This window comes from Notamacropus eugenii, chromosome 2 (genome assembly GCF_028372415.1).
Source record: "Notamacropus eugenii isolate mMacEug1 chromosome 2, mMacEug1.pri_v2, whole genome shotgun sequence".
NCBI classification, from domain to species: Eukaryota; Metazoa; Chordata; class Mammalia; order Diprotodontia; family Macropodidae; genus Notamacropus; species Notamacropus eugenii.
In genome coordinates this window covers 241,747,585-241,869,480 of record NC_092873.1, presented here as the reverse complement: position 1 = coordinate 241,869,480, position 121,896 = coordinate 241,747,585, and the positions used below count along the sequence as shown (strand labels likewise).

The window sequence follows — 121,896 nt, the reverse complement described above, 5'->3', positions numbered from 1 at the left end:
AAGTATAGCCCTCTGCTGGGTTCTGAAACTCAGTACTTTTCTAGCTTTCATAGCTGCACTTCTCTCTATCCCAAAGCTGCTGTTGTCCTAGAATAATTGTCTGTTGGCATCCTTTGAAGGTGTTCTCTTTGCCACTGGCCACTGCCACACTGATGGGCACTGAAGCTTCTATCACCAGTGCAACCTCTGATGGGATCCTGTGGATCTTCTGAACTCACAAAATTTCTGCCTGGGCATATCTACCTACAGGCTGGTGCTCAGTCACCTACTCAGGGAAGCAAATATCAAAGGGCTTGGGATGACCATGTAATGACTGGTACTGGCCATTTTGAGAGACAGGGAAGTTGCCATTACCCCCACCCAACTCAGAGGGGGTAGCTTCTTTAAGGCCAGCTTAAAGTAATCCTACTTCTTACCCAACCACAAAGGAAAGAAAGAACATAGGACAAAGGAAAACATAAGAACAAAGGAACATACTAACCCTTTTTGTATAATCACTCAGTGCCAACTTAGCAACCTTCTTCCTCATCTCACATAGTGTAGCCCCTCCGTCATGCATGGCTGGAAACATGCTTTCCCAAAGCTTCCACATTGTCATCCTCCTCATCCTCTCCAGTGAGCCAGTCCCTCCATGCAACCTGTTAAAAAGTAAGGGCTAACAAATGGATAAACTGTTTGCTGCAAGAGACTTAGAAGGTGTGTTGGGTGGACCACTTTTGTGGAAGGACATAGACAAGCTTTAACCAGGATGAGAAGGCATGGATAATTTGAGATCTGTACAACTGGAAGGAATACTCACAACAAGGAGATCACAGTTCCACTGAAATATTTGCTAAGAACAGTGGTCGAATATTCAGTGACATGTTTCAACTCGCAAGCCCTACATCTATTTTTTTTCTCCTTGTGTGTATTGTCAATCAATCAACAAACAAGTTTTAAGCACCTACGTGTTCTAGGCACTGGGCCAAGAACTGAGAATGAAAAGACAAGACTTATAAAGCAACTCCTGCCCTCAAGAAACTTAAATAGAGGCGATAGTATGGAAATACATGCATATGCACACTAAAGATACCTGTTGATGTGTACATGTGTATTACATACCTATATGTATATATGTGCATATGTGTACATACATACACATATATCACTTTGGAAAATAGGAAAGAAACTAAAAGGAAAATGCATCTCATCTAAAACTGTCTTACTCTATGCCTCAAAACTGAGAAGCTAATGAGGGGCTGTTCTAGGTAGCACAGTGGTTAAGAATTAAGGTCAGGAAGACCTAAGTTCAAATCCTGCCCCAGATGTTCACCAACCGTGCGACTCTGGGTAAATCACTTAACCTCTCTCAGTCTCAATTTTCTCAGCTAAAAAATGGAAATAATAATGCCACCTACCTCACAAGGTTGTTGTAAGTATAAAATGAGATATCATCTGAAAAGCATTTTGCAAACTTTGCAGCAGTTTATAAATGCTGCCTTCTCACAATATAGCGTTAGGTTGACTTTTTTTAAAAAATATAACAACAGGTTTTAGTTTTGTTAAATTGCATAGGCCAGTTAAGATCAATGCGATAACCAACCATGATTCCAGGGGACCAAAGATGATTCAGGATACCCCTGACAGGAAGGCAATGGACTCAAGATGTGGAATTAAACATACATTTTCAGGCATCGCCAATGTAGAAACTTGTTTTGCTTAACTATGAATATTTGTTACATGAATTTTGGTGGAGTTTTTGTTGGGTTTTTTTTTTTCAGTTGGGGAAGGAGAAAGAGGAGAAAAAAATTACTGCTTGTTAATTTTTTAAATTAAATATAAAAAATGCTAAGGCCTAAATTTTGAGCAGAAGTATAAGGACTCTTAAAAGCAACATTGTTTTCTGTCATTTCAATGAAGTTAAAATTAAAAATAGGCCCTTCTCCATCTAAATAACTATTATTGAACAAATTAAACACCTTCTTGAGTAAACAGTTTATAATGGGTTAAATGGGATAACCTCAGCAGTAGTCTCCAAATTTTATCTTGCACTCCTTATTGGTTAAAAAAAAAAAAGCTTTGAGCATGTATCCCCAATATGTGAATATTCGCTTATTCATAAAAATAGAAAATCTCAAAGGATAAGATGAAGATGAAATAATATTTGATAAAGATGATCCTAGAATCAATAAAGAACCAGTGAAGTTTTTCAGTGGAGGACTGACATGGTCAGACCTTTGATTTAGGACAAGTTTGGGGAACTTGCTTTAGGATATTCCTTCTCGTTCTATACCTTAGGAAAATTACTTTGGGAGATGTATGGAGAGAAGACTGGAGAAGGTAAGAGATCTGAAGATAAAAGATTAATTAGGAAGCTGTTGCAGTCATCCAGGTAAAAGATAATGAAAGCTTGAATTTGGGCACCAACTTTTTGAGTACAGAGAAGGAAACAGATATGAGTGATGTGAAAGTAAAATCAAGAAAGGGAAGGTAAGGAGTCAAAATTACCCCTAAATAGTGTCTAGAAGTGGTACACTCATCTGTCACAGGAAAGTTCAAAAGAGGGGTGGGTTTGGGGAGAAAGATAGTATAATTAAGCCTGTAGTCCATTATACAGAATATCCATGAGCCTTTGTTCATCACTTCATCTGACTAACTCTGTTCCACTCAAAATGAAAAGAGGCCAGTTAGGACTCTTGCCCACTGATCATCACCCCAATATTGTAGCTATGAGGTGATCTGTGAGGTCGCATGTGGGAGCATAATTTTCCCAATAGCACTTGAGCACCTGCTTCTTGTAGGTATCTGGGAGCCCTTAGAAGCTTAGAAACCAGTACTTGGGAGTTTACCCAGCAGGAGGACAGGGAAGAGGAAGAGAGTGTTGCAGGATAAGAGTAGGTAGAGTTATGTTGGAGACAGGTCCCATGATTGGCCAACAGAGAGGGTGGAATGCCACCCATCTTTCCACCTTCTGAGTGGATGCTCACATCCTCTTGAGGTCCATTCACAACTCCCATGGAGTAATGAATGCCTCCCAGTCCCCACTTTGGAGCCCTCTGAAGTAAAAAACTGTATGTCGTGGACAGAAATTTAGATTAAATAAAAATAATTTAGTCAATTTAATTTAACTATTTGCTGTTAGGACTACTGGAGACTAAAGAACTTGGCCTTCCCCAAAGAATTGTTCAGACATAACCATATGTTGACCAAAGATGCTACCAGAAATAAACTATCATCTCAGTTTGGAAACTGCCTAATAGTTTGGCTTCAGAAGCACTTGAGAAGTGGCCAGGCTGGCTTTGTGTAGGCAGCCTAATCTTGTGAACTATTTCCTGATTCTAAAAGGTAGCCAAGATCCCGGGGAGGAGGGAAATATCAATCTTTAATAGCACCAAAAGGGGCAATTCCTTTTACCTACTCAAAGTACACATTTCCTTCTGAATACGCCCGTTACATACTTTGAAGCAAAAAGAAAATGTCATCTTTCTGAAAGAACTAGTAAGTTATCACTGAGAAAACATTAGGAGAAATCAATTGAGGTGTAGTTCCTCAATAGCAACCCAGGATCCAATTGAGAATCAGTCATCAAGTTTTTTTGTTCACTAGGTCCATCCAAGGACACTTGAAAATTTGTGCAAAATGTGTTCATTTACAATTGGCTTTTATTTTTAAAACACCAAAAATTAATGGGTTTTTTTTTAATTCAGTTCAATCTGGACCAAGTTTCTGTTGATTTCATTTACAATTCTAATAGCTGTTCAACATGCCATCATTATAAAACATACCATTCAGTCTGAAGAATTTTCCATTTTTTGCTAAAATAAATCTGAAATAGGCATACTATTGCTACAACAAAATTCCTGTGTTTTTTCTATTTCTTTTTTCTCAATAGCAGACCCAGAAGTTTATTATTTCACTGCTATCATTCCTACTCTTAAATGGCTTACTGTTTTTTAGAATTTATTAAAGAATTATCCAAAGATTGGTCATGAGGTAATGAAGATGCATAAAATTCTTAGATTTTAGTAATCTTTGTCTTTTTCATTTTCTATTTCCAGACATGGCTGCTTTTGCCAATAACAATGGTAATTTTTTTATATGTCTAGGTGATAAGTCTTCATTTCACCTTGCATAGGACTAGACCTGTGATTTCGTCTTGTAGGGAACTTTGAAACAATTCTCTCCAGGACTGTGGACCGGTGTGTTCTTGGAAGTTTGCCTAGGGGCTCTTAAGCAGTTAAATGACACATAGCTAACAACTTGAGGTAATAACTTAATAACTAGCAGAACTTAAATATAGGTCTTTCCAATTCTAAGGCTAACCTTCTAGCCACAAAATTGGATGCTTCTTCAGCATTAGTAATGAGTCGTTTTTTTTCAAGTATGTCATCCCAGAATTATACACCAGAAACATTTTAGAACCCACCTTAAATAGCTACCTTATACTTTAATTACCTATATGGGCAAATAATTGAGAATTCAAAGAGTATTATGGTCATGTAGGAGTCATTAGCAACAAAAACCCCCAAATGGCCATGAATTTCAAGCATAAAAAACAGGACTACACATGGAGCATTCTATTTAGCTGGAAAACATGCCAAGGATGGCAACCAGGATGTTGATACTATTGGAAAATGAGCTTCATCACCTTAGCTCTGTCTCACCCAAAATGAAAAGGAGAGTTAAGGATCTTATCCACTGGTTAACACCCCAACAGCAACCATAAGGTGATCAACACATCAAGATTCAGCTGAAGACCATAAGGAACCTTAATCTGGAGAAAAGAAGACTTAAAGAGACATGGATAGCTGTGTTGGAGTACAGTTTTGTCAATTGAAAGAGAATTTGATTTATCATCTTCAGAGGCCATAGGAGTAATAGATGGATTTTGGAGGTGTGTATTTAAACAATGACAGGGGGAAAACGATGAGTTATGCCCAAAAGGAATGGACTACATTAGAAATAGTGTAGTGGTTTTAAAGCAAAGCCTGAACCACCAGTGTTGATGGTGTTGGTAGAAGGTTCCTTGATCAGTTTCAAATTCAACTCAACAAGCATTTATTTAAATGATAGATTCAGAGCTAGAAGTAACAGTGACAGAACAGATCACAGATGCTGTGATTCTAAATGCAGTGTTTTTTCTTCTATGCTACCTTGCCCAGATGGCTTCTGAGATATCTTGAGCTATCAGATTCTGTGATTCTGGTCTCAAATCAGAATTTTATTCTGTATAATCAGTCAGTCAATAAGCATTTGCTAAGTCCTTACTTAAGTGAGATGCACAAATTTAGAGAAAATTTCATTCCAAATGTTCGTACGGACTATTTGTGCCTGGCCTGTGACAGAGCCTTCTGAACTCATATTGGTCAGATCAGCCACCACTGGACACATTGTACCTTGCCCCCAATATGACTATGTCATTTGGGTCCTCTTTGACAATGAAGGTCAATAACCAACCACATGCTAGACTCTATACTAAGTGCTGGGTATGCAAAGATAAGCAAACATCCTATGCCCTCAGAGAGTTCAAAAATCTAATATATGACATTAAAAAAAAATAAAAAAATTAATAAAAAAAAAATCTAATATATGCCATAACATATAAGTTACATTTTGTGGCAAATTCTTACAGTCTCCTAAAATCCACATTACCTAGATTCAGAATCAGGATACATTTGATGTGTTTTTATTGTTGATCTTTATGCCCTATAGGACATCTGAGAACAAGCTATTAACAGGGAAGAAATTGTTTTGAGTCAAATTTGTACAGGCCTTTTATCTTTCATTCCACCATACGTACAATGTACAAAAACAACCTTCCACAAAACAATCTTCAAACATAGTTGGTATTCAATAAGTGATTTGGATAAAGGAACACAGGTGGGAAGACAATTTTCTTCTGTCCAGCGGCTTTCTTCATTTTCAGCTAAAGTCCCACCCTCTACCAAAAGCTTTCCCAATCATCCTTAATCTTAGTGCCTTCCATCTGAGATATTATCCAATTACCCTGGATAGATATTGTTTATACATAGCTGTTTACATGTTGTCTCCCCCATTAGACTGAGAGTTCCTTGATCAAGGTCTGGTTTTTGCCTTTCTTTGTATTTTGCCTTTCTTTTGTATTTCCAGAACTAAGCATAGTGCCTGGTGGGGAGTATGTGCTAAATAAATGTTTGTTCACATAACTTGTGTTCCTCTAAAATTTGTTTCTGTGAAGTTATTCAAAACATCCAACCTAAGAGCCTTTTTCAAAATTTAGCTCACAAAAGAAAATCTCAATGCTTTAAGAATGTTTCACATATAAAGAGAATATCTCATTACTCATTTGGCAGTTGGCATAAACCTTTTTGTTATTTTTAACTTATGGAATAAAACAAGCATTTCTATAAGAGTATAATTTTTTAAAAGATGCTTGCACATGAAACTGCAAATCTAGTATGCATAACTTGCTATTCACGTCATATATGTTAGTTATTATGTATTTTTTTCTTCCCTCCCCCACTCCATCCTAGAGATGGCGGCTACCATTAGGCACAAATATGTATATAAAAATATATGCAAATATCTTCCTTCATTGTTCTTTTTTGGTTGAGTATTTGTAATAGTCAAAATAATTTTAATCTCTAAAATGTGCCATTTTCCCACATAGACTACAAGTCTCTTGGGTTCAAGGACTATGTCTCATACCTTTTTGTATTCATAATGCAGCACCTTTGCATGTAAGATGTACTCGATAGAAGTCTTATCAAAGTTGATGGGTAATTAAAGTTGGATCTGTATGACTTGGTCAGCTTGTGCATTTGCTTTTGACATTTGCTATCTCAAAGGACCTGAGACTTGGGTTAAGAAGCAACAAGCAAGGGGAAAGTGGAGGGTCAGGAGGAGAAGGAAAGGAAGCAAGAATTGAATTGAGGTTAGGAATTCCTGGATTCTAGGTGAGAAGATACCCATGTAGTTCTAGTAGAGGACACTAAAGAATCAAAAAATGTAATGTGATCTTAGAGTAGGGATTCTTAACCTGTGGTCTGTGATTTGGCTTTTTAATATTTCAATATAATTGCTTTTCTTTATGATTCTATGTATTTTATGCATTTAAAAATATTATTGAGCAGGGGTCTGTAACATAAAAAAGGTTAAGAACAAATAGACTACAGAAAGCTGGAAAATAATGGGCCTTGAGAAACCCCATATCTGTCCAGAGTTCCACATTGCTGACCCCTATGGCATAAGGTAGATATTGGGTTGTTTCTGCAACTCAGATTTTTTGAAGACCCCTACTCTGTGTAAAACTAGGGCATTTAAATAAAATGGTAAAGTCTTACCCCTTCCTGGAAATCTGCTTTTAAAATTAACATATTGATAAACTTATTCCCAGTGGAGGTATAAATCTGTTACAAATGAAATTCTTTCCTAAACCACAGATATTCTCCAGTAGGACAATATTCTCATAAGAGATTGATAAAGAAAATATGATACCTAATGTTAGCAACCTAGTATAGCAGAAATAATATGGGGTTTGGAGACAGAGCACCTGAGTTCCAAACCAGCCTCTGAGACTTATCTACATGACCAACATGGTTAACTCATAACCTCTCTAAATTTTTTTTCCTTAGCTGTAAAATAGGGTTTGGAGTAGACGGTCTCAAAGATCACTTCCAGATCTAGCTGTACGATGTTATTAGCTTTTTCCTTTTTTTTTTTAGAATTTTACAAGCACTCCTATTTATAAACTTTTAATGCCCGTCAGGAGGTAGCAATATTTTTTCCAAGTTATTCTAATCAGCCTTTCTGATATGTATACTCTTCATCCTTTCATTTGAAAACACCACATCAAGGAAGAGAACTACACAAAGTGTGTGGATTCCTATTAATTGGGGAAAGGCTGAACAAGTATATGAAAGTAATGCAACACTATTGTGCTAAGAAGCGAGGAATGGAATGGTTTCAGAAAAAGACCAGAATGGGAAGACTAGAATGAAATGATACAAAGTGGAGTGGGCAAAATCAGGACAATTTAGATAGCAACAGCAATATCATAATCAACTTTAACTGCTCCATTCATCAACCAAGCACAATTCCTAAGGACTCAAGATGAAACACGTTAGCACTTCCAGATAAAGAGCTGATGGACTGAGTACAGACTGAAGCATATTCTCTCGTGGGGTGAGGGGAAGGAAAGGACATGGCAAATCTGACAATCTGTTTTACATAACTAGACATATTTATGATGGGTTTTGTTTTTCTTGTCTTCTCGAGGAGGGGTAGGGAGAGAGGGAAAGAATTCAGAACTGAAAATAAATCCAAAAATACTCCATCACCATTGTGTTTTTGCTTTTAACTTTATTTGGCAAAGCAGCACTGCATAAACTGTTCAGTAACTAGGACACAGCTTACACAGCATGTTAAATTCATATACATTATCAGCAGTGAATTACAAACAGGAAAAACAATACTGAGCTACAAGTCTCCGGTCATTTCCAAACAGGATCAAGGGGGAACTATGTACGTTATGTCCAATCTGAACAGCCAAGTGTATAAGAGATATCACCTCTGATCTCTTCAAGTTTCGTATGTACAAATGACTGGTTTTCAAGGTAACAAAGCAGCTGATTGATTGTATCTACTACATGCTATTCTATGACACCACGTCAAAAGCTTTAAAAAGGAAGCTCATCTCTATTTTCTTAATAGCATCTAACAGACATCTGAATACAGAAAACCTGATGTTGTAAATAGTGTCATTAGATGCACAGAAGCAACCTGATCAATGAATACACTGGAGCTAAATTAAGGACCCAAGAAGAGAGAAAAAAGAGTCCAAATCCCGCCCCCCCCCCCCCCCCGCCGCCAAAGTCAGTATCAGAATTCACAAGCTATGTTTTTTTCAGATTTGCAGAAATCCCCTTCTTTAAATAGATGAACATAAAATGCAGGCATGTTAAAAGAAACAATGCACAAATGTGTACTCTGACTCCTCTACCAGATTGACTGTGCTTCTTTAAAAGAACTGGAAACCCCACAAAACCACGCATTTTCATGCTGATTATAACAGTGTGACAAAGTCTGAAACAAGTTGTGATGCTGTTGGTTTTCAAAAAGCTCTTAGAACTGGAGATGAGCGATCCACTGTAATATTATATTCGGGTCAAATTGATGTAGCTTTTACAATTCATCCCTGCAGAGAAAAAAACACAGTTACTAATCCCAAAGTGTATGGCCTTCTCATATTTTAGGTGTAGTTATTAATAGATATGTACCAGTCCCCAACTATATCAAAATGGTTTTAAAAAAAAAGATAAGGAAGGCCACATGCCTTAACTTCAAGCCAAAGCAAAATGAATGTCAGTGATCTCAAACATCTTTCATGCTACTCCACAGTGAAATGTGAACTCAAGTGCCCTTAGTTAGTCCTTTGACTTATATTATAAATACGGTAACTTTATTCCATCAAGACCATGAACTGAGAGACAATGTGACTATTTGCCATAGACTATAATCTTGCCAATGACTTTTACTCTCAAGGTGGTAACTTGTATAACTAGAATTCAATTAGTCTATAAAATACGACCTCTTTAATTCAGTTTTAGTTTATAGGGTCCTGTGACCAACGGTAAATGGGTCTTCTAAACCCAAACTGTTTTGGAGAAAATGAATCATCTGTACATATAATATACCTGTCAGCTGATTTCATAAAGTTGCTCTATCAGCTCCAAAAAAAACCCCATTCATTCAGCCTGGTACAGCCCTGTGCCTCCAACACTGTCAGTGAGAGTAAGGAAGGAATAAAAAATGGAACCTAAAATGGAACCATCAGAAAAGCCTCTCTCTAAGGGCCTTATATTTGACAGAGAGCCAAGTGACCAGAATACGAAGGTTATTACTATTTTTAAAGTTTAAATAGATAATATTTTTATTCAGGGAGGTTTATTCTATATGATGACTGTGAAATAATCCCTGGCTCAATTTTTTTTAATTTCTTAAATAATGACTGAAAATATTTAAATGGAAAAAATGCTTTCTTTTATACCATAATTTTATTTTGTCTTGGGGTGCTAATTATCTGCTCCCTAACAAAATATCAGCTCCAATTTCCATTATTTCTATGGTTAACAATATTCCATTTTTTAATGCCAGAAGCACGAGATATTTTAATTAAAAGAACTGATTATCATGATAGCTCATTAAGCTTATATATCACACAAACATATGCATGCATGTAAACATGAAAGAATACTTAAACTTCAAAGAATGTATTTGCAAAGGTAAGGAGACATCTTCATAACATGCAAAAGACAAATCTGAAAATATTCACATTAAGCTACAAATGTTAATTTTTAGAATAACATGCACCAATATTTAAGCAAATTATACAGCTAAAATGCTTGTCTATTAAAATAAAAAATGAAAATTTCATCCCAACAGTTGCTTTGAAAAATTTAAGCAAATTCTAAGTAGATATTAAAGAGCATTCATAACCACTGAAAGTTTCAACACCTACAAAGCAAACTTGGTAAAGTAAAAATAACCTCTGTTTTAAAAATAAATTTATATAAACTCTCATTCTAAAACATCTCAATATAAAATAAAGATTTCTATGGAGCTAGGTAGCAAGGTTTTATGATGCTATTTGCCACTGCTTTATATGGCTATTATATAAACCCCTTGAAGTGATTTTGGGGCAAATTTCTTAATATATTGTCAGATGTGCTTATATGTATAATTTTTTATTTCTTCATTGATAGTTTAAAATATCTTCTAAAATTTTAAAGGTTTTAAAAAATAGTCACAAATGTAAAATATTATCAGGTTAATTAATTATACTTTGCATCTTTATGGGGCCCTTAAAAGTCAAAAAAATTTTATCATTCAGCATTAAATAGTGTTTATCAAGGGAAAAAATGTAAAAGCCCCTTAACCAGAAAGTCATGGTAAAATTAATGCATATATTGTCTGGAATTCAGTTAATTCTTCCAGTTGGAACCATATTTACTCAGGATTCATTCTTTGCAAAATACTGAATGATGCATTATGAGGAAATCCAAAAGAAGCAGAAGGCATTCCTAAACTGAGAATAATAAATGAAAAAACTGTTCTCCAGTTGGTCAATAACTTTTGTTTAACTGTAGTAGGAAGAGAGCAGAGGTATAGAAGAAACACTGTCTGCACTCTACGAATCTCTAATTCAGAGGCCAGATCATAATGACGTACCCCTTAATTTTTCAACCCAGGCATAGGTCTATATAATTAACAAAACATCAATTTCTGCTTAGCGTGGCATTTTATTTTACATTTTAGTTTGAGAAAAATGTTAGTAAGGCTGAATGTGCTGAATCACAACTAGAAAGCCTCCTAATTTGGCATTCCTTTCCTCTAAAAATGAACCAGAAACCCAGGGGGCATCTTTCAACATACAGAGCTTGAATCCACGTACTTTTTTACCTTCTGTTTTTTCTCTCTAACGGTACTTCCCAGTTAGGCATGAGAATTCCCTTGATTTTGGCCTCCCGGTAAAGTTACTAAAAGGTAAGCTACTCTAGATGATCAAGAATAACGATAACTTACATTTACACAGCACTTTATAACTAAAGTCCTTGACATACACTCTCATTTAATACAAACAATCCAGTGAAGTTGATAGGGGGAAAGGGTAATAGGCATTCCCTGAATGGTAGCTGCAATTTACAGGTGAAGAACATGAGGCAAACAGAGGTTAAGTGACTTGCCCCAGGGTCCCACAACTAATAAGTGTCTGAAGTTGAATTAGAATTCAAGTTTTCCTGATTCCCGACCCAGAACTCTATCCACTAAGCCACCAGCTGCCTCTACGGTTAGAGAAGGGGAGAGATGTGAATAAGTATTTATTAAGCACCTACTATGTACAAGCACTGTACTAAGTACTACACATATATCTTGCTATTATATATTACAGCTGCTGGGAAACAGGTTTACAGAGAAGGGAAACTTAAGGTTATCACACCGCATTGGTGGTGGCCCAGGACTCAAATTTAAGCATGTAACAACACAGTTCTTTTAGTTCTCTACTTCTTATATGTAGAAAATTTTAAAAAAGGTTCCCAAAAGGAATAAAAATGACTACAGCACTAAGCCTGAGGAAGATTTTAAAAGGTAGATTAGATAACCTGGGGAAGACATTTCTAAAGGACTAAAGGAATCATATGCAGGAATCCAAAGGGCACTAAAGCAACCAAAGGACAATGATTAACTCTTTCAATCTCCATGAAGAAAATATAAGAGTTTCATCAAAACCAGAGCAGAAGCAGGCAAATGTTATGTAATTATATAATAACCAATCTTGGTTTCATGGAAAAGGATAAGCACCTCTCCCTCCCTTTGTTGGAGGGTGGGGGGACCATGGGTGCAGAGTGGTGTGTACATGTGTTGTCAGACACTGTCCTTGTATTGGTGCTGCTTAACTGATTTTCTTGATTATAAACAGGGAATTCACTAGGTTAGTGGGGAGAGAGAGAATACAAATATAGAGAAATGGTTGTGATGTTTAAAAAAAAGGAGCACTTCTTTTTAAAGCCATGAACTTTAAACCAGATAAAAACTTTAAAAAAGTGTCAGTGAAGGCTGCTAAACACTGAAGTCCAAAAGAGGGTTAACAAGCACTGTTTCTTCACAATATCTTTTTAAAACAGAGTAAAATCCTTATCTGACAAGGATGGCTCAAATGTGGCTCTGCCTGAAGAGATACAGGAGGGGGAAAAAACCAACTGGATGACCTATCTAGGTTTGTTCCAGACCTAGATTTTAAAAGGAAGCGTGGACTTTCGGATACAAATATAGACAACAAATTCACTGTTCTCAGTACTTCTGAAGTATTTTATTTTGTAATAATACTCCCTCAAAAATACAAACTAAAACAGTAAACATTTTTGTTTGTGCTTAACCCACAGGATATGATCTGTAGGTTTAATTATTTATTATATTATCTTTGTAATATACTCTAAATTTCAAATTTACATTTAAACTATATTGTATCTTGATCTATAGCTTTGGTTTCAAGAAAGTGCACTTACAATGAACTATAACTCTTTAAAAATCATTCCCCCAAATATGTTTAACATTATTGTACATGTATAACCTATATTGTATTGCTTGTTGTCTTGAAGAGGGGAGAAAAATTTAGAAGTCAAAATCTTATAAAAATGAATGTTGAAAACTGTCTTTACACATCATTGGAAAAATTAAATTCTATTAAATGAAAATAAAACATATAGGGAACTGAAAAGTTAAAAAAAATTATTCCCAAGAGACACAGAAAAGTTTCTGTAGTAAGCAAATACAGTCTTAACTCCTGAAGTTTGGGATTTTTTCAAAATAGTAAAAACAAAGAAAAGATACTAAGAAATATACATAAAATACTTAGCAATTACTATGACATCCTATAATTTTGTTATAATCCAGTAACTTCCTTTTACTTAAGTCCTTTAAAATTGGTTTAGTTTGAAGGTCTTTAAAATTATACTCTCTCTAAAAAATTGTGGTGTCTTTTTAAAATTCTAGGCAGCAAAGTATTAATTGTGAGAGTTTCCCCAAGAGAAAAAACTGAAAACTGTTTTCATGACTAACGAATGCCAAAATTCTACTCATTATCAGGTTTCAGTGATTTGATGAGGGCAATATTGGCATATTTTAGTTCTTACTGAATTCTATAGCTCCATTATACACCAGGACCAAAGTGGAACTGCTGAGAGGTTCATTCCTATAGCTATATGAACCATCACTCTTACTACAACTGTCAACAGCAGCAGGGCACTGTGAAAGTGTTATTCTTTTCAGGCCTGGCATTAGTTTGGGTTGTAGTTCAAGGCAAGGTTATTCTAACCACACCCAGGTGAGGAAACCAAAGCAGTTCATGGTGAACTATACCAGAACTACAAACCCTGAACACAGGGAGGGATGAACTGAGCTTTGGCTCATTTCTAAGTACTTGACTCTTTCGCAGGTTTTTGTAATTGGGAGATTCAGCACTGACTCAAACCAAACTGAAGGCTTGCTCCGTGTAAGTCAGGGGCCATGGGCAGCAGGACTTAGGGGACAGAGGGCTGGACAAGAATCAAGCAGCTTACACTCTGATCCTAATTCTGAGCCTGGGATCACGGACAAGTCATTTCACCTTTCAGAATCCCCATTCTTTATCTGTAAAGTAGGGGAAGTCAAATTTATATGACCTACATGTCAGGGTTGTTGTGAAGAATGTACTATGCAAATCCTAAAACACTATATAAATGAATAGTTATTAAAATGACAATCATTTTATTTACTGATTTTTAAAACTTAGCTTACTATCAAAAACCAAAATAACCTCGACACAAACTTGATAAAGACTACGATATTTGATATCAAAGCTCAACCATCCTTGTGCTTGACTCCACTATGGCATTTAAGTGAACTCCAAGGAAATACAGTCCCTAAAAGACAACTGCAGAAATCCCACTATGCCATGACATGCCTTCCCAACTTGCCAAAATTATGAGGCAAACAAAAGAAGTGCAGACCATGCAATGATTTTTCTCCATTTTTAATGTAACAAATTCATGATGTCATAATGAAGAGGACCACTTTTCAAAGCATGGAGTAGCAGAAAGGTGACCAGAGTAGCCCTTGTAGTCTTACTGCTTAAAATCCACACCCTTTCACCTTGTACGTGTGGAAGAAGAAAGAGTGGAATTGATAATCACTTCCACCTGGACCACTGCTTCTCTTTATCTGTTAAAGGCACGTATATCACCCCCATCAGAGGTTTCATCTTGACGCTGCCATCTTGTAGTTTGTCATACTGTTCCAGCATCTGGTTTCCACCTGCAGGACCAACTGGTAAAATCAATCTTCCACCAGGCTTCAACTGATCTATTAGCTAAAATAAAGCAAAAATAAAAACATGAGTTATCTATTTGATATCAACAATCACCTTTTTAAAACTCCATTTACTATGCCTGTAAGCACATTATACAAACCATATACAGAGGTCTGGGGTTTCTTTTTTAACTACTCTTTTTTTATATATCAGGAATTTAAGATAATGGTTGTCAAGTATACCAACTGATACCCGTTAGGGAAAAGCTAAATATCCTGGCATAAACTACAAAACTATATGTTTATGAATCTCTGGGCAATGTAAGCACTGGTCAGCTCATTTGAAGTACTTTGAGACTTTAAGTATCTGAAGCTGAAAGATAGTTCTGGGGCCCCAAGATATATGGATATGGATATAAAAGGCTGTTTAAATATAAAACTAAAGCTGCCACAGAAATTCTAGTCCCCAAACTAGAAAACTAAGCACCCAACAGAGTCTGATCAGATCAGAAAGGGGGAAGACAGAGAAACTATGAGACTCTATCTAAATTCTGCCCTTCCTCCAATCTTTAATGAAGGAAAACTTCTGAAAAGACTAGGAAAATTTGGCAAAAAGTAAATTCAGAAGAGGAGTTCTTAAGGTTTTTATGTCATGGATACCTTTGGCAGTTAGGTAAAGACTACAAACCCCCTTTCTCATAATACTGTTTTTAAATGTATAAAACATAATACATAGGATTACAGGTGATAATTACATAGAGATGCAGTTGTCAAGATATTAAAACAAATCTCAAGTTCAGCACACCTGTTTTATACTAATGTCTTATACAATGTACCTCAAATTCCAAAGGGATAAACTATCTAAATATAAAACATCATATTAAAAATAAGATAGAAGATCATATATTTCACATATAAGATCACAAGAAAAATGAAAACCCAGACAAAGGAATAATGGATATCCTAAAAGACAGAACAAAATTTTAATGTTGATCACATCAAATGAGAAGAGGCAGCCTGGCCTAACAGACAGAGGCCTGGCCTTAGGGTCAACAAAGAGCTGGATAGCAGTGCAACCAGAGGCAATTTACATAAATTTCCCATGCTCCAGGTCACTAATATAGGACCAGTTGCAAACAAGTTGCAATTTGTACCAATGGATGGAGTTTCTTCACTGGGAGTTCCCTACCTGGATTAAATCAAATTCTGGCAGTCACACCCTCCCACAAAAAACTTTTTGTTTGTGTGTTTACACACACAAAATCTATGCCACTAGAAGAAAAAAGTTATGGATTAAGGGGAAAAAATTGCATTAAACATCCAGTTTAATGCAGCCTGACATCTAAGTTTTACAGAAAATGAACACATGCATGACTAAGTCATTCTCCAGTAGCAGAGTCATCAAAGGATGTGGACAGTTTTCAAAACAAATGTGTCAACCACCATATGTAAAAAAAAACCAAATTTAAAAATCTTTAGTCACAAGAGAAATATAACTTAAAACAATACTGGATGTACTGCCTTACATTTAAAAGTGGAAGTATTCGATGCTGGCGCCATGGGAAGATAAAAACACACTAATAAACTGCTGGCAGACTATTCAATTAGTGAAACTGTTCAGGAAAGAGTTTGGAGGTATGGAAGAAAAAAGTTCCTTAAATTGTTCATGCCCTCTGATCCACAGACACTCTACCCTTGTCACAGGAAGCGAGTGACTAAAAGATTCCAAATATAACAAAATATTCATAGCAATACAATACTATGCAATAGCAAAAAGAAACAAATCACATTATGTACCCATTTGGGTGGAAAGGTTGAACAAAGTGAAATAGTTACATAATGGAATTATTACTGTACTATAAGGAACCATGACTATGAAAATGTCAAGAAAAATATGAGACTTGCATGAATCAACAATACAGGGTAGAGGTAGCAGAACAAAAAGAACAATACATACAATGACTGCACATACTTTTGAGTGAAGTCAACAATACAAGGCAGCACAAATTTGCATCAAAAAGAATGGCAAATTCTGGTTCCATTCCTTCACTCACACAGCCACCATTTCTAGTTTAAACCTTCATCACCTCTCACCAGGGTGACTCAAACAGCCTCTTCTTTGTATATATGCTTCCAGGCTTTCCTCTTGTCAAATCATTAATATTCCCAAGACACGAATCTGACCATGACTCCAGAGCTTCATCACAATGTTTCAAATTTATTTCCCATAATCCTCCCTCACACACTATGTTCTAGCCAAACAGGTGTATATGTATATATGCCGCTCCCTGAATTCAGTACCACATTTCCTATTGCTCAGGCTGTCTCCTGCATTTCTGGAATCATTTCCCTCCTCAATTCCACTGCTTGGAATTTCCAATTCTATTCAAGGTTCAGTTCAAGTGCCACCTCCTAATTCAGGTACTTTCCTAGTCGCCAGTTATCTTTTCCCTCCCAGAGGCTCCCCAATTACTTGGTATATATTTTGTTTTAATGTATGTGCAAGCCCACGTTGTTTCCCCCAAGCAGAATATAAGCTCCTTGAAGACACAGAATATTTTTACTTTACCTGTGGGTCCTCCCAGCAACTAGCACAGGGCTTTGCACACAGTAGATACTTAATGTTGAGTTGAAAAATGAAGAGCAATCATCACCCCTTAGTACAGGGACTGCACATAAAAATATGATCTCTCTACATAGCGCTTTCCCTCTGTTAATTATCTCCCATTCATACTGTGTATTTATACTGTATTTAGCTTACTTGGCATACACTTGTCTGCATGGCATTTCCTCCATTAGAAGGCAGGAACTGCCTTTTGCCTCTTTGTGTATCCCTAGCTGGGAATGTTTATTGATTGATTCAATCATAGATGTGAATGAACAATATAAACCAAATGGAAGAACTCTTCTTATACAACCAGACAATTTTTATCACTTCAACATAGTACATTATGATTCATTTATCAAATATAGTATTTAGTGAGTGTATTTACAATGAGGCAAGTCACTCTGAGTAATACATATGAGTAAAACATAGCCCCTTTCCTCAGGGAGCTCCACATACATGCAGATAGCCTCCCACAAACTCCAAATGTTCTATAATTATACCACTGACTCGTAATTTCTAAAATCCTCACGTCAAGTGGGTTTTTATCACTTTTTTCTTTATCAAACTGTTTATTTAGAGACAGCTGGTGGCACAATGAACCTCTCTGTTCATTAATTCATTAGGCCTGAAGTCAAAATGACCTGAGTTCAAATTTGGCCTCTCTGTGACTGGTAAGTCATTTAACCTCTGCTTGCCTCAGTTTCTTCAACTATAAAATGGGGATAATAATAGCACCTAACTCCAAGGGTTGCTGTGAAGACTAAATAAGATAACATTTGTAAAAAACAGTATATACCTGGTGCCTGGCACAGAGTACATACTATATAAATGGGTATTTCCCTTCCTCTAACTGCAATTATTATTAAGGGACACTGTGAATAGAAAAAAGGCAAAAGACAACAGTCCCAGCCCTCAAGGAGTTTGTAATTTCTTGAGGGAGGGGAATAACTAACATGAACACAGAAATCTAAATACAAAATATTTACAAAGTAATTTCTGGAGGTTGTTGTTCAGTGGATAGAGTGCCAAGCCTGGAGTGAGGAAACCTCATCCTCCTGAGTTCAAATCTGACCTCAGACAGGTACTGGCTGTGACACCCTGGGCAAGTCACTTAACCCTGTTTGCCTTAGTCTCCGCATTTGTAAAATGAGCTGGAGAAGGAAATGGCAAACTACTCCAGAATCTTTGCAAAGAAAATCTCAAATGGGGTGATGAAGAGTAGGACATGACTTAAATAACTGAACAGTAATCAGAGCCAAGAGAGGGGACTGCCCCAGCACCCTGAGGAGGTTGGTCTAAGAGTACTCACTGGTTTCCCCCCGCAAAAAAAGCAATTGAGAACTATATATCCAAATTTTCTCCTGGTTGAAAGAGTCCCATGAAAAACCACTGAAGATATCTCAAGGCCTGTACCACTCAATTTTTAACAAAACTAAATTTAAAAATAATTAGACTAAATAAAGCCTCAATTGTAAAGGTGGATAATTTGTGTCGATGCCTCAAAAGAGGAAAAACCCAGGATGTTTTTGGTACTTCTCTAAAAAATCTAATCAGCTGCTCTTGGAATTCTAAAGTGTTGTTACATCCTTAAAATTCACAGACTCATAATGTTAGAACTGGAATTACACATCTAATTCAACCCTTTTTGTTTCAGATAAAACAAACTGAGATGCAAAGAGAAATGACTTGTCCAAGATTACTTAGTAGCCAAGGTCACATTCAAATATAGGTCTTTTGATTCTCAAACTAATGATCTTTCCATTATACCACACTTAAGTACTAAGAACAAATCAACTGCACACAAAGGAATGAATCATATTACAAAGAAAAAACTTTTTCAGTCTTCAAATAACCTTTGTTGGGCACCATTCATCAAGGACTACTGCAAATCATATGAAACTCAAACCTTAGCTACCAGGGTAAAAAGTACAGTAGAGAACTATGACTGAGTATTATCAATATTTCTTTGATGTGATTAAATTAAACAGTAGCATTTAAACCCCATTAGAATAAATATTTCCCTCAAACATGTCTTACATACACTCACATCTCTATGCCTTTTTGTTGATGGATGCCTACAATACTTCTCCCCCTCTCCTCTCTGCCTGTCCACCCATCAAGGTACAATTCACGTTCCACCTCCTCCTCCCTCCATCAGGTCTCTTGGAATCAGCCCAGAGGAATCTTTTTCCTCTGACTGCCTATAGAACTTACTATCTATGGACCTTAGGTGACTCACATTCACCACATGAAGAGTTAGCCTGGTATTGCGGACAGAGTTGGCCTCAAAGTCGGAACCCACCTGGGGTCAAGTTCTACTTCTAAAACATCATAGCTGTGTGATCCTTACAGAGTCACTCAACTTCTCAGTGTCCTAGGGCAACTCTCTAAGACTTTAGGTTACAGAATTGCTGACAACAGTCTCCTCACAGGGGAAGCTCCCTTAACAGGTCTGAACAAAAAAGAATTTCACAGCACTGTTTCAGGGGCTGGGAACACAAAGCCAAAGACAAAACCACAACAGTCTCTGTCCACACACACTTTCCATTATCCAGGGATAAAGCAACATGTATAATATAAGTAAATAAAGCACAAAGAAATGTAAAAAAGGGAGAAAAGCATAAAGAACTAGGGACAAAGGAGACTGAGGAGTTGAGTCGTAAAGAGGAGATTTCTAAAAGGCAGAGATGTGAGACAAATACTACTACAGGCATGAGGTGTGGTTTTTGTAAAAGGAGGGTTGCAACTGCAGAGAAAGCATAGTATCTGGAGAATGACTCATCATTCAATTTAGTTGGAATGTAGAATTTGTCAAAGGGGATAGTATGAAAAAAGGCTGGAAAAATGGGTGGCTACTAGACTGTGGAGGGCCTGAAATGGGAAGGACATGGTCAGGCCTATCTATCAATGTCTTGTCTTCCAACTAAACTGTAAATTTCTGAAGGGTAAGAGCCACATACTTTTATCAGCACTGAGTCTGGTAATGTGCCTGGCAGATACTGAGATGCAGGATGACACAGCAGAAGAAAACTGAGACCTTAAGGCAGAAACCGTGGATTCAAATTCCTGTTTCTGCCAGTCTCTCAACCTCAGTCTCAAGTAATAATATGGAAAGTGTTTTGTAAATTATCAAATAATGATAATGGCATAATGAGAAGTACACATAGTACCTTAAAATTTACCAGGTCTCCTTTACAATGAACACTAAAGGGACTGTCCCAATTCCTGGGCTATGTTAAGATTTTATCAAATATTACTTGAAATAAAATGTGCCATGAGAAGATTGTTAAAATAAAGAGTCTATTTGTAATATTATTATTTCAATAAAAAGTTATGTGAAACAAATAATTAAATGTTAAATTAATCTATATTTTAAATACTAAGAGCCACCTTTATATAAATCTACTAGCAGGGTACAGCCTTCCGGGACCTGTGATCTTATCAATGTGGATATTCCCTCCAGACTCAGATCACAACCTCTCTACAATCGAAAAGATTGTCTTCAAGAGCTCTTACGGAACAAAAATTCATCCTCTACAGCAAACCTAAGTGATAAGCCTCTTTAAGCTCAGTTAGCTTGGTCTTCAGATGATAAACAGGACAATAATCTAATTACTGAAAATTATTGAAAAAAAGACAAAAACAAAAGGCTTACTGCTTGGGGCACAACGGGAGCTGCAGCTCCTACATGAATAGCATCATAGGGAGCTTCTTCTGAGTATCCCAATCTTCCATCACCCACTGGAAGAAAGAACAGTTTCATTTAAAAATGTATACAAATAAAATAAACTATAATAATAAGCTACATATTTAGTATACATGGTATGATTTTTACATGGATCAAAACTGGGAAGGACTCCTCTCCTTACCACAAAGTGTCTCCTATATTAAAACCAAATCTATCAGAAGGAATTTTTGAGTTTCTGTTCAGTATCCATCACCAAACCTTTCTTTTTTATCAAAAATGTTAACAGGAGTTAGCATGTGTTGAAAACTAGTTGATCTTAAATTTACTTTAAAAATGTATGTTTTATGGACAAAATAGTTACTCAACTCTCCTATAACTAACAAATACATATCTATTTTCATCCTCTGCTTTCTCTGAGTAATTTAGAATGCCTTTCAATTTGCTTTATCACTGTCTCCAATCTTTTATGCTTCCCAGTCCCTCCCCCTCTCCGATAAAACCAAATGTAACAACTACTATCTCTAAAATGAATACCTATCAATTGAGGCCACAAGTTCCTATCTTTCAATACACACACACACACACACACACACACACACACACACACACACGGTGAAGCATATTGTTAAATATACTGAAGGACATATTTTCCTTCTTCATTCTGAAAACCAGGATCTGTCCATCACAGGATATAGTTTAAGATCTTTTCCTGAAAAATATGTAATAGTGACTAACAAATGTTTGATAATGACTTGCTATCCTTTTGGTTCAGCCTGACATCCTATGCTATCCTTCCTCCCACAGTAAGTCAAATAATCATTAAACAACTTCTAAAATTCTAACTCTTCCCAAATAGGTCAGAGAAAAATTACTTCCCTTTACCTCATCACATCTCAAGAGGTAATACCCATGATAAAAGTTTCCAGTTTCTAACCCACTGCTTTACCTTCTCATTCCCAAATTCGGTTGCTCTTTCTATATTTTGATAACTACACCTTAGATTCAGGTTTACGTTTGATGTTTTTATTTTACTTGCTTTTTGCTCTGTACATGTGTATTTTCTTTCTTAGATTACAAGTCTCTAGTGTGAAGGGATCAGTTGTTCTTGTATGGTACTACTATAATGCATGAAGAATTAGGAGTTGAGTAAATATTTCTGATGACGAATTTGGTATATACATCTAAAGTTTTGAGTCCATATTACTGCATAAATCTAACTATTAAAAATCTCAAAGAATTACAGTCTTGTACTTCTCTTTATAACAATATTTTTCAATAAAAGTAATTTTTTCTAATGATAAGCCATTTGTTTAGAATAATGAAATTAAAGACACCGAACTTTCTAAACATGTGGTTTCCAATGGTATATTTGTATTCATTCAATAAGAAACATTAAGAATATTTCAATTACCAAACAGTACCAGACATGCGCCAACTAATGCCATTAACTGACTCCAAGAAAATTTTAGACACAACATCACAGGAGTCAACTCATAGAAACAAAACTAAGTGGATAGGGTCAGAACCACTCTAACAAAGAAGACAAAGCAGGAGCCACAGCCATCCAGGGAAAGAGGCCTAACAATGTACCATCATAAGATAATAGGATTTAGAGATGAAAGGGACTGAGACAATTGGAATTTAGGATAATGGGTGAAGTTATGTGTTAATGATGCTACTGCATAACAGTGCTCAGTATTATTCAGGGTATAGTGGCAATTGTGTTTCTTCTTCAAACAAAGATAAAAGCCGTACAACCACAGAATCACTGATTTAGAGTTCAAAGAGCCCATAGAGATCACTGAATCTAACTCCTTCAATTTACAGACTAAAAAATTGAGGTCCAAAGGAATTAAGTGACTTGCCCAGGGTCACACAGCTAGTGTCTGAGGCAAGACTCAAACCCAGGTCATCTTCCTGACTTGAGTGAAGCACTATATCTACTACACCAAAGTGCCTCTCAAGAGTACAGAGTTAAATCTTCAGGATGGACACAATCAAGAGAAGCAGGGACATATTATTTTCTAAATAACAGAATCCGAGCTGACTAAAACCTAGTGCTTATTCTGTCCTTAGTCTCCATTGCCCATTGGCAAAATGGTGGAAATTTCTAATATTTTTATTCTAGGAAAACATAACCAAAACTAGACTGAAAAGACAACTAACGGGTAGACATTATATAACCTGCCATTAAAACTAAACTGAATGCTTTTAAAGAAAGGTAAGTAAAATTTTTCCTCTCTCTAAATTTATTTACATAAACTTTCCAATGCCAAAGTAAATTTTATCTTAAAAATTCTATTTGCCTTAAATGTTAATAAATTTGAAGTAATTGGAAAAATATTTATTAAAGTTTCACTTATACTCACCAACCAGTTTGACTCGTCCTGAAGACAAAAATGTTGGATCATCCTTTTTGACGTTACTTATTGAGTCATCTACTAACTCCTTGATATGATCAATTCCTATGACTTTTCCAGTAGCACCAACCTGAAAAAAAGTAATTTGGTAGCTTATTGTATTTTTTGTTTCCCTTGAAATGTCAGTAATGTATTTCCTCATTTAAAATTTTTTACTGTTATGAGAAAAATCAGTTATAGTTTTTGTACAACAAAGAAAAATTTCACAGCATTTTTGTGCATATACTTTGTCAACCATCTGACTCAGTCTTTCTTATGGTCAGCTTCTCTAAGCAATGATACTTTATTTAAAAAAAAAAAACAGCAGTGAAATAGCTTTGGTTAAATCAAAACTTTCAAACATACAAAGTTGTTTTCCTCTATTTTGAGTATGACTACAGTGATACTCAAAAAAATTGTACTGTCCAGCATTAAAGGGGCAAATGATTATTTACTTCAATTACTGCACCCTGCTTCTTTTAAGAACTGAATTTAAATGTGATAATAGCATAGAAATAAATTTCAACTGCTGAAAGAACAACCCATACAGACTCCAAAGGGCCCAGTAAAGCAAGTAATATTGAGCCCTTATTCTCCAGTTTTCCTGCCTATATTCTCCCTTTTTCTTGCCTTCTCTTACTAGCTACCCCATACTCACACTCCCCCCTCTCACAGGAGAGAATCTGGACTCCCCATTCTTACTAGACCCTCATGCTTACACCCCTCTTCCCAGTCTAACTGAACCAAAATCCTCAGAGTGAACATTATTGTAAGAATAGAATAATAGGACTTGTACTCCATAAATGCTCCACAACAGAGACTTCCAGTCCAAACTCCACAGGTGAGTGAGAGAAAGAACAGCCATCTGGATATAAAAGGTAAAGCAAAATCTGTCAAGGTATTTTTCTCCTGTTATTTGGTTACTATCAGCTAGACTTTGCCCTTACTCCTATTACATCTACTGTTAGGCAAATTTTCAAGAAAATCAATAGGACAAAATATTCTAAAAGTTCCAGTTCGGAAAAGTTTAAGAATATGCTATTATTAGCAAGTCAAAAAAGTAATAAACCTACTGGTCACCACACATTTGATTAAGGATGTAGTGACAATTAAGACTAGAGCCAAGAAGATCCCACCAAAGAGGCTTCCTCTTTATAATGCTGCCTACACTCAGATTTTGCTTTTTTGATGGCAGCTAGAGTTGAAAGAACCAAAGAAAAATATCTGTGTGTAGGTTACCCACATGGCCATGAGGATTCCAGTCACCCAGAAAACCTTCTAACAGTTTTCTACACGTATAAAGCAGCATTGTAGAGTGAATAGAGACCACAAAGACTTGAGTTCAAATTCTGCCTGTGATGCACACTGGCTGTGCGACCCAGGGACAAGTCACTTTACCTCTCAAGTCTCTCTGTAATTCTCTGAGGCCATGGTGGCAGAGAAGGTGTTGACCTACACTGGCAGAGAAGTTCCCTGACAAGAGCTAACATAAAACCAAAATTAAGTTAAGCTCCAAGGTCTAGGAAATGAAAGTCAGAAAGACTGAAGTTAAACACGTATTACAAAAACAAATTAAGGAGTTTCACATTAGATGTCAGTCAATACAATGCAAATTTACCTCTAAGCTGTTGCCCATGATGGAATGTTGTGCATAAACAAAATATTGGTGCCCACCCCTCCAAGATGTATAGAAAAAAGAAAAGGAAAGTAAGGCTATTATCAGTATTTTCCTGTATTATCAGAAAAGGGGGTGTTCCGAATGGCCAAGAAGTATTCTATTCTGTTTGGCAAGTATATGGTTATGTATGACTAGAGGAAAGAAAGAGAATTCACAAAAGCATAAGAACTTGATAATAATATTCCTTAAAAACCATCCAACCCTTAATTCTATATTCATCAAGTAATATTCTGATTAAAATCTGGATTTCAATGTCAAGTTCTCTACTGAGGGACAGAATGTGTGTTTGGTTGCATACAGTCTTTCTGGCAGTTATTCCAGTGCTTACAAATCAATTGGCATTTTGATTTGTAAACGTTTTGTAACGTTGGTTAGTGTATATCCACTGACCTCTAGAATAACAAGGAAAAGATTTTGGACCAACAAGGCTAAAAGGCCAAACCCTCACACCATCAATATACAGTATTTCCAGTAGGCACTGATGTCAAAGAGATGACAGCTACCTTCATCCATCACCATTATATTTCTTTAAAAATTTAAGAATATTTTCATGAATTTTTGTACTACTACAAAAGATCTTTAAGAATAAGATTTAAGATCTTTGAGGATAAAGCTTCCCCATATACTTTGTACATGGTAAAAAACTTTCACATATATTAAGCACATTAAAGCTCATATAAGCACTTTTATATTAAGCACATATAAGCACATAACTTTACAAATGCTTATCTTAAATTCAGTTCGAATACAAATCATATATGGAAAACTGTTAACCCATAAATACACTGTTGTGGTTCCAGACTTTCATTAGATTCTTATCTGAATGCCAACTCAGAATACGGGATTGACTGAATTATCAAAGACTATGCCAACAACGCACAAAATCCAGAAAAACAGAACCAAGTTGAAAAGGCAAGCTGCCATCCAAGGGGCAGCCAAAGCTCAGAGTGGATTATCAACAGAAGGTTAACCAATGGGCAATGAATATTTTTGGCCATAAAAACTTAGGAAACAGTTTCCTATAGCATTTAGGGACTGTGCTGTGCACACTGAGGAGTACCAAAATGAAATCACGCAAGTATCTTTGTTATTAAAAGTCCAGGGTCAGAACAAAAACAAATTTCTTACCATACGGGCAAAGCATGCAGTAAGGATTCCACTTCCAGAACCAACATCAAGAGCTTTGGCTCCTTCATGCAATTGATCAAACAGAAGTTCTAGAGCGTATGCATGCTAACAAAGAAAATGGAGAAAATGCTGTAATTACAATTCATTTTATTTTTTTCCTCACAGTTCTAAATATATCCTTCAAATAGGCTTCAAATAAAATTGGCCTATTTTCTTATTAAGGTAGTAACAACCGAATGTATTTTTCTCTTTTTTTAAACACATTTTCAGTTTTATTGATGTGTTTTCTTTTTACATTACAAAACATCCTGAGATTACTCCCATTTTGTGGGAGGTCTCTCATAACAAGTAAAAGAGTTAAGTAAAACTAATAACATAGTGACCACATCTGAAAGTTCAGGCAACATTTCACTTCTGTAACATATTCCCCTCTCAGCTGAGTACAGCCCTGCCGCGGCCGCGGCACCGAGAGGAGAAGATCCGAGCGGGCTTCAGAGACGGGATCTCCAGTGGCCACGCGGGTCCCTCCACCCAGAGGTGACAGGGGTCGGTGAGAGTCTCTTTGGCGGGTAGAGAGGGGAGTGGGGTGCCCCCATAACTCAGGCCCCCTCGGGAGGCAACAGTGGAGACGGGAGCAGACCAGGGCTCCCCAAGCAGGCAGGAGCCCGGTTCCATTGTTGAAGGTCTCCGCATAAACCCCCTGAAGGAACTGAGCCTGTGAGGTGGCCCTGCCCCGACCTGAGCACCTGAACTTAATCTCACACTGAATAGCAGCCCTGCCCCCGCCAAAAGCCCTGAGGCTGGCAAGCAGCATTTGAATCTCAAACCCCAAGCGCTGGCTGGGAGGATCCGGAGGCGAAGTGGGTGTGAAGAGAATATTCAGAAGTCAAATCACTGGCTGGGAAAATGCCCAGAAAAGGGAAAAGAAATAAGACTATAGAAGGTTACTTTCTTGGGGAACAGGCATTTCCTCCCTTCCTTTCTGATGAGGAAGAACAATGCTTACCATCAGGCAAAGACACAGAAGTCAAGGCTTCTATATCCCAGCCCACTCAATGGGCTCAGGCCATAGAAGAGCTCATAGAAAATCAAGTTAGAGAGGTGGAAGAAAAGCTGGGAAGAGAAATAAGAGACATGCAGTCAAAGCATGAACAGCAGATCAGCTTCCTGCTAAAGGAGACCCAAAAAAATGCTGAAGAAAATAACACCCTGAAAAATAGGCTAACTCAATTGGCAAAGGAGGTTCAAGAAGCCAATGAGGAGAAGAATGCTTTCAAAAGCAGAATTAGCCAAATGGAAAAGGAGATTCAAAAGCTCACTGAAGAAAATAGTTCTTTCAAAATGAGAATGGAACAGATGGAGGCTAATGACTTTATGAGAAACCAAGAAATCACAAAACAAAACCAAAAGAATGAAAAAATGGAAGATAATGTGAAATATCTCATTGGAAAAACAACTGACCTGGAGAATAGATCCAGGAGAGACAATTTAAAAATTATGGGCCTACCTGAAAGCCAGGATCAAAAAAAGAGCCTAGACATCATCTTTCATGAAATTATCAAGGAAAACTGCCCTGAGATTCTAGAACCAGAGAGCAAAATAAGCATTCAAGGAATCCACAGATCACCGCCTGAAAGAGATCCAAAAAGACAAACTCCTAGGAACATTGTGGCCAAATTCCAGAGTTCCCAGGTCAAGGAGAAAATATGGCAAGCAGCTAGAAAGAAACAATTCAAGTATTGTGGAAATACAATCAGGATAACACAAGATCTAGCAGCTTCCACATTAAGGGATCGAAGGGCATGGAATAGGATATTCCAGAAGTCAAAGGAACTAGGACTAAAACCAAGAATCACCTACCCAGCAAAACTGAGTATAATACTTCAGGGGAAAAATTGGTCTTTCAATGAAACAGAGGACTTTCAAGCATTCTTGATGAAAAGACCAGAGCTGAAAAGAAAATTTGACTTTCAAACACAAGAATGAAGAGAAGCATGAAAAAGTAAATAGCAAAGAGAAGTCATAAGGGACTTTACAAAAGTTGAACTGTTTACATTCCTACATGGAAAGACAATATTTGTAACTCTTGAAACTATTCAGCATCTGGGTACAGGGTGGGATAACACACACACACACATGCACACGCACACACACATACAGACAGAGTGCACAGAGTGAACTGAAGAGGAAGGGATCACATCTTAAAAAAAAAAATGAAATTCAGCAGTGAGAGAGAAATATATTGGGAGGAGAAAGGGAGAAATGAAATGGGGCAAATTATCTCTCATAAAAGAGGCAAGCAAAAGACTTTTTAGTGAAGGGAAAAAGAGGGGAGGTGAGAGAAAAACATGAAGTTTACTCTCATCACATTCCACTAAAGGAAGGAATAAAATGCACACTCATTTTGGTATGAAAACCTATCTTACAATACAGGAAAGTGGGGGATAAGGGGATAAGCAGGGTGGGGGGGATGATGGAAGGGAGGGCACGGGGAGGAGGGAGCAATTTGAGGTCAACACTCATGGGGAGGGTCAGGATCAAAAGAGAGAATAGAAGTAATGGGGGACAGGATAGGATGGAGGGAAATATAAATAGTTCTTACACAACACTACTATTATGGAAGTCATTTGCAAAACTACACAGATCTGGCCTATATTGAATTGCTTGCCTTCCAAAGGGAAGGGGTGGGGAGGGAGGAGGGAGGAGGGAGGGCAGATTGGCAGACAGGGGCAATTAGAACATTCGGTGTTTTGGGGTGGGGGAGGGGACAAAACGGGAGAAAATGTGGAACCCAAAATTTTGTGAAAATGAATGTTAAAAGTTAAATAAATTAATAAAAAAATGCACATATTCCCCTCTCTATTTTTTTAAAATTAATTTAGTTAATTTTATTAATTAATAGAAGTCTATTTTCTTCTTGCCCTTACATCCCCCAACCCCATTGAAAAGAAAGAAAACAAGCAAATTTCTTATAGTAAAATGTAGTTATGCAAAGCAAATTCCACCAACAGCTGTTTCATCCCAAATCCACTACTTCTCTGTAACAGATAGCTTATTTCATAGGCAATACTTTAGAATTATGAATGGTCACTATTACACTGATCACAATTTTTATAGCTTTCAAAGTTATTTGTCTTCACAATGGTGTTGTTGTTATAGAAATTATTCTTCTGGTTCTGCTCATTTCATGATTTATAAAAGTGCTCAAAATTGTTTTATCTGTATAATATTGATGTTATTTTTCTCATCTTTGTACTAACTACATAATCCTCATTCAATTATTTTGATTCCTCCATTAAAACAAAGGGATTGGATCATTTCAGTTCTGTGGTTTGTATACTACTTCTAAAATACGTGCATGAAGTAAATATGTATACATAATACATATAAATGTATATGGAGAAAATGCAATTATTGTATTGTTATACATTGTTCTTAATTTTTTCCTCTTGTAAGAGTCACATTAAAAGCACTTTCTTCATGTGAAAATCTGTGACTGGAAACATCTTTTAAACATCAATAAACTAGCAAACATTTGTTATTTAAGGGAAAAAGGGAGTCAAGTCAACAAAGATTTATTATAAGTGCTTATTATCATGTGCCAGGCACAATGCTAAGCAATGAATTTAAAAGACAAAAGCATGATCCTACCCCTGAAGAGCACATATTCTAATGGGGAAAACAATATGTAAACAACTAAGTACATACAAAAGATACAGAGTAAAAGGAAGGCAGTCTGAAAAGGCATTAGCATCTAGAAAGTACCAGATAAGCATCCTAGAACAGATGGGGTTTTTATTGAAGTCAGAAAAACTAAGAGGCAGAGGTGAGGGGACAGAGCATTCCAAGAATGGGGGTCAGCTACTAAAAAAATCAAGGAAATGGGAGATGGATTCTTATATCCAGAGTTGCAAGTAGACTAGTTGTCACAGGATTACAGAGTATGTGGAGAGTAAAATATAAAAAGCCTGGAAACATAGGAAGGGGTCAGGTTACAAAGGTCTCTGAATAACAAAGGAATTTCTATTTGCTCTTGGAGTATAGTAAGAAGTTACTGAAACTCCATAAGCAGGGAAATAACATGATCAGACCTACATCTTAGAAAAAATTTACACTGATGGTCAAGTACAGAAAATGGACTAGAGAAAGAAGAGATACACGGCAAAGAAAGCAGTTAGAAGGCTACTGCAACAGTTCTGATAAGAAGCCTCAACCAGGGTTGTGGTTCTGTGACTGGAGAGGAGAGCGAGATGATAGATTAATGACTGGACATGTGGGGTGAGAGTGAGGAGTTGAGGATACAGAGAGTAAGCCTAGGTGAGTAGGAAGATAGTAGGTTTTTTTTTTACAGTAATAGCAAAGTTCAGAAGAGGAAAGGCTTTAGGGGAAAGGATAGTGAGTTCTGTTTTGGAAATGGTGAGTTTGGGACATCCAAATTTGAAATGTCCAGAACAGTCACTGATGACATGGGACCAGAACTTAGGAGGAGGATGAAGTTTAGATATAGAGATCAGGATTTATCTGTGGAGAGAATAAATTAACCTAAACAGAGCCACAATCAGCAGATGTGACATGGATGAACAGGCAGAAAAAAGAAAAAAGTCTACGAAGGCATAGTGAGACAAATAAGAAGAAAACCAGAAGGAAAGAGGACCCAAGAAGAGGTGGTGATCCACAGTGCCAAAGGCTGAAGAGAGGTCAAGGATGAGAACTGAGAAAAAATCATTAAATTTGTCATTAAGAGACCAGCAGTAACTCTGGAGAGGGCTATTGTAGTTGAATGATGGAGTCAGAAGCCAGAATGCTGAGGGTCTAGAAGTGAAAAGAAAGGAACTGGAGGCACCACTTGTGGACTCAACAATGAAAAAGAGGAAAGATACAGGATTATAGACAATGAGAATGACAGCATCAAAGGAGGATGTTTAAGGATGGGGGAGAGCTATTCAGGAGTACTGCATCCTAACCTCCCCTATTTCCTCAAAAGTATTTACTCATGGATATTTCTGTAAGACTAGTGTGTATTTAACAAACAAAAATCTAATATACTTAAGCTGAAGCCAAAACAGCTATGAACAAAAACCTGTAGACACCATTCTTCTTAGAACTTTAGAGATATTAATGTTGGCCCATGTCCATAATTTTATTTTTTGTTTTGTTTTTCATAATTTTCAGTTAAGTATAAAAGAATGTGTGGGGACATGCCTAAAATGATAAGAGTTCTAGTCTCAAAGTCAGGAAGGCCTGGGTCACAAATGAGACTTTCAACTTTGGGCACAGCAAGTCATTAAGTTGCAAAGAAGGTGCTGATCTGTATTGAAGGGGGGAGTTTTCCTTACCCAGGAGTTTCCTCTAATAACAAAATCACAGGTCCAGCACCCTACCCCATGTCTATAAAAGAGTATAAAATAATTTCAATTTCAATTAAATCTTAGATTTATCATCTTCAATATATCTGTTTGATAAAACTAGAATTTTGTGTTCATGATAGGTGTTCAATAAATATCTGTTTGCTGATTATGCCACTACTGGATGAAATGACACATCCTAACTAATCACATATTTTGGTTCATTGTCTCTGTATTTTGAAATGACATTTAGCATACTGCCTCAGTCATATAATAAGAAAATCAATGAAATTCAAGTGATAAAATGCAAGGAAAAAAATGTAGGCTTTACAAATAAGGACACTTTATTAGTTGCATCTTGCTTTACTGAGACCTCAAAATCACAGGGCTATATTTAAGATTATGATATGAAACAGGATTACCCCAAAATCTTTCCTAAGAAACCCTAAAAATTTCTCTCTTTTAATGAGAATACATATGCCAAAATTTTAAATTTAATTTTAAAACAATTCAGAGCAAAATAATAGTGCTATCAGGCAATTAATATTTTTTCCATTAACAGATCACCCATTTAACACAAACAATTAAAAAAAGATCATAGGCCCCTATACAAGTACCCAGAAGGGAGGCTGAGTCCAAGAGCTGGAAGCTAAGCCTTTCCGTAAGGAAATATTACGACTCTCCCACGCTGAAAAGCAGGCATGTCTCAGCATTTACTTTTTTATATGCTTGCTTGAGTTCCTTATGTCTTTAACATAAGTGATGAGGATCTTTAAATTGAGGTAGTATTCCAACCTAAAATGTTGACTAGGGATCATGGGAGCTCTTGTTCTAAAATGCTTAAAACACACACACACACTTAAAAAGCAAAGGACACTATCCAAAACAAATTATAAGTACTGAACCACTTGACACAGGTCCTCTTTGAAACTGCATTCTCTAGGCAAAGAATTAGGAGACGAGGGAATGTCCATCAACTGGGGAATGGCTAAACAAGTTGTTATGTGATTATGATGGATGCTCTCAAAAAAAATCTGGAAAGACTTGCATGGGCTGAAGCAAAGTGAAATGTACTGTGCACAAAGTAACAGCAATATTGTAAGATGATCAGCTGTGAATGACTTAGCTATTCTCGCAATACAATGATCCAACACAGCTCTGAAGGACTTATGTTGAAAAATGCTATCCATTCCCAGAGAAATAAATTATGGGTGTCTGAATACAGATTGAAGCATTAAAAAAAAAAACTGCATTCCCTAGAACAAGGCCCATTTTAGAAGTGAACCTAATTCGAAGAATTGTCTATATACTTAAACATATATATCATATACATAAACAAGTATAACACAGAAAATTGTTTTCAATTTTTTTCAAATTGTCTAATAATTACCACACCCTTTCCTCCAAATCACTTCTTATCAACCAACAAATATTTATTAAGTGCCTAACTATGTGCCAGGCCTGTACTAAGTGATGGGGATAGAAGTACAAAGAATGAAACAGTCTCTAGTCACGAAGAGCTTACATTCTAATGAAGGAGACAGTAAGTAACATATAAATACAGGATAGCACCAGAAATCTTAGTTCAGCTTTAAGCTAGTATAACAGAAAAATATAAAGGGAATAAATAAATAAATAAATACACATGTATGCATATATATGTAATACACACACACACACACACACACACACACACACAAATACCTACACACATAAAATGACTATCTCTGAACAATAAATTATATAAGTTTTTGCATGACAGCTAAAGCCAAAAGTCTGAATAACTATAATTTTTTAACATAATAAGAAGTAAGTATAATTCTGAAGTAACCAAATGACAAAACAAAAATTTTAAAAGCTATTCTCAAATCATTTTTAGCAAAAACACTAAAAACAGTAAAATTTAAGCTGGCTCATTTACAAAGATGATCAAATTTAAACTTACCATGTGTGGAGCACTGATTGTTGCTTGGAAACCTGTAAAACAAGGTGAAAACTAGTATTTTAGGTTTAATTACAAAAAAATACAGCTTAAGGCAAGAATTTGTTTTGCTTGACTATCCATTTTTGTTACACGGGTTTTGGATTTTTTCTTTTCAATGAGAGAGGTGGAAGGAAGAGAAAACAAATTTTTGTTAATAGAAAAAAAATTAGTTTTAAAAAATGAAGACAATGGCTTGCCCATAGAGTTCTTTTAGTTTTTGCAAATCACCACTTTAATTTTGTATTTCTGTCCTTGAGAAACAAATTTTTAACAACTTACTTTTTACTGTCCAAAGTATAACTTTGCTGAAATTAACATCAGACAATATACATACATTAGTTCCCATACCATTTCTGAGACAAATGAAAACAATTCAATATTCTAAAAACTTGTATCAGTTTTGGCAAAGCAAAAAGAGATTTGTTATCTTTTGAGCTTACCCTCCTCTCAAAGTTATAAATACTGATGTAAACGACCTCAAATCACTGACAAACTTTTCCAAAAATCATTACTTCATATTACATTTTTACGGCTAAGTACACCTACAGAAGAAAAAGTAACTAGAGAGAAAGAAATCTAGGCAACTTAAGTTACATTACCTAAAAATGTAACAGTACTATCTTTAATCTGCCAAAGCATACCATGTCTAATTCTCTCTTATTGACTTACACAGTCCTGTCCTCAGCATGACTGAATTCTGTCACAGTTGCTTCCTCCACCACTTATTTACCTGCTTCCTCCTCTGAAGCAGTTTTCACTGAGCTGTGGTAGCAGGTGCCTTCGGGGTTCAGAAGCTCCCCAGAATCTTCTCTGCTGGGTGTTACAGTGCTTCATAAGGAGAAAGCATGGCAGTTGGTGGACAGAATCCTGAGGCACTTCTAAGCCTCAAAGGCGCCCACTGCCAAGGCTCAGCAGTTCAGCAAAAACCTGCTTCAGAGAAGGAGTAGGTAAGGAATTTTCTAAAAACAAACACAAGCAAAAAAACTCAGAGTAAGTGAAGCAGAGAAGAGGACAAGAACTCTTGTTATTCTTAGGTCTTCTAAATATCTGCTATAAAAAAATTAAACAGTAGCATGTAAAGGAAGAACTTTAAGTGATGATTAATGACCCTACATTAGTAAATAGTTAATGAAAAGTACAAAAGTTTTCACATACAAAATTCCAATATTTTCAGGTGTCTAAAAATAAGATTTTTTTCAAAATGTTAGACTATGAGCAAAGAAAAATTTCAAATAGTTTGGCTAATGGAACCTGATTAGGAACAAAATTCAAACTACAAAGGTTAACACTGGGATGAGTCAGAGTCCTTAAAGAATCTTTTCACCAGGAAAAACTATCACAATAAGAATAAATGACTGAAGAACAAAATTTTCTGATAGTCCAAAGCTTACCTATTGATTGTGGAGAATCCATGTAGGGATTACATTTTGCATAGTGAGCACGGTCTGTGGCCAGCATTACTTCAAAAACTTTCTCTGACTTGATTATTCCATTTTCTGAAATAATATTTTACAATGAAATATGAAAATTTTATGTATATAAAATTCCTTTCACTCAGTTTTAAAGCAAAAATAGATGTCACCAGCATTATGGGGAAGAAAACCATAGGTTACCTATCTAAATTATAGAATGCTTATTGTTATCTATATTTAACTTTAAAAATTCAAAATTTAACTAAGTTGACTTCTTTTAAAATGTGTAAGACATAAATCTCATGTAACCAGAGTGGTGGGTGAAACCATGATGGATCTGGAGTCAAAATAAATGGGTTCAAATTTTGGTTACCTCAATTTCTTTATATAAAAAGAGGGGTTTAGACTAAATAGTCTCTAAGTCCTTTCTCTAAATCCTGTTCCCCATACTTAAATAAGCAATTACTTCTCATTGCTATATTTATTACATAATGAGTTTTATGATGACACAGAAGTTTAATTTTTATATTGGGGATAGAAAGAGAATTAAGAGGGAAAGACCACAAATAAATAGACATTTGTTCTCGAATTCAAGCAGAAAAGCAACCTAATCAACAGAAAATTCTGTCTGGGGGGGAAGTGACATCTGAGCATAGTCTCAAAGAATAACAGGGATTTGAAGAGGCAGAGGTAGAGGCCCTATGGGCAAAGAGCAGGTGTGAACACATGACACCAATCAATCCTGCCCAAGCACTGTGCTGGGGAAGTAAAGTCTCCTTGGCAATCGGATCATCGGGGCTGGGAGGTGAGGAAGAGAGATGAGTCAAGTCAATCTGAGGTTGCAAACCTAGGGAGGTAATTGATCAGATAGTGGTGCTCTCAACAGCAATAGGGAATGTTTGGAGTAAGGTGCGTTTAGAAAGGAGAGCTCCTTTGAACATGTTTCATTTGAGGTGCCTATGAGATACCTAGCAGGAGACATCCAAAAAGCAGTTCACAGCATGGGGTTAGAGTTCAGGACAACCTAGATCTGAGAAACATCTGCAGAGAGATAACAACTGAACCTACGGGCACTGATGATAATACTAATGCAAGATGGTCTAGAGAAAAAAAGAGAAGGACTACATGAATACCTAAAAAAAAAAAAAATGAAGCAAGACAGAATAAAAGTTCTGGCATGTGGAACTGAAATCAGAAAAAGTAGTGTAAAATAGAAAATATTATACTTTGCCCAAAAAAAGGATTTCCTAAAAATTAGAATAGCCCAAAAAGAAAGTGATGACTCCCTAAGAAAAAAAATATTAAAATAAAATCACAAAATTGAAAAAAATGGAGCAAATATAAGGTTATCTACTAAAAATAAATGACTTGAGGAAATAGGTCAAAATTTAATATTCATTGTATTCCCTGAAAGGTATAATCACCAAAAGGGTCTAGACACTATGTTTCAAGAAATCATCAATGAAAACGCTCCAGATTTATTAAAACCAGAGGGCAAAGTGAAATCAGAAAGAAGTCAATGATCATTTACTGAAAGAAACCCCTAAAGCAAAAGTTCTAGAATAGCCAGAAACCAGAAATTCTAGGTCAAAGAAAAATACTGTAAGCAATTAACTCAATAAACATTTATTAAGCATCTACTACGTGACAGGTACTGCTGCCAAGCTCTGGGGATTCAAAAAGAGGCAAAAAAGTCCCTTCCCTCAAATAGCTTAAGATCAGTCAGAAAGAGTCCCAAGTCCAAAGAACCACAGTCAAGAACTAAATTGAGTATAATTAGAAAAGGAAAAAAAAAATTGTTCTTTAATGGAATAGAGGATTTTCAAAAATTCCCCAATAAAAAGACCATCTCCCAACTCTAGGTATTTTTCACTGTTTATCTCCCTTGCCTGGAACACCCTCCCTCCTCATCTCTGTCTCCTGGCTCTTAGCTTTCTTCAAGTTCTTGCTACAATTTCACCTTCCACAGGAAGCCTTTCCCTATTCCTCTTCATTCCAGTGCTCTGTTGACTGCTTCCAATTTATCCTGTTTGTATTCTTCTCCCTCATTAGACTGAGCTCCTTTTGTGCTATCTTCTTAGCTTAACATAGTATCTGGAAATAGAAGGTTCTTAATAGATATTTATTGACCAGCTGATAGGGCTGAGTAAAAAATCTGAAATTCAAACACAAAAGTCAAGACAAAGCTACAAAAAAATAATGTAAATGAGCAAATAGAAGGGAATATACAACATGAAATGCTAACATTCCAAACGGACCTTTAATAGGAAAGATAACTTGACTAAATTCCTATAAAAATTCCAGAGTAGAAATCTAGAAAGGAAAATTTATGAGTAATTGGGTCTATATAACCATGACATTCTAAATGAGAGAGGAAGAAACAAGTGTCTTTTCACAAATAATGTCTTCAAAAGATACTGCAGTAGCTGAATAAGAAAAAGGGGTCCTGGTAGTGGAATGGTTCTGTTCTGAGGGTTTTAAGAGGACAAAAAAGAAGAAAGGTAAAATGAATCCACTAGTGTAGAAATAAGAATGAAAGGAAATGAACTTGCTATCTTGCATACTGGAGATTCATGAGAAGAATATTAAAGTATCAGATGAACTTTACTCTTAGCTGAGCAAGATGAAGGTGTCAGAAACTTGCAGAACATTCGTGTGTGTGTACGTACATGTGTACACAAGTATCTTGTGCACATACAATTTGGTGTAGAAAAATACTCAACAGTATGCAAAAATAATGAACACTATCATGCCATTAGAAATGATGAAACGGAGAAACCTGGGAAGATTTAAATGAACTAATAGAGAGTAAAAAGAGCAAAATCAGAAGAACAATATAGAAACAAACAACAGTGAAAGAGTTAAGAATTCTGATGAACACAATGACCAACCATGAGTCCCAAAAGCCAATAAAGACACATGCTACCACCCTTCCAACAGTATAGCAGACAGAGTAAGATATACATTATTGGACATGGTCAATGCAGGATTTTTCTTAACTATGAATAATTTGTGCAAGGACTTTGTTTTTCTTTCTTTTTTTGAGGTGGGAGAGGTGAGGAAAGAAAACAAATTTCTGTTAATTAGAGAAATTGTTTCTTAAACTCTACAGGAAAATAGGTAACTAGAGAACTAGAGAGGGAAGGGTAGTGTGGGAGAAAAGAGTAACAATGAAAACAAACTTCAACTTCTGAAGAATTGATCAAAAGGAAAAGAAAAGTTAAGAATCTTTGATGGGGTAAGAGAAGGAGTTGATGGTGATGCTCGGACAGTAAATTGCAGAAAAAGCATTTGGCCGCAAGGCTTTTCCAAACAAGACATACAGGAAACAGATTTAAATATACAAAAACAAGAATCATAACAAAGAATTCAAGAGATGAACAGGCAAGTTTTCAAATGGATGAAAAGAAGGCAATGAACAACCAAAAGAAAAAAAGTCCCAAATCACAAGAAGAAACCTAAATTAAAATGAGTCTGAGCTTCCACTTCACACCTATTAGATTGACAAAGATGAGGAGAAAATAACAAAAACTGGAGGAAGTCTGGGGGAAACTGGTACAACAATGCACTGCTAATGGAACTGTGAAGTTATACAGCCATTCTGCAGAGCAATTTGCAACTGTATCTTTTGACTCGATAACCATTACTAGGCTTATACATCTCCCCTCCTCAAAAAGATCATGGGGAAAGGATACATCGATTAAAACACACACACACAACCAATTTGCATTATAGGAAAAACCTACGGAAAGTTTTGTCTCATATGCTTAAGCATTTAAATTTAATTTTTAAAAAATTAAAACCTAGATTTCATTGAGGCAAGGAATTCCCAATTTTCTTTCTATCAATGCAAACAGGGTAACTATCTAAAAGAGTCTTAAAGAGTTCTCTGAGTTGAGTAATTTGCCCATGGGGTCACAAAGCTAGTGTGTCAGGTTAAGTCCAGACCTGTGATTTCTTTGTTGTTGGGAACCTTTCTCCCAAACCCTCAAGGAAACTCCTATCTGATAATGCCCATTAACAACTGCTGTGTAATTTTTATACTGTCTGGAACACTGAGACTTGATCATAACTTTAAAAGTTTTCTTGCTCTATTATATAACATAGAGTAGAAGCTGTGAAAGAATAATGGGGAAATAGGTTAGGGAGAAAAGGGTCAAATAGAGCTGAAAGGTTGTGAGGATAGGTCAGCTAAACAGTCTGAAAACTGGTAGTAAAGAGGAAGTTGGGAAGATTTTAAAAGGAGGAAAATAATTAGCTTGAGTTTTAGAACATTAAGTTTTCTGTACTGGTGAGATAAAAGAACAGAAAAAGTATTTTCTCTACCTGAAGAAAATTAAGACATCCAGTGAATACAGATTTTAGGCATACAAATTTAAAAAATTAGAAAATAGTTAAGTGAACACACTACTCACATCCCCAATAGCCTTTTGAACCATTCCTTTTACTTCTTTCCCACTTGTTACAATATAAAAAAGAACCAGTTGGTGTGGTGGCACAGTAAGTAGCAATTCTTTAAGGCTGGTAGAGCAAATGAGCTCAGGAGTTCTGAGTGGCAGTGTGCTAAAGCTAGTCAGGCATTAGAAGTGTGTCCCAAACCAACAGGTTGCCTAACAACAGGAAAAATCATCCCACGTAGCCTCAAAAGTAAAATAAAATAAGGATCAATTAGTTTGATTAGACACCAGTTACACATCTGCCTTCAATAACAAATAAACCACATATGTAAAGTGCTTTGTAAATTTTAAGAAATTATTTTAAATGTAATTATTATTACTACACCAAAGTTTAGATATCTGTATTAAACTGTAATAATTCCATATATACACCGAAGCCTGCATTTAACTGCCTCTCTGCAACTTCAACACAATTAAGTCCTAGTAGTCTCCTCTAGGGAAGGAATTCCCAACCTAGAGTACATATAACACAACAGGGTACAAGAAGCTTGTCAAGAAGAGTATGGGAAATATTTCATAAACTATATTAGCCTATCAAAACAGTCCAAAAGTAGTAGTTAGTGGAAGAAAAATTGTATATACTAAAAAAAAATTAATCTATTTTATATGTAGACGAATGGTAAACTTTAAATTTTATTTCCTTTCATACAGCACAGGAGGTATAGAAAGGTTTATTCAAAGCCAATAGATAAAAAGAATGACAAAGGTTAGGAAACTCTGTTGTAAGGCAAAGAAGAACAAATCAAATCCCTCTTCCACGTTAACTATTTTCAATGATCTGAAATGTAGATTTACATGCTGTATACCAAGTCTCCTCTTCTCCAAGTTCAATATATCCAGCTCCTTCCATGGATCTTCATATGGCGTTATCTCAAGCCTCTTCACCACTCTCATGACTCTCACTTCCTACCATCAACGTCCCTCTCAAAAATATGGTGCCTAGAACTGAACACAAAATTTCCCATACTCTCTCCACAAGTTTCTTGTTGTCTGTTGTGGTATATGTACATTACAGATACTAAACTGAATAGCTGAAGTCATCCTTAATGGTCCTGCCTCATTAGATTTGCTCCACCATTCTGCACTGTTATAGTATACTTGGATACTTACTCTGTCATCTAACATATTAGATACCATTCCCAACTTTGCACTGTGCCAATTTGACAAATTGTCATTACCCATTCAACAAAATACGTTGAAGAGCACAGGACCAAGGAGGGCCCCCAAAGGCACTCTAAGAGACCTTTCCAAGCTGACATGGAACCATTGATATCTGTTACTCCAGTCATTCAAATCAATGTTGAATCATCTACCTATTATATCTGGCCTATTTCTCTTTATTTTGTACACAAAAATAATACAACAAATTTCATCAAATACTTTGCTAAAAACCAGCTAAACTACCAAAGCACTCTTCTTTAGTCATTCTATAAATTAATCAGTTTAAAAAAAAAGTTATGAGAGGGTGATACTAAGTTACTTGACCCTGTCATGTAAGTCCAAGAAAGTAATCTTTTTTCCATGTCCACATAAATGTAGGCATTTTATTTTACATCATACCTTATTTTGTTATTTAAATGTTCTATGGCTTAAGTGCAAAAAATTTTCAAGTAAAGTATTTTTGTGTTTTAAGAGAATTAACTGAAAAAACTCAAATGAGCACCATTAAAAGTATGATAGGTACACACTACGTGCTAGCCTCATGAAAGTCATTAAACCTTTGGGCCTCAATTTCCTCATCTACAAAATAAATATCATCTCATAGGTTGCTGTAAGGATCAAGTAAGTATATATACAAATAAGGCACTTTACTAACATTAAAATATCATACAAATATAAGCTTATTATGATGCTGCCAGACACTTGGCAGCTAGGTGGCACAGCAAATAAGAGTGCTAGGCCTTGAGTCAAACAGACCACCAGCCTCAGTCACTTACTAGACACAGGACCTTGGGCAAGTCACTTTAACAGCAACTACCTCTCAGGATTATTGTATAGATCCACTGAGATAATATTTATAAAGTGATCAAGGACAGTGCCTAGCACACAGTAGGCACCAATAAATGCTGTCTATTACTATTTATCATTAAAGGTAAGGGAGCAAATTTCTGGCTACTTCTTGGGACTCCAGAATAAAATTCCAATCTCATATAGTGTGAAAAAAATAAATTCAGCTTCTTCCTGAGAGATTAACTTACTACTAGGAAGCATAAAATAGGAAGGAGGGAGAACAAACTCCATGAGTTACTCAAGTACAATAAAATCAAGGCTATTTGGACAGTTAAATAGGTTCTTATGTACCAAAACCTTTTAAGTTTAGCCATTTTGGCCAAAAACCTTTCAAAATGGCATTAGGAAGTCAGGAATATATAAAACAAGCTTAAAAACAAGTTTTTTAAAAACAATAATCTACTCTTACTACATACAATTCAATGAGCATTTATTAAATATCTATCTACAAAGCATTGTGCTAGGGACACACGCTAAAAAAAAACAGTCACCCTCAAGTACCATGTGAGCTGAGCTTTGAAAGAAGAAAAAGCATCTAGAAAGTAAAGATGAGGAATTTATTCCAGGTCATAGACGGTTGGGGGAAAAGCAATGAGAGATACACATGAAAGGCATGGAGATAAATAAGTAGATGGAATGTTACATGGGAAGGGGAGATACAGAGTTAGCAAGGCAACAGGCAAGATGGCTAGGGTGAATGGTAAGCCCAGACTTCCTAATGAGCTAGAACTTAGATTGAGCTTCTTGGTGATGAATGTTCTCCTCTAAGAAGCTCTCCTTCCTCTGACTGACTGATACTCAACTCTTGAACTCAAGAACAAGATCCTAAAGTATCTGCCAGGCTTGGAAATGTCTGTTTCTCAGGACTGCTGGTCTCTGGTTGGTGCCTAGCACATAGGAGATGCATAAATGCTTGATGACTGACTGGTCAGCTTCATGAGCAGGGGGTTCCTTGATCCACAGAAGTCCAGTTAGCACCATTCCTGCCTGGAGACTAAGAATATCACCTGGCTCCTAGTCTTAGGCAGCCAAGCAGAAGTTTTCTGGCCTCTCTGGGCCCTTGTAATGCCTCTTCTTGTCATTCAACAAAATTATTATGGGTATTCTACTGCCAGACACTAGAGAAAACAAATACAAAAATGAAACAAAGACTGCCCTCAGAGCCTACATTCTATGAGGGTGATGGGAGCAAGACAAAGAAAAATACAACACAAATTAGCTTCTGGGAGGGTAGAAGGTCTTAGGGTCTGGTGAAGTGGGAGGAAGAATTAGGGTAGGCTTTCTGAAGGAGATGTCACATGCTGGACTTTTAAGAAAGTTAATTACTCTATAAGGTAGCCAAGAGAAGGAAATACATTCTAGAAATGGAGCAAATTAAGGGGAGATGAAATGCTGTATACAAGAAACAGCAAGTACATACTCTGTTCTGCACAGACAGGCTAACTTTTACATGGTCTGAATTAAGCAAGTTCAAATTGTTTGAAATTAATGCTTGGTGAGCAAGTTATCTAAGTAAACTATTTTCTAATTGTTGTGGTTCTATATCTCTATGTAGATTTTCCCCAAAATTTTTATTTTAAAACATATCAAGTTAGTGTAACTGAGTGTGTGAAAGAGAATAATTTGAAACAAACTTGGAAAGGTAGACTGGGACCAGATTGTGAAAAAAAAGTAAAAGCCAAATACAGGAAGTATATTTTATTTCTAAGCGGAGGTTTTTTGCATCATGAACTCTTTTCCTCTGGCAATCTGGTGAAGTCCATGGACCTCTTCTCAGAATAATGTATTTAAATAACTGAAGGAAAGCTAAATTTCAATTAGAGATTTGTGAAACTAATGATGTAATTTTTTTCCTATCCAACTTCACAGCCCCCTGAAAGCTCTCCATGGACTCCAGATTAAAGACTCCTGTCCTGGGATCAAGAGGAAGCCCATGGAGCAGCCTGAGCAGAAGCATGACATGGTCAGATATGTAGTTTATGAATATCAATTTGGCAGCATCATAGAGAGGACAGGCTGAAGAAGAGACTAGACCAATTACTACAATGGTTCAGATAAGTTAATAAGGGCTGAAGTAAGGGGATGAAGTATGAGTGAAATACAGTGAAGGTAAAATCAACAAAACTAGACAATTCATTTAATATGAGGGTGACTGAATTAAAAGATGGCTCCAAAGGTTGTTAACTTGGATTACAAAAAGGATGATAGTGCCCTCAACAGAAACAAGTCTATTAAGATTTGGAGGGGAAAAATAAATAGTTTTGGATATGTTGAGTTTGAAATACCTAAGGGACATGTAGTTGGAGAGTCCCATAGCAAAGTGATACAGGGCTGGATTTCAGGGAAAAAACTGAGCCTGGATATAGAGGGAGTCATCTGCATAAGGGTGATAGTTGAATTCATGGGAGTTGATATGGTAGAAATCACCTGAAAGGGTAGAAGGAAAAAAAGTAAAGGGGGAGGGGGAAGCAGGTTGAGACTAGGATGATGATTCAGCAAAAGAGGCTCTGGGCCAGTAGGATAAATGTGTTACACCTAGGACAACAGTTATATTACTTTAAAGATTGCAAAAGATTTTTACATACAATATCTTGAGCTTCATAATACCTGTGAAATTAAATTCTATAGATACTATCCTCATTTTAACAGATGAGCAAACAGAGAGGTTAAATGATTTGTCCACTGTCACCCAACTACAGGTATACAAGTTAAATCCAGGTTTTTAACTCCAATTTTAGCACTCTTATTCACTAAGCCATACTGCCTCAAATAAATCTAGAACTCTAAATACAGTATAACTAAGGCATAGGACAGCAGAGAAAGTAGATCATATCAATTAAAGCAGCCAAAAAAAAAAAAAAACTAAGCACAATTTGGCAACTAGAAATTAATATTAAATTGCCAAAATTTTATCTAAATTAAATATTAAAGCACTATAAAGTCAGATTTACAGGTGAATGCCCATAAAGTTTCACTAGAAATTAAATAAAAAGGAAAATGGAAGTGATTGTAGAACACTGAAAACAAATTTAAAAAGATAACCAAATAAAATGGGAAGGCATTTTTCTAAATACTAATAAGATTACATTAGATATGTATATATAAAATGCTACATATTATAAGATATTAAATAAGACCTCAACTTACGAAATAAGCTAAGTATCTCACTAGCTATGTGGCACCTGAGCACATAAAAGTAATGGATACCACTTTCCATTGGCTCACAACATAGGTATCATCCTCAACTCCTCACTAACTCTCACCACCAGCTCCATCCAATCTTTTGCCAAAGCCTGTTGTTTTCCTTTTTTCAACATCTCTCAAAAAAATCCCCCTTTTCTCCTCTGACACCACCTTGGAACCAGCCCTCATCATCTCACACTTGAACTACTGAAATAGCCTAGTGGTGGGTTTGCTGCCTCAAGTCTCTCCCCATTGCAATCTAGCCACCACTTAACCACCAAAACACTTTTCCTAAAGCATAGGTCCAACCATGTTACCCTCCTACTCAACAAACTCCAGTGGTTTCCCATTACCTCCAGGATCAAATACAAAAATTCTGTTTGACCTTCAAAGCCCTTCATAGCCTAGCCCTTGCCAGTCTTCATCCATCTTCCCCACCATATACTCTTTTGATTTGGTGACACTGGCTTCCTTGCTGGTTCCATTATCAAGATATACTTCATCTCTAGGATCTAGGTATTTCCTTTTGCTGTCCCTTCATTCTTGAAATGCCCTTCCTCTCCATCTCTGCCTGCTGGCTTCCTTTCACCTTTTGCCTCTTTTTTTGTAACCCCAGAGCTTAGCAGAGTATCCAGCACGTAGTGGGCATTTAAAAAGATGTTCAGTGACTGACTGGTCTAGCAGCTAAAAAACCAGTGCCATCAATTGCTATCTAGTCAAAGTAATAGTAATTTGGACATTTTTCTTTTAAATATTAGCATTTATTCTAATTTAATATTTCAATAGTTAGCAATCATTTTTTTCTTTAAATCCCTTGCTTTGTAAGGCAATGCTTTAAGAAGCTGCATTATTAAAGAATCCCAGGCTTTTCAGAACTGGGAAAAAAAAAAAACTTAGATATCCTCTGGTTTAAATCTCTCTCATTTTATAGATAAGAAAACTGAAGCCTAAGAACTTCAATGATACCTAGCTAAATGGAAGAGTCAGTGCTAGCAATTAAAGTTTTCTGGTTCCTTGTCCACTGTTTATTCCATCACATCTAATAGCTTAAATTACTAAAAACTATATATTTATCTTTCCCCTTTATTTATACAAGCTTCTTCCATAACCAAATTTACCATTAAAATATAAGGGCATAAGATTAACATCCATATGCTTATCTGCTTTAATTTATATGTGGTCTGATTTAAGTTCCAACTGTTTGAAATTAAACATGCTCCATAAGGACACTGTCTACATATATTACATATGTATATGGGTATTTGTGGTCCCAATTTTAAAACATGTGAAGTTGGCTGAACAGTCACTGGCATGATCACCTAATAACTAAAGCTGGAATATTCAGACAAGCACAATTCCTTGCACGTAGTTGATGTTTAATAAATGCTTGTTGACTTTAAACTGACTTACTGCATAATGTAGTTACGCAAAAAGTTGCTAACTTAACTACTATCCTACTTACAGTGTTTTCCAACTTTCTAGACTCCCATCAATCTGGTCATATATATGCCCAAATACTAAAATGAACCAAAAATATATGGCTATGCCAATTACGCAAACACAAATGATGTTTCATGTTTATATTGCAAGGCAAAATAACAACATTTAAAAGAAGATATTTTTCAACACAAGTTTATAATAGAATTCACAACAAAATCTAATTTTTTAAAAAATCATTAAAAGTTCTCATTTCATTTTTTTCTAACTTGCAGGTCTTTTTTCATCCTCAAATCTGTATGATCCCATTACCAACCTCTCAAAAATAGCATCTTAGGAGTTAAAATATTACATCAGTAAGAGGTTGAAACTTAAAGTTGCACAAGTGTTACAAAAGATAAAGCAACTTATCTACTCTAATTTCCTCCTAAAGAAATATATCACTTATTTAAAAACAAAGAATAATGCACATTGGGCCAACATTCTCTCTGTTAAATATCACCTAGCCACTAGATAGAAAAGCATCTTTAAAATTTTCAGCTAAGTACTTGAAATAGGATATACATGGAGGTAGTAGATCTAGTCTTGGCTAACCCTGAATTTGACCTAAAAGAAGAGACTGAAGAGTCTGATTGATTACAAATTTCTGCCACAGCCAAGTCTCTAACCGGATAACCTACCAGCAGAACACTATTACCTAATTACAATTCTTTTATAGCACTTAAAAAATACATGCTCTTTCATGAGCAAACATTTAGATTATTCTCAGTAAATATCAGAAATGGCGAGAAACGCTAGAAATCTGAGCACCTGTACAATCCACCTAATGAAAAAACGCAGCAAAGTAGCTATTAAACCTCGCACATTTTCAAATGAAATATTTTGTGAGAATTTTTAAAATATCTATTTGCATTAATTTCTACTACTATTAATAGCTTACCTTGACAGAGAACTTCACTCTTGCAAATTACTTGCACATATTTTAAACACATTTGATATTACCTATCTCACAAGATTATTTTAATAGTTTACAAATCAAAAGTGCTGTCCATTTTGCAACGTAAATTCCTCAAAACGACTTGGTGATTTGGGTAGCAAAATTATTATTAGTCCCATTATCTTCATTTACAAATAAAGAAACTGAGTCTAAGATTAACGAGAATAAGTGACTTGCACCTAGGTCACATTGGCAACTAAGCAGTGAAATTCGAACTTCAACACGGGTCTTCTGACTGGTCCAGAGCTTTCTGTTTCTAGTGGGCCAAATGCCAGACTCTAAGAGCTGTGAAAAAGTGTTCTTGATATTTCAATCAGCGAACTTTTATTGAGCATCCTCACAGGTGTTCAAAGTGCTTTGAGGCAATGTGGAAAGAGAGGAAAGAGTATGAAAACCACCCCCTTTCCCCCAAGGAGTTCACAGTCAAATTACAGAGCCAAAGGAAAAACAGGAAGAAAGCTCAAAGACTCTCTATGAGGCTGAAGGTGATTAACTGCCAAATGGATGCTGAGTTCCGACAGACAAGTAAGTGGGGTCAGATCCCTGTGAACTGACCTGGGTTACGGAAACAGTCCTTTTGGCCTTCAAGAGGGATTGTACGGGCTTTGTTTAAGGAACCACCAATCTCCATAGAAAATTTGCTCTTAAGGAGGGGAAAGAAAACAGCGGAGTCCAGACTGTGGCACGAGAATGCACCACCCAGGTGGGCTGGAACTGTCTCAGGATCCTTCGCAAGCTTTTCATCTCGGGGCCTTTCATTACCAAGCTCCAGGATGGAACGCCGCTGGCAAGACTCCCCGCGGCGGGGCTGGGGAAGCATTTGCCCAAACCGAACCTTCTCCCCCATCCCCTCCCGGGAGCTCTCGGGTTGGGGCAGGAGCCCGAGCATCTCCTCCCCTCCCCCCAATCTGGCTGAGGCTCATCAGGCAGAAGCATCTCCCAGCGGCCGGGGGAGGTCCAAGACGAGGTGAGGCGGGGGTGGGTAACGACTCGGGGAAAACTGCACCGCCCAGGAGGTCCGAGGAGGGCTCGGTCGCAAGCCGCCCCAGCACTCCCACCTCGACTCCTCTCTCCGGACTCCGCGCGGCCCCGCACCCAGGCACGCCCCTCTGCAGCCGGAGCCGAGGAGAACGCCGAACACCGGCGCTGAGTGACAGCCCCGCCGCCTGGGCTCGCCTCTCCGGGTCCCCTCTCGGGCCGAGGCGCAGAGGGTCCCACCCACGCTGCGCCGGCCGCCCCCGATCCCCGGCTCGCCGCGAGCTGGTCCCGGTCGCCAGCCGATCGCCCCCAGGTGACAGGTCCCCGGGGAGGGAATTACAAGTGCGTGTGGCCCGGCTCGGAGGGCGCCACCAACTGTCCTACCCGCCGCCGCAGCCGCCTTCCCCAACCACGCCGCCGGGGAAGGGCGGCTGCTGCCCCCGGGACCGGCGAGGCGGTGACACGGCCCTCCCCCCAGCGGCCCCTCCCCAGGCTCCCGGCCCCCGGCCGGGGCAAGCGGCGGCGGCTGGGGCACTCACTGCGGAGATTTTGGATGAGCTCCGAGTGACTGGCCCCGCCGGACTTCCAGGCCATCGCGAGGCAAGCCTGGAACACGTAGAGAACCAGCTTCAGCGCGGCGGCGGTGCCTAGCAGCTTCGCGAGGAACTCGACCACCTCCCACACCGACACCGCCCCGTCAACGTCCGCGTCCCCGGCGCTGCTGCTGCCGCCGCCGCCACCGCCGCCGATGCTACTGCCCCCGGGGCCGCTGCGCGCTCCCGACATCCCCCGCTGCGCGCATGCGCTCTGTGACGGAGCAGGCCCACTCGGGTGGGGCTGGAGGCGGCGGCTGCTGCTGCAAAAAGAAAAAAAAAAACCTGGGCTGACTCAGCGGCCCCTACGCTCTCTCCAGTGCCGCCGCCCCCGCCCCCACCCCGGTGGCATCCCTCCCCTTTGCTCTGAGCTCTCCCCCCGCTGCCTGGCCAAAGGCCCTAGTCTGGACAGGAAAGGGACATCCGCGTTCCGCTTCCTGGGGATTTTAAGGACGATCTGTGCAAGCTGCCGGCCTCGGAGAGCGAGGTCGCGGGCAGCCCCTGGCGCTCCTCCTCGTGCCCAGCCGAGTGCTCCTTCAGTCGGGGGCCGGCCCTGGGGCTCCGGGGCCCTTCCGAGGCGCCCTCGCTGGGCCGGGGATGTCACAGCCCGCCGAAGGGCAGGGCTGGCGGGTGGTGCTGTAGCCGCACCTCAGTCCAGGTTCCACAGCCGGCCAAGACGAGGGAAAGGGCATCCCTCAAGGTCTCCCGTAAGCCGCGCTGCCCACCGCCTCCTTTTTTGGGTTTAAAGTGACCTGGCCTCGAGTTAAAGCGGTGGACTAGGGACGGAGGGCGGCCACGCACCGGCAGGCAGGGCGCACCTTGCCCCGCCCGCCCTGTATGCCCCCTGTCGCGGGCCCTCCCTCCAGCTCCTTTGGTCCCGGTGAATGCGAACTGTGGCCGAAATCACGCACTAACCGGGGCAGCGGAGCTTCAGCCGGGGGTGACAGAACAAAGGCTCACGGACTGTCTTGTTTTGCTGAGAGTTTAACACTTTATTCCATATTGGAACGTGTGATTTTGTTGGTGGTGGTGGCAGTTGTTGCATCAAAATTAAGCTAAGCTTTATTGATGCCGTTAAAGCTGGGAGGGAGCTCCCGAAGGTCCTCTGGGTCCGCCCTTGTTTGCCGGCACCTTTGGGCAGGTTGGTGACCGCCCCGGGCCTCTGGGACCGTCAGTAAAATGAAGCCGAACTAGGTGGTTTCTGAGGCCTGCTAGCTGCAGAGCTGTGATGCTGACTTGGCCAAGTAAATCAATGAGTTAGGCATTGGAACCCATCCCGACGCCAAAAGCCCCATTGCTTTTCTCCATGCCTACAAGTGTGGCACAAAAAGAATGTTTAAGAACCATTTTCGCCCCCTAATTTTGCATAACTGCCCCATCCTTTTACTGAACCCACCCCACCCTAAACCCCTGCATTTGTTTGGAGGGAAGCAAGGCTTGGAGAGGGGAGTGGAAAGCAGATAATGGGGTAATTGTGCTGGCAGCCCAGACTACAGTTTGCCAAATACAAGTGTATCAACCACCCCCAAGAGGATAAACGCGCCCCATTATCCTGGGATGTGTGCTCCTCCCTCCCTGACAAGCATGCAGTCTCAGCAAATTAAGATTCACAGATGACACAGTGGGCCTGGGCTCCAGCTCTGCGGTGATCAGCTTTACTGTAGATGAGCTGGAGCAGGCAGGGAACCCGGCCCAGGCATCCTGTCCACATCCAAAGCTCTTGTCAACCTGCTCTGAAGTTGCTTGCCACAAGGGTCTTCCAGAACCCCATCAATGAACAGTTTTGAATGCAGTCTAGCTGCAGGTAAGCATTTGGCAAGTCCCTGCGCACAGCCTCAAGCTTTCTGGCTCTCTCTCACAGTCACAGAAAGGCGACTGGAAATCTATTCCCCAATCTGCAAAACAGAGAAAACAATACCTGCTCGCAAACTATCCTGGGGATTCTGTGACCACAAACGAAAAAGTACATATCACAAAGGGGTGAAATAAACGCACCATGCTGCGTGAGTTCTGATGACGGAAATAATTGGGTGCCTTACAGTTTTTTAGTTGTAATCATTCAATGAATATTTGTTGACTGAATAAAGTTGTCTTTTGGAGAATTCAGTAAACTCAATAGGTTCCTACTACATCTCTCTGCAGCTACCTGTTCTTTCAGCTGGGGGTGGGAGGAGGGCTGGAGGGGCCCTAGAGGCCTTTCTCAGGAATCTGATAACCCTCTTCCAAGCTGACCTAGATGGATTAGATTAGCATGTCCTGCCTTAGTAAGCTGTTGCTGAAAAATAGCTGCCAGCATCATCGTAGGTTGAAAAAGGAAAATCTTCATGGTTCCCTTTTTTGAATAGCATTCTGCTAGGTACTGGGAAAACCTGCTCTCAAGTAGTTTATAATCTAGTTGGAGACATAAAGTGTAAGTTACCAGAAGATGACTAATGCTAAAAGCAATACATGATACGTTGGCAAAGGAGGGATATGGACCATAAGTGTTCAGAGTAAGAACAGAGTGATGGGTTGGTAGGGAAATGACAATAATAATCGTAGCTCAAAAGAGTGAGGGCAAAGGAAGGCAGTTAAATAGGGCTGAAAACAATGTAGCAGAGAATGACACTTTAAAAATATTGTTTTTAAAAAAATTCAGTATTCCTTTTTAAAAAATCAATGTGTAGTCCAGTAGCAAGAAATAGTAAGAGAAATTCCATTAAAAAAACTATTATAGACAATACAAAATGCTTGGGAATCTACCTACCAAAACAAAACTAGAAACTATATGACTACAAAACACTTCACACGAATAAAGTTAGATCTTAACAACTGGAAAAATATCAATTGTTCATGGGTAGCCTGAACCAATATAATAAACGTGACAATTCTAACTAAATTAATCTATTTATTTAGTACCATACCAATCAAACTATCAAAAAATTATTTTATAGAGTTAGAAAAAAATAACAAAATTCATCTGGAAGAACAAAACCTCAAGGACTTCAAGGGAATCAATAAAAAAAAAATGAAGGTGGTTCACCTGTACCAGATCTCAAACAGTATTATATAAAGTGGTAATTATCAAACAATCTGGTACTAACTGTGAAATAGAGTGGTGGATCAGTGGAACAGATTAGGTACATATTATATTATAGTAAACAACCATAGTAATCAACCCAAAGATCCAAGCTTTTGGAACAAAAACTCATTATTTCACAAAAAAATTCTTTCACAAAAACTGCTAGGAAAACTGGAAAACAGTATGGCAGAAATGACATATATACCAACATCTCACACTGTTTATCAAGATAAGGTCAAAATGGTTATATGATTTAGATATAAAAAGGTGACATAAGCAAATTAGGAGAGCAGGGAATACTTTTTCTGTCAGATCTATGGATTAGGAAAGAATTTGTGACCAAATAGAGAGCACCACAAATGGAAAATAGATAATTTGGTCATAAAAAAGTTAGAAAGTTCCCTAAGAAAAAATCTACAAGTGTATATGGATTTACAAGTGAATTTCTATCAAACATTTAAAGAACAATGAATTCCAATACTATATAAACCATCTGGAAAAATAGGCAAAATAGATAAGGAGTCATACCAAATTCTTTTTTATGATACACATATGTGATGATACCTAAACTGGGAAGAACCAAAACAGAGAAAGAAAATTGCAGACCAATTTCCCTCATGAATATACAGAAAAAAATTTTAAATAAAATATTAGCAAAGAGATTACAGCAATTTATCATGAGGATAATATACTATGACCAGGTGGGATTTATACCAAGAATGCAGGGCTGGTTAAGATTAGGAAAACTATTAGCATAATTGACCATATCAATAACAAAATTACAGAAATCATATGCTTAGCTCATTAGATGCAGAAAAAGCTTTTGACAAAATATAAGACCCATCCCTATTAAAAACACTAGAGCATAGGAATCAAAGGAGTTTTCCTTAATATAAGTAACATCTATCTAAAACCATCAGCAAGCATTATATGTAATGGGGATAAACTAGAAGCATTTCCAAAAAGATCAGGCGTGAAACAAGGATGTCCATTATCATCATTGTTATTCAGTATTGTACTAGAAATGTTAGTGCTTTAACATGTAATTCAGGGAAAAAATAAAATATAATAATTTTTTTAAAATCACATATATTCACTGCTAAAAAATTTGCTGACCATGACACAATTTTGTGATATCATTTTGAAATCTCATCATGTGTGAGACACTAAAGACTCAAAGTATCCTGTGCAAAGTAACATAGGGGAAAATCTTTAAATATTATTTAGAACACACAATTTTCTTTTTAACTAAGCTTGTCATTTCATTGGCCTAGAGAACTGCTAGAGTGAAAATTCCCTCTCTCAATGCAGATAGGCTCCTGTTCAACAAAGTATATAGTTTTGGAAAGTTGCCTGGAGCACTGAGAGGTTAAATGACTTATCTAGCCCACCACAAATAGTAGGTGGCAGGATTTGAACTCAAGTCTTCTGGCTTTCTATCTGCCATGCCATGCTACCTGTTAGAGATACCTTTGTAGCAGCTGTAGTAGGTGTAAGAGCAGCAGAGGCAGCAGTAGCAGTAGTAGTAGTAGCAGTAGTAGTAGTAGTAGTAGTAGTAGTAGTAGTAGTAGTAGTAGTAGCAGTAGTAGCAGTAGTAGTAGTAGCAGTAGTAGTAGTTCTCTTAGCTAATAACCTATTTTTATCATAGCTGACAGTGGAAATTACACATCTGACTTTTCCAAATCTCAGTACCTGATGTATAATATGAAAAAATAGAAATAGCAATCAAGGAAATAAAGTTAGGAAGAGAAATTGGACTATGCTAAATAATATATAGAGAAAACCCATACTAGAGATTATATAATTTTAAATGGTTTAAGGAATCTGTTTTCAATATATCTTAATACTTCCATAATCTAATGGGTCCATGATCTTATCACTGTGGGTACTTTCTGCAACTATGCATATCCCAACTGATTCACACTTTCTCTTCCTGTTGTAATAAGGGTTTCAAGCATTCGTAGACCACTTCAGATGGCATTACCCACATGCTAGGGTACCCACTTCTGGATACTGGAAGACTGGACCATGTGTAGACATTCTACATTGGCCTACCATGTGGTTTTTGTTTTGTTTTGTTTTGTTTTCCATTGGTATATAGTTGGAACTGTTGGTTTCTTTAAAAAGAGGTGAAGGCAAAGGGCCCTAAGGACTGCTCTCCACTTTAGGCCATGTAGCCCCAAGAAACAGGCCTGGAGTTTGGAACTTTTCCTTCCTCCTTTTTCTATTCTAGGCACAGGCAGTAGAGTCTTTAATCAGACTCAAGGTTGTGAACCATGGGGGATCCTGGAATCCGGAAATCCAAGCTGGCACACTTTAGCCAACTCAACAGTTAAGCTCTGAAGAGGAAGGGTCTGGGGATCATCTGGATTTTGAATTTGAATTTACTGGGACTAATGCTAGGTAAGAACTGAACTAACCTAGTGACCCTAATTCCTTCACACATTTCCCAGAATCAAAGTTAAGGTAGGGGAAAGGGGTGGAATTTGACCCCAAGGTGTTGGGAGAAATATTTGTATGTTTGTAGTAGCTTTATCTTTGAAGTAAATATCCCTTTATAAAAGCTAATCTTGATGTTAAGTGGTTAAATGGAACTGGGGTGATAGGGGCTGGGCCCCTAAAAATGAGAAGAACACAATTAGTGGGGATTTGAGGCAAGGCAGAGAAGAGAGGCCCCCTACAGCCCCTCGAGGTACTAGAGGAAGGGTGGGGTATGGTACTTCTTAAACTGTGGATGGCAACCCTATATGGGGGTCATATAACTAAATGTGGGGGTCATGAAAAATTTGGCAGCAGTAGAAGATTTCTGAACACACAATGATCAAAAATTAATTCAAAATCAAATACCTAATGACTCTGAGGTGTTTCTCGCAACACTTGCCTGTATTACATCATGCAACTTCACTGCAACCTTGGTTCCGAATACACAATATGCACACTTTGCACTGAGCATACCATCCCACTATGCAGTGTCAACAGATGCTGCCAGAAACACCTTGGCTCAGATTCGAGACCACTGTATGTTATAAATTGCAATGTTTTTACTGTACATACAAAGCTTTCTGCTATTACAGGACATAATAGGTTAATTACAAAATAAAGATTTTTAATATTTTCTTATCATCATATCTCAGCATGTAAGTATCAAATTAGTATATCTTTGGACTGTATTGTGTTAGAATGTTTGACTTTAAACAACTCTGAGGTACTATACTATCTGATTGGCCAACATGACAAAGCAGAAAAATTATAAATGATGGAGAAGATTTGTGGAAATTGGAACACTAACGCATTGTTGGTGGAGTTGTGAACTGATCGAGTCATTCTGGAGAATAATTTGCAACTATGCCCAAAGGGCTATAAAACTGTGCATACCTTTTGACTCAGTAATACCACGTCTAGGTCTGTATCCCAAAAAGATCATAAAAATGGAAAAAGGACAAAAATAATTATAGCAGATCTTTTTGTGGTGGCCAAAACTTGGAATTAAGGGGATGCATATCAATTGGAGAATAGCTGAACAAACTGTGGTATATGAATGTAATAGAAGACTATTGTTCCATAAGAAATGATGAGCAGGTGGACTTCAGGAAAACCTGGAAAGACTTACATGAACTGATGCTGAGAGAAGTGAGAAGAACCGGCAGAGTACACAGTAACAGCCACATTGTGTGAGGACGAAGTTGGTTAGACTTAGCTCTTCTGGGCAATACATTGATCTAAGACAACTCCAAAAGACTCATGATGGAAAACACCATCCATACACAGAGAAAGAACTATGGTGTCTGAATGTAGATCCAAGCAGAGTATTTTCTCTCTCTCTTTTTTTTTTTGGTTTCTTCTTTCTTGTGGTTTTCCCCTTTGGTTGAAATTCCTCTTTACAACATGACTAATATGGAAATATGTTTCATATGAATGTATATGTATAGCCTATATCAGATTGCTCGCCTTCTTAAAGAGGTGGAAGAGGAGAGAAGGGGAGAAAATGTAGAATTCAAAATCCTATAGAAGTGAATGATAAAAACTAAAAATTAATTAATTTTTTAAAAGAATGTTTGACTTTTAAAATCACTGTTATATCCTTTTTACAAAAACATAAGTGTTTAATTGCGGCAAGTAAAGACAAAAAACCCTTTAAAAATATTTCTCCACCATCTCCACTGTATGTGTATGTACCTGTGAACATCAATTTTTTAAATTAAGCACAAACAAATATAATTCACAAACTAAAGCTAGTATTTATTTTAGAAATTATTAGCAACGTTTATTTATATTGTAGGACAAAAATATTTTTGGTTATGCATAAGTGACTAAATTTAGACAAAAGAGGTAAGATGATGACAATACTGCAGAATCTTTGCTACCAGATTATAGTACACTTCAATTGACAAGAAAAAGAAAGTAGTTGAATCATTTTTGCAATATAGATTCACTTCAAATAATGATGATGGTGTGGAAAAATCTCTTTGCTTAATTTACAATGAAGTTTTGGCGTGGAGAGCATAAAACCAGTCAAATAAAACGACATCTTAATACCAAGCATGTTGTAATAAATCAAAGGAATATTTTGAACAACTTTTAAAATCTTCAAATAAAGAAAAACAAGGTTTTGAAAAAGTTGTTATTGTCAATGAAAAGTATTTACTCGCAGCTTATGAAATTTCTTATTTAATTGCAAAAACTAAAGAGCCCTACACAGTAGGAAAAGATCTTCTGTTACCTGCTGCTATTAAATGTCAGAAATAGTTCAGGGGAAAAAGTATGAGGATGAAATTCATAAAATTCCTTTTTTGAATGATACCATTTCCAAAAGAGTTTCTGAAATTAGTCATGACCAATTCCAGCAGCTTATTACCAGGCTTAAGGGCAGCCCAAAGTTTGCAGTTCAGTTAGATGAAATAACTGATTTTTCTAACATAGAACAGTTGTTACTTTATGTAAGATATGTTCATGAAGGAAGCATACATGGGGAATTATTGTTTTTTTGCCTTCTGGAAGGGCACACAAAAGGGAAAGATAGGGCGGAGCCAAGATGGTGGAGTAAAAGCAACGACTTGCTAGAGCTCCCCCTACAACTCAGCCAAATACTTGTAAAAAAAAATGACTCTAAACAAATTCTGGAACTTCAGAACCCATAGAATGACCAAGTAAAGTAAATCTCCAGGCCAAGACAGCCTGGAAGGTCAACAGGAAGTGTCTTTTGTGCTGGACCAGGAGCAGAGCACAGTCCAGCATGGGCCCTGCTGGCACAGATAGGACCTGAGCAGGTGTGAGGGGGGAGTGGAACAGAATCTATGGCATCTGTGACAGTTTCCAGACTTCATGACCCCAAAACAATGAGGACAAATTGGAAGGTCAGTAAAAATCTGTGGGACATGTGTGAGAGAGTAGAGTGGTCCAGTCCCAGCCGCAGGGCAGCAGAGGGGGCTGAGGAGCTCAGGAGCAGCCACAGCAGCAGCAGGGGCAGCAGCAGTGACTGCTTCTGGAGCTCTAGGCCCACAAATTGTGGGAGGATGGAGTGGCCGACAGTATACCCCACACCCCCACTGGAAGTAGAGAACTACCTTGACAAAGACCTTACAAGTCAAGTAATTGGCTGGGGAAATGAACAAAAATAGGAAAAAAATCATATTATAGAATCTTATTTTGGTGACAAAGAATATCAAAACGTACAACCAGAAGGAGACAATAAAGTCAAAATTCCTACATCCAAAGCCTCCAAGAAAAATATGAATTTTCCTCAGGACATGGAAGAGCTCAAAAGAATTTTGAAAATCAAGTAAGAAAAGTACAGGAAAAAATGGGGAGAGAAATGAGAGTGAAAATCATAAAAACCAAGTCAACTGCTTGCTAAAGGGGACTCAAAAAATGCTGAAGAAAATAAAAATTAGACTAACCCAAATGGCAAAAGAGATCCAAAAAGCCAATGAGGAGAAGAATGCCTTAAAAAGCAGAATTGGCCAAATGGAAAAGGAGGTCCAAAAGCTCACTGAAAAAAATAATTCCTTGAAAATTAGAATAGAATAGATGAAAGGTAATGACTTTATGAAAATCAAGAAATTCTTAAATAAAACCAAAAGAATGAAAAAAAAGCATACAATGTGAAATATCTCATTGGAAAAACAACTGATCTGGAAAATAGATCCAGGAGAGAAAATTTAAAAACTATGGTTCTACCTGAAAGCAGTCATCAAAAAAAGAAACTAGACATCATCTTTCAAGAAATTATCAAGGAAAACTGCCCTGATATTCTAGAACCAGAGGGTAAAATGGATATGGAAAGGAGCCACTGATCATCTCCTGAAAGAGATCCCAAAAGGAAAACTCCTAGGAATATTGTAGCCAAATTCCAGAGCTCCCATATCAAGGAGAAAATATTGCAAGCAGCCAGAAAGAAACAATTCAAATATTGTGGAAACACAATCAGGATAACACAAGATTTAGCAGCTTCTACATTAAGGGATCAGAGGGCCTGGAGTATGATATTCCAGAGGTCAAAGGAGGTAGGATTAAAACCAAAAATCACCTACCCAGCAAAAGTGAGTATAATATGGATGTCCAGTTTTCCCAGCAGTTTTTGTCAAACAGTGAGTTCTTACCCCAGAAGCTGGGGTCCTTGGGTTTATCAAACAGTTGATTGCTATATTTATTGACTACTATGTCTTGAGTACCTAACCTATTCCACTGGTTTACCCCTCTATTAAGAAAAGGCTTTTTCAATGGAGGGGAAGAGGCAGAAGGTGAGAGGGAAAGAGTGAACTTTCTTACTGGATTTGGCTTAAAGAGGGAATAACATGCACACTCAATTTGGTATGAAAATCTATCTTACACTACAGGAAAGTAAGGGGAAGGGGACAAAAAGGGTTGGGGGGTATGATAGAAGGGAGGGAAAATAGGAGGAGGGGATATTTAGAAGTAAACATTTTTGAGGAGGGACAGGGTCAAAAGAAAGAACAGAATAAATAGAAGGCAGGATAGGATGGAGGGAAATATAGTTAGTCCTACACAGCATGACTATTATGGAAGTCTTTTGCATAACTACACATGTACAGCCTATATGGAATTGCTTGCCTTCTAGGTGGGGAAGGGTAGGGAGGGAGGAAGGAAGAGAAGTTGGAACTCAGAGTTTTTAAAATGAATGTTAAAAATTGCATGCGACTAGAAAATAAGACATACAGCAATAGGGTATAGAATCTACTTTGCCCTACAAGAAAATATAGGGGAAGGGGATAAAAGGAGGAATGCGATAGAATGGAGAACAGATTAGGGGGAAGGGGTAATTAGAATGCATGGTGTTTTGGGTGGGGGAGGGGAGAGATGAGGAGAAAATTTGGAACTCAAAATCTTGTGAAGTGAATGTTGAAAACTAAAAATTAATTCATTAAAAGGAGGGAAGATATATATATATGTACATATATAAAAATTGAGTTTTTCACAAGTGAAGGTTTATAGTGGAAAAATTGCATTGGAGTCTGTACAGATGGTGCTGGAGCAATAATGGGCAAGAATGTTGTATTTGTAGCAAAAGTTAAAGCTGATGGAAATGAACATATCCTTTTTACTTACTGTATCATCCACTGGAAGGCACTCATAGCCAAAGAAATATCACCAGAGTTAGATGCTGTGCTTTACAATGCTATCAAAATCATTAACTTCATTAAAAGCCATGACCTTAACAGTTGTTTTCAAACCTTTGGAAAGACATGGACTCTGATTGCAAAAGCTTATTACTACATGCGGAGGTAAGGTGGCTCTCAAGAGAGAGAAATTTAAACAGATTGTTGAAACTGAAAGATAAAGTTGTTATATCTTTGATTGAGCAGAAATCCAATTTTGTTAACTTTTTTCATAATGACTTATGGCTTTCAACACTGTGTTATTTATCAGATATTTTCAAAAAAACTCAATGATCAAATATGTCGCTTCAAGGAAAGAATTGTAACATATTTATGTTAAAAGATAAAATTGAAAGTTTTATTTAAAAAAATTAATATATGGAAGAATAGGGTAGAAAATGGTTTTTTACAAATGTTACAGCTACAGATGATTTTATAATTGAAAATAACCTTCCCAAAGATTTAATTGTAGGAGTTATAATTGATCATCTGAAGTGCCAGGAAACACAGTTTCAGAAATACTTATCTTCAAATTTCGATTCTAAAAAACTAAGTTGGGTTTATAAACCATATTCAATTGAAATCACAAACATCAATCATTAAAAGTTCAAGAATTTACTGAGTTATCAAATGATACAGGTTTAAAACTTGAGTTTCCTAAAAAAACTGCTAAATGAATTTTGTCTTGGGATTAGGACAGACTTTTCAACAATGTCTGAAATGTCCCTAAACATATTTCTGCCATTTTCTACTATGTATTTATGTGAAGTGGCATCTCCACATTGTCGATCATACAATCAAAATATCACTCAACTCTGGAAAATGTTGAAGATGCTCTATGTACTGCAGCATCAAATATTCCTCCAATATTTAATTCTTTATGTAAAAATCAACAAGCACATCCATTTCATTAGTATGAAAATTTGTTTTTATCTCTAATAAATGATAAAATTATATATGCCAAAGAATTGTTTTAAAATAAATTTCTTTATGATTTACTATCAGTAAATTTTGATTTGTATAACTATTTTATATACTGACATACCTAGGATCACATAAAAATTTCTCAGGCAAAAAGGGGTCACTAGCAGAAAAAGTTTAAGAAGCCCTGGGGTAGAGGACTGAGGGCAAGAAGCAGTATAAAATGTAACCAACCTGACTGTGAGAGAAAAGGGCCAAAGTCAACCATTTGTAATGTTGTCTATGACCTTATTTGAATGAGGAAAGTGACCAAGGAACTAGTATATGCTTGGAGGGAATATCCAATGCACTAAGGGCCTTCCTCTAGGTCTTTTTATGTATAGAATGAAGAAGTATTTTTTATTAAGCACTTCCTATGTGCCAAGCACTATGCTAAACACTGGGGATTCAAATGAATAAACAAAGCAGTCCCTGCTCTCAAGGATTTCACAATTTTCCCTAAATAGGGAAAGTAAATGAGTTTTCAGTTGTAGGGCAGATGGAAAGGTGCCAAGGTATTTAAGGTGTAGCAACAGGGCAGATGACAAAGCCTAGAAACCCATAAGGTGAATTGGCAGGTCAGACTGGCAATGCCTAGGGTAAGACTGATGGTAAGGCCCCATCTTAACTGAAAGGATGGTAGCAGGTAACTCCCTACTTATCCAAGCAGTGTGAGCTTTATATGTCCCCAACCAACAACTGGTGGGAAAGGGTAGAGTAGGCCTAAGGATTAAATAGACCTTTAATTACCTCAGGAAGGGTATGGGAATGGCAGTAGAGTTAATAGGGCACCACCATCCTTCCAGTCACCCAAGTTCTCAACTTTAGTATCATCCTTACTTTTACTGACGTCAAATTTACAATTAGTTGTCAGATCTAATTTCAATTATTACAACTTTTTTTCAGATATATCCTCTTCCTTTCAATCACACAGCTATCACTTTCATTCAGACTTTCATCATTTCTTAGCTGGATTATAGCAATAGTTTAGTTTCCTAGTTCAAAATCTGCTTCAAGTATTTCCCCTGTTAAATCCATAATCCATCCTCCACACAGCTGCCAAAAGTGATTTTCCTTAAAGCTCAAGTCTGACTATATCACCCTTCACCCCTGCCTCTATAAACTTTAGCAGTTCTTTATTCTCTCTAGGACCAAATATAACCTCCAAATATACCTGGAATTTAAAGTTTTTCACAATCTGGTCTTTTTCTACCTTTCTAGGCTTTTTATACATTATTCCCCTTGATGCATTTTATGATTTAGCCAATTGAGTTACTTGCTATTTTTTCATATCACAATTCATCTCTTTATCTCAGTGCCTTTGCAATGACTGTTCCCCAAACCAGGAAATACTTTTCCTTCTTACCTCTACTGCTTAGGATCCCTGGCTTCCTTCAAGATTAGTCTCAAACACCACTGAAATGGATTACAATTTATCTGTTCCTTCTTATCCTATGTTACTTATCCATGTCTCTACATAAATCTCCTATAGAGGATCTACCCAACACATCAGAAATAGGCCAAGAATTCTTAACCTGGGGTCCTTTCTGGAATCAAGCAATATACATAGTGGTTGTATGTTCTCTAAACATCTCAGTCAATTGTATGGCTTAAAAGATGAAGTCTCTGATAGAAAATCTTACAGGAACACTACTGAGGTCTTTCGATACTAAATCCATTGTTCCATCCAGTAACAGCTCAGTTGGGCTCTTTATTTCGGCTACAATAGCCCTGTCACTCACATTCTCATGGTGTGTTAAACAAAACTATAATTACTTTACATTCAGTACATGATTGCATTTGATAATTTAGATAAAAAGCTTTCATAGAGACATCAGAATTGGAACTACAGAGTTGTAAATACACTCAGACTATCTAATCCAACCTGTACCTGAAACAGAATCCCTTCTCATTTTCAACATACACTCAACCAGCTTTTGCTTGGAGACCTCCAGGGAGAGGGAATCTCCTAGAGGTAGCCCTTTCTACTTTTACATAGCTCTAATTGTTGGGAGAATTTTTCTTATATCAAATCTAAATTTGCCTGTCTTGCATCTTCTACCCATTACTGCAAGTCTGCCCTTCAGAGCCAAGGAGAACAAATTTAAACTCTCTCCCTCATGATGGCCCTTCAAATACTTGAAGACTGCTTATCATGGTCCCTCTGTCTTTTCCTCTCTAGGTTAACCCTCTCCACAGTTTTTTCACTTATTCTGGCTGCTTTCCTCTGGATACTCTCCATCTTATCAATGTCCACTCTAAAATGTGGCACCCAGAACTAAATACAATACTTCAAATGTAGTCTGACCAGCGTAGAGTACAGTGAGACTGTGTGTTTGTTCATTGCCAAAGAAGACCATGCCATCAGAGAAATGATGACGTGACTTGTACTTGACTTTGCTTTGAGTGAGGGAGAGCTGTGCAGGTCACCAGCCTTACTTCTTCTCCAGAGTCATCTGAATCCAGTGACCAGATATTCATCAGGATGACTGGAGATGACCCAGGATGAGGCAATTGGGGTTAAGTGACTTGCCCAAGGTCACACAGCTAGTGAGTGTCAAGTGTCTGAGGTGAGATTTGAACTCAGGTCCTCCTGACTCCTGCAGTGGTGCTCTATCTACTGCACCACTTATCTGTATTACTTTCCTAATTCTGGATCCCATGGCACAGTATGAAACTTGAGACTGCATCTGCTTTCTTGGCAGCCACATCATTATTGACTCTTACTGAGCCTGCAGAATACAAAACCTCCCATATCTCTTGCAGATGGACTGATGCCTAATTATACCCCTCCTGTCTTTTACTTGTGAAACTGATTTTTTTTTAAAAGATCAAGTGTTTTTACATTTATCGTATTAAATTCCATTTATTAGTTTTAATTCAGTGTTCTAAACTGTCAAGATCACTCTGATTGCTGACTATTGATCTTGTTAGCTATCTTTCTAACTTTCTGCCATCTGCAGATTATACAATAAACATGCCATCTACCTCTTTATCCAACTCAGTGATAAAAATGTTAAAAGGCATAGGACTAAGCACTTTCCAAGCTGACACTGAACTATCAATAACTCCTTTTTTGGTCCAACAATTAAACCAGTTCCTAATCCACTTACCTTATATAATTACCTCATCCTTCTACCTTGTCCGGAAGATTAGCATAAGAATCTTTGTTGTACCATTTTGCAGAAATCTAGATAAAGTATATTCACAGCGTTCCTCTGATCTAGCAATCTGTTTCATTAATGTAGACTGAATGATGAATCCAAACTGGCTTTTTGTGATCTCTGCTTTCTTTTCTATGTCAACTACCACATTTTTGGAACTGTTTCACAGGAGTTGAAGTCACTTAGGCAGCTAGGTGGTGAAATAAATGGATAGAGCGCTGTACCTGGAATGTTTAACTCCCCGCTCAGGGGCTTACTTACTAGCTGTGTCCCCCTGGGCAAGTCAATTAATCTTTGCCTGCCTCAGTTTCCTCAGCTGTAAAATGGAAAGAGTAATGGTGCCTACCTCCGAGGGTTGTTGTTAGGATGGAGATGATATCTGCCAAGTCTTTTGTAAACCTTAAAGCCCTACGCTAGGTATAAAGTCAAGGGTGCTACTTTCTTGGCAAAGATTCCATCCTTTTCCTTTCCTTTTTGTCCTCCAGTCCTGCAGTGCTTGTTTCTAGCCTGCAAAGGCTGTGGACTGCCTCAGCAGGCACCCCCCCAGTCTTTTCAGTGCCCTGATGTGGTTCCTCTGGTTGTGATGCCCTAAGGGAGTGAGGGCAGTTTAGTCTTGACATCTCCTCACTCAGCGTGGGACACAAGACTGGATCTCTTCTGCTCCTTACAGGATGCCTGGAAGGCAGTCTGACCGCGAAGCTTAGAGGAGCAGGCGGGGAGGGCCCTGAAGGCCTCCTACCGGAGCTGTGCTTCTCTGGCAGGTAACACAACGCCGCAGAAGGGTGAGTTCATGAAATGAACCGCGGGGGAGCTTTTCCTCCAGTTTTGTTTGTTTGTTTATTTATGCAGGTGAACAGCAAAGTCTCATAGCACGGAAAAAACAAAAAATTAGAAAGACGTCATTTGGGGATTTGCTTTAAGTGGGTATTTAGGAAACACCCAATCACTCCAGGATTTTAACAACGATCGTGTCCTAATTAAAATGTACGTGAAACGTTACAATGACAGCTTGGGGGAAGGGGAGGGGACGGGGAGGGGACGGGGAGCGCTTCCTTAGCTTCACAAAGTTGACGACAGGCAACGAGGAATCTGCTAGAAAGCTGAAGGGGAGAGCAGCGGAGAACCAACCGAAGGGCAGCCCCAGGACCTTCAGCTACACAGTCTTCCATCCCAAACCCTCAGGGCTTCCGGCATCCCACCCCCTCCCAGAAATCGAAAGCCTTTCGGAGCCTACCGAAGAAGTTTGTCTTTCCTCGCTCGCCGTCTCCCGGTGCTTTCTCTTAGCCAATCAGGATGCCGGGCAGGTGGTCAAAGCAGACCGGAAGAGGCGGGCCCAGGGTCTTTTCTCGGCCGCCGTCTCCCGGTGTCTTCTTCTAGCCAATCAGGATGCCGGGAAGGTGGGCAAAGCAGGCCGGAAGAGGCGGGCGCAGGGATTGCGCGCGCGGTAGAGTTGCGGCCTCTCAGTCATGGAGGAGATCTTTGCCAAGTTCGTGTCCCAGAAGATCAGCAAGACCCGGTGGCGGCCGGTGCCGCTCGGGAGTCTGCAGCCTGCCGAGACCTTCGCCACCGGCTCTTGGGACAACGAGGTATCCGCCTCTTCCTTGTCTCGTGGCTGCCAGGTTCCCGCAAATCGCGCGCTCCCCTTTCCCATCCTGCCGCATCTTCTTGGGCTTTCTTGGCCTTCTCCCCCACGCACGCGGAGCAACCCACGAGCTTCGCGCTCGTTCTGAAAGGACTCCCCCCGCCCCCCGACTCGGGTCATAGACGTCGGAGCCAGGAGGGATGTTAGGTACCATCCATTCCAATGCCGCCCTCTTTAACTGAGGCTCAGAGAGGTTAGGCTTCCTGCCCAGGTCACACAGTAGGAGGTTGAAACCCAGCTTCCCCGATTTAATTGCTTTTTTCCTATCTATAATATTTACTAGCAGTGTAATTAATGTAATAATATAAATCCCGAGGGGGTCATTTTTCCTCTCGGGAACTAGCCAGCTCCGCTGGCCCCTCAGGGTTCTTCCTCCAGATAACAGATTGTCTGAGTGTTACCAGGAGGATTCGGAGACCCAAATAATTCGGGCAAAGTCACGCAGGCAGAGAAGCATTAGAAGACACCTGTTACCCCTAGAAGTCAACACGCATTTATTAAGTACTCACTGTGTGCCAGATTTCTGTACTAAGTACTAGGAATATTTTTTCTTAAAGCTTCAGTCTCTTCCCTCTGAGATTTCTTACGATTTGTCTTGCTTTTAAAAAGTGGTCTGCCTACCATCATCCTCGTTAGAATGTTAGCTTCTTGTGGCCAAGGACTGAGGCTTTTTTTTTCTTTTTTAAACATCATTTCCCAATTGACTGGCTCCCCTTAGTTTCCAGTTTTTGGCTACCTTGGAAATACCGGCTATAAATATTTTTGTACGTAAGACTCATAGTGCTATCCCTGTGTAAAAAGGTATACACAATTTAATAACTCTTTGGGCATTAAATTATATTCTTGAATGGCTGGACCAGTTTATAGCTCCGTCAATGGAGTCTCAGTGTGTTTTAATAACTTTTTTATGCACTTAATCTGTTTCTTATAATTATTTTTCTGCATGCGTGATCTCAAATATAAATCTGGAAAAAGATGCTTAATGGTCTTCTTAAATGAATGATAACCCCCTTATAAATTCCAAAAATTTCATGCCTCCATGATAATAGTTGTCCTCTTAGTATCAGTGACTGAGACAATACATAATAAGCTAGTGGTGCCCATATATAATATTACTGGACCTGTTGAAATAGTTATTGGCCCCATTCCTCCTGTTTCTCCTAACATTCCTACAGACTGGAAACTACTTGAGTGGTTTAAACTGTTACCAAATAATTGATCATCCAAAAGTAAAACATGGAATATTTGAAGTGAACGAAGATTGTCATTTTATAAAATGGACTTAATCTGTCATAACATAAAAATGATACTAATTTACAGGAAAACAGTGTTTCACTCTGGTGTATTGGAGATTTTGGTAATTTGAGCACCGAAGGAGGGTTTGAAGGAGATCATCAGTTATTATGTGACATCAAACATCATGGTGATGTAATGGACTTGCAGGTAACCTAGACATTTTAAGACTTAAAATACTATAGAATATTATTTCTCTAAATATATATTCATATGGCCCAGAGTTAATCTATTGTTCACTCTTCTGAGATTGAGAATAGCTTAAGAAAGCCCAAATTTATATAAATATCCATTTATCATAATTAATATTTTTGTCTGTGCAGTAACTTTTTAAAGTGCTTTCGTTACTTTGCTCTTACTGATAAGGAAAGGCAATGTGTAATAGTTTTGAACTGGAATGAGCAACAGAAGACTTTGGGTTGTCATACCATATAAGATTTTAGCCTCTATAAGCCTTATTCTCCTCTTAAAGTAGTACTTGCCATGCCTACTTTACAGAGTGCTAAGGAAAGCGTTTTATAAACTGTAAAGTACCATGTGGGAAGCGTGAAGGCTCTGTGGATGGAGAGCTGGCTTTAAAGTTGGAAAGACCAGTTTCAAATCTTGTCTCCAAGACAGTGAATTACAAACTAGCAGCAGCTCTGTGTTGCTGATTTGCATGTGTAAAAATTTCCATGCTGAGTTTCCTTCACTGATGACATAGGTTCAGATTTATCCCCCTCTCCTCCCCTCCAAAAACCACTTTAAATAATGAATTATTTATAATTTTGTTAATTTCTTTGAGCTTCAATTTGTTTGTTTTTCAATCATTTAGTCCTGTCTTACTCTTTGTGACCTCATGGACCATACTGTCCATGGGGTTTTCTTGGCAAAGATGCTGAAGTAGTCTGCCATTTTCTTTTCTAGTGGATTAAGGCAAACAGAACTTTAGTGACTTGCCCATGGTCACACTGGTAGTGTTTGAGGATGGATTTCAATTCAGGTCTTCCTTACTCCAAGCCCAGTGCTCTATCCACCGAGCCACATAGCTAGCTACCTAAACTTCAGTTTACCTCTCTATAAATTGGAAATAACATCAGCCTGACCTTTCTCACTGATTTGTGAGAATAAAATGAAATAATATATTTGAAAGTCCATCATAAAAAGTAAAGTGTTATACAAATTATTATTATCTTTTATGTTTAAAATTGTGGTTATGTTTATCATTAAGTAAAATTGTACAATTGTTTACTAATATTTTGAATCTGTAACGAGCAGGATTTTTCTACTGCTTAGTTTTTGGACCAGGAAAGAATTGTAGCTGCTTCATCAACAGGAAGTGTAACAATTTTTCTTCACCATCCAAATAATCAGGTAAATAGCATTTTATACAAAAATTGAATTTTTAAAATTATTCTTAATGTTTATAGGTTAATATGTAAATCCTTCCTTACTGAATAATAAATTATGCTTTGTAATCCTAAAACCTAAAGGGCAAAAAAATTATAAAGTATTCATATTAGTGTAGACTTTTCTCAAAACCTAATATTCTTTGGGCATGGTGGTATATGCCTATGATTCCCACTATCAGGAAAGCTAAGACTGGAAGATTTCTTGAGCTTTAGAGTTCTGAAGTGCATTGGGCTAACCTGATTGGGCATCCAAACCAAATATGGCATTAAATAAATGGGCTACCAAATTGCCCAAAGAAACAAAAGAAATTAAAATTCCCATGCTAACAAAAGTGGTATTGGGCCCATTGTAGTTCCAGCCTGGTTGAGATAGGTAGACCCAGTCTTTTTATTTTTTAAGATAATATTCTTTACCATTAAGTAGTGAAAATTCTATTAATTTAAACTGAATAACCTATCATTTTAGAGTAACTGTAGTCATGTTACTTTGCCTTTATAGTTGTGTCACTTTTTTTCAAAGACAAAAAGAACACTTATTGTCTTACTTGCCATAAGGGATGGAAAGATCTCTTTGGTTCTACTAATGATGCCTAGATTTTTCTTTAAGGGGTAGATGTTGAGACAGTGGCAAACCTTCATAAAAAATGCCCCTTTTTTAAAAAATCTAACCCAAGTTTGTTGACTGACCTTCAGAAAATAATAAAGGACGCTTTGATGAGAAAAACTTATAGTAGCATAGGGTCTTATATAGCTTATGGCTAGAAAAGAAAACCTGTTGAGATTTTTCTTCTTCCCATGCAGGTCATCTTAGTGATTTAATAAAGTCAAGAATGAAACATTTAAAAAATCTAAACTATGACTTTTATTTTCTTAATGACATTGTTGACAGGAAATCATAATTTCTGACAACCTGATTGTCTAAGAAAATTACTTATTTTTGAACGCAGTAATCCTGGATACCTAATAATTACTTTTGAAAGACAAGTGAAGTAAATGAAAGTGTTACATACAATAATTTAAAGCATCTTGGAAGTCCTACTTGCTTGGGAGCTTTTTAGCCGCCTTAATGACAAGAGATATTCCAAGATGAAAAATAAGCTGTTTATCATTAAAAACTTTCCTTTAGAAATTAATCCAATGGATAGAGGTTTGAAAAGTGTTTCCTAGTCACAAAAATTATATTTTCTGTGAAATATCAAGGACAGAGAGAGGTTTTTCTGTGGAGCTGAGAGGAGAAATAGAAACAGAAAAAAAAAAGCATTTTGTGTCTTTGATTACTTTAGGTAATTATTCTAATTTCCTTCAAACCTGGAAGTACTATATCATGGGAAGAAAAATTGCTACAGTTGCTATTTGATAACCTTTGATTTTTTGATATCACCAAATGACTTTAAGGTGTTTTTCTTCACCCTCTCTTATTCCTCACAGACTCTTTCAATCAGCCAGGAATGGGTAGGAGCCCACTACCACATTGGCCCAGGTAGTCCTTCCTATAGGAGTGCACCATGTACTGGTATTGTATGTAACAGTCCAGAGATTGTTACTGTTGGAGAAGATGGCAGAATCAATCTCTTCAGAGTTGATTACAGGGAAGCTGTACGGACTATAGGTAAGAAGACTGATTTGTTCATTTTTTTTGACCAATAAGTATTGGCCACTCATGCTTATGAACCATTGTACCACTCTGCTATGAGAACTACAAAGATATACAAGAAAATCTCTGTCTTTGAAAGACTCAGTTTAGTATGGGAGTTAAAACGTGTAAATAAATATCTACACTAGAAGGTAATATACAGATGATACATACTAAATGAGATGCAAAGGAAGGAAAAAGTGTTTCTGTTTGAGATGATCTAGAAAGACATCGTGAAGAACATTGCTTTGAGCTGGAATTTGAAAAGTGGGTGGATGATGGTGAATGGAAGAGTTTACAGGCAGTGAGAGTAGCTTGAACCAAAGAAATGGAAGTCAGCAAGCACAGTATGTGTTTGGGACATAGTAGCTCAGAATTTGGAGGTGTAGCTTGAAGTAAAACTCGAAGTTAGTTTGAGGCTAGATGTGAATACCAGGCCAAGATTGAATTAGCTAGAGAAAGCTACAGAGTGATGCTTTAGGCAGATTCATTTGGCCAGAATGTTTCAAATTAATTTGAAGGGAAAGAATTGGGGAAAAACAAGAATTTATTGCAGGAGTCCAGAAATGAGATGACTGCCTGAACTATGGTTCAGAAGTACTGAAAGACCAGGAAGAGCTTTGAACCTGGTTGAATTGTCATGATATCAACAGAGATAGAGAAGAAGTAAGGACTGAGCAATGTGCTGCAGTGAGAAAGACCCTTTGATTTGGAGACAAAAGATCTCATTCAGATTCTGGCTCTGTTGCTTGCATGTGTGACCTTGGACAAACCATTTCACTTTTCTTATCCATAGGGAGCAGGTTAAACTCAGTGGTCTTGAAGGTTCCTTCCAGCACTGAATCTGTAATCTTATGATCCTACAAGCTAGTTTGAGAGGATTTGGGGATTATGTGGGTTGTTTTAGATATGTTATATTTGAGATGACAGGTGAGACAGGTGGAGATGGACATTGCAATTGGACCCTGGGAAATCTAAGGACTTAGAGCTACATTTTTGGAGCTGCAGTTATCCCTTCTGCATCATGGGTGTAAGGGTTAAGATGCTCTCTCAATCCAGAAAATCTACATAAAAATTTTTGGCCCTCCCTTCATAACAAAGAAGTCTGAATTTTTTTCTTTTATGGGGTGTTTACAGGACCTTATTGTAAAATGTGAGTTGATGTTATATAATACACATATTTTATGCATTTCTGAGTTTCTAAACTTTTTCTGTTTGTCATCTGGCCTTTGTGTGTCTTCTGCAACTTCTGCATAACTCCCCCAAAATTCCCATTTAATTTCTTATGCTGCCTGGCCCTTGATATATTGAAGCTGATGGGGAAAGTTCGTGATAATTAAAGCTAGTGAAAGTGAACGACATGTCAGATGAGAGCATGTAAAAGAGTATGCAGTGTTGCAATCTATAATACTTTATATTTAAGACTAAATATTCTTTATAAAAGGAGAATTCTCAGCTCAGATTTTAAAATAATTTAATATAATTTATATAACAATTTAAATTTTCTGTTTTTTCTTAATTGTACTACTGATATTCCCTGAGATAAACTTTGCAATTGTCCGGTCTTATCTGTAAATAAAAACCGGAACTGGCTCTATAGGTATAATTAAATTTAATGTATTTCTTTTTTCTTTCAGTGGTCGAATGAGTCAAGGATGTTTTTTACATTTTTTAAATAGTTGTATTGTTTTTTAAAAAGCGTAAAAACCATTCTAAGCTTGCTGGAAATATAAAAACAGGGTGGGCCAGAATCCCATGGGTTGGAGTTTGCTAATCACTAGTCTAATATCTTAGTTTTCAACTTAAAATGGAACTTGAATGTTATGTTAATTATGTTAATCCTTTTGTAAACCAATTAGCTTTACACGGTGAGGAATCTTGATTCCATTAACATGAGCGTCATTTCTGCTCTAACAGTTAACAAGTATTTCTTAAACATCTTTTCTGTGCTTAGCACTATTCTGGATGTTGTGAGGTACAAAATTCTTGTTCTCAGAATTTATAATCAAGTTATACAAATTAATTATACATCTTAAAAGTTCTTATCTGCTCATAAAACTTAATAATGAAGTGCTAAATTGTACAATATCATCTATAAATAATGTAGCAATTGAAAAGGACAAATTTGAAGACTAGAGTCATTAGGGAAGACTTGATGGGGAAGCTAAAATTGGACTACACTTTAAAGAATGAGGACAATTTGAATAAATGAGGATGAAGAATATCAGGTGAGATGGAGATTTTTTTGTCATTATTATTGATAAGGCAATGAGGAGAGTGGTCTGACTTGAAGGAAGAGCAGTTGTTAGGAGAATAGTGTTAAGCAGGGAGAGCCAACTTCCAGAAAACCTTAAGAATCAGATTATGGTAGTCCTTGGAACAGTGGTCAGATCTCAGATGTAGGACATTAGAACTATAAAAGGGATACAAGAAAATAAAAAAAATCCAGCATCACTTTTTAAAAACTATTAACTATAGGAAGTATTAACATATTTTAATTTTTTAATCAAAGTCTTCAGAATCTTCCTTTACTAATAAATATTCCTTATTATTTGAAAGATTTAGCATGATTTCATCTTTAAAATAATGGAAGAAATGTACACTTGGGATTTGCTTTTTTTTTTTTAAACAACCACCGATATGCAATTTTCTTAATTTTAGATAATGCAGACAGTAGTACACTCCATGCGGTGACCTTCCTTCGAACTCCTGAGATTCTAACAGTAAATTCAATTGGACAGTTAAAGATATGGGATTTCAGACAGCAAGGAAGTGAACCCTCTCAAATCCTGTCACTGTAAGTTTTGATATGCAATTTGTTTTTTACTGCACATATCCCTCCACAAATGCCTTATCCTGGTGCTTATTGTGGTATTGAGTTTTTGAGGGCTATGTCAGCAAAGACTCAGGCTCTACAAAGATTGAAGGGTTTTCATTTTTGTACCTGGCAGTAGACTGTAATTAGAAAACCAATCCAACTTCAGAAAGCTCAGTCAACAAGTTATCCACTAGGTAATAATAATAATAGTTATTGTTATAGCTAACATTTATGTAGTACTTACTATATGCTAGGCACTGTGCTGAGTCTCAATCATTATTTCATTTGATCCTCACAACAACCCCAGGAGATAGACGTGCTATGAGGCAAACAGAGGTTAAATAACTTAGCCAGGGTCACACAACTAGTAAGTGTTTGAAGTTGGATTTGAACTCATGTCTTCTGACTCAAGGCCTGATATCCACTATGCCACCTAGCCTAGCCATAAGCACCCGTGAAATTAATACATGATAATATATTAGTTGGACAACTTCTCTCAGTGCAGATTCTAATAATTTTGTGCAGCTCTTGTCCATATGCTATAAACCCTCATGTGTTAGAGTACTTCTATTAGGTCTCTATATTTCATTGAATTGCCTGTTTTTAGGCAACATGTTTCTTATCACTCTCACTGCGAGTCACAAATGACTCAGCTCCTTTTCTGATTATGTTTCTTGATGGAAATCCCTTAAATAACTTTTTCACATACATTTTTGTTGGTCATATGTACTTTATCCACCAGGCATCTCTCTTTTGATCTCTAGATCACACACAATTTCAATTCCTTGAAGATTGTGGTGCCCCATATTTTGCAAACATGCAGCATCATTAGAATACTATTAGTATTAATATAATAGTTATAAATAATATAAAATGTTAATGTTTGCAAGTGGTTTCCATGCATTACCTTATGATCTTCAACAGCCTTGTGAGGTTTGCACTGCACTTATGATTTTTTTAATGATGGAAATAAAGATACTCTTGACAGCTCACTTCCATTTTCTGCCTAGTATCATCTTTCCAGTTTCACTTATAAATACTCTTGTGATCATCTGATTACATTGTCTCATGCCAGACTTTCACCTCCATTGCATTTTGCAGTTTTATTAGTTGATACTGTTCATATGCTTTCCTCAATAATCTTTTACAAATGAATTTAAGTTTAAAAAGGTTATTACCTATGACTACTCTGACTTTTTGCTTGTCAGAGAGATCCCAGTGATTGCTAAGTAAAGATTCTGTGTTCTTTTGTTGTCCTTATCATGGAGATTTACATCGGTTTGATTTCTGTAGGAACTAGTTATATTCAAGGTCATTATCTTGACTTCTATTTTGCACTTTTTTTTTTTATCAATAACCTCTGTAAACTTTAATTGTATGCCTTATTTTCTCATTGTTGTCTTCTAATTCATGTCAAGTCAGCAAGCATCAGTTAAGTGCCTTCTATGTGCCAGGGACCAGGGATTCAAAGGAAAGCAAAATGATCTTTGCCTTTAGAAATGGGAGAAACAACTTGTAGGCAACTATTTGCAAACAAGTTATCTATATTGATATGTTGATAATGCTGTAGCTATGATAAATTGGAGATAATCTCCAACAGGAGGCACTAGCAGTTAAAGGATTAGGAAAGGCTTCTTGCAAAAGTTAGAATTTTAGCTCAGATTTGAAGGAAGCTAGGAGGCAGAAATGAGGAGGAAGAAAATTCCAGGCATGATGGAAAACCAGTGAAAACACTCAGTCAGAAAATGGAACTCATTGTTCAGGAACAGGGTCACTGTATTATGGAGTACATTAGAAGGGGTAGGATGTAAGAAGATTGGAAAAGTAGAAAGGGCCAGTTTATGAAGGGATTTAGATACCAAACATGATTTTATATTTGATCATGAAGATAATCACTGGAATTTTTTGAATGGGAGGTGACACAGACAGGTCTGTGCTTCAGGAAGATCACTATGGTAGTTGAAAGATGGGCTGGAATGGAGCAAGAACTTAAAGCAGAGGATCCAACTATTAGATCTTTTTAGGCATAAAGTGATAAGGGCTGGTACCCAGATGGTAGCAACGTCAGAAGAGAGAAGGGGTGGTAATTTGAGAAGTGTTAGGAACGTTAAATTGGCAGGACTTGGCCACAAATTGGATATAAAGGGAGAAAGAAAATGAGGAGTCAAGGGTGACACCAAGGTGTAGAGGCCGAATAACTAGGAGAATGATGCTATCACCAGTAATAAGGAAGTTAGGAAAAGGAGAAGGTTTGGGGGTGAAAGTAATTTGTAACTGATTTTGAACTCTGTTATATCTACTTGCTAGTCTGATTTCTTCCAGACAAATGATTCTAAAGTGTGTCAAGAATCATCCACTCGTGACACATAATCATTTTACTGAACATTTACATAATTATAAAATAAAAACAAAAGCCCTGTGGATTTGAGTGGTTACAGTAGAGCAAGAAAATCACAGGGAACTGTCTTGAAGGCCTAAAAGCAGTATATGTATCCTCCTCACCACCAGGCCACTTTCTAATTATATTGAAAAGGCCTGCTGATAAAGGTTTCTCATTTAAAGATAACACTTAAATGGACCTTAGCCATTGTTTACAGCAACTGAAATGCCTGACTGTACAGGCATACCTCATTTTATTGTGCTTTGACTTATTGTACTTCATAGATATTGTGTTTATTTACAAATTCAAGGTTTATGGCAACCCTGCTTTGAACCAATTTGTCAGTACCATTTTTCCAACAGCATGTGGTCACATCATGTCTCTGTTACATTTTGGTAATTCTCACAATATTTCAGACTTTTTCATTTTTATATCTGTTAGGGTGGTCACTGATCTTTGATGTTCTTACTGTAATTGTTTTGGGGCACCACAAGCTGCACCCATGTAAGATGGAAAGCTTTATCAATAAATGTGTGTGTTCTGACTGCTCCACTGACCTATCATTCCCCCATCTTTCTCCCTCTCCTCAGCCTACTTCCTGAGTCACAACAATATTGAAATTAAGGCACTTAATAACCCTACAGTGGCCTCTAATTATTCAAGTGAAAGGAAGATTGAATACAGCAAACTTAATTGTTGTCTTGTTTTAAGCAATTGCCATAGCCACTCCAACCTTAAGCAACCCCCACCCTGATCAGTCAGCAGCTATCAATATTTAGGCAAGCCTCCACAAGCAAAAAAGATTGTTGTTTAATCCATTCTGACTCTTCAGGGCCCTATTTGGGTGTTTTTTGGCAAATATACTAGGGTGGTTTGCCATTTTCTTCTCCAGCCCTTTTCACAGATGAGGAAACTGAAGCAAATAGGAAGTGACTTACCCAGGATCACACAGCTAGTAAGTATCTGAGGCCAGGTTTGAATTCAGGAAGATGAGCCTTCCTGATTTCAGGCCTTGCACTCTAGCCACTGGGCAACCTTGATGCTGAGCAAAAAAGGCTTATAACTGACTGAAGGCTCAGATGTTGATTAGCATTTGTCTTTAGACAGACTGCCATTGCACACTTAATAAACTACAGTATAGTATAAACATAACTTCTATATGTACTGGGATGCCAAAAAATTTGTGTAGTTCACTTTATTGTGACCACACTATCTCCAAGGTATTGTTTACCTGGCAGTGGTAAGTCAAAGTATTCCTTTTGTTTGCCTACCAGTCAGTAGTTCAATTGTGTCTTTATGCTCTGGGGTAAATTTTGCCTTAGGCTTCTCTCAACATCCTCCCCTTAAATAGTTCCCTATCTCTCCTTTGTCCTTCCTGTGAGGAAGAATTTAATTAAAGAAGAATAAATATAACACTAAAAAATAATCTAGTGTCCTCATGTCAGTTACCAGTCTGTTAAGATAGGGATAGTTTTATTTTTGGTCATGATGTTTTTTTGCATTTTGTGCTTCTTTCCTTGAAGGCTGCGTATGAAAATACACCAGGCATCAGGCTTCTGGGTAAGTACCAGTGGATAGAACACTGAAGACCTGAAGTTTAGATCCAGGCTCAGACACTTACTACCTGTTGTGACCCAAGTCTCTCAACTTCTGTTTACCTCAACCTCCTTATCTTTGAAATAGGCATAATAACAGTACCTACCTCCCAGTATTGTTTTGAGCTTCAGAACAGGCAAAGCACCTTAGCACAAAGTCTTATATATAAAGCCCTAAATACTTTCTCCATCCGCTTCCCCCATTTTGGCCTTTGACTTCCCAAACTTGGGCCATATTTTCCATTAAAGTTTTTGCCAGTGTTTCCTATTCCTATTTATGCATCGAAGACACTAAATGTCAAAGCTTTGTTGTCAATCTTTTTTTTTTTGAGAATTTATCTTTAGTAGATGGTAGTGTATTTCTTCATAGCATCTTCTCTTTGTGCTAATCATGAGGACTACAAGAAGAGATAACTGTCTCACAAAATGTTATTAGTAGACTTTGGGTGTACATTGAAAGCAGCTGTGGCAGCTCTTTTATCCCTCTCCAAGGATGGCCTTCAAACCTTTCTTCTGTTTAGCTGCAGTTTCCATGTGCTTTCTGGTTTTATTTAACAATAATATCAATATTGAATTGGTTACTTTCTCCTAAAAATATGTTTATTTGTTATTAGACAGATTTCTCATATTTAGAATATAGACAATTTAAAAATTATTATTTTTAGCAAACTCTATTATCTTTGCTGCCACTTTGCCACTGCAAAAGCAGGAGAGCCAAATGGGACTAAGAACAGTTTTAAATCGTTTCCTCCTAAGTCCTATTTTAATGCTTCATTGTCGTGTAGAAGTGATCATGGGTCTTCTAAAGCTGCGTTAGTGGGATAAAAGCTCTGATAGGTTCTACTAGGTTAAAGAACTTTTAAACTGTCTGCTGTCCAAGAACAAACCAATAACAAACCAATAGCCTCATCACCAATAGGTTGGCCAGTAGATTATGGCTCTTTTGTTAGTGGCAATGAGACAGATACTTTTTTTTTAATTAAATGAAACAGATAAAAATTAAAATTGGCCTCAGTCCTGCGCAAACACCCTTTGTAGCCATAATAGAATACAAGAGATTCATCCAGTGACCTGTGATTTGATATGCTACACTACTTGAGAAGACTAAAGCATAATATGGTTCTACTTGCTATAGGTGAAACTAGAAAAAAAACACAGCTACAGCTGAATAAAAAGATACCTCACAGATTTACTTCAGAGAAGTGAACAAAGGAGTTGCTAAAATTGTGCGCCCTAAGACAGCAGTTAACATTTCATGGGTCTCTTGTCACTTACTCATACACTGGTAATAATGAGCCCCATGAAGGTAAGAGAAGCTTATGTCATAACATCTGCTACAGAGGATGAAGAAGTACAAAGTTCTGTAGAGTTGACAAAATTTACAGTGTAGTGGAAAGATCACTGGATTGAGAGTCAGAAGATCTGGAGTCAAACCCTAGCTCTTTTTGTTTGTGTTTTGCATTGAGCAAGTTGTTTGCGCACTCTGTACCTCAGTTTCCTAGTCTGTAATATCAAAGACTTTGAACATCGTAAATCTTTGATTCTGGAAACAAAACTAACATCTGTCATGATACTGAAATGGAATTTCAAATAGAGAACACTAAATCACCAAAAAGCATCATGGCAAATGAGATTAAGTATATCTTCACAGAAAGAAAAAAACTGGTTACCACAGTAGTAATCTTTCAGAATCAGCTGCCTATGTGTAGTCAGATGATCAGCTTTCTTTATTTTTTAAAAAATTATTTTCAGAAATTAGTTTATTTTTAGTTTTCAATATTTACTTGCATAAGAGTTTGAGTTCTAAATTTTCTCCCCCCTCTCTCTTTCCTTCCCAAGATGGCTTGCAACCTGATGTGGGCTCTACATATTTTTCACATTAAACATTTTCACATTAGTCATGTTGTAAAGAAGAATTAGAAGCAATGGGAGGACACAAGAAGGAAGAAACAACAAAAAAGAGAGCAAATAGTCTGTTTCACTCTGCATCCAGAGTCCATAGTTCTTTTTTTGCATATGAATGGCATTTTCCATCATGAGTCTTTTGGAATTGTCTTAAATCCTTTCATTGCTAAGAAGAGTTAAGTCTATCAAAGTTATCACATAGAGTGTACAATGTTCTCCTGGTTTTGTTCACTCCACTCTGCATCAGTTCATGTAAGTCAACTTTCTTAAAGAAAAGATGGAATTAACACCAAATTAGTAGATAAAAGATGTGAAGTTATTTAGCACATCTAATTAAACTTTTCTTTTAGCCTAAATTGTTAGTTCCCTGAGGACAGAGACTGTCTTCCTCCTTTTGTATCCCCAGGGCCTAGCACAGTACCTGACATACAGTGTGTGTGTGTTTGTCCTTCTTTGCCAAAGAAGACCATGACATCAGAGAAATGATGACATGATTTGCACTTGACTTTGTTTTGAGTGAGAGAGGGCTGTGCAGGTCACCAGCCTCACTTCTCCGCCAGAGCCATCTGAATCCAGTGACCAGATATTCATCAGGATGGCTGGAGATGACCCAGGATGAGGCAGTTGGGGTTAAGTGATTTGCCCAAGGTCACACAGCTAGTGAGTGTCAAGTGTCTGAGGTGAGATTTGAACTGAGGTCCTCCTGACTCCTGCACTGGTGCTCTATCCACTGCACCACCTAGCTGCCCTACCTGACATATAGTAGACACTTAATAAATGCTGATTGGTTGACTTTGAAAAATGAGAAATGTATCAAGGTAAAGATAATGGCTCTGATTATTGTGATTTCTTATAGAAGTTTACCTAGTCCAAAACCATCATGAGCCACAACAAAGAGGACAAAAGAGCCCAGAAACCTCCTCAACCAGCGAATAGTCTCTAGACCAAGCAAAGTAATGTGTCAGCCATGACCAGTATGGATTTAGCATGTAATCATGATAGCCGACATTCATATATAGCCTTTTTACTTTGCATACAGTATTTCATTTGCTCCTTACAACTCTGTGAGGTGGGTGCTATGTTATTATTACCTCTTTTTGCAAAAAGGGAAACTCAGATTCAAATTATGTGAATTACTTAGAATCACATAGTAAGTTTCTGAAGCAAGATTTGAATCCAGGTTGTCTTGAGTCCAAGTCTGGCACTACACTTTGGAGTGATCTCATTTGCAAAATTATGGGTATGTTCTGGGCCCTTTTCTGTCTGTACATGTTCTCTTCTGGTGACCTCATCATTTATATAAGTTTAATTATCACTTTATGAAGATAACTCATAGATCTATATATACAGACCAAGTCTTGCCTCTGAGCATCACCAACTGTTGGATATTTTAACCTGGATGTCTTAAAAACATCTTTTAACAAAACAGGACTTACTAACTTTCCCTTCAAACCCTTCCCTAACCTTTCACATCAAATTTTTTCTTTCTGCTTACATAGCCACAACCTTAGTTCACTCACGTATTTCTTCTTATCTGAACTATTTCAGTGACCTTTCAAGTCTCCTTGCCTCTCTAATCCAAATCTGTTTTCCTTGTGTCACTTCCCTATTTAATAAACTTCAGTGACTCCTTGTTGCCTTTAAGATAAATATGAACTATTGTATTTGGCTCTTAAAGCTCTTCACAATTAACCCCAGCCTGTCCTTTTAGAGTCATTACATGTTATTATTCTTTATGTATTCTACAGTCCAGCCAAACAGGATTTTTCTTTCTCATATAGCACTCCATCTCCTGTCTGCTTGCCTTTTCATTAGCTGTCCCCCATTCCTGGAATGTACTCCCTTTTCACCTCTGACTCATAGCCTTCTTGACTTTAAGACACAGCTCAAGTACCACTTTCTACACAAAGCCTTTCCTAATCCTTAAAATTGCTAGCACCCTCTCTCATTACTTTGTATTTACCTACCTTATAATTATTTTTATGTATTCTGCAGATATTCTCATGTGTTTATATGAGGACTTATCACCCTTATTAGACTATAAGCTCCCTGAGTACAGGAATTTATTTTTTTATTTTGTTTCTTCAGTGCCTGTCACATAGTAGGCACTTAATAAATACTTTTTAATTGATTTGGAAGAAATATTGAAGAGCTGCAGAAAGGAAAAATAAACCAGAGAAAGCTTGGCTTGACATTTATAGCTGAAGTTCAAGAGGAAGAAGCAAAATATGACAGATTTTCCCCAGTAGAGTAGAGGTTTCTTGAGGGCAGGGACTTAAGATTAAAGTACCCAATAATAGGTACATAAATACATTTTGAATAAATGAAGTAGAACATATTTTTCAGAGTTTCCATAGTAATGTTATCATTATTATTATCATAAGAACTGTTGAATTAGACTTGTGACTTTTAGTACCTAAAACATTAAATTAGCATGTCAAAATAGTACTTGAGATTGAGAAGAACTTGAACACAGAAGAAATTTGAGAGGGAACACGGGGACATAATATTGAGCTTGAATCACTTTTCAAGATATTTTATAGGGAAATTTAATTCAGCAAATATCTTTGAGAGATCTATCATAATTAAGACTTGTTTCTGCAAATCACTTTGCATTGGTAATGTAATATATATGTATGTGTATCTGTATATCTATATCTAGCAGCACACGGTAGTTTGCTGACCAAAACAATCTAGGTGTTTCTGGACAAAAGTCAAGTATTATTTTTTCCTATACTTCACAGAGCATCTCTAATAAGTTAGAGTGGTTTTGGTTAACATATTTCACAAATGTCTTACTTTCCCCTCATTGAGAAATGTGAATATGCTTGAAGATTTCTGTTCATATACTGAATAACATTTTTTTAAAATGTTATAAAGAAATTTCATTAGTTTTAAAGCCAGTTCAACAGATATTTTAAAGATATCTTGTACTTTTCACTACATTAGTCTATTTCTTGAATCTGAGTGCATTTTAAAATAAACTTATCTTTAAGAAGAGCATGCATAGATGTAGGAGCACCAAAAACTAAAATGTTAGCCTCACTCTGATGTACTGTGTGTGATTTTAGCTAACAAGCTTCCTAAATAATTGTGCATTTCATTCCAGGTTTTCTAGATATTTTAAAAGCACATCTAATCAAATTTTGGAGTTACTAAGATAGAGTTAGTTGTTAGGAAATTAGAAGCCCATTTCAGTTTGAAGTAGGGAAATAATTTTGTAACAATTAGAACTATCCAAAAAAAGGATCCCTGCTTACAGGAGTGAAAGCTGGATGGCCATTAGTGTGAAATATGTTGTAGAGGGTATACTTGTTAAGTAAGGGTACAACTAGATATACTGTCAGATTTCCCTTCCAACTCAGATTCTCTGCTGGTTTTGTTGATCAAAGAAAATGAGGTATTATCCTCGAAAGTGGAAGCTTACTTAGGATGCTGAATTTATAATTTATAGTAGACTTGTACTTGGTTAATTTTGGTCGGTATTTTAAAATGAAATGAAGGAAAGAAAAAAAATGGATATAAGTAATCAAGTATCTTTTTCTTTTGCGTTTTCTCCAAAAGAACTGGAGACAGAGTTCCACTCCACTGTGTTGATAGACATCCTAACCAGCAGCATGTTGTAGCTACAGGTGGTCAAGATGGAATGTTGAGTATTTGGGATGTTAGACAAGGTAGCATGCCAGTATCTCTGCTGAAGGCTCATGAAGCTGAAAGTAAGTATATTGGTAGATACAAGTTTTTAATTAGTGATTTGTATAACAATTTTTAGAGCAAAATTATTATGTTTTTAGATAATGTATGCTATTTTTCCACATTTTTGTTAGTACATATATTTTACAAACAGCACTTTTCTTAGTTATATATCCAAAACGGTATAAAATATTGAAGGCTACTTCTTTAAGAGACAGGTGGATGATGCAGTAGAAGGAGTGCCAGACTTGGAGTCAGGAAGACCTCAGTTCAAACCTGGCCTCAGACATTTCTAACTGTGTGACTCTCGACAAGTCACTTAACCTTATTTGCCTCGGTTTTTTCATCTGTAAAATGAGCTGGAGAAGGAAATGGCAAATCATTCCAGGATTTTTGCCAAGAAAACCCCAAATGAGGTCACGAAGAGTCAGACATGTTTTAACAACAACTTCTTTCATTATATTTTTAGCTGTATTGCCATGAAAGAAGAAATTGTTTGTAGCCATATTCATTTCCAAGAAAGAACCAAAGGGCTGGTTAATAGCCTGGCTTTTCTCACTATAACTCTTCCTAGAAGGAAAAGAGAAGACACGATTACATCTTTAGATTCTAAGGTTTGGTTAACCCAGAGGAGATGGTGGTCATGGTCATCCAAACCTTTATATATCTTCTCCCTTTCCTTTTTATAATTGTCAGTTTGTCTTGGTAAAGAAAATATATGAATACCATACCTTCTAAACAGAATTTAGTTAGAATTCAGCATCTAATTACTTCTGACCCTAAGGTAGGGGAGAGTAAACTGTTTTGTTTCAAATTGTGAAATACTGGAGCTTTGGTTTAATTTAGAAAAACTTAGAATATGAGTATCTACCAGATCTGTGTGAGAAGCAGCACTAGTAGATAGAATCAGCCCTGATCCCAACCAGAACTGTGTTCAAGGACTGCCTCTTGCACATACTGGCTGGCAAACCACTTACCCTTTCAGTGCACTAAGAAGCTCTCTTAAAGTAGTCAATTGCAGAGAAGGTACCAACCCACAGAGGAGTTCCACATACCAATGAAATCACAGGTCTGTTCTTTATCCCTTTTTATTCCAGACCTATAGCCTTGCAATTGTGTTTGCATACATGTTTTATTTTAGTACAGTTTCTTTTTTGGGGAAAAGTAATATTGTTGTGTCTTTAGTGAAACCTTATAGCTTTTCATTATAGCAAAAATGAAAAATGCCATCTTGAAATGTCTAATGTTACTAGTTATAACTACTCTGGTATGTGGGGCACACTGCCTGGTGTCTCAGAGCCCAAGGTTTGATCCAGGTATAGATCAGTTTGTTTTAACTGTAGTGTTGTGCCCAACTTAGTGTCAGAGGCTCAGTTCTATTCTTAGTTTCCAGAAAGCTACTTGTTATTTAAGGTACCCTCTGAGTTAAGTTCTACTTGCAGTTTCCATTCCCAGTTGATCTCTTAATAGCCTTAGATCTGAACTTGAATTAGATCATCTCTGGAAAATTCCAGATATTTGAACATTTCACAACCTTGGAACCAACTAATCAATTTTTATGCATTTATTTAATGCCTACTACATGCCAGGCATTATTCTAGGTGCTAGGGATAAAAATACAAAAAGGAAAAAGTCCTTATATTTTCCTTAGATGACACTCATGGATCAGAGACATGGGCAGCCAACATAACAAGCAGCCAGTGGTGCTTGGTGAATTTAATAACTGTCTTACATTTTACTGGACTCTAGGGCATTTCAGTAATAAGGCTCTCATCTTTGAACCCTCCCCAACTTGATTCTCACTTTGTTCACTAGCCTAAAAGAACTTATCTGCTAGCAAGAATTATTCCACAAATAGCCTTTATTGCCATTCTGTCTAGGTCCAATAATTTTTTTTTCTGTCTGATACTATTTTATCTCTATATTCTAACAGTTTTTTACACAAATAGTTAGGTACATTCCAATAGAGCTTCATAGGATCTTTGTTGAATTAGCCTATTCAAAAATAAAACTTATTCTGCTCTTGTTCTGTAGTGTGGGAAGTTCACTTCCATCCATCCAACCCAGATCATCTGTTTACTTGCTCTGAAGATGGATCCCTTTGGCATTGGGATGCCTCCACAGATGTTCCTGAAAAATCATCACTTTTTCACCAAGGTAAGAGACCTTGGAAAAGACCTTGTGAAGTAATATTTCATGATCCTTTTGGGAAAGGTTTGTAGTGAAATTTATTTTTCTCCCATGAAATTGCTTCTGCTCTATGCCAAAAGAGAAAATGTAAATCTACACACACATGAACATCCTTAGTCTTGGGGCAAAGCTAGAAATTTCTGATTGCCATTTCATTGATGATGTTGTATTACCAAGGCAATATTCATAACACTGATAGTGACTATGAATATGCCAGCATAGTTCTGAATCACAAAATATAACAGATTTTCCATATAGAAGGCAGAAGAAAAACATTCATTGAGACACCAGAAAGCCAAATCTGTCATTAGCCAAGAAGTCAATACACATTAGCACTGCTGGGGACAAAGGCATTTCCTAGCCTTACCACTTCCCACCCCCACCCTGGGGCCTTCCAACAAACAAACACTGATAAGACTAGCTGTGCTGGTCTGCCTTTGTCCTTGCTCCTGCTCTCACCAGTGTCTTCCCAGTTCTGTTTTACCCTTCCTGTTCTGCCTTTGCAGCATGCTCCTCCCACTACATGTGACTTAGGCTTCCATGTGATTTAAGCAAGTCGCATGGGCCTATTAATGAGTTGGAAAGATCTTCCCATTTAAGTTACCATTACAGATATTTACAAAATTTTGTAATGCCGGTTAGTGCTAGACACCTTAGGTTCTTTTTTTGCGTGCTTTTTGCCACTGTATTGTTGAATAGTCATTTACAACCTTACCAGAGACAGATGAAAGGGAAGAAGGAAAGAGACAGAGTACATGTTAAGCTTCTGATTTGTTAGATCATCGCACTTCACATTATTCTGTCTTCCAGTTAGAGTCAGGGGTGAGTGGAAGAAAAATAGGAGTTACACTTGTGAAAAAGAGCATACATCTTCATTTAAACATTTATTAATTAGCAGCTATGTGTAATTCATTGTTCTAGGCAACTTTGATCCAGACTAATGTGTGATGAAAGTATAAGAGAGATTTAAGCAAAATGTTGAATACAGTCTAAGAGGAATAAAGTAGTTTCCAGTGGGTAATCAAAGATAGCTTTATAGGAGAGGAGGAATTTGATCTGGACTTTAAAGGATGGGTAGGGAGAATAGGGGAAGAATTTCTAGCCTTAGTAAACATCACAAACAGAGACTTAGGGATGGGAAGTCTGTGGTATATATGGGGTAGGGGTACCAGAAATCACCTAGATTACCTGTAACATAGTGTACATAGAAGGAAATAGTACAAGATAAAGTAGAAAAAAGTGTGTTATCAGACTACAGAAAGCCTTAGATATCAAACCATCTAGTATGAACTTTAAATGTAAAGAGTATAGAGATATTTTAAGATTTTTTTGCTGATAAGGGCAGGACTAGATCTCTGCATAGGGGGTATAAATCTGAAATATGACTTGGAAGAGTGAGAAGAATTTAGGGAGCCTATTATAATAGGAACCCAACTGGGTGGTGTTGAGTACCTTAAACAGACTGATGAGAAAAGGAGAAGAGGGGAAAGATTTTATAAGGGCAGAATCATCAGAGATTTGTAATTGGTTATTAGAGGTAGGGGTGAAGGGGGTAGAATGGAGACATCAAGGAAAACAACAAAACATCAAGTATGGGAGAGCAGATAAATGGGTGGCATTTGTGACAAATACAGTAATTTCTGTAGAAGGAAAAGCAGAGTTGCAGTTTTGGACGGGCTGATTTTGAGATAGTATTAGGATATGTTCTATAAATAATGAGAAATAATAGATAAGGTTCTGGAGAAAGCAAAAGAGTATAGGAATGCTTGGTTAAGGAAATTACTCTTAGCAATGAGTGAGAATATATTTATGAGTCAGGAAATAAGAAGTGAATAGGTAATGGTGAAAAGTTTTGAGAAGGAGAATTAAGGGAGTGCCTATCAGATGACTTAATTTCTCTCTTGTAGTAAGCAGTTATTTATTATAAAAGTTGGAGTTATGTGTTTGAGATGAAAGGGAAAGTGATTTGGAAAGGTAGGGAATGAATTTTAAAATCTCAGGATTGAAAGAAACTTAGAAGGGTATGGTATCGCATTCCCAACAAGTAATCATTCATCTTACCCTTATAGACCCAGTGAAGGGGAAAACCATTGATTCTTGAGACAATCCATAATTTTATTTTGGATAAGACAAAATTTAAAGATGAAAAATGGAAATTACCATAGTTGTTACTGTACTATAAAAAATATTTGTGCATTTATACATAATTATACAGTTATCACATACATACACAAATAATACTACAATAAATTTTAGGAAAATTTTTGTAGTAAAATCAGTTAACTCAGAACTGGTTATCTGGTTTGCCAATCCTTGCTTGTTTTTCCTTCTTGTTTTTGACAACCTGCTTTTTGATAGGTTTTTTAATTTTTCATAAGGATTATATCAGGCTGAGCTGTTCAAACTAAGGAAATATAAAATCTAATTAATAGTAACTGAGTTTTTCAGTCAAGAATTCAGTAAGATGTTTGAAGAGCCTGGCTCTTCATGCATCTCTTTAAAAGAATGAAGAGAAAAACAAAACAGAAGAAAAGTGGCTACGAAAGCATAGGCAGAGTTCTGATAAGATTAATTTAGAGCAACTGAACCAACTAAAGGACCAGAAGCAATACAAAAGATGCCATGCAAGGTATCTCAGGAGATGTCCTCAAATTTTGTATAATTTAGTCCAAGAAATTAAGGTCAGCATTAATAAGAAAATCATCAGACCAAATTAGAGCTGGAAGAAAGTTATAAAGACTGGGCAAAAATCAAGCTAGATTTAAAATCTGCTAAAGAAAGATCAAGAAGAAAAAATGAAGAATTAAAAATATAAAGTATATACTAAAAAAGAAACCTGAGGATCAATAGAATCAACAATAGAACTTATTGGGGGAGAGAGGAGAGCACCATCAGCCAGAAAAATACCTGAGCAGAAGATAACAAATGATCAAAATAATGGAAAATTAAGAATCAGTTGAGAAGGCTATGTGATAGACATGCCAAAACCTTTAAAAAAACAGAAGAAATTGAACATGATACTACCAAAACAGGATACAAATTTAAAGAAATTACAAGACTCCAAGGAAGAGTCTATGAGTCAACACACATAAAAAGGGTATAGTTAAACTTTGACATTATAATAGAAAGGAAAATGATGCACGACTACTGAGTATTTAAAAAGAAATATAAGACCTTGTCCCTTTCCACAAGGAATTTATGGTTTAGTTGGGAGGACAAGATACAAATAAATAAAAAATTAACACTAGAAATGCCAATGGATGATTAATTGGCAAATTGGTAGTGTATGTTGAGAGTAAAAAGACAAACTTCCATAGGCCAGAATGGTTTTAGAAGACTTCATAGAGGTTGAGCCAGGCTTTGAACACCAAATGAAACTTAAATCTGACATTAATACTGAATTTAGCCCAAAGCTGGGGGTTGAGGGTTGGGTAGGGAGTTTGAAGCTTATTAACCAAAAGAAAATTGAGGATTTTTCATGAGTTTGATATATCCACACTGTCCATTCCCTCATAATAGGTCAGATAATTGAAAGTTACACTTAAGTAGTTTAGAGGATCTGTGATCTCTTAGGTATATTCCTCTAGATGCAACTTGACTATGTATAAATCCTCCATAGACCATATTGCTGGAGCCCTTCTTTACAAGATCTTATAAAATTCTGGGAAAATGTACTTTAAGTTACATTTTGTACTTTATGTTACAAAGTGCTACGTCTTTATTGGTAACATGCTACAGCTTACTTTATGTCCCTATACATCTCTTCATTACCTTTTGGGTCATTGATAGTTTTATTTGGAGAATGTGGTGCTCCATGATTGGCAGTTATATAGCATTATTAGAATATTAATGTGTTAAAAGTTGGGTTTTTGTGTCAGGGAACAACTTGAGATTATTGAAAACTGGACACAATTTCCAAAAGTAACCCAGCCTGTTCTCTTTGTTGTATTCAGTTCTGGGTCCTGTTTGTTTGTTTTGCTCAATTGCAGTGCCTATCCACAATTGGTGTATTAATGGATTAATTCAATGGATTAACCATCCAGAGATTTGTGTTTTTCATCCATATTGTTTTTCCTGTTTGTATCATTGACCCATTCTCTTTTGAATATAGAGTTTCTGTATGCTCTGTGACAGAAGCAAATGCTTTTTGTCAAGCATCTCCTCATTTTATACCTTGTTGAAGAATCATTGAAGAAAGTTATATTTAATTTTAACATATGTATGAGAGATGCTTTGTTGAAACAATTCCTCCATTTTACTCCAAGTCAAATTTTCTTTTTTAACAAAATGATCCAGAAACACAGGAGGATCACGGTCTATCCAGAATATAGCAACACTTTTTGTGGTAGCAGAGAACTGGAAATTAATTAGATGCTCATTGACTGGGGAGTGGCTAAACTTATTACATTGTGGTACATGAATAAATGGGTAATTATTGTGCCATAAGAAACAACAAATGAGAATTCCAAAAAATACAAGAAGCCTTTAATAAAATGGTACAGAATGAAGTAAACAGAACCAGTAAAATAACACACAAAAAAACTACAATTTAACAGAAAACAAATTTTTAAAAAATGAAATAGCACTGTATAATTATCATGACCAAGATTTGCTGAAGAACAGTTTAAAAAATGCTCCTCTTCCTTACCTGAAGGAATGGAGAGCTATAGATGTAGAAAATTCCCTATGTTGTCACATGACTGATGGATTGGTTTTGCTGAGCTACTTTTCCTTTTTAAATTTTGGTTTCAAGAGAAGACTTTTTGGGTGGTCAGGGATATATTTGAGAAATGAATGTGATGTAAAAACAAGAGGCATCAACAAAACTAATGATAATAAATTAAAATTCTGAATAAATACCAAAGAAACAGAGACTGAAGACTTTAAGCTTGATTCTGGAGGTCACATCGAACCAGTAGATAAGTGATTCTTGCAGATACTTTGACCTCTAGACAAGACATATTGATCATAAAGATATCAGTAAGGCTATGGCTGAATAGATGTTTACTGGCATCCTGAAATCAAAGTTATGAATGGAAAGCAATTAACATTGATGTAATATAAGTGGTGACATATATGTGTGTGTATCTTTAGAGTTGTAAAATATACCATAATAGATTTGAAAAGTATCTTGATGAATGTAACAAGTCACAATATTAACAAAATATATGGTTCATCACCCTAAGGTAGTTATCAAAAATTTAGCATTTTAATGGCAAGACATGGGGGACAGATTGATAGATATGCCCACAGAGAAGCATAGAACAGATGGCTGGGTCGTGAAGGTTTGTTTGGGAAGTAGGAGGGTTTATGGAGGGTTTTCAGGATTAGATCTTTGCCACCAGAAGTTACAAAAGGATTATCATGAAGTAACTGCATTTCATCAATGTAGATTATGCAAGGAAATGGTGGAAACTATGCAGAGATTGTGAGAGTTTATTGCCTAATGAATACCCAGAAAGGGGGCCTATATTTATCCACACTAAATGCTTGCTTTCTTTGAGAAATGACAAAAAAAAATGTTCTACTTATAAATACAGACCTCAAAATATCCTGGAGAATTCAAACAATTCACCTTATTGAAACCAGACTATTTTCAGATCAGACTATTGACCAGTCACTTGGATAGAACATTGATTCATAAAACCTTAAGAACAACATTTTTAACAGATGTAGTCACTAAGATTTCAAAATAGAAGGACCTAGCAGTGGAGATCAGAATCATGTTAGAGCAAGATGAGGTATATATCCCAATTGTGTTGGTTTTCAGAGAGCCTAATAGGATAAGCTTATATCCTAATACTTTTATTAAGTTACAAAATCAGTTATTTTATAGTATATAGAACACTGAATATAAAGGAATAATATTAGGGTAACAACTTGTCCTAGGGCCATTGTGTCTTAAACCTGTTAAAAAAGGAGAAAAATAATTCCATAGTAGATAATTTCAGACTCTTAACTTTTAAGATTCATCATATTTCATTTTTGGTTTTTGGTCAGTTTTGCTATCAGTGGATGGACAAAAAAGGACTGATAGGGTTAAAAGTTTCAAATGACTACTTTGATAAGATTTTATGGTTATCTCATGGGTACTTGAGATTAATTCATACTGACAAATCAATTGTCAGGCAATTGGTACATTTCCGTAAGTCTTTTGTTCTTGTTCTGGGATAATAAAATTATCAACCTAATTTATTTTGAACATTAAAGAAATACAAGTAACCTTTTATATAGGTTTATGTATTATTTGAAAAGGTCACAAATTAACATTTATTTACAAAGTGTTAACCATCTTTATCACAGGTGGAAGAAATAGCACATTATTAGCTCATCCTTCAAGTAACCAGCTTAACGTTAACCAGTCCCTTATAAGTTCCTGGCTCAGCACTGACCCTGCAAAAGATCGCATTGAGATCACTAGCTTATTGCCAAATAGGACACTGTCTGTTAACAGCTTGGACGTTTTAGGATCTTGTCTTCTTTGTGGAACTGATGCAGAAGCAATTTATGTTACTAGGCAACTTTTCTCATGAATGTTAAGTCTCAGTTCTGAGTTTTGATTTGCCTCTCTTTTAACAATTGAATCCCAACTTGTATGTAAACTTCTCAGTGGGAGCCTTCATTTTAATGTGGAATCGCTAATAAATGAACAGTTTTTAGTTTTGACACTTGGATATACCTGTTAACTGTAAGGCTTGGTGACTGAAGACAGAAAAACTTGAACATTCAAAAGAGTATCAAAGATATCTTTGGGTTGCTGTTATATGCTTTAAAAATATTTTTTTTAACTTCTAAAACTTAGCTGTAATAATCTTCACATTACATTATGGTAATGTTTAAGAAGCAATTATGAACAGAGATAAGTTGATTTTCTAAGGTTTGATATGTTAAGATTTTTCATTGTGAGAATAGTGATGATAAAGTAGGACAAAGAGGTAATAGCAGTTATGCTGTCTTGTCCCTTATCAACTGAAAATACCTCGTCTCCTTCATTGTTGATGTATGTGGAACAAATATTTATAAGGACACTATCCTAGGCACTGAAACTAGCAAACCTAACAAATAAGGAGGAATTCTCCTTTATAACATTGGTGAGGCATCTACCAGTTTCATGATTCTTTAGGCACCACTGGCCAGTGTGATCTTATTTTATTCTCTTATTCATCCTTAATCACTTATTGCCATCTATTCATCATTGGCTCCCCTATACTAAATGTGTCTGCTTTCTGAGAAGAAAAGAACTAAAGGAACTAAAGTTGGAACTAAAGGAATAAGTATTATTTTCAAAGTTTTAGAGTCTGGAATGTCAACATTAAAAAGGTGAGAAAAATCTAGTTCTTTTAGTAATGTTTTTGAACTAAACATCATATATTTAAACCAAAATTTATTGTGGTTGAACATTTAAAATTTTTTGTTACCAAAGAAATTTAATTTTAATTTCAAGATTTGATTTTAATAATCCTCATGGGATTTTGTGCAAATACATTTAATACAGTTAGGAAATTTGGTAAACTAAATTACTTTGTCATTGGGTAACATACGTGTATATGTAAGTAATGACGTTGGTTACATGGTGTGTTGTCTTTACTCTTATTAGGTAACTTAATATGAAACATAGGACACTAATGAAAATTTGTGTCAAAGTGTATTAGGTCAAACAGTTTTCATTAAACTATTGAGATTTAAGTCACAGCAATGTTGACAGAACAGAGCTATATATTTACTTTAGGATTTCATGGAAAAAAATGTTTCTTTTTGTATTCAAATAAATATTTTCATCAGATTTTTAGTTGTTCCAGTATTGCCTTATATCTCATTTATTTTTGTAATAAAACTTTAAAGCTAAATGTATCTACCCACTTTTCTATGAAATATGTCCATTAATTTGATTAAAGACAAGTACTTAATAATTCTGATTAAGGAGATAAGTCAGAATACTAGCTAAGACTGAGCAAGAAAGAAAAGTTCAATGTATGAATTACCCTTCTGAAGGTATAAATGTATTTAAAGTAATGGAGGTGTATTCTTAATCACAGTTTATGAATTTAATATTCATTAAATTCATTTTCCCATGAAAATTTTCCCATGCAGAAAAATGCTTTACAATCATCCTGTCTCCTCAATATTTCTATCTCATTAATTGCCATTTGTAACCTAGTTTCACCTAACATCATATTTGCATGAAACCAGTCAAGCATGATAGGTGGGGTATACTTGTACAAAAGTTTAGTATCTATGAAGTTTTTAATGGTTTATTTTTAGCACTTGTTAATAAATGAGACTTGCTGAGCCCCATTATAATTAATCCACCAGTCTTTAAAAATGAAACAAAACCTTGCCTTAGAGGGTTCTTTAAATACCTTCTAAGAATTTTAACCTTTTTCATGATAGCTTCTTTCAATATTATGTTAGTGGAGTGTTTAGGTAGGTGTCATTAGAAACTTTATCATTAATGAATTGCATTTGTTTTGTTTTATACTTTTACAAAATAAGTAAGTAGGGCAAGTATTATCATCCCTATGTTACCACCTACCTCATAGGGTTGTTATGAGGATCAAATGAGATAACATGTAACATACTTTGCAAACCATAAAGTGTTATATATTTATGCTAGCTATCATTATTAATTATATCATTATTATTGACATTTCAAAAATAAGAAAGCTGAGTTACGTAGAGATGAAGTAACAGGTCCACACAATCAGTGACTGAAATGAGAAATTGATTTTCTCTTCTAAAAGTAAACCATGCAAAGTCCTCAAACTACGTGTAGTTTTAATAATAAACTTGATATTTTATTCCTCAGGTGAAAAGAAAAAAGTTACATAGCAATTTATTGAACTAGCACTGTATCAGTAAAAATAAATTTAGAGAAAACTGTGTCATAAGATTCTTACGTAAACTGGTTTGGCAACAGGAAATGTTTCATGGGCTCTAAGGATATGGTTGTCTTATACTCATGAAAAGGGCAACATCATTATAAAAGTAATTGCATCTTATGCAGCACTTGTTGAAGAGGTTGAGGAGGTAGAAAAATTCTTCGAAGAACTTGATAAAACTGTCCAAATGAATTCAATATACAGTTTGATACTCAGTAAGGCACAATTGAGCATAGGGGCATTTATTGAAAAGTAAGTTGAAAAATAAGGTTCAATAGTTTTGTTTTTTAAATCGACCAGATGACTGTAGGCTATTACTGGCTTAGCATGCCTCTCTGTCATGAATATCTAAGGATATAGTTCAGGAGCATTAGCATACATAAAAAAGGGTATAACAAAAACAACTCCAACTTAACCAATTTTTAAAAGATGTTTATGCTTCAAAATGGAAAAAGAATGAAGGAAAGGACATTAATACTGATTTATAGCCACACTAAGAAATTGAAACTGTGCAAATCAGTTGTTAACAAGAACAAAAAAGCCAAGAAACCTGAGCCAATAAACAACTTCCTTGCCCAGTGAACAATATGATAGCAGTTAGAATGCAACTCATTTCCAGCACTTAGGCCACCATCTTCCCTTGAAAACAGGTCCTCTCAAAAAAGAGAGAAGGTTCAATATGAGTCCATATCCACTCAAAACAGGATCCTCCACCAACGTATTTACTTTTCTAGTATTGGCCATATGAGTGGAGTGAATTGTCAGGTGCATAAGCTGTTGTAGGAGGAATAACTGACAAGGCTTGGCAACTGGGTAGATATGGGGGGTAAAGGAGAGGGATTAGTCAAGAATGACAGCTACTGGAAAGATACCTAGTTACTGGAAAGATAGTGATGCCCTCAAGGAAATAAGGAGGAAGGGCAGGTTTGGTGATAGAAGATAAAAGAGTTCTATTTTAGAAATGTTTGTTTTGAAATAATGATTAAGGATTTCAGTTTTCTGGACATCTGCTAAAAGTAAAAGAGCTGACAAATTTTTCAATTGCTTTACTGATAATTTTATTTTTCAGAAGTAGAAAACAAGGGGTACTGCTGTTCTGAACATGATTCTGACCAAAAGATCATTGTTGAAGTAGAAATGATACAAACTTAGGGGAGGAAATGACTCTTCATCTCAGAATTTATAACAGAGAAAACAGGTTTAGTCATATTCACCTGAAACTGGGAGAACAAATTTCAGAGTTCAGAGAAAAATAGGATCTATCGTAGCATAAAATTATACAGAGGAAATCATCCCAAGAATAACAAGAAGCCTCAGGAATGAAAATTATTCTGATGAAGAAAAAGGTAAACTATAAAGAAAACTGTGGACCCACAGAGAACTCCATGAAAACAAGATGAGTACACGAGATAAAAGCAAGGACAGGGAATTAGAGGACAAGTAGTCCTAAGATGTGACAGGGTCCTGTAAGAAATATTAGTTAAGGGTACTAAAATCCAGAATGGGCTGGAGTTGGTGATGAATAAATCAAGCAAGCATTCGTACATGCTTAACACTGGAAATGTACAGACAAAATGAATGAGTCCTTTCCCTCATGATGTTCCTGCTGAGGGAAACACCATGTTCACATCTAAAATATTCTTAGTCAAATGTGTTTGTTACCTCATGGATTCAGGAGTTTCCTCAAACAACAACCCAGTGTTCCATACCTTTTGTCCTCTGTAACTTGTCCCTTGTTTTCTTGAAAGTTCATCACTGGGTCCACCTAATGAGCTAGAGCTCTTCCTTGATTTTTTTCTCTTTTGTGTCTGTATCTGCATACACACAATAAAGTTATTTCTAGGAGTAAGGGAGACAGCAGCTTCAGGGCTCAGGAAAGCAGTTTTGAAGAAAGTTAGGAATTCTAAGAGATAGCTATGTGGAGAAACTATATCCCAGGCATGGGGTACTATGCAAAAACAGAAATAGACTATTATGTGAGAGAACTAAAGCCAGTTTTGTTGGACCATGGCATACACGAAGGTGAGTAATATAGACTAAACCTAGAAAGGTAGATTGATGTCCGATTGGGAAATGCTTTAAATGCCAAAGGAAGAAGTTTGTGTTTGATTTTCATGGTAATAGGAAGCAACTGGAGTTTATTGAGCAGTAGGCTAACATGGTCTGACTTGTGCTTTAGAAAAATCACTTTGGCAGGTGTGCGGAGGATGCATTGGAAAAGAGACACAAAGCTGGGAGAAAAATTAGGAGGCTAATGACCTAGCAGAGACTGAGAAGAGGCAGAGGGGAAACAGAATAGTGTCATGAAAACTTAGAGAAGAAAAAATATCTAGGAGAGGGGGGCCAATAGTGTCAAATGCTGTAGACAGGGTGAGGATTGAGCAAAGGCTATTAGGTTTGGCCATTGAAAGATCACTGATAACTTCAGGGAGCATAGTTTTAGTGATGAAATCAGACTTCAAGGAGCTGAGAAGTGAAGTGGCAGCAAGCACCAGCTTTTTCAGTAAGTTTGTGAAAGAGATTTAGGATATTAGTGTCAGGATGGTAGGATTGAGTGAGGGCTTTTTTTTCTTTAAAAGGGAGAGACCTGAGCATGTTTATAAAGCACAGCAAATGGGCCAGTAGAGACTGAAAATTAAAGGAAGTGGGGGTGATTGTGGGAATATAGGATCACAACAGTATGAGTAGAGAGGTTAAACCAGGGATGGGAAACCTTTGGCCTTGGGGCCACATGTGGCCCTCTAGGTCCTCAAGTGCTGCTCTTTGACTAAATCCAAACTTCCCAGAATAAATCCCTTTAATAAAAGGATTTGTTCTGTAAAACTTGGACTCAGTCAAAAGGCCACACCCAAGGACCTAGAAGGCCACATGTGGTCACAGGATCTCTACCCCTCAACTGTCTCTTCTTAAGAATTTAAAGGAGGAGAGGATAAAGGATGATGTGAAGAGAAGAGGGGACTCATAGCGAATGGTCTCCTTTTTTCAATTTAGTATGAGGTAACGTTAAGAGGTGCCAGATCTGCTGAAAGAGGGAGAGAGGTGTGGTGTAGGAGGCTTGAGAGAGAAAAACAGCTGCTGTGGGGAGTGAGATAGGGAATCAGGAAGTCGTAAAAGGATTTCCTTGTTCAGCTTGTATTCAGGAGAGATTAGATAACAAATTTATAGTGGAATCTGCACAATTCTGTGATTTCCAGCATCATTCAGCAGCAGATGGTGGGAGTAATCCAGGGCTGTGGTGATAAATGCAAAGGAAAACACAAAGGGACTTTTTGCATCTAACTTATGAAGGAGAGAAAAAGCAAAGAGAACTTTTGTTCAGAATGGGTAAGGACAATAATAGATACTAGGAAGAAGCAAGAACTATTCAACTGTTATTTTGCTTCTATATTCTCTAACTAATTTTACCTTTCACCACTACTTACTGCTTTATAAGACAGTGCTGCTGATAATTATCTATCATAAGATTTTTTGAAAATTAAACAAGAAAGCTTGACAAAATAACTGAGCAAAGTCACCCCAAGAGCATTCAGGGATGACATAGGAAGAGTGCTGCAAATATGAAAAATGGAAAAGATTTGCAAAAAACCATTTCAACGAACTGTCTTCACCACACTTAGACCCCAGCACCACCAGATGCTCAGAGAAGAGGAAGAAATGACTCTAAAAAGACTTAAGAAAAGCAACTGGTTTGGATCAAGTATATGTAGAGGATCCTGATCCATGCAAAAGGTGATACAACTGTGAAGGTACTGAGGGACAAAAGGGGATAATACCAAAGGTATGGGGAAAAACTCAAACCTGGTTTATAACTAGAAGAGGTGACCAAGAGAACTCACTAACTACAAACCTACATGCTTACTTTTCCATCTAAAACATATATGAGGCTCATCTATACACAAATTGAGGACATCCTCAATGAGGTTATTAGAGATATTTAACAGTGGACCATATCATTAATATTTCCTAATTGAAAGAAACAAAGAATATAAGATCTCATTTTGCTTATTTGTTGATTATGAAAAAGCATTTGACTAAAAATAATCACATCTTTAATAGGCTCTTTAAAATAAGGTATTTCACATTCATAGATCAAGATAATTCAAAATTCCTTAGATATAACAACAAATAAGTCCAATGAATCTGATAATAAATAAACCAGTCACAAAATGGAAATGGATGCTTGCCAAAAGTATATCTTTCTATGTCAGAGGAGATTCAGTGCAGAATCTGGAATCCACAGAGATTCTCTGTGAATAGTGAGATACTACAGATGGTCTTGTCTGAGAATAACATTATGTTGATTGCATCAAGCCCTAAGATACTGTGGAGCCTCCTGGAAGAGATCTGTAATGACCCGGAGCGTAGCCCGTTGTCCATCTATATAGAAAGAGCAAATAAATGAGTATCTCCTGGATTTCACCATGCATCTGAATGAACACCCTGTAGAACTTGTCTAACACTATGCATATTTAGAATGGACAATATAGAGCAGTAAGTATTAAGTACTCACCATTCTCCAAGCACTGTGTTCAGCACTGGAGATACATGTACAAAACATGAAAACCACCCCTGCTTATAAATAAAAAAAACCACTATGGGGTGGGGGAAGGCAGTCAACAAGTGTATATTGAGCGTAAACATAAAATTAAAAAGATAAGTACTTACTATGGAGTAAAATACAAGGTAGTTTGGGAGGGAAGACATTAACCCTAAATTCGTGCTTGTTATGTTATTAGTTATAACCTGGAGGAAGAGATGGCATAGATCCCAAGTGGTCACAGAAAAACCCCTGTACCAGCTTGCACTAGCTGGTGTGGATACTTGGTTCCCTAACATAATTCACTTAGAGGTGGTCCATTAAGTTTGACTTTTATTTTGCAGCTCCATAATTTGATGCTGACATTTAAAATTTTTCTCATCTCACACCTTTTCCAACTTCTGACTCCAGAATTTGGACCACCAATTTCCCATTTCAGGCCTGCTAGATCTACTCATTTCACCTTGCTTCATGCATGGCTCTGCTTCTTTAACTGCGTTCCAAACTGGTTTCACAATGGAAGGACCTATATCTACTTTAAAAACTGAAAGTGGAAAGGGAATTAATTCTTTGTTAAATCCTTCATAGGTGCCTGTGTTTAGGTCTAGTTACCAGAGTTTAGTGAGCACTCAAGTGTTTTGTCATCTTCACTGTTCTCTTTGGAACAAGTAATTTTGAGAGCCTGCATCTTTGCTGTGTTAGACACACCGAACATTTATTTAAATTTATCTATGACCTTCCTCCTCAACTTCTCATCTGTGCTGAAGAGCTGAAAGATTTGACTGAGGTTTTCAGTGGACTAAAAGTGCAATGTTGCATGAGCAGTATAGCATGGTAACGGAAGAAGTGACTGATTATTGAGGAACTCTCATTCAAATTGGTTGTCATTCATGTTCTGTTTGGATCCCTTTTGTGTCCAACACTCTCCAAGTTTACTGAGACTCCAAGGACCTCAGAAACACCCACCAGATATGTATGTAATATAGAATGAATAAGCCCAGGCTTTTTCATCATAGCTCCCCAATGCTGGAATCACTACACGGTGAAGGCACAAAATTCTAAAACAACCAAACCCCCTGCCACATATAATCTCATTGATACCTAATCCCCTGTACCTTCTCAGCCATCAGATCCTAATCTGTTATGGCACTTGAATTAACCTCAACCATTTACCAAGCTCTGGATTCACTGGCATTTCCCTAGATATGCTCCTTTCCTGTAAGGACTAAAAACATGGACAGCATAGAGCTGCTAGGACTGTCTCATTGCTCTTCAAATGTTAGCATCACTGCTAGGAAGGATATTGGGACCCAATTCCAGGCCTTAAAACACCAATGAAGCACACTAGTCTAAATCTAGCCCCAGAAGCAAGAGAAAAGAAGCAAAGACTCTTTAATAAATCAAAACCAATGCTAGTAGAAAACTCCACAGCCTAGCGATCCAAAATACCCATCAACCATTAAGGACCCTCACTCAAGCATGCCCACAAAACTGTCCATTCTCCTTTCCTTACACCGCTCCCCACTCCATACTCACTTTTCCACAAACACCTTAGGGAAACTCTAGCCCATGTCAAATGATGATGGGTAACATGAGAGTATCTTGGCAATCTTCCAGCACAGTGATGACCAATTACAGGATGCTGATTCCCTTTCACTTTCACGCTCAGCTGTCTGCCTCTGAAGTCATAGTTTCCAGGATTTAACATAGCCTTAACTCATGCAGAAGGCAAGTTCCTCCTCTGACTCATCTAACTCACTCTCCCTTTTCCGTACACTCACTCCACACCGCCTACCACACGCACTTCTCAAAGCTGTGCCACAAGGGTTTCTCTTTCAACCTCAGGCCCACAGCGGCTTCCCCTGGGAGAGTATTCTCGTACTCTTAAGAACAGCCCCCCTCTTGCCTCTTCTCTCCTGCTCTCTAGGACTAAATACAGGGGCCTTAGAAAAGAAACGGTTAGCCCCTCCCACACACTGACAGCGCGTCTTGTCAGTTTCCTAAGATTCACGTAACATTTCGTTCCAGCTAGGTTTCCCCGTGTCCGTAATCTTCATAAAGCCCCCTCCGCGCCTTCTCGAGCCTGCCTTTCTGCCGCTGTTTCTCCTTGGCTGCAGTCTTTTTCTCCTCCAGCCTTTTTCCTTTTCGAACTTCGTCTTCCTCCCGCAGCTACGGCTTGGCTTCTATTTGGGCAGCCGCTCCCGCCGCCGCCTCCCCCAAATCCCCTTGCGCTCCTTTCAGGGTAATTTTGAGTACAGTTATTTGTACTTAGTATCCATTTCTGCCTCTTGTGTATCTGAATCACCCCCACAAGACGCATCCTCCGATTTTAGGATGAGTATTTAAAGATCTCCGAAATCTATCCCGAATCAGGGCAATCAATACCTAAAGATCTCTGAAACCCAACTCTTTACGGACCCGTGCATTGCTCCATACTTGCTCCGGGAGTTGATTTTTTTTAAATTAGGAATTCGACTTTACGATCCAAACAGGGGCCATTCCAGAGGCAGAGGACTCCGGCTTCAGATTCCCCACCTCTGCCTCTTACGACCTGCGCTGCTTTGGGGAAGCTCCCAGCCTGCTAGGGGCTCAGTCTGGTCATTTTTAAAATGAAGGGCTTAACACGGAGGCCTCCAAAGCGACGGTCCCGCGTCCAGGTTCCGGCTCTGGGAAGGCAGCACTAAGCCTTCTTCCTTGGGCAGCCCCTGGCACGGTGAGAGGTGCCCACCTGCGGCTCCTGGGGAAGATGACACGTTCAAAATGACCCCAGCTGGGGACTTGGGGGGACGCCGGGGAGACAGCGACAAGGGCGCGAGTCCCAGCGAAACGTAGCTTCGATGGCAAAGGACTCGAGCAGGCAGTGAAAGCCCCGAAGAGTCGTCCGTCTGCATTAAAGCGGAGAAGAGCGTGCAGCGGGCTCGTCTCCCACCCCGCGGTCGACAAGAAAGCCGAAGATCAACAGCTGGCCGAGCGTCTCGCAGGCTTAGGAGGAAATCGACAGCGCGCACGCAGAAGAGGGAAGGCAAAACCCTAAGCCTTTCGTGCCCCCGCCCTCTTCTTCCGCACCCCCTCAGCGCACTCCCCCCGCCCCGTCGCCCAGCGCGCAAGCGACGACGGGAAATGCCCACATCCGGGAAACCTGGAGCGGAGTGCAGCCGCAGGAGCGGCGGCGGCGACACGGAGCGAAAGACAAAATGGCGGCGGCGCCGGCGGCGGTCCGGCGGTGAGGGGAGAGCCTGGTCCTCGCGGCCCCTCCCTCCTCCCCCGCTACGTGCCGCGGTGGCCGGCGGCGCCCCCTTCCGCTCCCGGACCCGGCGCAGCTCGGATCCTGGGGGGCCCCGGCACGGGATCGAGCCTCAGCCCGAGCCGGGCCTCCGGCCCGCGGACGTCACCGCCCGGGAGTCCCGCTCTCCTGCAGGTAGGTCCGGCGGGGCTGGCCGGGCGGGTGGGGCCCGCTTTTTCCTCCGCCCGAAGCCCAGGCCGGCGGGGCGGTGGCTGCGGCGGCTCACGCCCATGGAGGCTGGCGGGGGTCCAGGGGCCACAGCCACCGGCGGGCGGCCAGGGCACGGCTGCCCGGCCAGGGCCTGGCTTTGCCGGGTTGCATTGACCCGAGCTGAGCTTTGCCCGGGAGTCTCGCTCTGTGCCTGAGGGAGAGCCCCCAGGCTTGGAGGCTTCGGAGCGACGGGGAGGACGGCTTGGGGCAAAACCGACCGCTCTGGGCGGGGAAGAGTGCTGGTGGGGGGCTCGGCATGTGTGCGTGCCCGGGGACGCGGACCGGACCCTCCGGGGGCCCGACTCTGGGCATCTTCCCCGAGCATCCTCGTCACCTGGTCCTGGTCCCGTTACCGCCTCCCGAGGCCAGCTTTCCTGGCCTGGCCAGCCAGGGCCTCCTCCCAGGATCCCAGGCACCCTGCACAGGAATCCCCACACTCCATATGACTGGGGCAGCCCCAAGAATTCTTCGATCCCTCCTCCTACTCCAGTAAGTAATCTTTGGAGCTTCATGGAGTGTCCCCACCCCGATCCCGAATTGACCTCTAAGTAGTTTTCCCTCTTGTCTTTTAGGAGATAATTTCATATTTGAAAACGGTACCGTAAGAATCTTTTCACCTTTAAGAATCCTCAAAATCTTTATTCATGGGACTTTTTGAAAGCTTCTATAATGTTGAGTTCCTTTTAACAACATCTGGGAACTGATGGTAAAAATTAAAGCAGCTGAATAAAGAAAAGGTGAATATATGACGGAGGTGAAGGAAGGGAGGCTAAAAGAATAATGGGTAACCCTCTTTTTTTACCGTAGGGATAAAAGATTGCATTTCAGAAGTGCAGTTATAATGACAGCACTTCATTCCTTTATGTAGACTTTTCCAGTTAGGGACTCAATAAATGTTTAATTCTGTCGGGTTCCCAATATAGGAATAAATAGAGTGAAATTTTACATCCATATTCAGTATGACTTTTTTGTACATATGTAAACCTGAAGTAGTAAAGTTTTGGGGGAAATTGGTAGTTCTTCGAAATTTTCAGAGCTGGAAGGAACTTTACCACAGACTCCCACACTTGCAAGAATTTCTCTGACAAGTTCTTACCCTGGGAACTCAAGTTTTGTTAACTATAGTCTCAATATAATTGGTTTCTTTTGGAACTCCACATTTTTTATTTTATGCACTTAAAAATGTTATTCTGAAAAGAGGTCTGTAGGTATTACTGTACTACCAAAAGGGTCCATGATACAAAAAAGATAAAAAACTTGTGCTCTATGGCATTCCTTTCAGGAGGTTAGTCCATGTTCTGCTTAAACACTTTGAGTGATGAGGCAGTGTAGTGCAAAGAATATGGGACTTGGGAGTCAGAAAATCTAGATTTGATTTCTGGTTCTTCAGCTTACAATGTGAGCATGAATAAGTCATTTCACTTCTGTGAGTTTCAGTTTCTCTGTAAAATGGAAATAAAAACATACTAACTTGCAGAGTTTTGTGAGGAAAAAGAATCTGTACACCTTAGAGTGCATTGTTAGTTATTATTTGTTATTATAGTGTTGCCTTGCCAGCCCTTTTCATCATTGAACAGCTCTAATCATTAGATAGTTCTTTATTTTGATCTGAAATCTACCTCCTTAAAACTCCTATTTATTTAAATTTAGGCCTGATTGCATCTAAAAATCATTTGCAAATGTGTCTACTTACTGCCTTCTTTAGTAAATAGCAGAGTAAATACTTTATGACATATAGCTGTAACCTTTTTGTTTTTTTCATCCTTGAGTGTATTAGGATCATCATAATTCTCAAGCTGACTTCCTCTTCCTTTGATTTAATAAGGAGCTGAAGAAGTAACCTAGTCAATCTGATTGATTCTTACTTCTTACTCTAATACAACTTGGCTAATTTCATTTGATATCCCTAGCTTAGGTTCCCCAGTGACCCAAGAATTCATCTGTGTAAAGTTTAGCAAATTGATATTTGATTTATATGTTTTGGTGAGCTTATGAAAATTGATTGAATCTCAAATTATTTATTTTGATAGGATGTTGCACTACAATTTCTCACTTTCAGGGAAAAATAGAAGATGGAAAGTTGTAGCTTGAGTGCCTGCTTTATACTAAAATGCCCACATTTGTAGTTTCTATAAGCTGGGTTATTTTTTCCTTTATAAATTTGACGGACAGGTAAATAGGCTGCCTGATTCCCTAAGGCAATGAAGGAATTTGACTGGCTTAACAGTAAAGGAAGTGGCATTGTACTCTTCTGATCAGCAACTACTGCAGGAAACTAGGTCATGGCACATGCTGGGTAAGGCACATTCTTTCTGATGGGTGAATGTTGATTGAACATGCCTTATCATTGTTCAAAATCTCATGGACAAGCTCTTACCACATGTATATGTGGGATTTTTGGTTTCTCTTCTATGGGTTTAACTTACCCATGACTTTTCTTCTAGTTCTGATATTTTATGATTATATTCATGGAACAATGCCAGCTTTGATTACTTAGCTATTTATTTACCTACTTTGGATAGTACTGAGAATTTTGTTTTTTAGTATAGAAATGTGTTTAATTAGTTAATATTTTTATCAATAGAAATGACAATCCTGTTTTGTTTTCAGCTTGAGAGTAATATAATTCACCTGTGCTTCTTGTAGTCTGTAGAGATTGTGTTTATACCCCGCATAATAAAATACAGTTAATTATTTGAAAATGAATAGACTCTTATAATACTGTAATTGAAACAATTATACCGTGAAATTTTTTGTTTCTTTGAAAAGAATGATCACAACTTCCTCTGAAAAACTAAAAATGAACATCACACAGAGTATAATGGAAAGATGCATGATGGGTATGAACAGGTGACAACATATAACCAAAAAGAAACTCTGAAGAACAAGATTAAAGGATGTAATCAAATAATTGTATGACAGAAAGAAATGGTAAGGTGATCAGGTGATCGAGTGAGGATTTTGCCCTAAAAAGAAATTGAGAGACTTGCCATTCAAATTTTAATTAAGAGTAAACTCAGCACAAAGCTTGACAAAACACAAGAGATAGGTCTTTGTAGCTCTCAGAAATTTCTTTGTGTTTTGTAGTATCTGTGACAGCACTGTTGATTTTTTTTTCAGTTATCATATTATTGATAATCTTATATGATGCTTCATGATTTACAAAATATTTTTCTTATAACAACCTTGTGAGATAGTAAGTTATCATCATCATTATTATTATTTCCTTTTATACATGAGAAAACAGGGGACACCTAGAGAAAATTGACAGTATCTTGTTCATGGATAGCAAAGGAGGCCAGTATCACTGAATCAAAGAGTATATGGTAGGGAGTTAGGTATAAGAAAACTGGAAATGTGGAGAGGGTTAGGTCATGAAGGGCTTTGAATGTCAAACCAAGCATTTTGTATTTAATCCTGGAGGTGATAAAGAATTTGTTGAACAGGAGGTTGACAAAGTCAGGCCTTTGCTTTAGGAAAATCACTTTGGTGACTGGAGGATGAGGAGAAGTAAAGAGAGCCTTGGGGGAAGCTGACCATCAGGCTATTGCAGTAAGTAATGAGGGGCTGCACCAGGGTGGTAGCAGTGTCAAAGGAGAGAAGGAGAAATTTTGGAGAGATGTTGCAAAGGTGACATTGACAGAACTTGGCAACAGATTGGATATGGGGATGGGGGCACGGACGTAAGAGATAGCGAAGAGTTAGTGATGAGATCTAGGTTGCATCCTTAGGGAACTTGGAGTGCAGGGTTGCCCTCTACAGCAGTAGGGCAGATGGAAAAGGGGATAGCATTTGGAGTTGGATGTGTTGAGGTTAAGATGTCTGCTGGATATCCAGTTCATGATATCTAAATGGCAGATGGAGATTGGAAATCAGCAGAGATCAGGGCAGGCTAGGTAGATTTGAGAATCATCAGCATAGAGATGGTAATTAAATCCATGGAAGCTGATGAGATCACCATATAAAGTAGTATAGAGGAAGATGAGAAGAGGGCCTAAGATAGACCCTCAGGTGACACTTTTGCTAGAGGGTGTGATCAGGATGAGGATCCAGTTAAGGAGATAAAGAGTGGTTAGACAGGAAGAAAATCAGGAGAGAATGGTATCCTAAAAACCTAGAGAAGAGAGTGTCAAGGAGAAGAGGACAATCCACAGTGTCAAAGATTGCAGAAAGGTCAAAGAGAATGAGGATTGAGAAAAGACCTTCGGATTTGGTGATTAAGAGATCCTTGGTAATTTTGGAGAGAGTAGTTTTGGTGGAATGATAAAAGTTAGAAGCCAGATTGTAAGGTGTTAAAAAGAGAAAGTGAAGGCTCCTGTTGTAGATAGCCTTTTCAAATTTAGCCACAAAGGGCAGAAGAAATATAGGATGATAGTTAGCAGGAGATAGAAGGATCAAATGAGGGTTTTTTGAGTCTAGGGGAAACATGGGCATAGTTGTAGGCAGTAGGGAAGCAGCCAGCAGAGGGAGAGATTGCAAATAAGTGATCGAATGGGAGTGATGGAAGGGATCTCTTAGCTTTGATAAGAAGTAAGGTCACTTTATCATATGCGATAGGGGTAAAGGAGGAAATAATGATAGAAGGCATATGAAATGAGGAAGAGAGGAAAACAGGGACCTCACATGTATTACCTCAGTTTATTATGTTTTGGTTTTGTTTTTTTTTTAATATATGAGGCAGGGTTCTCAGTTGAGAGGGTTGGGGAAGGATGAAAAGGCTGAGTAGAGCTGCTGTGAATAGTATGATAGTGAGTACATGAAGGAGGTGGTATAGTAAGATTGCCCAATATCAGTAAAGGCCCAGTTGTGACTGTTCAACATAAATGTGTAGTGGATCCAATCAGAATAGTTGCTAGATTTTTTTTTCACCTTTGTTCAGCAGCACTTGTGTAGGAGTATGTTTATCCTTCATTGCCAGAGAAGACCATGCCATCAGAGAAATGATGACATGACTTGCACTTGACTTTGTTTTAAGTGAGGGCTGTACAGGTCACCAGCCTCACTTCTCCTCCAGAGCCATCTGAATCCAGTGACCAGATATTCATCAGGATGATTGGAGATGACCCAGGATGAAGCAATTGGGGTTGTGACTTGCAAAGGTCACACAGCTAGTGAGTGTCAAGTGTCTGAGGTGAGATTTGAACTCAGGTCCTCTTGACTCCTGCACCTGGTGCTCTATCCACTGCACCACCTAGCTGCCCCTTGTGTAGGAGTAAGATGGTCTTTAGTGAGTGGGGGGAGTGATCCACAGTTAAGACTTGATAGGGTTAGATTGGTGAAATAATAAGGGATGCTAGTAGAGGACTATATAAAGTTAAATTGGCTCATGACAGAGTCTGAGATAGGGAAAAGAGAAGCGTGTCTAGAGCACAGAAGGTGGCCTCAGAAAATTGAGGGGTCAAGCAATTGGAGAGCAAATTGTGAGTGAAAAAAGTAGGGTTTGATAGGACAAGGCAGAGGAAAAGGTAAACAACTAGTAGATTATGGTCAGATTAGAAAATTTCAGAATTCTTGAACATGAAGATATAAATTTTGGGGTGATGGCAAGATTAAGGGTATGATCATCTTTGTATGTGGCTGAGTTTTTTAGGGAATTGAGGAATTGCCATTATGAAGGTTGTATTACCCATTATTACTAGATGAGCCATTAAGTGATAATCAGTATGCCTTAGATCACAGCTTTTTTTTAAATTTAGAGATGTGAGGTTGAATAAAATGCGTAATGTGAAATCCAGGAGCTTTTGAAAAGAAATTTATAAATTCTACACATTTGTATCTAGGTATTTTTTGAAAATCACTGATTTTACCCTAGTTCTTCTATCAAAGTTTTACTCTCATGTTTCATTGCAACATGCATGTTCTCAAAGGCTATGCTAACTGAAATAGAAGTTCTGGCAGGTCCTAATTAGCTGAATATATCATGTGAGGACAAAACTAGGTAAATTTAGTGGTATTTGACACCAGAAGGAAGGTTGGCTACCAGATGTCAATTTTTTAATTATTGTTATAATAATTCATCAAGATGGTCTTTTTTGGTGTGATGGAGTTGTGATCTGTATTATTAAAAGTAGTACTATCTCTTTAGTGATATATTCTAGAATTTTCCTAGGAATTGAAGTCAAACTCACTGACATAGGGTTTGCAGGTTCTAATCGCTTTCCATTTTCCATGATCTTTAAATACTGCTCACAGTGCCTTAGCAGTCATATCTGCTGGTTGTTTTAGAACCTGATGATTATGTTCATTTGGGCTAGGTAACTGGAATTCATCAAGGGCCACTAGTTGTTCTCTTACTGTCTCCTTACTTATCTTGAGTATCAGCTGTTAGTCTTTTTGTTCTGTCATTTCTTTTAGTGCAAAGGTTGTTCTTGTCAGAGAAACAGAATCGCAATAAGAACTGAAGATTGACTAGCCTAGGTTACATATATACCTCAAGGAGTTTGTTGATTAAAAAAAAGAAAGTCCCTCATGTACCAAAATATTTACAGCACTATTTTTTTATATTAGCAAAAAACAAAACAAAATAGATGCCTGTCTATTGACTTAAATTGTATTACATGAATGTGATGGAATATTACTGTGCTATAAGAAACAAAATGTGATGAATACAAAGAAGCATTGAAAGACTTATATGTATTGTTGCAAGGTGAAGTAAGCAGAGCCAAAAATATTTGTATACACAGTGACTTGGGTTCTTCAGTCATATCTGATGCTTTGTGACCTCATTTGGGATTTTCTTGGCAAAGATACTGGTTTGCCATTTTCTTCTCCAGTTCAGTTTACAGATGACGATGAGGCAAACAGGGTTAAGTGATTTGCCCAGAGTCATACAGCTAGTGTGTAAGGCCAGATTTGAACTCAGGAAGAGGAGTCTTCCTGATTCTAGGCACGGCACTCTATCCATTGTGCCACCTAGCTGTCTTTTGGTTAGTTTGTTATTGTCCTTCGTTCTGGAAGAGGACCAAAATGACATCACTGTGATAAAGTCAAGTTTCATTGTGTCTGACTGTGGCTGATCAGGCCAACATGAGCTCTTAATGCTCTACCACAGATTGGGCACAGATAGTCTGTGTGAACATTTGAGATGGGTGTTCTGAATTTGTGCATCTTGCGTTTCCTTTGAGCTGTTTCAATTCTACTTTGCTCATAGAGCACAGCACCTTTTCTGATGTGGGCACGTCATGCTGAGCAGTTCTGTGCCGGTGTCTCCCATGTCACACAATCAATTCCAAAGTTCTTGAGAGAGACCTTGAGAGTGTCCTTCTATCGCTTCTTCTGACCATCATGTGATTGCCTGCCTCATGTGAGTTCTCCATAAAATAGTCTTTTTGGCAGGCATACAATTTGCATTCAAACATGGCTAGCCCATCAGAGTTGTGCTCTCTTCATAGTTTGAATGCTTGGCAGTTTAGTTGAGTAAGAACCTCTCTCTGGTACCTTATCCTGCCAGGTGATTTTCAGAATCTTCCCAAGACAGTTCAAATGGAAACGATTCAGTTTCTTGGCATGGTGCTAGTAGACTGTCCATGTTTCACAGGCATCCAATAATGTGGTCAGCATAACAGCTCTGTAGATCTTCAGTTTGGTAGTCAGTCTAATACCTCTTCTCTCCCATACTTTTCTTTGGAGCCTCTCAAACACTGAGTTAGCTCTGGCAACGTGTGCATCCCTGGAAAGTACACCACTAAGGTAAGTGAACTTATCCACAGCATTCAAAATTTTTCCATTTGTTGTAACCTATGGTTTCATGGATGGATAGTGTGGTGGTGGCTGATGAAACACCTACCTGTGTTTTCTTGGTGTTAATTAGACCAAAATTAGCACAGGCAGCAGAGAATTGATCCATACCTTGTTGCATTTCAGCTTCAGGAGCTGCATTAAGAGCACAGTCATCTGTGAACAGACAACATGCACCAACACTCCCTCCACTTTGGTCTTGGCTTGTAGCCCTTTCAAATTGAAGAATTTACCATCAGTACAGTAGCTAACCTTGATTCTGTATTCATCCTCATTGAAAGCATTTGACAGCCTAGCTGTCCCTGTCCCTGCACAATGAGTGTATGCATGTAAATGAAAAGAACCACCAAAAAAATCAAAAGTGAGTTTTGCAAAATTTAAATAGACGTTACCCCAAAGGTTTGAGAGAACACATTTCTCCTATTTCTTTACTAAGGTGAGAGGTTGGTCAGTCAGCAAAAATTTATTAGGTGCACAGTATGTGTCAGGCCCTTTGCTAAGTTCTAAGAATACCAGTATAGGTAAAGAGAGGTAGTCTTTGCAGGAGTTTATATTCTAATAGAAAAGACTATACATAGAAGAAAGCTGAAAAGGGAAAGGGGGGGCACAATGTAACCAATGGAAAAGTTCCAAGAAGTGCAGCCTGATGAGAAATGAAGAGATAGTTTATCTCCTTAAATGGAGGTTCTGGGAGGAGTCATCCAGTCAAAGGGATAGGCCTCAGGGGCAGAAGGTACTTCTGAGGTGTCCTTCCTGGAGCAGAAGTGACCTTCCAGAATGAAGACATTTCTGGCACATGTTAGAGATTAGAGGAATGCAGCCTAGTGAGAAATAAGGAAATGTTTATGAGAGAAGATCATTGCATATATTTTCAGACTTTTTCTCTGTATTGTTTTGCTGATTTTTTTCTCTTCCTCTTAAAAAAAAATCTTTGTTATATAGAACGACTGCATGAGGGCAGAGGGAAATTTAGGCTATGTAAAAACAAGATAGCAGTAGTTTATTTTTTAATTGAGCATCTGTGCCTTCTCTGTGCTATCAATTAACGTTTTCACGTCCTCTCCAAGCAAACATCCTATCCATTCTTTGATCTGCCATTTTCTCGCAATATGACTTGGAGGAAAAAAACAGCACAACTCTTTTGTTTTCCTTAGCCTCTTTTGCTAGCTTCAGCTTGTTCTGAGCTTTAGCATTTTTTAGGAACTGCAGAATGGTGCTGTGATCTTCTCTTCATTATCTGTTACATGGTCTTCCATCTTCTTTTTCTTTTTCTTACATTGCTGGTAAGTTCCCTGTTCATCCACATCAATGTCTTTGGACGTAATTCATTTTTCTTTCTTATTGGAATTGTTTCCCATTGTGTTCTAAGAATTTTATTCCTGAACAGGTACCATTCCTCCTTGGATAATTTCCCTTGTAGCATTTTAGTCCATAAAATCCTACTCATTTTTCCTCCAAATCCTTTGAAATCTGCTTTCCCAGAGGCTAATGTTCTTGTCAAAACTGTGTTTGGATTTACTCTTTTATAACACAAACTCTATGAAGAATTGAACATTTCCCCCCCACTTCCCATCATTTTTACCCTAAGTAACCGGTTCTGATTCATGAGAATCAGATAAGGAAGGCCACAATAGAATTTCACATTGTTGATTTTTCCATTTTTTAAGGATAAAATTATCATTTATGCAATTCAAGAAGTTACTACTCTGCTTTTAGCAAAGAAAGAGAATTGTACCAGATATCTGAATAATTGAAGTCCATCACAATTACTGTAGCTTGCCTTTGTGCCAGACTCATAATTTTTTCCAAATGTGCCATCTCTTTGCTCTTTCTTTCCAGTTGGTTTATATGATTCAGTAGCTGCAGAATGGAGGGAATGGATTTAAGAGATACTTTGAAACTACATGTTTTTTATGCTGTGATGAGATCACCAAGCAAATCACCTATCATCCCAGTACATAATATTGCTGGTGTATATATCCAACCCTAGCCTGTCTCTTTAGGTCCAGTCCTACATCACCAGTTGGCCAGTTACATGTCTCTAAATTGATGTTCCATAGGCATGTCGAACTCAACATGTCCAAAACAGATCTCATCATCTTTTCCCCAAGACCCCAACCTGTTAACTTTCTCATTTCTGTCTTTGGCAACCAGCTTTGCCACCTGAGTCATCCTTGAGTTTCCCTCTTCCACTTCTAGTCACTTGCCAAGTCTTGACAGTTCTAACTCCATAACATCTCTTGTATCTGTCCCTCTCTCCAAAATGACCCCTACTGTAGATCACTACTTCCACTATCTTCCATCTCAGCTGTTGCAGTAGCCTCTTAATCATTCTCCCTGCATCCAGTCTCTCTTTTCTAATTGATCCTCTACACAACTGCTCAAATAGATGTTCCTAAAGCCTAGTTACTCTTCTGTTACTCGCTGTTACTCCTCTGCTCAGAAAGCTGTGGTGGTTCCTTATTTCTTCTAAGATAAAAAACAAACTTCTGTTTGACATTTTAAATCCTTTGAATTCTGCCTCCAGCCTGCCCTTTCAGACTTATATTATTGTCCTTCACACACTACTTGCTGCTCTTTATATGTGACATTGAATGTCTGTCTCTCTGCCTTTGCACAGATTGTCTGTCCCCTATACGTAGAGGGCATTCTCACCTGCAAAGCTTGGACACCCTAGCTGCCTTCAAAGCTTCCCCAGTTGCTAATACACACCATTTACCTCTCTCATAACTGCCCCTGAAATTTCTTGGCATTCATTTTGTAAATACCATGTATTTATTTATTTGTGTTCATGGTGTTTCTATACAACAAAAGCTTAAGGTTTTCCAAAATGTTTTGTATACATCATTTCACTTCATTCTAACAGTAACTCTGCAAGGTAAGTACTGTATCCCCATTTTGCTCTTGAGGAAACTAAGGCTCAGAGAAGTAAAATTACTTTTCCAGGTTTACAGTTAGAAAAAAAAATTTAGTCAGCACTTAATATATGTTAGACACTATGCTAAGTGCTGAGGATACAAAGAATAGCAAAAACAGTCCTTGTTTTCAAGGAACTGACTTTCCAGTGGGGAAATAAGATGCAAGTAATTTGGTACATACGCAGTAGATGGAAGGGATTTCATAGTAGACACCACTAGCAGCTGAGGAACCAGAATGTAGAATTGACTAGGTTTTAGATGTTGATTGTATGTGAGACCTGAGGAAGAAAGAAATGTCACAGAATCCAAATATAGGATAGATGAATGATGAATCCACTCACATAAATAGGAAAGTAAGCATTTGCTAATGGAAAGACTAAGAATCAGCACTGTGTTTGAATCTTTGCTGTGATACTTGACTTTGGACAAATCATTTAGCCTTTCTAAGCTCCAATTTCCTTGTCTGTAAAGTGGGAATAATAATTCCTGCCTTGTCCCACTTCTCAGGCACATTATGAAGAAACAGTATATAAATGTGCATTATTATTAATTTTGAGAAACATTCAATTCAGTTTTAGGTATTGCAGTGTTTGTGGTCCCCTGGGAGATCCCTTGTAAATACTTTTTTTTCCCCCAACTGTAACCCTGGAAAAGTAATTTAACTTCTCTGAGTGACATTCTGGAGCTTGGGAGATGGAGTGTAGACTTATATGGAGGCCATCCACATAGAGATGATAGTTAAAGTATTGGGAATGAGTGAGATTACCAAGGGAGAGAATATAAAGTAGGAAGAAAAGAGAGCTGAGGGCTGAAGCTAAGAGAACTATCAAGAGTAAGAAGTAGGAAAAGAAGATATAAACTGTATCATAGATAAATATTTTGTCAATTTTTTTCCCTTAACATGAGAAGAAGAGTTGTAAAATCTAGAAAGTTAAGGTAAGCATTTAATAAACAGTATTAGATTCAATCTAACTCATTACTTAATGGATAGAGGCACAGGTTCTTCTGACCTTTGTAGCCACCATTATAGTGAAGTTTGATTACATGAACTCCTAGGACCACGTTATAGCAAAGCCACAGTTTCTAAATCTAAGATGTTACAAGTGATTTCCTGAAAATATTTTTTGAAGCCTTTCTGCATTGGAAAAATGTGACTTCGATGGATTGTTGTGTAGTTTGACAGCTACTTTATAGATGGAATTTATATGCCCTTTTAAGTAAAATGTTACCATTTAGGTATAACCTAACTTGTGGCTTAAACAAATCTTCCAATAATGCGAAAAATATTGTGTTTTCATGTAATTGAAACAAAAGTCAGCTCTAGATTACACAATTAGACTATGACCATCTAAAGAAAAAATCTTAAGAGAAGATTGCCTAAAAAATATTTACTTTCTAGATTTCTGTGATACCTTTTGTCATATAGCATAGTAGTATTCCATGACACTCATGTGCTGTCATTTATTCTGCCATTTCTCAATTGATTGACATCCATTTTGTTTCCAGTTCTTTCCTACAACAAAAAGTTGTTCTAAATATTTTTCTACCCCTTTGGATAGTTTTCCTATTTTTTGTTCTGTTTGGAGTATAGATTAGTAATATATTAGTGGGTCAGAGGATTATTATACAGTTTAGTGACTTTTTGGACATAGTTTCAAATTGCTTTCCAGAATAAATGTACCAATTCACAGGTTCACCAACAGTTTACTAGTGTAACTGTCTTCCCAAAGCCCTTCAAGCAATTGTGATATTCTTTTATTTAAATTTTCCTTACCAGTCTGACAGGTGTGAAGTGGTATCTCAGAATTTTTAAAATTTGCCTTTCTCCCATTGTGATTTAGAGCATTTTTTTCATGTGGTTATTGCTAGCCTGTATTTCTTTCACTAGAACTATTTCTTCATACCTTTAACATTTATCATATGGGGAATGCTATTATTGTTGTGTATCTTAGATATAAGAATTTTATCAGAGAAACTTGTATTTCCCTTTTCATTTTAACAGCATTGATTTTGTTGGTAGACAATGTTTCAATTTTATATAATCATAATTATTTATCTTTTATGATTTTCTTTATCCTCTGTCTGCTCATGAACTCTTCTTCTATTCATAATTGTCAGAGGTATCTCCACTGTACTCTGTCAGATACCTGCTACATAGGTAAACCAGATTTCATCTTAAAACTTTTTATTTCTCACTCTGTTTTCTTGCACTGACTGAGACTTGATTCCCTTCTGACACAGCTTCCCTGACTACCTTTTCTAGCATTAGTCACACTTTCATTCATATCCTCTTAACTCATTAGATATGATGGGATAGTTAGATAACTCCATTTTCCCCACTGAAGTTTTCAGACTTTCCATCTTTCATCATTGTTCAGTAACATCTCCTACTTTGAGGTTCATTCAATTCATATTTATCACCCAATCAGGATGCTGGTGGCTGCATGGGAAGATGATAGTTGTAACTCCTAAGGACTTTGTCATTATTAGGGCAGCTAGAAGAAATATACATAGACAGAGGGCACAGATGTGAGATGATTATGATGGGATGATATCCAAAAAAAGTTAAAGAGTGAGAAAAAGGGATGCATTGGGAGAATGGGAAAGAGAGAAGTAGAATGGGGTTAATTATCTCATATCAAAGAGACAAAAAAAGAACTTTTAGAGCAAGATTTGGAGGGTGGTAGGCAACATTTGAGCCTTACTCTCATCGGAATAGGCTCAAAAAAGGAATGATATAAATACTCATTTGGGCATAGAAATCTGTCTTATCCAATAGGAATTTAGGAGGGAAGGGGGAAAAGACAAGGCAGGTGCTAATTGAAGGGAGGGCTGATTGGGGGAGGCAGATCAGAAGCAAAACATTTTTATGGAGGGATAGAATGAAAAGAGAGAGAAGGATAAACAAGAGGAAAAATACGATGGAGAGAAATACATAGTAATTATAACTGAGTGAGATGAACTCACCCATAAAATGGAAGTTGATAGCAGAGTGGATTAAAAACCAGCATTCTACAGTATGTTGTTTATGAGAAACACAGTTGAACATTTACAGAGTAAAGGTAAAGGGCTGGAGCAGAATCTATTCTGTAGCTGAAGTAGAAAAAAGCAAGGATAGCAATCATGATCTCAGACAAAGAAAAATAGATCTAGCAGGGAAACTTCATTGTCCTTAAAGGACCATATGCAATTAAGTAATATCAGTACTACACATATGCACCAAATAGTATAGCATCAAGATTCTTAAAGGAAAAGTTAAATGAGTTACAGGAGTAGACAGTAAAACTATACTAATGGGGGACCTCAACTTTTCCCTCTCAAAACTAGATAACTATAACCAAAAAATAAATAAGAAAGAAGTTAAGGAGTTGTCAGTCATATCTAACTTTTCTAAAGTTCCATTCATCTCCTTAACTTCTTCCTCATTTATTTGTGGTTATAGTTATCTAGTGGATTCTGCCAAACATTTAAGGATCATTTAATTCCAATGCTATATAAACTATTTAGAAAAATAGGCAAAGAAGTTCTTTTATGACACAGATATGGTATTGATGCCTAAACCAGGAAGAGCAAAAAAAAAAGAAAAACTATAGACTAAACAACTATAGATCAATTTCTCTAATGAATGCAAAAATTTTAAATAAAACACTAGCAAGGAAATTGTAGCAATTTATCACAAAGATCATACATTAAAATCAGATGGGATTTATACAAGAAAAGCACAACTCATTCAGTTTATTGACCACATCAGTAACAACCCCCCCCATCACATGATTATCTGAACAGAAATCAAAAGGGCTTTTGACAAAATACAACAACACTCATTCCTATTAAAAACACTAGAAAGCATAGAAATAAATGGAACTTTCCTTAAAATGATAAGTAGTATTTATGTAAGACCATCAGCAAGCATTATCTGTAATAGGGATAAGCTAGAAGCCTTCCCAGTAAGATCAGGGGCGAAGCAAGGATGCCCCTTATCACCGTTAATATTCAATATAGTACTGGAAATACTAGCTATAGCAATGAAAGAAGAAAAAGAAATTGAAGGAATTAAAATAGACAATGAGGGAAAAAACTATAACTTTGCCTACAATATGAAAGAGAATCACAGAATCAACTCAAAAACTAGTTGAAACAATTAACAACTTTAGCAGAGTTGCAGGATATAAAATAGACCCACATAAATCATCAACATTTCCACATATTATCAACAAAGTGTAGCAGCAAGAGATAGAGAAATTTCATTTTAATAATAGTAGGCAATATGAAATACTTGGGAGTCTACCTGCCAAGGAAAACCTAGGAACTCTATGGGCAGCTAGGTGGTGCTGTGGATAGAGCACCAGGTGCAGGAGTCAGGTGGACCTGAGTTCAAATCTCACCTCAGTCACTTGACACTCACTAGCTGTGTGACCTTGGGCAAGTCACTTAACCCCAGTTGCCTCATCTTGGGTCATCTCCGGTCATCCTGAAGAATATCTGGTCACTGGATTCAGAGGGCTGTGGAGGAAAAGTGAGGCTGGTGACCTGCACAACCCTCTCGCACTCAAAACAAGTCGAGTGCAAGTCATGTCATCATTTCTCTGATGGGCATGGTCTTCTTCTGCAGTGAAGGACGAACACACTTAGGAACTATATGAACACAGTTACAAAACACTTTTCAAACAAATAAAGTCAGATCTAAACAATTGAAGAGATATTAATTGTTCTTGGGTAGGTCAAGCCAACATAATAAAAATGACAGTTCAACCTAAATTTTTATTCAGTGCCATACCAATCAGATTACCAAAAAAAATTTTTATAGAGCTAGAAAAAATAATAACAATTCATTTGTAAAAGCAAAAGGTCAAGAATATCAATGAAATCAGTGAAAAAAAATGTGAGAGAATGTGGCCTAGCCACAACGAGATCTCAAAATATACCACAAATTGATAATCATGAAAGCAATATGGTACTAAGAAATAGAGTGGCAGATCAGTGGAATAGATTAGATACACAGTACACAATAGTAAATGACCACAGTAATCTAGCATTTGATAAATGCAAAAAGATCCAAACTTTTGGGGCAAGAACTCACTATTTGACAAAAATTCCTGGGAAAACTAGAAAGCAATTTAGCAGGTATAGACCAACATCTCACATCATATATCAAAATAAGGTCAAAATTGGTACATGATTTAGACATAAAGGGTGACACCATAGCCAAATTAGGGGAGTATAGAATAGTTTACCTGTCAGATCTATGGATAAAGGAAGAATTTATGATCAAATGATATAGAGAACATTACAGCATTGTAAAATGGATAATTTTGATTACATTAAATTCAAAGGTTCACGTATAAACAAAACCAGTGCAGCTAAAATTAGAAGGCTACTATTAGAAAGGAGGGAGGAGATTTTTACAGCAAATCTCTCATTTCTCAAATATATAGAGAGCTAAATCAAATTTATAAGAATACAAGTGATTCTCCAATTGATAAATGGTCAAAGAATATGAACAGGTAACTTTCAGATGAAGAAATCTAAGCTATCTATTGTTATATGATAAACATCTTTAAATCACTATTGATTAGAGAAAGCAAATTAAAACAACCCTAAGGCACTACCTCACCTATTAGATTGGCTAATATGACAGCAAAAGAAAATGACAAATATTGGAGAGGATGTGGGAAAATTGGCACACTGATGTACTATTGGGAGAGTTGTGAACTGATCTAACCAGGATCCAAACTGGAGAACATTTTGAAACTCTGCCCAGAGGGCTGTTAAACTATCCATACCCATTGACTTAAGCAATACCACTACTAGATCTGTATCCCAGAAAAGATTTTTAAAAGAAATATTTATACAGGGGCATAGCCAAGATGGCAGAGTAGAAGAACTCACTTCCACAAGCTGTCCCGCCAGAGCCCATAAAATACCTGTAAAAAATGACTTTAAACAAATTCTAGAGCAGCAGAAACCACAAAATGACAGAGTGAAAGAGATTTCCAACCCAAGGTAGGCTGGGAGGCTGACAGGAAAGGTCTATCATACCAGGTGCGGAGAGAAGTGAAGCCCAGCCTTGGCCAGGCCACAGCAAGGACAGTACTGGAGCAGGTTTCAAGGTGCCACCTGCAGCAGCTGTGGGTCTCAGATTCCTCAACTTACAAACGCCAAAGATAGCTTCAAAGGTCTGTAAGGTAGCTCTTTCACTTGGATGAGAAGGGAAGCAGTGATGGTCTAGCCCCATCCCCAGGCGGGGGCAGTTTCCATTGTTGGAGCCCTGACCTAAAGACCCTGGGGGAATTGAGCAGCTGGTCTAGATTTCAGCCCTGAGTGGTGACCCTGGGATTAGGAGGCGTGCTGGCTGGCTGGTGGGATCTGGTAGAGGCTCTGGAAAGGGAATCCTGCTCACAGATCAGAGTGCAGGCCAGGAGAGGAGTAAAGTCCTCTCCCTTGATTGTGCCACTTTGTAGGAACTGTGAACTTACAGGTCCCCAGAGTATACCCTCCTCTTGACAAAAAACTCAAAAGTCAAGTAACTGACTGGGGAAATGCCCAAAAAAGGGAAAAAGAATAAGACAATAGAAGGTTACTTTCTTGGTGAGCAGGTATTTTCTTCCACCCTTTTGGATGAGGAGGAACAATGCATACCATCAGAGGAAGACCTAAAACTCAAGACTTCTGCATCCAAAACCTCCAAAAGCAATATGCAATGGTCTCAGGCCATGGAAGAGCTCAAAAAGAATTTTGAAAATCAAGTAAGAGAGGTGGAGGAAAAATTGGGAAGAGAAATGAGAACGATGCAAGAAAATCATGAAAAGCAGGTCAATGGCTTGCTGAAGGAGATCCAAAAAAATGCTGAAGAAAAATAGACTTTAAAAAATAGACTAACTCAAAGGGCGAAAGAGACCCCAAAAAGCCAATGAGGAGAAGAATGCTTTAGAGAGCAGAATTAGCCAAATGGAAAGGAGGTTCAAAAGCTCACTGAAGAAAATAGTTTTTAAAAAATCAGAATAGAGCAGATGGAAGCTAATGACTTTACGAGAAACCAAGAAATTACAAAACAAAACCAAAAGAATGAAAAATAGAAGACAATGTGAAATATCTCATTGGAAAAACAACTGACCTGGAAAATAGATCTAGGAGAGGCAATTTAAAAATTATGGTACTACCTGAAAGTCATGATCAAAAAAAGAGCCTAATGTAAGCCACTTAAGACTTTCCTCAAAAGGTGTTCCTTAGCCAAAGTGAAACTATAATGATATTTGAAACTTGGTTATTGAACTTGCCATTTTTAGATGCTATGGGACTATTAAGTGATTGTTCTTCTGAGTCTAACTCCAGGTACAGGTAGCAAGGAAGGTGATCTGAGCCTCGAATCCATGATGCCAGTAAGCTAATGAGATGCTGGTATGAACTGCATAGGTGATCTCAAGGGAAGGGTGGGAGAGCGGCTGTTCAGCATGGGCTGAGGTGGGATTCTCCTGACTCAATTTCCCCACTGACACCTGGCAGACTTTAAGCCTGACTGAATGCAAGTGGATAATCTAATCCTGCCTGGAATTGACATGAAGTTGGGGAGATATTGTATCCCTGCAATGTCCTTACTATTGGTGGCAATTTCCTATACTCAAAAGGTCTGTAAGCTCAATACCAGATCTATTCAATTATAGATTATGGGTAGGGAACATCCAAGGTTGTCTAAAATTAAGCTATTAGGCATGGGACTTTAAACCAACAACAGGTTAGGGTCCTTTAATTCTTAGTAATACTGTGGAGACAATTAAGTCAAGAGCTTGTGAAGTTAGCAACATAAATATTATTTGTGGTCTCGGTTAATGTTTAAAAAAAAATTCTTTTGTGGTCCATATTGTAAATGCTTTAAAAAGATGTATCACCTGACCAAAAGTTTGAATTGCTTTATCTGTTATAAACTGTGTTAAAAATAAATTTAAAAAAATTAGCCTAGACATCATCTTCATGAAATTATCAAGGAAAACTGCCCTGATTTTCTGGAAGCAGAGACTATTGAAATATTGAAAGAATTCACCAATCACCTCCTGAAAGAGATCCAAAAAGAAAAACTCCTAGGAATGTTGTTAGCCAAATTCCAGAGTTCCCAGGTCAAGAAGAAAATATTGGAAGCAGCCAGAAAGAAACAATTCAAGTATTATAGAAATACAGTTAGGATAACACGGGATCTGGCAGCTTCTCCATTAAGGGATCAAAGGGCTTGGAATATGATACTCCAGAAGTCAATGGAAGTAGGACTAAAACCAAGAATCACCTACTCAGCAAAACTGAGTATAATACTTCAGGGGGGAAAAAGGGTCATTCAGTGAAATAGAGGACCTCCAAGCATTTTTGATGGAAGCACCAGAGCTGAGTAGAAAATTTGACTTTCAAACACAAGAGTCAAGAGAAGCATGAAAAGGTAAACAGAAAAGAGAAATCATAAGCATTAGTTGAACTGTTTACATGGAAGGATATTTGTAACTCTTGAAACTTTTCTCAGTATTTGGGTAGTTGGAGGGATTGTACATACATGCACATACAGACAGAGGGCACAGTGTGAGTTGACTATGAAGGGATGGTATCTAAAAAAATAAAATTAAGGGGTGAGAGAGGAATATATTGGGAGGAGAATGGGAGAAATGGAATGGGGCAAATTATCTCTCATAAAAAAGGCCAGGAAAAGCTTTTTCAATGGAGGGGAAAAGGGGGAGGTGAGAGGGAAAAAGTGAAGCTTACTCTCATCATATCTGACTTAAGGAGGGAATAACATGCACACTCAATTTGGTATGAAAATCTGTCTTACCTACAGGAAAGTTGGGGAGAAGGGGATAAGTGGGGTGTGGGGAGGATGATAGAAGGAAGGGCAAATGAGAGGAGAAAGTAATTAGAAGTAAACACACTTTTGGGGAGGGTCAAAGTCAAAAGAGAGAGTAGAATAAATGGGGGGGCAGGACAGGATGGAGGGAAATATAGTTAGTCTTTCACAACATGACTATTATGGAAATCCTTTGCATAACTACACATGTATAGCCTATATTGAATTACTTGCCTTCTCAGTGGGGATGGGTGGGGAGGGAGAAAGGGAGAGAAGTTAGAACTCAAAGTTTTAGGAACAAATGTTGAGAATTGTTTTTGCATGTAACTGAAAATAAGAAATACAGGTAATGGGGTATAGAAATCTATCTTGCCCTACAAGAAAAGAGAGAAGATGGGGATAAGGGAAGGGAGGGGTGTGATAGAAGGGAGGGTAGATTGAGTCAAGGAGTAATCAGAATGCACTGTGTAGTTGGGAGGAGGGGAGAGATGGAGAGAAAATGTGAAACTCAAAATCTTGTGGAAATGAAAGTTGAAAACTAAAAATAAATTGGAAAAAAAATATGTAAGTAACTTTTTGTAATATATAATAAATTTAAATAATTTATAAATTAAGAAATTTAAATAATTTATGTTAAAGTATTTAGAACAGGGGTTTTTTTGTGTGTGTGATGGCAAAGGATTGGAGGGGATGCCCATCAAGTGGGAATAGCTGAACACATTGTGGTATATGATTGTGATGGAATACTACAGTGCTATAAGAAGTTACAGGCAGGAGACAAGGGCAGGGAGGGAGGATAGAGGAGAGAGCAGATAGGTCACAGGGGCAATTAGAAAGCTCGGGTTTGGGCGGGGAGGGATAAAAGGGGAGAAAATTTGTAACCCAAAATTGTGTGAAAATAAATGTTAAAAGTTAAATTAAAAAAAAAAAAAGAAGTTACAGGCAGAGTGCTTTCAGAAAAACCTCCACCAACCTCTCATAGCTCCCCTTTTCCATTCATCCTCTCAGCTGAGAACCTTGCCTCATATTTCAGTGAAAAAAATTAAGCCATTCAAAAAGACCTCTCCCTTTTTCCTGATTCTCATCTGATGTCACTCAGATGCCTGAAAAAATGGCCATTCTCCTGTCCAAGAGAAACCTCACTATATGTACAAATGATGGCATTTCGTCCTTCTCTTTCCTAACAGATTGCCCCTTCTGTCATCCCTATTGTTTAATTAATCTCATTAATCTCTTTGTCTACTGGCTGCTTCCTTGCTGTCTACAGACAACAATGCCTCCTTCATCTTCAGAAAACCCTCGCTCTATTTGTCTGTCAACGTAGTTCTCTCTTCCCATTTGTAGCTAAACTCCTTGAAAAGGCCATCTACAATAAGTGCCTCCATTTCTTTCCTCTCACTCTCTTCTTAACTCTGCAGTATGGCCTCCAACCTCATCTTTCAACCTAAAGTATTCTGTCTTTATTGCCAAATCT

At 37.6% G+C, this 121,896-nt stretch overlaps 2 protein-coding genes across 6 annotated transcripts; one reads left to right on the top strand and one right to left on the bottom strand.

The window, feature by feature from the left end:
• Window positions 1–8,299: 8,299 nt before the first annotated feature.
• Window positions 8,300–49,406, bottom strand: PCMT1 (protein-L-isoaspartate (D-aspartate) O-methyltransferase). Of its 5 annotated transcripts, none has more exons than XM_072643686.1 (9): window positions 49,348–49,406; window positions 48,646–48,962; window positions 35,024–35,128; window positions 33,594–33,625; window positions 26,304–26,408; window positions 23,468–23,588; window positions 21,066–21,151; window positions 14,647–14,863; window positions 8,300–9,154 (listed from the first exon to the last, which is right to left on the bottom strand). In XM_072643686.1, the coding sequence occupies exons 1-8, from the start codon at window positions 49,389–49,391 to the stop codon at window positions 14,684–14,686; spliced, it is 990 nt and encodes a 329-aa protein (XP_072499787.1). In that variant the 5' UTR covers window positions 49,392–49,406; the 3' UTR covers window positions 8,300–9,154; window positions 14,647–14,683. The 5 variants fall into 5 exon arrangements, with proteins under 5 accessions (XP_072499787.1, XP_072499786.1, XP_072499789.1 ...); XM_072643685.1 differs by having other exon boundaries at window positions 14,694–14,863; XM_072643688.1 differs by having other exon boundaries at window positions 48,646–48,959.
• Window positions 49,407–64,836: 15,430 nt separating this feature from the next.
• On the top strand, window positions 64,837–91,823 carry NUP43 (nucleoporin 43). Its single transcript, XM_072643682.1, has 8 exons — window positions 64,837–65,086; window positions 66,463–66,585; window positions 67,711–67,788; window positions 69,255–69,435; window positions 72,121–72,256; window positions 81,722–81,873; window positions 83,885–84,007; window positions 90,344–91,823. The coding sequence occupies exons 1-8, from the start codon at window positions 64,967–64,969 to the stop codon at window positions 90,571–90,573; spliced, it is 1,143 nt and encodes a 380-aa protein (XP_072499783.1). The 5' UTR covers window positions 64,837–64,966; the 3' UTR covers window positions 90,574–91,823.
• Window positions 91,824–121,896: the final 30,073 nt, after the last annotated feature.

Coding starts and splice junctions, on each gene's coding strand:
- PCMT1 (XM_072643685.1), bottom strand. CDS start 49,391: ATGCCCTTTCCCTCGTCTTGGCCGGCTGTGGAACCTGGACTGAG. Junction 21,152..23,467: donor AGGACGAGTCAAACTGGTTG/GTGAGTATAAGT, acceptor TCTTTCTTCCAG/TGGGTGATGGAAGATTGGGA. Junction 14,864..21,065: donor CTCCCGTTGTGCCCCAAGCA/GTAAGCCTTTTG, acceptor GCTTTATTTTAG/CTAATAGATCAGTTGAAGCC.
- NUP43 (XM_072643682.1), top strand. CDS start 64,967: ATGGAGGAGATCTTTGCCAAGTTCGTGTCCCAGAAGATCAGCAAGACC. Junction 65,087..66,462: donor CCGGCTCTTGGGACAACGAG/GTATCCGCCTCT, acceptor ACTAATTTACAG/GAAAACAGTGTTTCACTCTG. Junction 69,436..72,120: donor GGAAGCTGTACGGACTATAG/GTAAGAAGACTG, acceptor TCTTAATTTTAG/ATAATGCAGACAGTAGTACA.